The sequence below is a fragment of the Pogoniulus pusillus genome, chromosome 3 (assembly GCF_015220805.1).
Source record: "Pogoniulus pusillus isolate bPogPus1 chromosome 3, bPogPus1.pri, whole genome shotgun sequence".
NCBI classification, from domain to species: domain Eukaryota; kingdom Metazoa; phylum Chordata; class Aves; order Piciformes; family Lybiidae; genus Pogoniulus; species Pogoniulus pusillus.
This window is the reverse complement of record NC_087266.1, coordinates 225,041-346,936: the sequence shown is the minus strand read 5'-3', so window position 1 is coordinate 346,936 and position 121,896 is coordinate 225,041. Positions and strand designations below refer to the sequence as shown.

Genomic DNA, 121,896 nt, shown 5'->3' with positions numbered 1-121,896 from the left:
GTTGCTGGCTGCCTGGCAGCAGAGCCCAACCCCATCTGGCTACAGCCATCCCCAGATGGTTGATTGGCCAGGGCTGGGTGCTAGGTTGGGCTGCATGAGCTTGGAGGTCTCTTCCCACCTGTTTGATTCTATGATTTGGTGCAAAGTCCTTTGCTGTGATTTGAGATCATGGATTTTAAGTCCCTTCAGGGATAATAACTCCACCAGGTATTTGAGCATCCTCTTCCAGGCATTGATAAACACTTCACTGAAGATTTTTTTTTTCCTAATATCCAATCTAAACCTTCCCTGGTGCAACTTGGGGCTGTTTGCTCTTGTCCTAACTCTTGTTACCTGGGAGAAGAGACTGACCTAGTCTGGTTGTCAGCTAGACCTCACTGGTCTAGTTGATTGGCCAGGGCTGGGTGCTAGGTTGGACTGGGTGAGGTTGAAAGTCTCTTCCAATGTGCTTGGTTCTGTGATTCTATGATTTGGTGCCTGGTCCTTTGCTGTGATTTGGGATAGTTTTTTCCTCAGTTCTGAATTTGTTACTGACTTTTATTGTGGGAAACTTTAAATATCTCTTGGTAGCATGTGGAAACTGTGGTTAATCTCTGCTTGCTCTTGGCCTGCCAGTTAGAGGGTGCCCATCAGCCCAGCTTCATGTGTTAGCACACCAAGATGTGCCATGATGTACACAGCCTACCTGTGGGACACGGGGAATATCTGAGTCTAAACTAAACGCAGGCAGCTCTTTGAAATGCCTCCATAAATGCCATCTGTCAAACCTTTCCACACGCCCTTGTGTAAACAGTTGTTTTGTTTGCACTCTGTAACCAGATGTTGCTGTATAAAATCTCTCCCACGCTGGGAGCTGTTGCTGGAGGCTGCGAAGAGCAGGAGCTGTCAGCTGAGGAAACAGCCTTTTGCCTTCCCCTTCTGTCTGCAGCACTTTAGAACTGTTCATCTCTGACTCAGGACGGATCCAGCCTCAATTTACACACCCTGAGAGGAGCACCAGGCTGTGTTTCTACAATGCCCAGTGCCAGCGCTGCCAGTGGCCTCCACTGCTCCCTCTCCCCTTCCAGCTAAATGGTGGTTTAGCCCTTGGGCTGAGGCCAGTGAGGAACTCGTTCCCTTTGCAAGAGCTCTGCCTTGCTGGGCCACCCTGCCCAGGCAGCAGAGTGGCTCTTGCCGCGGACTCCCTCAGGCTGTGCTCTTGGGCTGGCTTCTTCTGTCACACAAAGCAGTAATACCAGAAACGTGGAATGTTTTCCTTCCTGGGTATTCCACTGCAGATGACCTGACACGACACTCTGCACCTTTCCCACCTGCTGCAGAGCTGCTGCTCCTGTCTCCCGTACATGGCTGGAGCTGCTGAGCCACACAGCATCTGAAGATCTACCATGGGGCTGGACTAGGTGTTCATCAGAGGTCCTGTCTGTGGTGGTTTGGCTGTTACCTGCCCCCCACACTTTAGAAGGTACCCCAGCTAACTCAGCCGGCTCTGGGAATATAAATGAAGCTATTTATTTACAGCTGGCACAATATACAAGCAGCTATTTACAATTTATACAGTTATAGACAGAAATAGACAAAGTAAAAATGATACAGAAACACAACTCCCCTCCCAGAAACCTGAGTCCCCAGGAGGGGCTCTCAACCACCCCTACACCTTCCCCCTGCCCCTCTCAACCTTACCCCAGTCCTAAGGAAGAATGGAGGTTCAGCCAAGAGGTTAAGGAGCAAGGTTAGTGGCAGGAGAGGTTAAGGAGATGCAGCTCAGCCCGAAGCCAGCCAGAAAGTGCAGACAAAATGGCCAGAGTGTTATCTAATGTTTACATTCTTCTTCAGCAAGACTCTGAGGGAAGGAGACATCACCATTGTTTTCCTTTTTCAGCCTATCATCTAGTTTTTCTCACCAAAACATTCTAGCTTGCTTCAAACTAGCACACTGTCCCACCCCTACCACTCTGTGATTCTGTGGTGCTCAACCTTCCCAGGCTGAAAAAGTGACATCTGTAAACATTTCTCTCCCAGAAGGACTGTGCTAGTTTGAGCCTAGTTAGAATGCTTTGGTGAGAGCAGTTAGCTTGCAGGCTGTGAAGAGGAAACAATGCTGATGTCTGCTGCACTCATAGGCTTGCTGAGATGGATAAGAACGAGAACCCAAACATGGATAACAGAATTGCTTTCTGGGCTTTGGCTGAACTCTCTCTCACCTAACCTGCCGTCTGTGTGACTAATCCATCTGCTTCCTAACCCCCCTGGCTGACCCTCCAAACTACCTTAAACATAAGGCAAGAGCTGGGGTAAGGGAGAGGGGTGGGAGGGTGGTTGGGAGCCCCTCCTGGGGTCTCAGGTTTCTGGGAGGGCTGTGGTGCTTCTGTATGAACTTTTAACTGGTATATTGCTGTGTGTAGCTGTATCTGTTGTAACTATCTGCTTGTATGTTGTGCTAAGCTGTAAATAAAAAGCTTCAGTCACTTTCCAGAGCCTCTGAGTCCAGTCTGGCTGATTTCCTAAGGGGCAGGGGGGGAGAAGGGAATACCCAAACTGCCACAAGGACTGTGGGAATTTCAATGCCAGCAGCCTTCCTTTTGGAAGCAAGCAGGTTTCCACACACACAGTGATCCCAGCCAGAGCCTGCACACATCTTCTCCTTCAAACTGATGATGTTGCAGAGCTTGGACCACACAGAAGAAGACCCTGCAGGTCAAAGGGAAAGATGGGAGGGGCTCACACAGCTTTTGAGCCCCAAGGGATGAGAAGCCACCTAAATTGTCTGTTGCCTTTGGAGAAGTCAAACCTGGAAGAACAATGTTCTTGCAAATGCTTTTGCTTAAGGAGCTGTGTCTTCAGTTCTGGCTGGTAACACTCTCTTTAGGATTGCTGAAAAGACAAAGTTAATTTGTCGTGGTAGGATCCTTCCAAAGGTGTGGAAATGAAAGGTGGTAGTTGTATGTACAGGCTTGAGCTTCAACAAGGCCAAATGCCAGGGCCTGCTCTTGAGCCACAACAACTCCCAAGCGATGATTCTGAGAGCAAAAGGCAGATCAAGCCACACTTAGGAGTCTCAAGACAGAGGCCTTCCCTCATGTGATGAGTGCAGTGCCCAGAAGCTTTGCTTTGCTGCGAGCAGGCTCCCTTGTGACGGCTCATGGCTGAACCCTGCGCCCTGGTAGGCAGGGGAGATGCTGTAGGCAATGAGAAAGTGAGACAAACTGTTCTGCCACTGCCTTCTGGAGTCCTTGCACCATGTCGTGGACCACCAGCTGCTAGGCACTGCAGTCAGAATGCAGCCTCCTGAGGAGCTAGTTTAGTTCTGCCCAGCCAAAGAATGTGTTCAGGCTCTCTGGGCATATGCCTCTCTGTGATCCTCAAGTAAAAGCAATCTGAACTGATTGATGAGGGAAATTAAAGGGGACATCTAAGCATTTCCTGCAGCTGAAACAGGACATTATTTACTTAATCTTCCCTTACAGGAACACAGGACTCAGATGTCCCTGAGCCCCAGCTCTACCAGCATGTTTTCCAACGTGATCAGCCCCAGAGGCGTCAGACCTGAGTAACACTTAGCCTGTAAAGGCTGCTTCTAGCCACCTGCCAGCCCCACTCGTGTCTGCTGCCATCAGAGAGCAGAGCCTGTCTCTGCAAATCAAATCATAGACCATCCCAAATCAACGCTGTGTACTGTTTTAATTACTGCTGTAGCTGTCCCCAAGTCCCTACCAGAGATTTCTGCGTGGTGTCTGGATGAAGTGGCCCATGCCAAGGCCACCAGTTCAGCCAGGGGGAGAGCTGGCCTGGATTTGAGCAGGTTTGGTGCTCTCTGCTGGAGAAGCCTTACAGACGATTTTTGCTGCTGCTGACTCAGTATTTATACTTGAGACCTGCTGATTTCCAGAGACCTCCATCCCACAGCCTCCAGAGAAGGAGACCCCACAACTGCTCCGGTCAGCCTGCTGCAGGGCTCCAGCATGCTCACACCAAAGAGCTTTTCCCTTCTATTTAGGTGTCACTTCCCGTGGTCTAGTTTGGGCTCGTTGCTCCTTGTCCTCTGGCTGGGCACCCCTGAAGTGAGTCTGGCCCCATACTCTTGACATCCACCCTGCAGCTATTGGTCAGCATTGAGAAGATCCCCATTGATAAGATCACCTCTGCTTGAATTTTCAGAGATCATGTAGGTCCTGCCTCATCATGTTCTGACCAGAAAGCAGAAGAAGGGAGAGGCTTGCACAGTTAGAGGCTCTCTGGCTCTGTGTCAGTTTAAGATGAAATATCTTTCCATGGAGTTCCAATGAAGGGAAATGATTTTGTCCAGCCCTAGACACTAGGATTGAAAATAAGACTTGAAATAGTGAAGGGAAAATGTTTTCTTGGTGTTTCCTCTGGAGTCTGAATTGATATTGAAGGAAATAAGTGGCACAGTCAGCTGGTGACAGGATGTATGTCAAACAAGTCAGAGAAGAGCCATCCTCTGCATTCCTGACTCAGGGCCCCAGTGGGATGGTGCAATGCATTCCCTTTGGGCTTGGATTCATCTAGGAGGAAGAGGCACGGCGTGTGCCCAGGCCTGGGGCTCTGCTGTGCTTGGAGGGTGAGATTCTTCTGCCTTTTCTGAGCTGAGCTCAGTTTCAGCATTTCCATGTGCAGCCAGCTCAGGCTGGAGAGAAATCCTGCCTGTCTTGTGCTGCTTAATCCTCTGTTCTTCATTAGTGCAAAGTGATGCCAGAGCTGCCGTGTCTGAAGCTCCCAGGTTTGCACGGTGCCCTTTTCTTACCTGTCAGCCTCATCTTTTCTTTCCTGGCCCTTTCTGATCTGTGAGTCAGTACTGAGTCAGTGTTGGCTCCTCTGACAACGAACAGTAGAATCTATTCATCTCCTATAGATGTGGGGAAGCAGAGTTGGTCTTTTAGGGGAATGTATTTTGCTGCTCCAGAACAAAAGAGCGCAGCTGGTGACAGAAAGAGGCTTTTTGCCTTCCGTGCATCACCACTCACAGTGCTTGAACTGGAAACAAAGTCATTGTCAGGGCAAAGGGACAGCCAAAGCGGCACTAGGCTGTTCTCAGCAGTGGCCACAATTGCATCTGTTACACTTTTTAATAGGCTAGGGGTCGATGGTTTAATGCATCTCAGGCCACACGGCTGAGGAGCCTGGGTGCTGCCAGCCCCCAGAGTCTTTAGAAGAGAAAGAGGAGCCAGGGGGGATGCAGCAGCCGCAGTGAGACCTCTACTCTCCTGAGTCAGGCTACTTAAAAGGAGTTTGAAGCCCTAATTTTAATGGGTGTTGGGAGTAAATTGTTCCATAGTGAAATGGGAATTCTGCAGTGCAGAAAAGAAGCAAAGGAAGGGAAATGAGCAAAGGAGGTTTGAGAAGCTCTTCTAAAAAAGCTGATAAAAAATAGTGCACACCTAAGAAACCTAAGAGAGACTTTGGTGCTGTCCTGCTTAACAAAATGAAGATGGAGACTCTCTTCTTTGCAATCCAGTTAGCTCTCATCTGTTCCAAGTTTAGAAAAGGGATAAGAGATCTTCTTGGCCTCTATAGCTTGACCTAAGAAGATTCTTTTTTTTGGAGTCTAGTGGCTGTTAATGAGTGTGAGAAATGCACAGGTGTGTGTAAGACTGGGGGCAGCACAAGCATACCACAACACCTCCTGACCTAGTTGAGGATGCCCCTGCTGACTGCAGGGGGGTTGGACCAGATGACTTTGGCATGTCCCTTCCACCTTATTCTATGATTCTAAATTCTTCCATCCTCCTTTGCTATTGCCATCCAGACTACAATTTCTCCATTCAATGCCTCTCTCCTATGCCTCTCATCTTGTTCTTTCCCCTTCTTACCTGATGTGCTAGTTTGAGCCTAGCTGGTATGCTTTATCAAGAGGAATTAGATGATAGGCTGTCAAAAGGAAACAATGCTGATGTCTGCTGCACTCATAGGCTTGCTGAGATGTCTCAGAACAAGAACACTATCATAGGTAACACAGTTGCAGTGGCTCTCTGTTGCAGCTGGTGCCTGTACTTTTCTCCCTGGCCTGCTTTCTGTGTAACTCAGGGGTCCTCAAGCTATGGCCCATGGGCCAGATACGGCCCCCCAGGGTCCTCAGTCCTGCCCGCCGGTATTTACTGTGAGAAAGTCTGCCAAACTGTGAATGATTTGGAGCTGGACTGGGGTCAGCTATTCAGTGTGAGAGCTGATGGTGCTCCTAGCGTGGTGGGGTCCACGGAAGGAGTGGTTGCACACAGTAACAAAGAGATGGACAAACACAGCCATTCATATCCAATAGCCACACACTGCAGCATCCACCGATGAGCACTGGGTTGTAAATCACTGAAGCTGGACTCTGCCATGAAAACTGTGGATTCTTGTCTTAACTTCCTTAGAGCTCATGCACTACACCACAGACAGTCTCAGCAATTTCTGTCTAAGTGTCACCTGTGAAGATATTCTGTACCACACAGAGGTCCATTGGCTGAGTCAAGGGAGAGCTTTGAAACAATTTTATGACTTACTGCCACAGGCTTCTGATTTTATGCTTTCTAAAAACAAAGAAGTACCAGAGCTCAAAGTGCAGAATGGAGATGGCACCTTGTGTTTCTGACAGATGTGATAGAGCTGCTCAGCAGTTTCAATGTCCAGCTTCAAGGGGAGGGGAAGCTCATCTGTGATATGTATTCACCTGTGAAAGCATTTCAAGTCAAATTAGACCTGCTCATTAGCCAAGTGAAGGAGAAAAACTTCTGCCAGCTCCCTACAACTCCAAGCCTGTCAGCAGAAAAACCAGCAGTTGCATTCCCACACAAAACATGTATGGATGTACTAAAAATGTTCTAAAGGGAGTTTCAAATTAGCTTTAAAGAGCTTGGTCTCCATGAACAGGACATGCAGCTCTTCCAGAACCCATTTTCTGTTGACACTGAAACCGTTGATCCGATTTACCCAATGGAATTGGCCCAACTGCAGACCTGTGCCTCGCTGAAAGAGGCATTCAAATCAAGCAGCCTTACTAATTTCTATGCACCTCTGCCCTCAGAGACATATCACAATCTCAGGAACCAGGCACACAGAACTGCAGCCATCTTTGGCAGCAGCTACATCTGTGAGCAGACTCTTTCCCAAATGAAGCATCTGGAATCTCCAATCCGATCCAGACTAACTGATGAGCACTTGCACCGCTTGCTACGACTGGCAGTGGCACATGTGGAACCTAACACTCACCATCTCACTAGCCAAAAGCAGGCCCACAGGCCACATTGCAATGTTGTCTGGTTTTGTTGATCACAGTTGTTCTTCATTTTAAACACTGCATTCTTCTCCCTGTGTTTTGTGCACTACTACAAATAAAAGATGTGCACAGGAATTCCTTCATTTTTTTTCCAAGCTATAGCCTGGCCCTGACAGTGTCTGAGGGACAGTGAACTGCCCCCTCTTTAAAAAGTGAGGACCCCTGGTGTAACTAATCCTTCTGCTTTCTATCCCCCCTGGCCAATCCTCCAAACTCACCTTGCATGTAAGGCAACCTCTGGCATAAGGCAGAGGGGTGGGAAGGAGGTGGGAGGGTGGTTGGGAGCCCCTCCTGGGCACTCTGGTTTCTGGGAGGGCTGTGGTGTTTCTGTGTGACCTTTAACTTGTATCTTTGTCTATAGCTGTAAATATTATAACTACCTGCCTGTATCTTGTGCTAAGCTGTAAACACAAAGCTCCATTCTAATTTCCAGCTCAGCTGAGTCTGGTCTGGGTGATTTTCATAAGTATGTGTGTGCAGGGGGCAGGGAACACCTAAACCATCACATCTGACTACATTCCCCGGTCCAGTGGGCATGCTGGGCAATGCAGATGCCTAGGTCCATCTTAGCTGACAGGGGAACCTACAAAACCTCTCATTCTGGCTCCTTCAGGGCAACCGCCTCTGCAAATAGTGCTGGCTCTTTTGTGCTCATTGGGCCTTTGTGGCTTGAGTTACAGGATGATGTACTCAGGCTGCTGGAGAGGTTTGTGGCACTGGGCTGCTCTGTGAAGAGGAACAGTGTGTCCTACAAAACGGTTCCAAAGAAGTCAGTGTTCAAAAATGGGAAAATCTGCTGCATTGCTTCTCAATCCCAGCTTATCCTGACCTTGCTGCTGCTGCTGTGTGTTCACCTGGGTGATATCCTGATTGGTATCAGGAAAAAGACAACTCTTGAGAGCATCACAGCACGCAGTGGACACAGCTCTGCTTCTGTCAAGGTATGTTTTCTGCTGGCCTGTGCTGAGGGTGAGGCTGCTTGCACATGGTAGCTGATGGTAAGCAGAGCTGACTGGAATCATTCATGCTGTCTGAGCAATTGAAATTCCCCGGATGGATCCTCCACATACAAAGGTCATGCAATTAGTCTCCCTCTAAGTGAGAAAATCTTTCTTCAGGATCAATCTTCAAAACAGTGCAGTGTATGCTACAGCTGTGTCTGCACAGCTCAGTCTGCAGTGTCTCCATGCAACAGCACTTCTCAGGTTCGGGGGAGACAGACACTTTGTGCTTGCTGCTGCTCCGAGCTGCTGCATTCCCTTGCTGTGCTTGCATGAGCAGCAGAGACCTTCGTTATGGAGTCATTCAATAACAACTTAACCTCTTATGCCACGGGTTTAGCCTTCATTTCCCTGCTCCTCTACATCTCTCCTAGGCTGCCCCAAAGAATCCTGTGGGGGGCTGGATATAAATGAGCTGCAGATGTCTTTGCAGCAGGAAGATGCACTTCTGAAAGGCTGCCAGATTGATTTTTCCTGACTGCAAGTAATGACAAGAAATATTTGTTCAATTATGAAAACAACCCAGAGAGACAGGAGAGTCATTGGCCCTTCTAGTCACAATGTCCTGCTTTTCCAGAAGCCTTTCTATATCACATTGCCAGATGTTGAATCTGAGTGTTGATCTAACCCACCTGCAGGCTGAGTGTGGCTCTAACCCACCTGGTGAGATGCTGCGTGCTGGTGACAACAGCAGAAGTGGTGCGAGGGGATGGACTGGGGGAAGTGGTGTCTGGAGGGGCTCCAGAGGGAGTTGCAGCAGGTTGGGGTAAACAAGGAGTGGGAGGAAAGAAGAGGAGGCAAGGGCACACTTTCTGAAGATAGGACAATATCCCCAGGCCTTGATCTCTAGAGGACATGACTCCATGGATGTGCACTGCTGTCATGCTGCCCTCTCAGACCCTTGGCAGGCACTCACCAGCTCCACCTTTCAGGAGCTTGCCTTAAGAGAGTGGGAATGGACCTGTGACAGCAGCACAGGATGACAAAACTTAAGCTTTGAGGTTTAATAGATTTAAGTTCCTCAGCCAGGGCTAGGAAAGCACTTTGGGGGCCTTCATTTTGACAATCTGGGGTGCCAGAAAATTGTTTGAAGAGTCTGAGGCAAATCTAGGTTGGCATTTCAGGATGGCATGCTGCAGCAGCTCTGCAGCCCAGAGAAAGTGACCTTGCTGAGAGCCCCAGCCACGGCACAGGGAGCTGTTTCTCAGCTGGTCTTGGTGTCTGCTTCTCCAAACCTAGAGGAAGCAAGATGGAAAAGTTATTGGAATAGCAATCCCCAACAATGTCACATTGTATGAAGGCAGCTCCAGTCCTGCCACCCACAAATGGTGGCATTATGCAGCGGGGCAAGCTCTGGGTTCTCAATAGAAACCACAATAAAAGCATTGAATGAAAATATGTGATGCTAATTGGTTCAAGGCTTGCTCTGTTTCCTTGTGCTGGCAGCTCCTCCTCTAGCTCAGCACAGATTTGCTGCTTCCTGGGCTCAGAGGTTAGAACAAAAGTGCATTTCTGTTGGTATCGTGGCGAAGGCACACACAGACCTGGCTCGGGGGAAAAGGCATCAGCAGAAGCCCTGGTGAAGGGGATGAATGCAAACACCTGACTTGTGAGGAACACCACCTGCCAGGTATCCAACTCACCTCAGCCTCCCAGCACTGCCCTCGGCCGTGGCAGAGGGGTGAAGGTGGGGCAGGCGCCTGGGAGCATGGCAGCCACAGCGGCAGCAGCGTGGCACGCTGCAGGCCACCGGAGGGAGGGCTGCCTAGGTGGTGGCTGGCAGGGAAGGTTTTCCTTACATGTCCATCCTCTGAACTTGTTTCCTGTGTAAAGAGTATCCATTCTTCTGGAAAAGCAGTTTGTGTCTAACCCACATGGCTGGGAAGGCAAATATGAACACGAAATAGGACATCCCTGGGCAGCAGGGAAAGGAGAAGCCCAGAAGTTTGACTTCCAATGCCACTTTGGTGGGACTGGGCTCCCATTTTCCAGCAGAAGAGAACAGCCACAGTTCACACACAGGCACTGCAGGACAGGTGCTCTGTCAGTGAGATCTGAGTTGGCTGCAAGGGTGGGATTGCTCACCCGACCAGACAGCCTTCCTAGAGATTTGCTGTATTGGTTCTGTTTTCCTTTTCTGATACATCCTGGACCAAGAGTGGAGGTCTCCAAGCTTGCCCAGGAGCACTTGGTGACACTGACATCAAGGGGCTGAAGCAGGTCTTTGTGGAACAAGAGATCCTGCTGATGCTTTCACAGAATCAATCATAGAACCAAGCAGGCTGGAAGAGAGCTCCAAGCTCATCCAGCCCAACCTAGCTCCCAGCCCTGCCCAACCAACCAGACCATGGCACTCAGTGCACCAGCCAGGCTTGGCTGCAACACCTCCAGCCACGGCCACTCCACCACCTCCCTGGGCAGCCCATTCCAATGTCAATCACTCTCTCTGCCAACAACTTCCTCCTCACATCCAGCCTAGACCTTCCCTGGCACAGCTTGAGGCTGTGTCCCCTTGTTCTATTGCTGGGTACCTGGCAGCAGAGCCCAACCCCACATGGCTACAACCTCCCTTCAGGTAGCTGTAGACAGACCTCCCAGAGCTGCCTTGGCCCAAGGCCATTTTCCAAGACACTTTTTTTCCTGTATGAAGTTCACTGAGAAGCAGAAAAGGAGTCACAATTTCTTCATCTAGTTAAAATTCTGGTTGGATTTTCTTCCACAAGCAAAGGCTTGGGCTGGATTTCCTACGATCACAATGCAATGAACTGTCCTTGAAAAGAGAGTGCAGCTCTCTCCTTGGTGGTAACAATGGAACAGGGACTGGGAGAACTTGGCTGCCCCTAGCTGGAGAAGCACAGCGGCCAGCAGGTGAGCCCCAGGTTGGTCAGAGGAGGAGCTGAGTGGATCAATCTCTCTAGCTGTAGCAAGTGCACAACTGCAGTAAAGTTCTCTCCTTTCCCCCCCTCCAAAGGCAGTCTGTGGGAGGTGTCCCAGCCCATGGCAGGGCAGTTGGCACTAGATGGTTCTGATTGGGTTTTTTTTGTTTTAATCCTGAGCCAGTGAAGAAATCCTCTGAAGCCACAGAGCTGTGCTTCTCTGCAGGCTGACCTGGACACACAACAGCCACAGACAGACAGCAGGTGACTGCCCTGCAGCAGAAATCACTGTCCTGCTGCCGCTCTCTGCTAGCTGCAGTCTCTGCTCAGGCTTTGGCTCTAGTTTGACTTGCTTCATCCATGCTCCAGAGAAGACAGGGACTTTGTTTCATTAAGTCCCCAACAATACTGGCCTCTGATCAAGCAATGAAATCTTTCTGCAGGGGCTGCCAAATAACTGAGCTGCTGTTTTGTCTGCCCAGATCCCTGCTCCAAAGCATTTCAGAAACAAACTGGAGCACAGCAAGTTCCATCTCAACACAGGGGAAAACTTCTTTGGTGCAAGGGTGCTGGAGCTTTGGAACAAGCTGCCCAGAGATACTGTGGAGTCTCCTTCCAAGCCTGCCAGGCCATTGTGATTGTGAGAAACCTGATGTGGGGGACCCTGGTTTAGCAGGGCCATTGGACCAGCTGATCTCCAGAGGCCCCTTCCAGCCCCACCACTCCAGGATTCATACAGCTGACTGCTGTGGGAAATCTTCCTGCTGCTCTCTCCCTCCAGAGAGTAGAGCTCCAGGCTGGGACCACCAGAACAAGAAGCAGCTCACACTTAGGCTAGGGAGGGGGTCACTGATGTGAAACCCTCATCTCCACTCAGCCCTTGCTGTCCCAGGCCTCACCTGCAAAGCAGATCATTGCAGTCCTTCAGCTCCATGTGCGGCACATGGCATGGGGCTGGTTTCCACCTGGTGCTCAGGCTGGAGCAATGTGGAAACTCTCTTCCCAATTATAGCCACTAAATTATAGAAGCCAGACAGCAGATGCTGGAAAGAGGAATTTAGCCCCTTACAGCCCCATTCAAGTGGGCTTTAAGCACGAGAAATGATTTTTAAACTGCAGTGAACATCGCCAGATGTGCATTTCAGATATCCAGGTTTCCCATTGTAGCTCACTCAGAGATGTCTTTCCTGGGTAGCATTCTCTGGGCTTGCCTCTCTGTGTGCACATTTTCCTTGTCCTAAATGTGGAATAACTCTGAGAAACTGTAATTCAAGAAAAAATATTTATGCTTCTATATTGTGTAGGAGAGTGCAGGAGAAGATTCTGGTATCAGAACTTGCCGTGAGGTAGCAAAGAAAGAAATTCCTCACTTGAGGGTGCTGAAGCACTGGGGCAGGTTACTCGGAGAGGCTGTGGATGCCCCGTCCCTGGAAGTGTTTGAGGGCAGGCTGGATGGTATTTAGAGCAGTCTGGTCTAGTGGGAGGTGTCCTTGCTCATGGCAGAGGCTTAGCACTGTGTGATCTTCAAGGTCTCTTGCAAGTCAAACCATCCTGTGGTTCTAAAGCCAGGTTCCCATTGCTGTGTCCTGCCTGGCTGTCTTGCAGCCATGCTGGCACTGCTGGGAGTGTTCACATTCCCCTGTGGGCTCCGTAATCTTGGGTCTGTGTTTAAGGATAGTTTACACTTTATTTAGGGGGTATCTTTACACAGAAGATGACTTCAAGCAGCACCTAGAAGAAAGGCATGGCACAGTTGTTTGCATCAGCCTGACCAGACCTGAGCCCATGGCATTTGTGCTATGGCTGCTTTTTACCAGTGGGCTGGTGTAAAGATGCATCCAGGATAGCTACAAAGCAGCTCAGCTCCTTCTGGGGACCTGTGTGAGCTGCAGAACAGGAAATCTGCAGCATGTGTCTGGAAAACATTCACACTGCAGAAAACTAGGACAAACATGCAGGGAAACCAGGGCTGTATGGGGCTAAAGAAAACGGTGGTATCTCTTCCTGGTGAGGCTGGGAACGTTGTAATATCCACTGGTGGGTGAGGGGCTCTCCACTGCAAGCACATGGAGGTACTGTGACATCCTGGCACCTGGAAGGCCTCCTAAAAGGCTCTGTGATGCCAACCTGAAAACTCCTGTGTTCTAGAGACAAAAGTCATGCTCTGTAAGTACATCCATGCCCATGCTGCAGGGATGTCACAGAGAGCACCTGGGGTGCTGCACTAGTGGCAGACGCAGTTCATCATGCTGAGAAGACTGAACTTGCTGTTTGCTGTGGGAATGGAAACTATTCCAGAGTTGTAATTTGGAGATCGCCTCACAGCTGCCACCAGGGGCAAAACAAACTCAGCTTCATTTGCTGCCAGTCACAGGGACCAAGTCTCACCGTCTGGTCTCCTTCACAGACTAGGGAGCAGATCACTCTGGCACAAGCCGTGGTGCCTGTGAAATAAATCAGCTTACCTGCTAGGGCTGCGCTTAGAGCCTCTCATCTCTCTCTGCCCCTACTTCTCTGGTTCTCCAGAGCTTCACTGTTACAGTTCCCAGTTTCTTGACTCTTCCAGCAGCTGGCTTAGCAAATCCTGCCCACTGTGGTGCTGGACACTGCAGCTTTGGCCTCCTGAGGTTTTACCATACTCAAGCTTGTACACTGATGCTATTCCAAGAGCTTTGAACCCTCTGGCTTCAGAAGCTCCTGAGTTTGATTGCTTGTTGAATTATTCTGTTTCAGATGCCTGTTCTAGCTCATGCTGTGCTGCCCTGAATCCCTCCAGCCTTTAATTACACCACAACAGGTAGCTGCCAGGGTGTGCATCAACTAACAGACGCTTCTGTAGCACATACAGAAAAAAACAACAACTTTGAACACCAGCTTAATGTAAATGTATAAAGTCAGGACTTGTCATAATCCAGTGTTAGGAAAGCCCAGCCACAGGGCAGATCTGCAGCACCACCTGCCAGCTCCTGCTCACCCTTCAGTCAGCAGAGAGACTGACAACACTTACGTGTGGGCTGGGACAACGTGTTCCAGAATTCACCTTGGGCCATATGAGACAGTCAAGGGCTCACTCATGTGCACCCCTTGGAAGGTGTTATTTAAAAGTAGAAGGGTTGGTTTGTTTTTTCCTCTTTGTTTGTTGGGGTTTTGTTTGTTTGTCTGTGTCAGGCTAAGAAACACTTTCATGTGTGTTGATAGTACTGAAGCTAAAGATGCTGCAACAGCACTCAGGTAACATCACTGTGAGGCAACTCAGCCCTTCACAAATGCTGCTTAATTCAATGAGTACTGACCTGAATACTTTGTGTGCAGGTCTCCAAGGAGGATTTTTTAGTAGGGGTCAGTGGTTCATTTGCCCTTTTCCTGCTACACCAAGCTACAGGACAACTGAAGGATTCACTAAAATAATTAACACAAAGAGGATGGACTTGTGTTTTGCTCATGGCAGTAAGGGCTTTGCTTTGGTACCTTCCAAACCCATCTTAGTTGAATGGAGGTTTGAGAAAGGATTTGTATTTGGCAGCATGAAGCAGAGTGAATTTGAAAGTGTGCACTGCCCCAGTCCTAGTAGGATCATGCAGGAGAGAGAAGGGGGATCATGATCAGTAGGACAAGGGGCAATGGTTTGAAACTGGAGCATGGTAGACTTAGGCTGCACGTCAGGAGGAAGTTCTGTATAATGAGGGTGGTGAAATACTTGAACAGGTTGCCCAGGCATGTTGTTGAGGCCCTGTCCCTAGAGACAGTCAAGATCAGACTTGATGTGGTCCTGGGCAGCCTGATCTGGTTGGAGGTGTCCCTGCTGACTACAAGGGTGTTGGACAAAAAGACCTTTGAGAGTCCCTTCCAACCTGATGCAATCTGTGAATCTGTGCTGTCTGTGTGAATAGCATCAGTGCCATGCTGGGTGTAAGTGGTATTGCTGGGCATGCTTTGGTCCTTTTGCCTGGCTCTCTGTGTCCTTTGAGTTACGTTGAGGTGCATTGACATGTGTGGCTGATTTGAGTTACATATGAGTTGTTAATGGGCAACATGAGTTACAGCACTCGGTATGTGGGCATAGTGTGCTGCTGTGGCAGAGAAAGCCAATATGATGCTGGGTTACATCAAGAGCATCACCAGCACAGATACAGAGGTCATGATCTCACGCTACTCATCATTTGTCAGGCCACATCTGAAATGCTGGGTCTAGTTTTGGTCCCCGTTGTACAACAGTGACATGGCCAGCCTGGAAAGGCTCCAGAGAAAGGTCAGGCCAGCTGATCCTTGAGGCCCCTTTCCAGGTGATCCATGTTTCTGCGATTCTGTGAGCTGCAGTGAGCTGTGTGTGCTCTGTAGCTCGAGAACTTTGCCTCCGCCACTTGGTGCAGGTCTGAGGAAGCCTGTGATGACTTTTTGCAAGCGTGGCTCAGCAGGATGTGAGCCTGTGCCGCAGGCTTTGCCCACCCGGCTGCAGCCACCACCAGACATGCCCCTTCCTTTCTCCCGGGTTTCTTTTGCCTGCTGCCGGTTGTGCTTCGGGTGGGCTGCGCTTTGCGGTGCCTGCGCTTTGCGGGGGGCTGCGCTGCGGGGAGGCTCCGCTTTGCGGGGGGCTGCGCCGCGGGGAGGCTCCGCTTTGCGGGGGGCTGCGCTGCGGGGGGCTGCGCTTTGCGGGGGGCTGCGCCGCGGGGAGGCTCCGCTTTGCGGGGAGCTGCGCTGCGGGGAGGCTCCGCTTTAGCGCAGCGCGGCTGGACGCGGCCGGACCGCAGCGCCCTTCCCGGCCGCGGCCGCGGGCTCGGCTCGGCTCTGCCCTGCCCTCTTGTGGCGCCTGCTGGCCTCGCCGCCCTGAGCTGCTGCCGGTCCCTAGCAGGCAGACGTCTGCCGACCCCAAAGCCGCAGCCGCAGGGATGCGGTGGCAGCGCAGGCGGCCAGGTTTCGGCAAGAGCAGTGTTCCACTCCATCTCTCTGCTTCTGCCCCATATTGTCTCCACCAGCAGCACCACCTTCCACTCCTTGCCCTGCCACAAGAGGCCCTGCTCAGATGCCTGTCCCCATCCACCCTGCAGGCCCCTTTAAGTACTGAAAGGCCACTAGAAGGTCTCCCCAGAGCCTTCTCTTCTCCAGGCTGCACAACCGCAATGCTCTCAGCCTGGCCTCACGGTAGTGGGCTCCCAGCCCTCCCTCTGATGACTTCTGTGGACCTTCACACTGAATACCAAGGGCATGGCTGTTCTGGAGGTAGGGAGCCAGGTGCCAGCTGCACTCATATCACCCACTGGGGCTTGTTCTCCGGGGACTGGAGGTGAGGAACCAGTCACATCACTAGCTTGGGACTTCTCACTCCTGGGAGCATCAGAGTAGTCAAAATGCAGTCAATGCATGTGGATACAACCCTTACTCCTTCTTCCTGCATACATGACTGGGGAGCAGTCAATTTGGTAGGGGGTAGCAGGAGAAAGCAGATGGACACATGAGGATCCTGGTGTTCAAACAGCCTCTGCCAGCCCAGCTGCAGAGACACCAAGACACCTATGTTTGCTCAGAGGGGCAATTTCTTCCCAAGCAAATGTCTGCTGAGGAATGAGGAGGCTGAGGGATGGGAGGTATCTGTCCTCTGGAATGTCACACAGTAATTACTCTCCATGCCTCTTACCAACATTGCTTTCTGCTAATTGTGGGCCAATACACACCGAGCAGGCCTCTCATTTGCCAAGTAGCTTCCAGCCTGGCAGCCCATTAAGTCCCTGCCACACTGGCAATCATTTTAAGGGTCTTTCTATCGACTGAGTCAGCCCAGACAGCAAGTAAGTTTCTACAGGAGCTGTGACCTAGAAGCAAGGCCCTCAGCAGGACACTGCCAAAACCAAGGCTGAGATCTCCCTGCCCTCAGCCACGGATGAGATCTTTCTCCGGGTTGCAAGTGGAGAGCTGGTATGGACAGAGATGTGGATCAACCCCCTTGGCAGCATGTCTGCCAATTGGACTTGCCAGGCCACCACCTGGCAGTGGTATGGCAGCTGCTCTGCCCTGAGTGCTTGATGACAATTGAAAGTGCTACCAGAGGAACAACAGACGAGAGGAAACAGTCTCAATGTGCACCACAGGAGGTGTAGTCTGGGCACTAGGAGCAATTTCTTCCTTGAAAGGGTTGCCAAGCACTGGCAGAGGCTGCCCAGGGGATTGGTGGAGTCCCCATCGCTGGGGGGATTTCAAAGCCATGTGGCTGTGGTGCTGGGGGGCATGGTTTAGTGGTGACCTGGCAGTGCCGGGTTAACGGCTGGAACCCGATAATCTTAAAGGCCTTTTCCAACCCAAATTCTGTGATTCTGTGTTTCTTCGGAGTCAGGGATTCTCCATGGGAACGCCAGCTCCGGGGCTGCAGTGGCAGGTTGCTCCGATGGGCATCGTACTCGTTTTGGTTTGGCTCCCACCTCTTCTTTCTCCGCTGCCCGTGCCCAGCGCCAGGTGGCACCGCAGTGCAGCAGCAGTGTTAGCCTCGCAGCTAAACCTGCCAGTACAAAGGCAAAGGAGCGGGGAGAGCTTGAGGAGATCCCCGTCCTACAGGGAGATTGGCAGAGGGACGGCTTGCTCCGTGTGTAAGGGACAAAGAGGGGCCTGACACCAGCACTGCCACGCACTCAAGAAACTCGGACACTGCTTTGTTTTATCCAGGATCACCAGAGCAAAGCTGTTTTGGAGTCTGGACTAGAGAGCAGCATCCTTACCTCCAAGATGCCCTCCTGAGGGTTTATTTGCTGCTTAATCATGCCACAACCTACCAGGACAAGGTGCATTCAGTCATGGAGCTCATGAAAGAGAAGACAAAAGCAGCCTTCTCTTCACTTTGAGAGGGATCACAGGCTCCTAACAGATCAGCTATAGCTGTTGTCCCTTCCCCACCTGCTACTGTGCTACACCTAACCCCTGCTGCACAGCCTGCTCTCTGCTGAACTCGTCCACACCTGGATATGGGTGGTCACCAACGTCCACCATCACACAGGGAACCTTTAACCTTCCTCCTTCCTCTGAGTCAGAAGACCTTGATCTAGCAGGACGCTGGTCCGAGTCAGCCTAAACCAGAACTTTTAACCATGAAGAATGTGTTGGTTTAGGTTGCATGCACAGGCAAAGAGCACACAGAAGCTCCTGTCCATGAGTGAACTGCATGGATGTGCTGGAAGAGGTTAGAGCTCAGCACCTTAGCGTGTGGCACAAACAAGTGCCTGTGGTTCGTGGAATTCATGCTCATGGTAAAAGATAACAAAGGTGTCAGGCCCAAGCTAATGAATACAAAACAACATCATTAGATGATGGTGGTAGCTGACAACTGCATGGAAACATTTAAACACAGCAGACCAGGGGAGCAAACATTCTGTGCAGAGTTATCCTGAACACACAGCCTGGGCAGAGCTGGCAGAGATCCTCGCTGTAAAGAAATTGTTGACCGAAAATGTTACCAGACTGAATCCTGTTTAAACAGTGCATTGCCAATTGGAAAAAGGATCTAGAAATGGACCTCTGTGGCAGAATATCTCTCACGTCATCAATCACATTCAGGTGGATTTGTGAAGCTTTCAACACTACCTCTCAGCTTAGAAAACCAGGGGGGGTAAACCTCTGCCTGAGTCCTTCAGCAGGCCGTACTCTGGGGTCCAAGGCAGCAGTCAAAAAGGCTGGAACCAGCTGGGGATCATTCCTCGGGCTTTTGATACCTGCTAGCTGGGAATCAGTTCCACCTCACCCTCAGAAAAGAAACAATCAGTTTAACCCTTGGAGGAAAATGATCAGCAGGCAGCGTTCTCATTTGCCTCTGACAGAAGTCCCTAGCTTAGAGAGACCCAGAGGAAGGCTGCAGACCAGTGCTGACCCTAACCAGGTGTGCTTGAATCAGGTGCTGAGGTGGTGCACGCCCACAGCAAAACCTGCCTGCTTTGCTCAGATAGAAGCTTTCAGACAAGCCAAAGCTTCTCCAGAGCTTCCACAGTATAGCAGGGGGTTTTGTTTGTTTGTTTGCTCATTTTTCTCAGTTTCATGTCTCAACCTTTTCAAATAGGATGCAGACATATTTCCTGAAGAGGGGGACACCTCGTTAGGAAGCACCTGGCTATCTGGGTAACACATCCTTTCCACGAGGGTGCAAGGGACCTGATGGAGAGAGTCCAGCAGAGGGCTATGAGGATGAGAAGAGGACTGGAGCACTGCCTGATGAGGAGAGGCTGAGGGCCCTGGGGCTGCTTAGTCTGGAAAAGAGAAGACTGAGAGGGGATCTAATCAATGTTTATAAACATCTGAGGGCTGGGGGTCAGGAGGGGGGACAGACTCTGCTCGCTGCTCCCTGTGATAGGACAAGGAGCAATGGATGGAAGTTGCAGCACAGGAGGTTCCAACTCAACATGAGGGGGACTTTCTAGACTGTGAGGGTCCCAGAGCACTGGAACAGGCTTCCCAGAGAGGTTATGGAGTCTCCTTCTCTGGAGCCTTTCCAGGCCTGTCTGGATGTGTTCCTGTGTGACCTGAGCTGGATTGTGTGGTCCTGCTGTGGCAGGCGGCTTAGACTCGATGATGTCCTTGGGTCTCTTCCAACCCCTAATATCCTGTGAGCCTGGGATGCTGTCTGCCTGTGCATCTAAGAACACCATTTCACACTGGTTTAAAAATGCCTATTTCCTTGAATGGGGAGGAGTATTTGTGTAGAAGCTACCAGAAAGCTCCAGAGAGCTCTCCAGGGCCAGTACTGCCCTTTGGGTCGAGCCCGTCGGTGGCTTCCAGGGCAGAGGGGTGAGTGGCTGAGCGAGTGGTACATGTTTGTGTTTGCACCGGCAGAAGGCAGTGGGTTTGCTACGCTGAGCGTGGGCTGCTCCCAGGTGTCAGTCAGAGCACACACATTCCTGTTACGGGAACGTGGCAGTGAAAGTTCTTTCATCTTGAAGGTATAAATTAAATCTGGAAATGCATGTAGGTGCAATCATCCTTTATCTCTGTTTTGAAACTAAGGGAGCGTGAAAAGCTCTTCTGTGCGAGCAGAGGCCACTGGGGAAAGTGCTGACAGAAAACAAAAAAGGAAACAGAATTTTAAGTTGAATTCAATTAAAAATTTTAATGGCTAAATGACATTGATAGTTTGAAAAACTGAATGGATAACATATATTGGCAATGAGATTATAAGTGTAACTGGAGGAGGTTGATGCCAGTTCAGTGCTGCAGCATCTTAGAGAAGGTTAAACTTCAGTGACCCCGTGGAGAGTGTAAGACATCATCACTGAACCAATGCTCTCCACTCTTCTGTCGGAGGTAAAAGAGGTTGTAACAAACTGAAAGGCAAGATGCTTTGCATTCTCCTCAGGAGACTGTGGTGTAACTGTGGTGAAGTGTGCTGACTGAAGGTGAGAGTCTTGGCTCTCTCCCTGCTTCTCTTTGGAACGGGGACGGTGTAAATATCCACGCACAAAAATAGAAGTTAAAAAAATAAAAACTCCTGTAAGCACTGTGTTTGTGACAGGAAATTTACAGGTCATGTCCTCTGCCATAAAAAAGCATCATCAAAAAGAACTTGTGCCAGTTTTGTATTAAAAGGCCTATAGAAATCTCTTAAGATTGCCTTGGTGGTTGGCAGCATAGGTCCCAGATTTCTGTCTTCAGGTCGCCTGGTGTTGGACGCAGGACTCTTTGTGATTATAGCTTCTTGCTTCTCACTGAGTGGTCCTGTGGAGAAAGAGAGTATGACCTTCAGGTATTGCACCCCAAATGTTCATGCTAAAGCAAACAAATGACCAAAGCAAAAGGTTTGCCAGGGAATGACAAATGGGATTTGTGTGAGCAGCAGTGGTGCTTCAGAATATTGAATGCAGGCTTTGATAAGCAGAATAAATCACTGTTGGTAAACACAGAAGTAAGAAATTTTCCTTCCACACTAATCATTTCTAATACAAGCAGCATAAACAATTTTGAAGGGGAAAAAAATGTTCTCAGAAAACAATGGTGCCGTGAGTAGAGCTGCCTGCCTGTTCTCGAGAGGCAGTTGTTTCATGCTGTGAGCTCCTCTCATGGTGTGAGTGGTCTAACATTCAGCAGAAACTCCAGAGGCTTCACTCGTGCAAGCCCTGTCTTTGCTTGCAAGCTGCCAGGGGGATCAAGGTGGAACACAACTAGAGTGCTGCCCCTGTTCCAGGAACAGATGTAAGCCCTTGACATATAGATGTGGCACTTGGAGACGTGGCTCAGTGGTGACCTGGCAGCGCTGGGTTAATGGCTGGACTTGATGGTCTGAAAGGTCTGTTCCAACCCAAACAACTCCATTATGCCATGATTCTATGTACTTGAGCAAGATGAAAACCCCACAGACTTCCAGCACAAATGATATTCAGCAGGAGGATGCCAAACTCTTCATCTGTTCAGCCTGCTGCATTCGAACTTGCTCAGCATCTAGGCCAGTGTTTGTACCAGCCAGACTCATTTGCAGGCACATTTGCATCCTCTCGATACTGTCAGATCAACACTGGGCAACGTTTTTCCTGCCAGCCTTTCTCTCAGAATTAGCAACAGATATCTCAATGGACACAGCACTAACACAGTTTCCTCCCCCTCTCTGGCCAGAAGCACAACCTTTCCCTGGGACCAGATCGAGGCTTTGCACCTGCACCACAGTAGTGCTTCAGGTTGTTCAGACTGTGTGGGGTATCTCTTGCACCTATACAAGCTCATGATAAAAAAGCCCTGGCTGCCTTCAGGAGCAGGGCTGCCTTCCATGAGGTAAGACATATCCCTCACACCAGTCTTATGGGGATTTGAGCATGTTAGCTTTGACTGACTCCAGGCACAAGACCAATGCATCTGTCAAGATGAATTCCCACATGTCTCTCTTAATAAAGCACAAATGACCTAGAAGGACAACCAGGACTTTCTGCACCTTCCTCAAAACAGCCAGGAGACACCTACCCAGATCCAAGAACCGGAACACCATGTGCATGGTGTATCTCATATTTGAAGCGTGGTCCTCCAAGCGAAGAACGAGAATCTGGTCTTTGTCAAACACTGTGAGCCAGTCCAAAAGATACACGACATAGAGCCCCACCTGCAGCCTGACCTGGCAGCACAGAACAGAAAGAACATTCATTCCTCTAGCAACACCTTCAGCAGTAACAAATCAGCACTCACCTCTCGTTCTGGGCAAAAGAACCAAGTGTGTGCTGCTGCTGAGCCACACAAAGACAAGATCTGAACACCCTTCACTCTCCCTTTTGTTTTCAGCACAGTGTAGGGAGGTCTTTGCACATAGCCCTCCTGCTGGTTAGAGACAGCCTTTCACCAACAGCTTGGCTGTGCACTGCCTGCTCCCACACATCTGCACAGAAGTGCTACAACACGCAGAAGGATGTTTGGCCGCCTCGCTCCCACCTCATGCAGACACTCCTGGGTGAAGAGGAGGGAAGGGAACATGACTATCTTTTTAGCAGGGCCTGTTGCAATAGGACAAGGAGTAACAGTTTTAAACTAAAGGAGGGAGATTTAGATAGAAGGAGGAAATTGTTTTCACTGAGGATGCTGAAACACTGGCCCAAGTTGCCCAGAGAGGTGGGAGATGCCCCATCCCTGGAAACATTCCAGGTCGGGTGGGACAGGTCTCTGAGCAACCTGCTCTGACTGAAGATGTCCCTGCTGACTGCAGGGGGGTTGGATTGGATCTTTAAAGTTCCCTCCCAGTCTAAAACATTCTGTGACTTCATGTACTATGCTTAGTGCTGCTGCTTGCTGCAGGTCGTAAGGCTGCTTATTTCACTTTGGGTATCAGCTGCACCAGACCACACTGCCATAAGCAGCACAAATAGCCTGATTCAGTGGCGGGAATTAGATTTGGGTGTATTTGCTCCTACCTCCTGATGCAGTAATGAGCTCTAGATGTAAGCTGCAGTAGCAGCGACTGCTAGACAGCATTAACAGGGCAATGTCTGAGTACACAAGGAGAGCACCAGGCTATGTTAGACCAGAGATATGCACAGGCAGGGTTTTAGCCTGTCCCAACCTCATCTCTGGTTTTGTTCCCTCCTCAGCTTTGCATAACAAGCTGAAACGTGAAAAGGGCATGTGCTGGTTTGAGTCTAGTTGGAATATTCTAATGAGAGAAATTAGATCATTGGTCATAAGAGAACAATAATGATAGAGTCTGTATCATTCATTGGTATGCTGAAAGGGATAAAAAGCCAAAATGTAAACTATTTGTCCCTCTTTTGCCTTCTTCTCTCCTAAGCATTGGATCTACTCGTCCTTTGTTCTCATCTCTTCCACTACCAGACAAGAAGCGAGCTTTGCTTCTTCACTGAGAGAGTCATTGGACACTGGAATGGGCTGCCCGGGGAGGTGGTGGAGTCGCCGTCCCTGGGGCACTTCAAGGCAAGGTTGGACGCGGCACTTGGTGCCATGGTCTGGCCTTGAGCTCTATGGTAAAGGGTTGGACTTGATGATCTATGAGGTCTCTTCCAATCTTGATGATACTGTGATACTGTGATTCTTTTGTCTGGCTGGGAGAGAGGGAGGCTTTGAGCCCCTTCTGGGCAGTTTCTTTGTCTGAGAGGGAGTTTGGATTTCTAAGTGGTGCTTGTAACTACCTGTAACTGTGTTGTGTATGCATGCTTGTAGAGTTAGCTCTGCTGCAAACAGAGTTTTAGCTTACTGCCAAGCCACCGGAGCTGGTCTGGTCAGTTTCAGTAGTGGGGGCGGGGGGTCTCTCAACCCACCATAGGGCAGGCTGGTGCACTTAACAATCCAACCTCCAGCTGTGCTTATAAATGCTTTTCCAAATCCCTGCTGGCTCAGAAGAGAGGAACACGAGTCCCAAGTCATAAGAAAGAGACTTAGCTCCTCCACGCGCAGTCCTGCAGCATGCATCGGGCCAGGTGACAAGAGCCTGCCCTGCTTCTTGCCTGACCCTCCCTGACACATCGATTCCAGCAAAGATAAGCCATATCTTGAGCTACTGCTGAGTCATTGTTCTGATAATGACACACACCCCTTTATTTGCAGGGAGACATCTCTCAGCACTGACTGTGGCCACGACACCTCTCTCATTTCAGGACTGTATTGACCAGTGGTAAACCAGCATTCCTCTGGCAGAGTCATGGAGTCAGCCGTCTCATGAGCTGCCCTGGAGAAATACCACAGCAGCAAACCATGCACATCACAGACTTCAGCAGCTGTCTGAAGCAGCTATGGAAGCCTGCTGAGGAGCACAGCTCACGCTGTTGTTTTATGTGGAATGCCTGCTTTGGCTCCCTGGAACTAGGCATCCTCTGCTCGGTTCCAAAAGCTTCTTCAGAGGGATGCCTAAGGCAACAAATGAAGATTGCTTCTGCACCCTGAGGAGGAAGATAAGGGGAAAATCTTCCCTTCTGAGTCTCTGCCTGCCTTTCTCTCCCTACAATGGAAGAAGTGCATTTGTACAAGCAGGTGGCTGGAAAAGGTCGCAGTACTGCCCAGGGGCAGCTCTCCTCTATGGAGGTCCTGGAGGCTATCACCAAAGAGTGGCAGCTGCGGTGTACCAGGCTGCTGCTGCAGGACCCAAGCCTGTGCAGTGTGGCCTCTGGTGACTGCTTTATCAGCAGACACCAGAGACAAAGGAGGGAACTACTCCCTCTGAGTCACAGTATCACAGTATCACCAAGGTTGGAAGAGACCTCACAGATCATCAAGTCCAACCCTTTACCACAGAGCTCGAGGCTAGACCATGGCACCAAGTGCCACGTCCAATCCTGCCTTGAACAGCTCCAGGGACGGCGACTCCACCACCTCCCCGGGCAGCCCATTCCAGTGTCCAGTGAAGAACTTTCTCCTCACCTCAAGCCTAAATCTCCCCTGGTGCAGCCTGAGGCTGTGTCCTCTTGTTCTGGCGCTGGCCCTGAGCAAACAAAAGAGGTGAACTGGTGAACTGGCCAGATGTGATACTCAAGTCAATCTCTCTCATATTTTGCCCCTGCCTCAAGCTAAACTTGAAGCCAATTCTATACTAAAAATGTGAGTTTTGGAATACCAATTCTGTAATACTCACCCATTCCCCTGCCAGCAGTTCCGATGAGCACAGTTTACACCAAATCAATACAAAAAAGGAGATAGCTTTTATCCTATTATTGGTAGCCTTCTCTTCAGAAAGAATACATCATTTACTCTGATTTGAGACATTTTTACAGCACAAAGATCCTCACCAGAGCTACCTTTTGAAGAGATATCCAAAGGAAGCTTGGACTTGGAGCTGTACTCTTCAGTAACTGCTCTCCACAGACTGCAGAGCCTGCATTAGTGCTGTTGGCATTCAGCAGGCAACAGACTGAGGGGACAGCCCAGCCCCACAGCAGCTCTGACTCACTCACAGGTAGATAGATTGATGCCTTCTGCTTTTCAAATGGAGAGGGAGAGCACTTTCTCTCTGGGTGCTCATATGCCCTGTGTGCTGGTACTTCACCCTGACTGACTGTACCCCGAGGCAGGCAGGCAACCCCTGTTTGCAGAGATACTCACGGGCATGGCATTGTTGAGGCTGTTGTTGTAGACGCAGGCTCTCAGGGAGAAATCCAGCACACAGCTTTCAAACAGCTGCAGGGACTCTGACACCTTCTCGTGGAAGTCTTCTGCAGATTTATTGGCACTTGCAAAGTAGAGATAATCCGAGTACAACCTGCGGGCAAGAGCCAGGGAGGTAAGCAGCAGCAGATGGAGGGCAGATTTATGTACTTGGTAATGGCCATCAGTGAATCCTGAAGTGTCATCAGGGCAAGGTGACACCTGTGCTCCACCTGCTCAACCAGGGACACAGATTCTGTTCACTTGGATGAGTTTAGACATGGTGCCATCCACTGCAGGGACTGGCTGAACGCCATCCAGTTCAGCATCCCTCGGGAGCCTGACCCCAGCAGGTGTGCTGTGCCAGCCAGGATCTTTGCTTCCCGAAGGCTAGTTGTGCAAGGGTGCTACCTATGAACAGCAGCGCTGCTCTCACCTGCCACCTCTACCCCTCTGTGTGTGGTGCTCCTCTCAAAAGCCTAAAGGCGATCTCAAAGCCCAGGGAGGAACGGAACAGGTTAGAGTGATTTTCATACGCTTACCAAGCTGGCTACCACCAGGGTAGGCAGGAGCCCACATTTCCTGTGTTTTGCAGAGCACTCCAGCTCCAGTCCTGTGTTGACTTTCTCTCAAAACCTCCTAATTTACAGCACTCCAACTCTTGGGTTTTTTTAAGCTGAAACAGTACAGCTAGGGAAATGGCTCACACCTGTGCCCCAACCTGCAGTGCTGGCTCCTCCAAGCACTGCTGTGCTGCTGAGGGACGCCAGGCTTGGCAGTGTTGGAGAACGGTTGGACTCGAAGACCTCAGAGGGCTTTTCCAGCTGAAACAATGGTATGGTTCTACAAGCAATGCACCTCCACTTTGAGGACATCAGGACATGGGGCCATGACTGTCCACAGTTTGCAGGCAAGCAGAGCCCCTGCATCAGCTGCTGTTGGGAGCAAGAGCCACCAGCAAGAGGAATCTCTCTAAGTTACAGCAGGGAAGCATCCTCTCATTGCACAGTTTTAGCACTGGGTTTACAGTTGCCTAATATCACTTAAAAAGTATCTTAATTCAAATCCCTTTTGGGGGTGGTGGTGAAACAACCCAAACCTACTGGCAGGTAGATGGTCTACTTCAGCACTGAAGCCTGACAGCTTGCTTAAACTCCCCCAAGGCAGCTTAACACCAGCACTGGTAGAGCTAGAGAATGCTTGGGCTCAATGGTCCTCAGGGCCCTTTCTATCCAAAACAACTCTATGCCTCTAGGATTCTAAGGTGAATATGGCTCAAGGAGACACAGAAAATGCTTTGCCATGGCACAAATGCCACATCTGCTGACACGGCCCTGCTTTATTTAGGTTCCACTTCACTGCTGCAGTAACCTTTACTATTCCACTTGCTTCGTTTATTTGTTAACCTCCCCAGATTTCCACAGGTACTTAAGAATTCATCATTTGATTTAGAAAGCTTCGGCCCTAGTCCAGCAGAGCACTTAAGCACAGGAGCAGCCTTCGGCACTCATTGTTCACCTCAGAGCTGTGGTGCCTCTCCCTTCTGTTGATGGGGGAAATAAGGAGGGAAAGGAAGACAAAGCTTCCACTTCCTGGTGGCCTCCCAGTGCTCAAAGCATGTCTGTAAGAAGGATGGGGAGAGAGCCTCTATCCAGCAGTGTGCTGGGAGCACAAGGGGTGACGGCTCTCAGCTAGAAAAGGGCAGGCAGATTGGATATTCAAGAGGCTGGCAAGGCACTAGAGAAGGTTGCCCAGAAATGCTGTGGATGCCTCATTCCTGGGAGCATTCAAGGCCAGGCTGGATGGGTCTTGAAGCAGCTTGGTCCGGTGGTAGGTGTTCCCACCCATGGCAGGGGGTTGGAACAAGATGATCTTTTGGTTCTCTTCCAAACAAAACCATTCTTGATTCTATGAGCAGAGGCACCCAGTGCTGTCTACAGGAGACACCAACTAAGACAGTCTGAGTTTTTGTCCTGCTCTTCCCAGTCTGAAAAAATGCACTTTGGAGTCTTTTTAAATGGAAGAGCTCCTACTGAAGGGTACCAAGCTTGGGATTGGTCAGTTATTTACATGAGGAAGCCACTTCAGCCAGCTCTCTCCCACAGAATCACCATCTGTTACATCCTGAGGTCAGGAGACACCATTAAAAGTTGAGAGCTGCATTTCCCGAGGCTCTCGAAGCTCTGCCTCTCACTAGCAGCCATCTCCTGCCATCAGGGAGGCTCATCCAGCTGCATCCATCCCTTCCCACTGCCCAGTCTCTCTGGATAGCTGCTAGGCAGAAGGGTACAGGCTGCCTGCACCAATGCCCCGAGCCTGCCCTTCTCCCCGTGCCTGAGCTCACAGTGCAGCCTGGATGCCCCTCTCCTATTTCCTGGGTGCTTCTTGGCTTTGTCACCGCAGAAGTATCGGGAAGTACAGAGGAGGCCACAACAAAAGATCAGTGGGCTAGAAGCTCTCTGCTATGATGTCAGGCTGAGAGCTGGGCTGGTTCAGCCTGGAGAGGAGAACAACGTTTTCAGGACAAAGCAAGCTGGGGAGGGCAAGGGGGAGCTGCTGTGCTCAGCAGAGTCACCCGGGGAAGCCTGTCCCGAGCAGCACCAAGGACACCTGTAGATGTGGGGCTCTGGGCACAGTTTAGTGCTGAGTGAGAGGTTGGATTTGCTGGCCTTAAAGGTCTCTTCAAACCAGAATGGTTCTAGGAGTCTGTGACTGGCTGCCTTCGGAGCTATTTGCAGTGCTCTCATCAAGGTGAACAATATGCCTCTGGAAGACACAAACATGAACTGAAGCACCTCACAGGACCTGCACCTGCAGAGCCACACTCAGCCCTGTCAGCGCTCTGCAGATCAAGGCTCAGGCAATGCACTGACCCTGCCCTTGCCCACCTATGCATGCTTTTAGCCCAGGTAGCTCAGGTGTCCACGCCTGACACTTGCTGTGGCACTCAGACTCCCATGTCCGTCTTTAAAACACCACTGCAACTCCATGCCCCATGTCACATGCACTTGTGTCCGAGGGAGCGAAGAGAGCCATTGGAGAGGGGCTGCTCTCCCGCGCTTCAGCAGCATCTGCCTGCCTCACCTTTCCACGGGGTCTCTCAGCATGATGATGAGCTTGGCATTTGGCTGGAAGGCGTGGATGAAGTCCTGGATTAAGAAGGGAGGTTCTCCCTCAGTGCTGTTGTCATAAAAGAAGATCCAGGCGTTGTTGTCCCACATGGTCGAGGCGCTGGCCTCCCCTGCAAAAGAGAGGCATCCCTCTGGTGACTCCCCGCATTCGCTGCACTGGAAACCTGCTGTGAACTGATTCCAGTTGGCGCTGCTAACGTCAGCATGCCTCAACTCTTGCACACTGCTCTGGCTAACGCTCCCTAGAGCCAGAGCAGCCACACTGCCTTGTACCCTTGTGCATCTACTGAGGGCTGAGGCACAGTTTATGTAGTTCCACCTGAAATATTCCTGCCCACTAACCACACTGCTTCCTCTTAGTGGTTAGCAGGTGCCAGTCTATTTGATCTGGGCTGGAACAGACTCCTCAGGGTTTGGCTCACACTCCAGCAAGGAGGCAGCAGCTCATGGATGCTTCTGTCATCTCCTCTGTAGCACACCCAGGTTTTGGTGCTACTCATCTCAGGGTAGGAACTTGCTAAGAGTTTGCCCAATCTGGCACAAACTAAAGAAAAAAGCAAACCCCACCCCTGCAGTGGATCAGTAGAGTTTAGAACGGACAGGAGAGGTGGTGAGCATGTGGGAAACAGTAAAGGAAAAAAATCTAACCAGCTGAATTGTGTCACTGGGGTTTCAAACACCACCTCTGGAGAACCACCCACTGATCTTAACAGGGAAGGAGGCCTTAACAATGCTAATAAATATCTTAAGGGTGGGTGCCAAGAGGATGGGGCCAGACTCTTTCCAGAGATGCCTGGCAACAGGCACAGACTGGAACCCAGGAGGCTCCTCCTGAATGTGAGGGAAGGGTTCTTTAGTATGAGGGTGCCAGAGCCCTGCAGCAGGCTGCCCAGAGAGGCTGTGGAGTCTCCCTCTCTAGAGAGATTCCAAATCCAGCTGGCCACTGTGACTCTGGGCAAGGTGTTGCGGGTGCCCTGCTTCAGCAGCGAGGTTGGACTGGGTGATCTCCAGAGGTCCCTTTCAGGCCCCACCATGCTAGGATTCTGTGACCAGAGCTTTTTGACGTAACTGCAAATATCCATCTAGATTAAGACTAATGTAACTGTTTACTATTAGACCAATGGTCTATGGACTAAAGAACACACTTGGTTAGAGGCCAGATTCTGGCCCTTAGTTGCTGAGGAAGCTCATGCTGACTGTGATGCTCCTGGAGAAACAGAGTCAGTCGTGTCTCCCCAGAGCCAGGCGTGTGATGCCTCAGCTGCTCAGGAAACCACCCGGCAGGATGTCTAGGGCAGCCTCCCCTGTCTTTTGAAGAAAGCTGGCATTGAGGTGCCACACCACCCTTTAATCAGTTCCACTCTCTGGCAGTCTAATGAGAGTTACCTCTCGTTAATGAGGTTTTTGGAACCCAAGGGAATGTGATGGAATGCACAGGCTGACAGACTCGCACTTGGTTGCACTTTTCTGTGCCCCTCTCCTGGCAAAGTTCAGTAAAGGGTTTAAGAGATGATCAAAACAACCCATGGGGAAGGTCCCAGCTCCAAAGTTAGCTGAAGAGAATGGGAGTCACTAATAACCTCTGGGAGCTGGCAGAAGCACATTCATCTCCTGTCATGCTCTCTTTGCCTCTCTTCCGGAGGAGGAGCTCAGGTCCAGCGGCTTAAGCTGGGTGTTCACCATGGCTCCGCTCTCCCATTGTAAGCTAATTAGCCAAAGCATTGTCTACTCATCGCTGAGCAGAGCAGAAACGCAGCAGAGTAAACACAGGCCAGGAGGCGAGGTAGCTGTACCGCAGGCACATCCTGCAGCTAGTGCTGCACCATCAGGAGGTGGAGGGAGGCTGCTGGGTACCCGCACTTGCATGCACAGTGACTTCAGGGATGAGTTCAGCCTTGGACAGTCGCTGCTACAGCTCTGTAACAGGAGCAGATAAGCTTCCATTGCTTCTTCAAAATTGTTTGCCTAAATCATGCCAAAGATTAAAGTCTGTGACTCCCTCAGCCCAACTATTCCTGCAACTGATCTGTTCACCAGCTCCACCTATTCAAATCAGGTTTGCTGACCTACCCTCACATTTCTCTGCTCTGCAGACCTCCCCTGGGTTTATTCCAATTAGCACATCTGTGGTGGCCAAACCTGAGGAGATCTGCCTACATCTGTGCCAGCTGCACTAAGTAAAACTGGTGCATTTATACCCCGTGGGCAGATGCTCCCAGCACCACAGACCAGGCAACACCACAGGAGTTGTTTGGGCTGGATCAGTTGGCACCACCAAAACTCCTCAAGGAGTATGATGTAACCCAACCAAGTGACACTGAGGCATTAACAGGGACTCCAAGTGCAGCTCTGATGCAGTCGGTCCAGGGCAGCCTGGGTGCAAGAAGGCAGAACCAGATGATTGCCTAGAATGAAGCTGGGGGTTTTAAGTTAAAATAAGGAAATTCTGGTATCTGCTAACTCTCTTGATTTTGTGAAGCAGCCAGACACACTCCTGGCGATTTGGCAGTGCTCCTGCCTGGTTTGTAGCACAGACTAAATACCTGCAGAGGGAACCAGCCAGAACAAAAGTGAGATCAATCACTCACTGCTACAGGAACTATGTCAAATTAAAGCACTGCAACCACATCTCTATCCTCTCTTATGGACTTCCTAGAGAACTTAGGAGTTACTGAATTGCCTGAAGAGTGGATGAAAACCTCTTTATTCACTCATTAAGGGATTAACATCACACTGAGATTTCAGAAGACATTCCTCTGAACTTATCATATTAATGACAGCAATAAACCAGTGCTGCTCCAGATGCCTCCAGCTGCAGCAGCTCTGCCAGCTCCTGGAGTTATCTCTGCTCAGATACTGTTTTGAAAGGGGAGAAGTGGAATTATTGCCCACTAAGTTTAATATCCAAAGCAGCTTAGCTTCTCAAAATAGTCTGCACAATGAACTAGTGGAATACATTTCAAATTCAGCTTTTCTTGTCAGTCATTGGAATACGAACAGGGAGGATTCTGAGCACCCTTGATCCCCCTGCAGATCCATTTTAGACTGGCTAGCTGTGTTTTGGCTTTCAGCACGGTCGTTCCAGGCTGCCTTAATGAGTGTAATCATTCAGGGCTCTCCTGTAAACCTAACAAGGACAGCGAACAGAGCCTTAATGAAACAAGAAATGAGCCTACAGGAAAAGGAAACACAAAGCAAACTGGGAAAAGCCACAACAGGAGGTAAGCAATCAAAGATGTACACAGCCAATTAGATTACTGAATTAGATTGCTAATTATAGTGTGAATACTTCGCTCATGAGAGGACAGGAGATATTATTGTAAGCAGGAGGAAACTCTGCAGATGTCCTCAATGGCAACATTGCTTAAGACCTTATATTGCAAGTTTTGCCCAGTGTTGCATGTTTAATACAGGAATGCCAGGCTGAAGTGGAGGCTGAGGAAGTATGACCCAGAGGTGACCAGAGCCAAGTCTCTGCTTTCACCACCAGAAGTCATTGCCACCTCTCATCCAGCCAACAGCAGGGCTTTGGGTTGTTTTTTTTTTTTTTGTTGATTTGCTTTGTTTTTTTTGTTAGAATGAGGAAGAAAACCCAATTACTCTGAAGGTATTCCCTCTGAGGGCAAGCAGCAGCAGTCTTGCCTCTATTTTCTGTAGAATAATGACTTCAGGTCTACTTGAAAAGTCTCTTTGTAAGAGGGACCTCTCCTGCACAAGGACTGTTTTCCCAGAAGGTGTCTAGCTGCCCCGGGAAATGCTGAGGTGGCAGACTGGTACAACTATGGCTCTAGCAGAGAGCAGAAGCAGAACTGAGACATTTCTGCTGGCATTCCTGGTGGGCACTGTAAACCAGTGGCACCATGGCCCGAGGTGGATGAACAGGGTGGGACAACCACAGCGTGTCAAGGAAAGCAGTCCCGGGACCCCTCCCTAGAGCCCAGTCCTACCACTCTGATCCATAAGGTACAATACAAGAGCATCACTAAGTCATTTTTAATGCTAATCAGATAATTTAATCTCAGTTAAAGCTGTGAGGTTGTCTTCAGCTGGCATCTTGCACTGTGCCTGCAGGCTCCATGCCTGAAAAGAAATACAGCACAGGATAGTTCCAACCTGACTCTGTTCCTGCTCTTGAAACTTGCATTGTCTTTGCTGTTGGCAAATCAGCTCAGAGGTAAAGTCATTTTTACTTCAGTCCACCGCAGGCTACACATACAAGTGGTGCTTTCTCCTGTGTGTATCTTGGCGCTTAAGAGCTGCTTGGAGCTGTCACTGTCATGGCAGCTGTCTTCAGTCAGCCACAGGATTTTGACAGTGCCCACTGCATGTCCTAACACCTCAGTTCGTCTGCTGGCTCCAGCACTTGAACCTGAACTTGCAGTCTCATTATCAGGGAAACCTTTTCTCATGGAAATAAAATTCAAGTGGCATTTAAAGGAGTCTCCAAGGTCCAAGGTCACTCTCACTCTTAAGTAGATGCGAATGCTTGTCAGCGCTCGCCACTCTCTACAGCCCCCAAAAGGCAGTTGTAGCAAGGTGGGTGTTGGTCTCTTTTCCCTGGTAATAAGTGACAGGATAAGAGGAAGCAACCTCAAGCAGTGCCAGGGAGATTTAGGCTGGACATCAGGAAAAATGTCTTCCCTCAAAGGGTTACCAAGCCCTGGAACAGGCTGCCCAGGGAAGTGGTGGAGTCACTGTTCCTGGAGGGATTTAAAAGGCATGCAGATGTGGTTTTGAGGGACATGGTTTGGTGGACTTGGCCGTGCTGGGTTAACAATTGGACTCGATGGTTTAAAGGTCCTTCCCAGTCTAAAGAGCTCTGTGATTGTGTGAGACATTCACTGCTCACCTGGGCATTCGCTCAACGTAATCACAACGCTTTAGCAAAGCCAGGCAAGAACTCCTGCCCTGTCCACACACGCCAGAGACACCAGCCTCGGGGCCCTGTGCTGCCAGCCTTTCCCATCTGGGCAAGTGCCCCTCTGGTGCCTCAGCGGCAGAGGCGTTGGCAAGGCCGCGTTTGCCTTACCGATGATGATGTTGCTCGTGGCGCCGTGCTCCTTCGCCGCTTCGCCCTGCAGCACTCCCTGAATCTGATGTGCTGCCAGGTCGAACAGATCCAGGTAATCCTCCACTGGGTAGCGGTCGTGGAACCCGTCCCTCAGGCGAATGATGCCTAGAAAGAGAGGGCTTTACTGAAGCGACGCAGCAGCAGGGCACAGCTAGCTGCCAGTGCAAACCAAGGCAGCTTCCCTGGCACAGCTGCGCTGCAGCAGCCCCTGCAGCACAGGATGAGCCTAGTGAAGAGTCGTGCTTGGACAGAAGTGCCGGTAGCGAAGGAGCTGAGGTCTCAGATAGTGTGAGATTAAGCCATAAACTCACAGGGACAGGAAATCTCCTCAGTGTTCTGCCTGATAGTTCCTGCAGACACAGCCTGCACTTATTTTTCTCTAAGTGTAGCCTTGGAAGGACTACAAAAGCTCAGACTCTGCTCCAGTATGAACTGGAGCACCATCAGACTCCGACTAGATTTACTGTTCTGCGGCTGAGAACAGGCTCTGACGCCAAATATGCAAATCCACCTGCACTGATCAGACTCTGGGAGATCATTCATGCTTTTGTCTCTCACAAGTATGAAAGCAGAGCTGCACTGCAGGCTCTCACTTTACTCTCTCCTTCCTGCACCCCAAGGTGGGCTCAGTACCACCTTCCCCCTGCATATCATGGCACCTTGAGCCATCTCTGTGGTTTTTATGCTCTTCTTCTCCCCAGATCTAGTCTCACTTCTACACTTTCTGTACTGGGTCTGTCTTTGCATTCTTTCTTTGTACAATACCACAGGAGAGTTTCTCCACAGCAGAGTGGTCAAGGACGGTATTAGGAAGGCAGCAGAGTAGCAGCCAAGCTAAGAATACAGAGTAGGACTTAGCTCTCTTTCTGCTTCCCACAAGGCCAATAATTATCAATTATGTGAGACAAAATATCAGCAAGGGAGTTCTTTTGTCCATTCTCTCTGCTTTTCCCCTTCAGGAAAAGTGGGTTTAATGAGAAGAAGACAGCAGGGGAAAGCTCAGCAATGTATTATTGCTTATTTTGGGGTGTCGGGGGGAGAGGAATGACAGGCATAGTGCTACAGACTGCCTTGATTTCTTGCCACCCTAATCATGGGAATGGAGACTGTGGCTTAGAGCCAGGAAAAAGAGACAGGCAAGTTCAGACACTGTCCTGTAGAGCATCAACCAGCCCAGCAGAAGGGAAAGTGGAGATCTGCAAAAGGGCGCCCCAGGAGGACTGTTCAGCTTCAGCTGAAACCAGCCAGTCTCATCAAACCCCAAGGGATGCGAGGAGGTGACACACCAGAGAGACTTTCTTGCCCAGATGAGTGTCACAAACCAAACCAAGTCTGCAGCCTGGAGCAGAGAAGTCAGAGCCAGCAGTTGCCTTACCAAGGGAAATGTCTCAGCTCCACTTGTTAGCCCATTGGCCACAGCCTCTCTTTCATCCTTTAAATACAATCCAGGAGCCAATTACTGCTGAGGCAGAACAAAAGGACTGAGCCAGAGGGAGCAAATTTGGCCTTTCATTCTCAATGGCAGGCAGCCAGAGATGATCACAAGGTCATGTGTACAGATCTCCCCCTATGGGACCACAACTCTGCAATCTTTCCTCCCTCCTTGGCTTTACACAAATGTAGTCCTGTGAAGAATGTTGCCCTGAAGGAGCTGCACTCTGTCCTCAGTGACTGACTGCAGGCCTGTGTGAGAGGGAGGCTGGCAAGTGCCAAGGCAGAGATTCAGCCTTGTGCTCCAACCATCCTCAGCCTGGCTCCTGACATGCTTCTGCCTCCTCTGTAGTGAGCCCACTCTTGCTTTACTGAGGCTGGATCACTACTTCCTCAAAGATTACTTGCAAACACAGAGAACTATTTGGTGTCAGGGACTTCAGGGTAACCTCTCCTGCCAGCACTCTCACTGGAGACACGGGGTGGCTGTGCTGCCAGACCGGAGGAGAACAGCACGGTGCTTGCACTGGAGGATGCCCAAGTCTGAAGTCCCCTTTCTTCGCTGAGCTGACTTTTCACCTTCGTGTCAGGAGGGAACTCTTCTCATCTGTCTTCAGGCAGCTGCTGAATGTGCCAAATGAGCTCCTTCTCATGAGCCTCCGGGGTGGTCTTCTCTTGTTGACTTTGTTTGCCATGTCGCTTCATGCTGGTACCTCCAAGTGTCTCCTAAACTGGACCAAATTATCTCAAAGCCAAAACTTGGGGTTTGTCACATTGCTTTAACTCTTAGTTTGTAACAAACATTTAGAAAATGTCTAAAACACTTTTTTGAGGCAGCATTTTCAAAGGAAAGAAATACAGGACTCAGAACTTCTCAAATCCCAGTTTCGTGTCTGAGTCCTCTTCCTCATCTGGCAGCAAGAGGACTGTGTCTGCAGAGACTGTCCTGTCTGCAGAACTGAGAGCTTCTTCTGGGCTCCAGGGCATGGGGAAGAGAGATGGAAATGGCAACACCAGAAGCAGGAGAAATACAAGCTCAAAACAAGAACAGAAGCAGCACTGCGGGTGTCTTGGTCCCTCAGAGAGTGTCCTTCCGTGCCTTTAGCCGCAACAGTTCACTGGAAGGGACTTCCCATTTCATGGAAGCTTAGAAAAGAACCCAAGGAAAGTAGTGACACAAAGTTCTCAAGAAGTGACCCAGCCCACAGTGTCAGGTTTTACCTCCTTCCAAAGGCAGTGCTTGCAGTAAGCCACACCAATGAGAAACAGAAGCAAAGGTGTCACATAAAATAACCACTATTTTCCTCTGGGAAATAGCAGCACCACTGAAAAGCCTCTGGTCTTAGATCCCAAAGTCATACAGAGCGAAGGCATACCATAACTTAACAGCTAGACCCAACAGCAGGAAAATCCAGAGCCTGAGTGGGATGCAGCAAGCGTTGCATTCATCTGCACTCCAAACACAGAGCAGAATCAGGAACTGAAAAGGCATCTTCTGGCTTTAACCTAGCCTCTACCCGCAAGACTGACCCGCCCTGGTGCCCAGGGAAGAGCAAACAGGAACATCATAAATGCTGCAGTTGGATAGAAGGATGTGCTCAGCCCCAGTGCCTCCAGACACCCTTTGAAGGGCTAGATGCATTTTGCTCCAGCAGGCCATAAGCTGAACCATTCCAGACTGCCTTCTGAGGCAAGAGGTCTCTTCATGCAGTAGAGATGTCACACAGGGAAAGAGCATCACAGATACATGCAGGTTCCTCAGCCTGACAGAGCTTTCTCACATGGTCCCTGTTTGCCTAGAGCTGCAGCACTACCAAAGCTCTTACCCTAAAGCACAGTTGGATTTACTGAAGCCACCCACGCTTCTAACACTCACCAGCACTAATTCATGTGAGAAACGCTTTACAGAGTTGGGCAGTACAAAGCTATGGCTGCTAGCCCTTAAGCCTCCCCTCAAAACCTAGCAGTTCCCCTTCCTGCCTTGACAAAGTCACAGGCTGGTTTTACCCAGCAGCCTCCTTTTCCTCCTAGATGTTCCAAAGCACTGCCAAGAAACCACGTGAAATGTGCATCACCTAGAGAAGCCAAAGCAGCGGGAAGCAAAAGCAGGCTGGAACCTCCCCAGCATCCACCACCTGGAGTTTTCAAAGCTATTAACTCCAGGGTTTCAAGGCAAGCCACAACGAAGCAAATCCATCAACTTCCTCCCAAACATACCCAAGGAATAGCAAAGTTCCCTGCAGACAGCACCCTGGGTGCCAGAGGACTTTCACTCACCGAACCGCTTCCGCGTCCACCAGTGCGGCTCCTTGCTGGCAGAGAAGCGAACCTCGGGGTGCAGCCTGAGGCGGTCGTAGAGGTCTGTGGTGCCGCACTTGGGCTGGCCGATGATGTAGAAGTGGGGCAGGCAGCGCAGGCGGTAGTGCCTGCCCTGGTAGTGGTACAGGTGGTTCCAGAACACCTTCCTGAGGTAATCGAATATGATCCGAAAGCGCTTGGAATACAGTGCATAGGAGTTGGTCGCGTAAGGGTCTGTGGTCGAGTTCCCTCTGTACTCTGCATACCAGCAAGGGTTCTTGCTGTTCGGAAGGAATTTGGTAGGAATGACTGAAAACATCTGCAAGATGAAGCACAACAATTTCAGCCAGGGCAGCCAAACCCTGACAGTTGGACTTCTCTAAGAGCACAGCGAGACAACGCGACAGAAATGCAGCGTGGGCATTTCGAGCCCTTGGGGCTTGAACCACAAAGCTGACCTAAATTATTCCTTGTGATGACACTGGAATCAAATCCTGCACAAACAGCTGAGCTGGGAGAGAAGAACATTCAGAAATGCTCTGGTTCTAAGGCCAGAAGGCCCTCAGTAATTCCCCCACCTGCCCTGCAAGGCCAGGAGCTGGTTTTTAAAGCCAAGCAGGGAATACTGGGGCCAGATCAACTCCAGCTATTAATGCTCAGCTACCAGGCCTGCAATGGCTGGGCTGGCAGCAGGGCTCTTTTCTTAGCATCACTCAAGGTGTCTGGCCCAAGGCAGAATGATTTTACATGAGACAAGGCAACAACTCAGTGAGCTTGTACAGCTCTCAGAAGCCTGCCTGATTCTCAGTTTCAGGTGTCAGTACCACTTCTATAACCCATCTGTTCTGCCTGTGGCTCCCAAGGACCTGATCTGCACTCCCGGCTGGCTTAAAGCAGGAGGCTCTTGAAGGTGTAAATCATTAAGTGAACATCTCAGGAACTGCATTTTACTTTTCAATCTCAGTAGAAGACTGACCCCAAAGCCTTGAAACAAGCAGGTCTGCAGCAGTGTCAGACACACTCTGCTTCGTACTTACATGTGGCTCTTGTTTCCTCAGCTCCTCTAAATCAGGGCGCTGTCTTCTCATAAACTCTATCTTTGAAGTAATAGTGTCAATAATTAACTTAATGCTTGGATAATCCTTCACATATGAAACATTCATTTTAGAAGGCTGGTAATGGTCTTTCATGTCACTAAGGCTTTCATTGTCCATTAAGCTTGGGTTGCTAGCAAAGGCTCTGTAATGGAAGGGAGATGGTATTAACAGCAGGCCGTGTTTGGCCCCAGTCAGGATGTAGGATGCCATCACTAGAGTCATTATAATCAGTCCAAATATTAAGCTGCATAGCTTCCCCTTCCTCAAGCAGAAAAATCCATTCCAGCTTTCCCTGTGATCAGTCCTTACTTCCAACACTGCAAGCAACTTCATCTGCTTGCTATCGGTGTACAGAGGGATCCTGTTTCCTCCTTTGCAGACAGGACACTTCTGGTTATGATGATTAGGCCCACAGCATCTGAAACACTGTCTGTGTAAGTCATTTGGTAATAAATGGATGCAACAATTAATGCAATACCTCATATTACTACCCTTAAACTCTTGCAATAATGAGCCAAGAGCGGCCATAAAAATGTATCCGAAGCATATGAGTCATCTTCTGTAAGTCTGGGATTATTGAGTGATTCTCATGACACAAATGGGCAGCTTCAAACCAGAACGGGTAAAAGCACTCCAAAAGTGACATATGTCACATAAAGGGGGAAAAAAAACAACCAACAACCAAGACACAAAAATAGAGGTACTGTGGAATGGCTCAGGGAGGGGAATGTGGCGAAGAGTGAGCTACACGGCAGGCTCGAGTTTTTCCCATTAAACACAAGAAGGAAAAGAAACTGTTGGGCAGTGTGAAGATGGGCAGAAAGCACCAATGATTCATTGTCCTCTGATTTGCACCACAATAGGCAAATGTGGGTAGAAATTCTCAGGTACTTTTAAACTGAGCAGATTCCAAAACAGACCAAGGCCATTGGAGGCTTCATCTTCCCCAAGATGCTTCACAGGCTTGCACTGCACAACCTAGAGGAACAAAAACACAGAGAGAGATACGATACAAAGTCTACATTCACCTTCACTCACAGTGCAGCCTCCCACAAGTACTTTCCCAGTTCCCTTTGATTTGCCAGGAGTATTCATCACAGCACCCAGGAGAGCAAACCCAGGCACTGCTTGGCTGCCGGTTCAGTGCGAGCTGCCCTTCCTGTGCACTCACCCTTCTGCTCACAGCCACCAGCAGCAGCTACCACAGGTACCACTACACCACTTCTCTCTGCTGCTCACTGACCTGCCTAACAGCTCTTCACCTGCTCTTTAAATACAGAAGCATTTCTGGCTGGTGGCCAGTAAGATAAGGCTAAATATCTGCACTCTGTCTATACGTGGGGGCCTTAAACTAACTCTGCTGAAACGGCGTGGCACCCTAGCTGAGAGAACAAGGCAGGGATGAGACAGTCTCCTCTCAAGCATATAAGGTCGAAAACCAAACAAAAAAACCCATAAGCCACAAGTAAAACATTCAGCAAACTGAAGGGCTTAAATAATAGACACAAGCAGAGGCTCCAGGCAGGTTCTCTGGCTTCTGGACCAAATGGTTCTGAGATCAGAGTAGCCACCCATGGCGCACTGCAAGGTACCTTCAGCTCCCCTAGCCAAACATGTCCTGAGAGCATTGTGCTCACTGACCTCAGCCAGAGGTGGTACCCAAACACAATGTATCCATTGATACTGCATCTCCAGGGCAAGACCCTGCATCCAGGACAGCATCTCAGTGGTGTGCACTTCAGTACTGAGGAAGTCATGCAGAAAGTGCAGGAGCAGATGATGGCTCCTTGTTACACAACCATGAGCAGAGACTTCAGCCCTCTTGGTCTCATGAAGGTCTTCACAGCCATTGCAGAGCAGAAGCTGTGGCACAGGATGGAGGCCACTCTCCTTCAAACACTTCAGCACTGCAGCTGCTTACAGTCGAAAGTGACCAGGACTGTATCAGACATTTATGCCAAGCTTTGCTCTTGATTTGAGCTTTCAGCTACAACAAAGACACTTGAAGTCACAAACAAGTAATCAGCTTAAGGACAGCCCTAATTAAAGCATGTTTATGCTCAATTCCTCTGGAATTGCTGCTTGCATGATGTATTTCTGAAACTGCAGTACAAAAATCAGTGAACTACCAGAGTGGCACCAAAGAAATCAGCACTATTCCAATTCCCACACAGGCATTGTTCTCCTGGTTCAGACACATAACCACACACAAAGACTTCTCCCATTACTGTTTGCCAGTGGACCCAGAGTAGTTGCTCCTCCTCTACAAAATCTGTATTTCCTCTCAAGGTTCAGAAAAGCTTTTTTCTCTGCACTGTTTCTAAGCATCTTTCTTTCCTATCCTACAACGCTCTTCGCTCCACTCAAACCCACCTCACTTCACTCATGCCTTTGTATACCTCTGTCTTCAGCACAAGTCTTCCTCCCTGACTTTGGACCTCAGCTCCCGAGAAACAACAGAAACTTAGACAGAGGAGGGTCCAGAGGGGGCTCAAAGATCATCAAAGGGCTGGAGCATCTCTCCTACAAGGACAAGCTGAGAGAGCTGGGTCTGTCCAGGCAGGAGAAGCAAAGCTTTGGAAAGTCTCCAGAGGAGACTCCATAACCTCTCTGGGCATCCCCTTCCAGGGCTCTGTCACCTTCACTGTAAAGAAGTTTGTCCTCATGTTGAGCTGAAGCCTCCTCTGTTCCAATTTGTAGCTGTTGCTCCTTGGTTTATTGTTGCTGACCACTGAGAAGAGCTTGGCCCCAGCCACTTGACCCCCACCCCTCACAGTGATCAGATCTTCTCTCATCTGTCTGGTTGGATGGCAGCACAGCCTGAGGGCTGTCAACCCCCCTCAGTTTTGTATCATCAGCCAACTTGCATTTTTAATTCCTCAGGACAATTGCTGTAATGCTAGAGGAGATCTTTGTTTCTACAGTAGTCTCCTGGTAGAGCAGGGCAGCCCCTTCTGACCCTGCATTAACCAGCACTGCTCTACCTGTGTTTGCTCTGGCACTAAGTGCTTTTGGACAATTATTGGGAGCCTTGAGGTCCTTCCTGCCCAACACTGTCACTGGGTGGGTTTCTGCAATCAATCCATGCAAGCTGTGGCTCAAGGACTCAGGAAGAATTACTCAGATAAATACTGAGCAAAACTATTTGCAAAATACCTTCCTACAAAACAAAAAAGAGTGGATTTCCTGAAAGAGTTTGTTCTACAAGTCAGACGCAGCAGACAGACCCACAGCATCACAGAAGGGCTTAGACTGGCAGGGACCTCAAAGATCGTCTGGATCCAACCCTCTGCCATAGGCAAGGGCACCTCCCACTAGGACAGGACCTTAAACCAAAGAGAAAGAAATCAGTGAAGGAACTCTCCAAAACCTCTAGCAAATATCAAGCAAAACGATCAGGCCAAAGACAATTCTGGATCTCCTGTGGCCAGTACCTTCTGGAGGAGCACATGGATCCTGATTTAATAATCTCTGATGCCTTCTTTGATTAATAGCTCTGTTGTTTGAAGTCTCTCAGTTGTTTTCACTGATCTAGATAAACATCCTCATTGCCCAAGTGCCTTCCCTGCAAATCAGGAGGATGTTTAATTCCAGTTCTCAGTTTGTGCTCAAAATGTTTTTTTGCAGTCTCAGAGGAAGGCTGATCCAACACCATCCACAAACAACCCATAAATGAACTTCATTTTGGCAATATTTCACTCTCCAGAGCTCCCCTGGCTGTCAATCACACAAGATTTTGGTCTCCAAGTGAAACACTGCCCACGAGCACACCATGACTCACATGAATAGGAATGGAAACACAAAGGGGCAGAGTGAAGCTGGTGGAGTAAAACCTCCATAACATTTTCATAAGAAAACAAACCAAAAAGAAGCAACATTTAGAAGCAGTGCAGCACCACCACATCATTCCTTCTGCAATCCCTCCCCACCCGCTGCAGTGCAGCACCACCACATCATTCCTTCTGCAATCCCTCCCCACCCATTGCAGTGCAGCACCACCACATCATTCCTTCTGCAATTCCTCCCCACCCGTTGCAGTGCAGCACCACCACATCATTCCTTCTGCAATCCCTCCCCACCCATTGCAGTGCAGCACCACCACATCATTCCTTCTGCAATTCCTCCCCACCCGCTGCAGTGCAGCACCACCATATCATTCCTTCTGCAATCCCTCCCCACCCGTTGCAGTGCAGCACCACCACATCATTCCTTCTGCAATCCCTCCCCACCCGTTGCAGTGCAGCACCACCACATCATTCCTTCTGCAATCCCTCCCCACCCGTTGCAGTGCAGCACCACCACATCATTCCTTCTGCAATCCCTCCCCACCCGTTGCAGTGCAGCACCACCACATCATTCCTTCTGCAATCCCTCCTCACCCACTGCAGTGCAGCCCACAGCAGCAGGGATCAGCTTCCTCCCTGCTCAACAGCAGTTCCTCAGCCTGCACAAGACATGTTTATGACCTCTGGACACAAGACACCTGCAAAACTCGACCACTGCAGGTGCTTTTTAGCTCTTGAGCTCACTGGAGTGCATAAGGATTGAACAGACCACAGGCTGCTGGATGATTTTGCTCTTAGCCAGGGTCTCTTCAGAGCAGGTGGAAGTATTTGTCCAAGTGCAGCGAAGCATTTGTACAGCCTGAGGAAGACAGTGAGCAGGTTGTACCACTTTAACAGATAAACAGTGCAAAGAATGGAGAGGATTAGCTCAGGAAACACTGCCTGAACCCACCTCTATTTACCTCTGCAGAAATCAACCAGCTGCCAGAAAGAAGACATGTCCATAAAAGTGAGGATCATGAATCAGTGGCCTCTGCTACCTGCAGACCCAAGTTATGTAAAGTTACACTATTTGCTTAAATCTGATTTTAAAAAGTTACAATCAACAAATGCATCTCCCAGGACACTACAGAAATCCTCTAGAGACGTTTTAAAGGCAATCTCTTGGAAAACTGTCACCTTTGGAAGGCTGTAATATGTGCTCATAACACACGGTTGTACACTCAGCCTGCAGAACAGCTGCTGAAAACGTCTTGGAGCGTGAGCCCCTCCTAAGAGGAGCCAGCTCTGAGGGCTTCTGCAGCCAAACCAACCCTCTGCATCGACACTGGAACAGTAAGCTCTGCCTTCTTCCATGGCCCAGCTGGTTCCTTCTGCAGATCTAACCCACAGGTGCTCTGCTCTCCTCTCATCACTACACTTCCAAAGACAAGTCCAAATGAGGCAGATCCCAGCCTGCACTTGCAACGAACCCCCCCCAGCTCCCCTGAGGTGGGAGACCCCATGGCTGCTTCCATGGCATGGAGAGCCATCAGGGCACCGAGACGGCTCTAGTGAAAAGGTTCTGGGAAGCAAGCTCCTAGAAGCTACCACGGTCCAGCTTCCCAGCTCCCACCAGGCCACATCTGCACGTCCAGGCTGTTTGATTTGCCTTGAAAATGTGAGCACAGCCACTGGGCTTGGCTCTACTCATTTCTCATTTGCACTGCTTTTCAGAGGATTAAAAGCAGTACCAAAACATTCATTGCTTCTGTGGTGTTGCTTTGGGTTCTTTGCTTGTTTGCTTTGCCTTTTTTTTTCTTTTTGGCCTTGTTTTACCTGCTTTAAATCAACCTAGAGCCAGACCCACCAACTCAACAAGATCCAACTTCATGAGGTTCAAAAAGGCCAAGCACAAGATCTTGCACCTGGGTCAGGACAATACAGGCTGAGGGGTGATGGGACTGAGAGCAGCCCCAACTGAAAGAGGTGAGAGTCGGAATAGAGATAAGGCAGGCAGCTTTTACGGGGAGGGGGGTGGTTGCCCAGGAGGAGGCCCAAGTTGCCCAGAGAGGTGGGAGACACCTCATCTCTGGAAACATTTGAGATGAGGTCAAGTAGGGCTCTGAGCAGGGCTCTGAGCAGCCTGACCTGGCTGCAGAGGTCCCTGCTGGCTGCAGGGGTTGGACTAGATGACGTTCCAAGGCTCTTCCAACCCAAACCATTCTGTGATTTGGGCTACCTGCAGCATAAGTCTAGGCAGGAAAGCAAAGCAGAAGCAAAGCCAGCCAGCCTCTGTCCTGCTGCTAGAGCCCAAGCTGTCCTGTGCTCTCCCAGCCAGATCCAAATAGCCACAGAGGTTCACAAGACAGGGAACTGGCCTCTCCCTGGGTAAGGCAGGGCGAGATCTCTCCTGCCATTGCTCTGCAGTCACACCACTCTCAGACACACACAAGGGCATGCCCAAAAGCTGCTCCCATGAAGGTCTTGAGAGCTGAAGAGATGTGAAGGGGTTTGGGGCACCAGCGTCTCAATGACTTCTCCATGCACACAAGTCCAAAAGCCCTGGAAGAAGTAAAGCACTTCTGCTAGGTGTGCCACATGTCCCAGGCACCATGAAGCCATCAGCCAGCACCAGGCAGAGCTCATGGTGATGTCTCCACATCCTTCTTCTGGTAGCAACAGAGCAAAGGTCTCTCCTCCTGCATTTATAAGGAAACTCAGAGCAGAACTTTGCCTACAGTGACACTGGCTTCTCGAATCCTGGTCAAAGCTTGCTGCCTGCCATGTGCAACATCTCCGGCAAGTCATCCTTTCACTTCACCTGGTTTCCGTTCATCTCACACAGAGCCTCCAGGAACACCAACAGGTTTGGGAATGTGAAAACACAGCACTGCAGAGAAAGTCTGTCCTCACATCAGCGCCCCCAGTGCATGCCTCCTCACGGAAAAGCCACCCTAAACCAGATCCAGGAAGCAGTTTGCTCGGTCCAAGGTCAGTAACTTCCATTTATTTATTCTCAATTCTCATGGCATCCATGAACAACTTCCCAATGTATCCCACAGAGTTTCCGAGGTCATCCCATGAGAGCAGAGATAAACCAGCCCATCCACCTGCTGCTCCAGAGGAACGCATGGCCCCAGCAGCCACGAACCAGCCAAGTGCCTCTGGCGAGCGCCGACGCAAGAGGGCAGCACACAGCATGGAGCTGAACCTGTTAGGAAGCTCTCCCACTCCAGATATTTTTATCAATCAGATCCAGGAGGCTGGGGGGTTGGCAGGTGGGAAAAAAATACCACGTCTAAATCCAGCTGCCATAAGCCCTGCAGGCAGGCTGCAATCGCAAATGAGCGAGTACTCATCCTCAGACAGCTCCGGAGGCAAGGAGCTGGTGCACTACAGACAGAGCTGATGTAACAAATCAGGCTGGGTTTTGTCCCTCTTCTCCTTCTGACAGCTGCCTGCTCTGCTTCATTTGCAGGCTTTCAAACCTGCTCCATTGTTGGAGTTCCTGGACACATCCTGCTGCAATTGCCTCAAACAGCTGTTCTGGAGCAACTTGCTCAAGACAGATATAGGTGGTCCCTTCATGCAGAGCCCAACCCTTTGGCACTTGAATGGGTCCTCTAAGAAAGTTGGGGACAGACTTTGTAGCCATTAGGGTGACAGGACATGGGGTGATGGTTTCAAACTGAGAGAGGGAGGTTTAGACTAGATAGAAGGAAGACTTTTTCACACTGAGGGTGGTGAAACACTGGCCCAGGCTGCCCAGTGGGTGGTAAATGCCCCATCCCTGGGAGCATTCCGGGTCTGGCTGGACTGAGCAACTTGATCTAGTTGTAGATGTCCTTGCTGACTGCAGCAGGAGGTTGGACTGGATGACCTTTCCAGTAAAGGGCCTTTCCAACCTAAACCCCACAGAATCATGACTCTGTGGTTCTATGACATCACACTTGCTGTCACAGCATCATCTGAACATGAGGAAATCTCTCTGGACAGACAAGTCCTTTATGTCAGCCACACTGTGAGGTTAGAATGGCTGCTTCAGATTTAGGCATCTTCCATCCACACCTCTAAGGGTAGGTTTGCTGAATGCCAAAGCCTCATTGTGGTAAAGAACAAGAACTCTTCCATTCAGAGTGTCAGTTGATTCTCATTCAGGGAAGAGCTGGAGAGCTAACGTGGCACAGCTGAACTCGCAGGAAGAGAGCTTTGGGTCCTGAAGAGTTGTTTTAAGCCTGAGCCTTCGTCTCCTCCATTGACTGCTGGTTTATAAGCAGCACATGGGAGAAAACTATTCCGAGCCTCTTTGCAAAGGTCCTGCCAAGCTCTCAGGCACGCTGCAGAGTGGTGGGCACTGACAGTCATGCTTCTCTGATTGCCACCTTGTTCTTCTGACATGTGTGATTTTACTTGCTTTTAACAGCTGCTACCTCGAGTCGGTTTAAAGTGAGAAACATTCTTTCCACCATCTGAAATCTAATACTTCCTGCCACGTTGCAAATGGTATACAGTGTAAATTGCTAAATCTCGTGGGTTGTGAGCTAATTTAAGGCTGCTTTTGAGGGATGAATAACAGTTGATGGAATAAATAGGACATGCATAACGTAGTGCCTCCAGTGCCTGTTTGTCTCCTGGTGTGGGAAGATGGTTTTGCACACAATGACATCCACTAGACTTGATTTGATACACCTACAGGGGCCATAAACCAGCAGTCTCTCTGAAGGGGCTCAGTCTGCGTGACTCTGAACGTGGCTTTAAACACAGCATTGTTGTTACAGCTCTGGAGCAGCACAGATGCTAACAGCAGCTCACCGGATTTCTGGTGGCTGAGGAGGGAATTTCCTCCGCCTCCAAATGGAATTTCTCCGTAGAAGTCACTGTCTCAACACAGCCACCTGCAACCTCATGCGGTACCTCCTCACAGACACAGGTTGAAGTGGATGGAAAATCGTCTCTCAGCTGTCCACAAGCACCACCTAAGCACTTCTGCGTGAATAGGGTATTTCATCTCTCATCTCCTGCTGAGTGGGCGAGAGGAAACACACACAGCTGCATCCTGGAGGGACGAACTCACTGCTCCAGTCTGTCATCAAAGTTCCTTGTAAACGCAGACGAAAACTACTCGACCAGAACTATTTACCGAGGCCGAGTCACTGCTGTGGCTTCATGGGAACTTTTGTACATGTTCAACACTTTCAATCTTTAGGAAGCAACAGAGCAGATAAAGCTTGGCCTAGTGAAGCAGTAAGAAAGCACAGGCCTGCTGCAGAGAGAAGTAGATGCAAAGTCCAAGTGGCGACCCCTAAAGCGGTCTGAAGTACTCTCAGGACACTGCTGGTTAGCTGCCAGCACCACCAGGCAAAGCTCCTGCAGGTAACTGCTGCCCACAGCTACTGAACAAAAACCTTTCCAGTGGAACACATTAGATTGCTTCCAGCAGCTTAGGGGGAGGTTTATTCTACTTAAGTCCCACAGTGCAATATTTACTTTCCACATCCCCTACTACTTCTAAGTGTTTCATTGAAGGCTTCAGCTCCACTGCTCCTCATGTGCTCTTTCTCTGTACAGAAGTAGAGCCCTTTTTTGCTAGCCACCTTACATCATTCTGGAGGTGTTTCTGCACAGCTTCACTAACAACACAGATCTTCACAGGCACAGCTTATACTTGATGTGGATGCTGCATCCCTCCAAATGTTTAAAGCCAGTCTGAAGGAGGCTTCAAGCAACCTGTGCCGGTGAGAGGTGTCCCTGCCCATGGCAGGGGGTTGGAACTGCATGATCTTTAAGTTCCCTCCCAACTGGAGCCATTCTGTGGTTCCATGTGGAGCTGAATGCCATTTGATAATGGATCAAACACTCAGTATTGTCCTTTCATATCTTTAGATCACGACAGATGAAAAACACCACTTCTACCACAAATAAGAAGTGAAATAGCTTCGTGTACTGATTTCTGCTGTTGCAAGAAAGAAAATCTGCTGCATTCATTCACCAGCTTCTCAAAACAGTCACAGCTCTGGACACAATTTTCATCATGTGGTAAACTCTAAGGCAGTAATCTTGCAGCTGTTTGCAAGAGGAGCTGTGAAGAGGAAAAGAGCCCTGCTGCGCATGGACCCAGTGGGTGAAGGTCCAGCACAACACTAAGGTGAATCTGTTCCTTGCCCACCCAGTGTCTGGCTCCTGAGCTGTTCTGTCACTGCAGGTTTTGCCCGTTTGGCTGCAGCACGCTTGTTTTGTGCTTGAGAAGCACACAGCCACAAACACCTTTGCACGCCTCAGGCTGTACTCAGCTGGACTGCAGATCATAAGCAAACAGGATGAAAATCTGAGAACTTTCTGCACTTTCACACAAAGGGTCCAGGAAAACCAAAGAAAGCAAACCACATACCCCACTCTGCCTGACACTGAATGGATCCAGCATAGACTGGCACTTTCCCTCCTACTCTGCTGCTTCTGCATCATTTCCTGCAACACACAGGCAACGTTTAGCCTAGCAAGGAGGATGCTCTAAAGTTGTGGCACAGAGGCAATCAAAGGCAAGCTCTGTGAGGGACTTCCAGTGGAGACGTTCATAACTCCTGCTCAAACTGCAGAGGGGTCAAAATTCACTCTATAAGGCCTTGCATTGAGAAGCTGGAGTAAAATCTCCCACCCTTGCTGGCACTCCCATGTGGGACAAGTGCCTGATTCACATGGTGGTCCTGATTCCTACCTGAGCACTATATGGGTATGCCTGGGACCAGGAGGACCCTGTGTGCTAGTTTGAAGCTACCAAGAGTGTTTTGGTGAGAAGAACTAGATTACAGGCTGTGAGAGGGAAACAATGGTGATGTCTACTTCACTCATAGGCTTGCTGAGAGGTATAAGAACAAGAGTATAAACATAGATAGGGCAGTTGCTCTCTGTCCGGGCTCTGGGCTGCATCTCTCTAGCCTCACCTTCCATCTCTCTGATTAATCCACCTGCTTCCTAAGCCCCCTGGCTGACCCTCCGATATTCCTTGGGCACAAGGCAATGTCTGGGGTAAGGTCGAGAGGGGTGGGAGAAGGTGGAAGGGTGGTTGGGAGCCCCTCCTGGGGACTCAGGTTTCTGGGAGGGGAGTTGTGTTTCTGTATTACCTCTTACCTTGTCTATCTCTGTCTGTAACTGTATCTACTGTAAATGTCTGCTTGTGCATTGTGCTAAGCTGTAAACAGAAAAGCTTAATTCAATTTCCGAAGCCAGCTGGGTCTAGTCTGGGTGACTTCTCAAGTGTGGGGGGTAGCACCCAAACCATCACACCCTGGCACCTGCTCTGTGGGACAGATTCCCTCCCAAGACGGCCCAGAAGACTCAGCTTTAAAGAGAAAGGGAGAACTGTTTTGAAGCACCCTGCTCTAGCCATGAAGCTGTCAAGGCTGAAAAAGTCCTGTGTCTCTGGCAGGAGATGGGCACAACTCAAAAGCAGCCAGTAGGAGGCAAAGTGAGTTTTTATTTCATAAGAGCAGTACTTGATGATAGACCTGATTCTAGACAAACCAGGCAGGACATGGAGCTTCAGAACTTTGTGGCTGAAATCAGATCAACATCAATTCTGAAGCTCCAGTTCCACTTTTTGAAATGACCATTAGTTGATTGGACTGGGCTGGGTGATAGGTGGGGCTGGATGACCTTGGAGGTCACTTCCAACCCGATTGATTCTATGATTCTATCATCCAATGCACAGAAGAAATCTCACAGAATCACAGAACCTCAAAGATCAGCCATGGGCAGGGACACTTTCCACTAAATCAGGTTGCCCAGAGCCACATCCAGCCTGGACTTAAAAACATCCAGGGATGAGGCTTCCACCAACTCTCTGGGCAACCCGTCCCAGTGCCTCACCACCCTTATGGTGAAGAACTTCTTCCTAAGGTCTAATCTAAATTCACCCTCCTCTAGCTTGGATCCTTCTAAGATGAGATGGATTCCATTGGCTGCAGCTGGCAGAGAGCTTTGGCAAAGCAGATGCATGGCTGCTGACTGTAACCTAAAAAGCTCAGTTCCTAAGACAGAAAATCTGAGACAGAACATGGACATTATGAAATGCTGCAGACAAACAGAAGCCTCTCTGCAATCCTTCACAAAGACCAGAAAGCATCTCCAGCAAAAATCTCTGCCAAGTATTGAGATGCATTTCTGTCTGACCATTCCCCTGTTCCCAACAGTGCCCACTCCACCTCAAGTCAGAGGCACCAATCTTGGATTGCCTGAGATTAGTGCAATACCTTGGTCTAGGCTGTTAATATATTCCAAGCTTCTAGACACACAGGAGACTGAGGTGGTACCAAAAGCACACAGATGAATTTGGGGGAGGAGGTTATTTTTATGTGATATGAACTAGAAAGCCCTTAGTATATGTCTGCAGTTGGCAGAAGACTGATATAGAAAGCTTCCCAGGATGTCTCAGGGCTGTAGAGGTGGCTCCCAAGCCCTACAGGATAACATAACCACCAATGAGAATGCCTGAATCTCTAACAAGTGACTTCACAAGCCTCTAGGAGAGCAGTGGTCTTTGCACAAAGGTGAGACCCCAGCCACATTTGTGACATCAAAAACGTGTCTATGGTGTGCAGTGCAGTACATGGACGCGGTGTACCAGTCAGCAGCTCAGTCCAGCTGATGGCATCAGACTGGGGCTCTTTTAGTGCCTCCAATCCAGCAAAAGCTGAGAATGGCTCTGCATTCACCTGTCCTACCAACCGTGCCACTGAGTCAGCCTTGGTTTTCTCAGCAGTCACCCGAAGGAGGCACTGCAGGAGCTGGCAGGTGCCCAGCATCCTTTGGCACCTCCCGCCCTCCATCAGGGTGTGGATAGAAGCCAGCAGCTGCCAGAAGAGCTGAATCAGTCATTGTCTTCAACAGCCATCACCCTACACCCACAGCTAAGGGCAGCAACAGGCAGTAACCTGCCACAAAATGCCACGTCTTCCACCAGAGCCTCAGGAGTCAAACTGAGCACCCAGCAGGAGCAGTTTCAGCACTGCAATACCTCCACCCTTTGTCATTTCCTCTACAAGTGGAGGTCCATGGGACACAAAGCTGCCCCTGCTCTACCAGCTCACCCCAGCCTCCACAGACACACCCCAGCACCGATGCATCGGCCTTGCTGTGCAGCTGTGGCAGCCTGCAGGTGGCTGAGCAGTGAGGCTGTTGCCCAGGCTACCTGCTTTGGTTGGATTTTTAACCACTGATTGCTGGGGTACTCTGCCCATGCAAACCTTCCACCCTTTGCCAATGTGATGTTTACGGAGTCACAGAATCATCACAGCTGGAAAAGGGCTTCAAGATCAAGTCTAAGCCTAACCCAACTACCATGACCACTAAACTGGGTTGGAAGGGACCTTAAAGATCAGCCAGTCCCATCCTCCTGCTATGGGCAGGGACACTTGCACGAGATCAGAATGGTCAAAGCCCCATCCAGCCCAGCCCTGAACACTTCCAGAGAGGTATCCACAGCCTCTTGGGCTCTATGTGTTCATGTCTTTGTTTATGCTTTCAGGGGGCAGTTGGCACCTCGACTGTGACAATGCTCCTCTGCATCTCCAACGTGCTTCAGCAGAGCAGGTCCTGCTTTGCACAACTGAAGCAGAGCTTCGAGCCAGAGACACAACAGGGGAAGGCCCCCAGGGATCAGCTCTCTGGCCCTGATGGGCAGACTTTTCTAGTGGAAAAAATGCAAGCTGCTGTGTGAATAACTGAAGCAGTCCTGCTGCTTGTACAGCAGACACTTCACCTGCACGTGGAGAAAGCAGGCGTGCAAGAGAACTGAGAGTCTCACCACTGACCATTTGATTCCATTTACAGCTTTCTGGCATGTTCAAAGTTCAGGCACTGCCTTCAGCATCCAAAACGTTCATAATCAAACTAGGTGAGTTTGGAATAATCCAAAGTCTCAGCATTTCACAGCCCTTCTCATGAAGTGAAAAGTGAAGTTCTGTGCTGATAATACACTTTGGTTTCTTTGTAGCATGGCTCAGTGCTGTAAATTAGATTGTACTAATAACAACAAACGAGAATAAAACCTGACCAGGGTACACTTTTTCTTGCTACACATGTGAAAACTTGACTGTGCAGTAGTTGTGACTTGTCCTCCTCCAGGTTACTTGTGCAGGGCTAAGCTAGGCCAACAGAACAGACCCAGAGCAGACAAAACATTCTCCAAGGCGGAGCATTTGAACACAGCCTCTGTGGTTTTTCATTAGTTCTGTTACAGGGAAGCCTCCAGCCAGCCTGCAGAGCTAATGAAGGGCAGCAGCTTCCCTGCAAGTGTTCCTGCCACACACAGCAGGCTGGGGGCATGCTGAAGTGCTCTCAGACATGCTTCAGCATGGCTAAGCTCCACCTGCACCAGGTCCTTGGGGCAGGGCAGCAGCAGCATTCTTGGAGGAACTGCCAGCAGCAATCACAGTGCTTTTCAGAAGTGCCTCTCAGCATGGGGATGACAGAATGCCAGAGCACTGCCATGCCTTACCTGTGCTGCCATAGGGCACACAATGGCAGAAGCCCAAGGAAAATCTTCATCTCCTAAGCCACCATTCACAATCAATCTCATGGGGACCGAAGGCTTTGAACAATTCAGAGATGTACTGGGCAAGACAGAAAGTCACCAGCAATCCAGTTTCTAGATAAATCACAGTGCTGCATCTGACTCTCCCCAGCAATCACAACAAATGGGGCAGATTTCAGCCTTTCCATAAGCCTGGGAGCCAGAGATGGTCATTTTTCCAACCCTTCCAAGTGCCATAATGCTCCCCATCCCAGACCCCTCTGTACAGGGGTGGCAGTGAGCAGTGTTCAGGTCTAAAGCTGGCCGGTGGCACTTTCAGGAGCAACGGTGCAAGACCTGCAGCTAGGAAATAAAACCCTCAGCCTCATAAACAGCTCTGCCAAGGTACTAGAGCCCTCATTAACATAACTGCTTCCATGCTAGCATCTAAACCAGTAACTCCCTGCATTTACAACACCATTCCTTTTAGCTAATAAGTGTTTTGCTCACCTCTCTTTCCCCTGGGCACAGAAGAAAACAGGGGGACCTTCTCTGTCATATACTGTGTCTGCAGAGAGTGACTGCAATGCTGGAGCTCATTTGTCACCACGGATGAAAAATGAAGGTAGGAAGTCTTTCAAAACAGCTGCTCCCAAGGACTCAGAAGGAGAGTAATTTGGAAAGCAAACGCACACCATTCACTTGAAGCAATGCATTTACCTCTGCCAAGCTACACGAGATGCAGAGTGAGCAGGACTCCATCCCAAACTGAAATCTGAGATAGGAGACACATCTGAAACACAGAACCAGACGCGAGTGCTACCACTGGGGAGGGGCTCCCCACTAATCACTGCCTCCTTTTCCAAGCTTCCTGCTTCAACTCCAGAAAATTAAATTTCCCCTTTCTAAGGCTGCCTTTGAGCACAGAGCAAAAAGTAAAGGAGCACAAGGCTTACGTGACCACGGAGCACAGTCTGCACCCTTCAGTCCAGCACCTCTAACCGACAGTTTTCAGGCTGGAGTCCCCAGCCCCTGGCTCGCCCGCACTGCTGGGCAATTAGTTGGCTCATCCTCCCCACTGACACTGCTCCTGCTCGCCGTGCTGGGTACCGAGGGCTCCTTTCCACGCCACAGATACATCCCTACCTACCTCTCTTTATGCTCCTCTTTTAAGGCTTTAAATCTGGAGGATGAAGTCCTGCAGTCCGTAAGCGGAGGCTGCGCTGTGGGTTTAGAAGTGCCCCTCCCCACCTTGCCTTCAGCCCTGCAGGACTCACCTCACTGCTTTTAACTTGGCTGAAGATGAAGAGATACTTAAGCCTCTGGCTGAAGAGCCCTCGGTGATAAAACAGTTCATAACAATAGGTCTGTCCTTGCTGTGAAATGTCCTTTCATCCTTTGGAGCATCTGGGAGGCCTATTAATTATTTTCTTAAAGTGAGTTTCAGAATGTCACTGCTGACATTTAAGGCTCATAAAAAATGCAAGTCTGTCTGCTGTGTGAGAAACGAGTCTAGACGATCTATTTTGAGATGAAAATGTTTATCGAGCAAGACAGTTGCCAATTCTGAATACAAACAGCAGCAGAGGCACTCAGCAAGTTGCTGTCTTTCAGATCTCCACACACCAGTGGCACAAAAGAAGTGACATCTGGTGGCTACAGGCAGCAGTGTAACAAGAGAACTCCTCCCCCTGCTCTTGGTTCCACTCTGAGTGTCCTGCTCCTTAATAAAACGTTTCAGCTATTTTCTGTGCTTGTTCTGGCACACACACTTCTGACCCCGCACTCCAAAAAAGACGCTGAGTTGCCGGAGCAGGTCCAAAGAAGAGCAACAAATCTGGTGAAGGGGCAGAGAACAGGGCTGGGGAGGAGCAGCTGAGGGACCTGGGGGTGTTTAGTGTGAAAAAGAGGCTGAGGGAAGCCTTTATGGATCTCTGCGACTCCCTCAAAGGAAGTTGTAACAAGGTGGGAGTCAGCCTCTTCCCCCAAGTAACCAGCAATAGGATGAGCTGAAATGACCTCCAGCCGCACCAGGGGTGGGTTAGGTTGGATATTAGGAATAGTTTCTTAATGGAAAGAGCGGTCAGGCATTGGAAGAGGCTGCCCAGGGAGGTGGTGGAGTCACCATCCCTGGAAGTGCTCAAATAATGTGTAGATGCGGCACCTGGGGACACGGTTTAGTGGCCATGGTGGTTCTGAGTTGGCAGTTGGTCTGGGTAATCCTAGAGGTCTTTTCCAGCCTGATTCTGTGAGGCTCCTGGCCACGCATGGAGACTGCTGCTGTTATCTAATTAAAGTGGGATTGTTATCTTCACGTCAGGAAAAGCATGGCTCCAGGAGGGAATTAGCAAGGCATGGCGAAGCAGCACTAACACCTAGCTGGGCAACACCAGTGAGAAACAGGCAGCCAGGAAGAAAGAAAAGGCTGCTCAGCACTTTGCAGAAGAAACCCTTCAAGTGCTCAAAGTCCCTAATAGCAGCCAGGCTTCTTGGACCTGTTTTTGATTAGATTTTAATTTAACCAAAAAAGAAGTGGCTGCAATTTCCACTCTCAGCAGCATCCTGGTAGTTAAAACTTTCACAAACAGCCTTTCCACTCTACACAGTCTATTGATCCTCAGAGATGGTCACATCTAACCCAGCCAAGCCTCCAGAGCCTCAGGCTGCACTCCAGGCAGAAAGCAATTTCTGCTCCCCTTGCAACTCCTACAGCCCAGAAACGAAGTTCTCCTGTAGAAAGCTGTAAGCGTCCCAGTGTGCTGTCAGTCAGCCACGGGTACCATTACCACGCTGCTGGCCCTGTGATTCCGGGGCTGGTAACACCATTTTCCTCAGTAATAACTATTTATGGAGAGGAAATATAAGCAGGGACTAAATATTTATCAGCAGAGGAAGTTCAAAAATATCTCTGCAAAAATCAAGCGGATGGCAGGCTAAATGCAGAGCCACGGAGACTTCTCCCGAGGAGGTGCTAGGAGGAGCTTCGTCTCCAGGCTGACATCGCCACATCAAATCGATTCCTTCCTCCTATTCAATTGCCACGTAAAAAAAAAACCTTGGTGCCAAAAGGACAAAGCTAAAAATGTCCCTTAAGCCAGAGCTGAGGGCTGCACCTGGTGCCAAAGTCTGCCAGCCTCTGCCCCAAGCAATGCAGCCATGCACACTGCTTTAGAGTCTGGCTCTGGTGCTTCCCGCGGCTTTGCAGTCCCAGGTACTATCAAGCGACAGGACAGGAGGAAACGGCCTCGAGCTGTGCCAGGGGAGGCTTAAATTCAATAGCAGGAGAAACGTCTTCCCCCAAAGGGTTGCCAAGCACCAGATAGGCTGCCCGGGGCAGCGGTGGAGTCCCAGAGGGATTCCTGAGCCGTGCAGACGTGGTGCTGAGGGACGTGGGCCAGTGGTGACCTGGTAGCGCTGGGCTCACGGCTGGGCTCAGTGGCCTCAAAGGCCTCTTCCAACCAAAACAATTCTCCGACTCCAAGAGGTATCCTAATGTGCAGGAATGTCCACCTGCACAGCCAGCTTCCCTCAGCGCCGCAAGGGGCACGCATCTGCAGTGCCTCAGCACGGGGACCCCTGGGCCGCCACAGCCGCGGATGGCTGCTGCGGAGAGACACAGCATGTCCCGTGCGCGCTTCCCATCGCCACCAGGTGCTTCGAAACTATATAAGATGTAAACTTCACTCAAAGAGTTACTGAATTCCAGGGGGGTGGAGGGGTGGGTGTTGTTAAAACAATGAATGGAGACTTGAGCTAAAAGCCATTCACTGCCAAGTACTGGAGTGTTACAGCCAACCGCTGCTTGGCTTTACCAGTCCTGCCAGTGCAGACACACTGCATGCAGAAGGGGACTCTGAGCTTCTCTGATCCCCTCTCAGTGTTCTCCAGCCTTAACAGCCCGAGGTCCCTCAGCCTTCCTTGTCAGAGATATTCCAGGCCCCTCGTCATCTTCATAACCCTCCACTAGACTCTCTCCAGTAGTTCCCTGTCTCTCTTGAACTGGGGAGCCCAGAACTGGCCCCAGTACTGCACATATGGCCTCACCATGGAAGATCTGAGGAGGAGGAGAAGCAAAACAACCAGAAAACAGCTTCGGTTCCCACGGTTTGGAGCAGTCAGATTCTGGTCCCCCATTAACCAGTGAAAACCGAAGAGCTGAGTTACTCTCGACGCACCTAACACAAGAGAAGTGCTCACGGCATTTCTGTGGCTGCCAATGCCTCTTCCATTCCATTGGGGCCTTTATTTTTAACTCTGAGGTCTCCTTAGCAGTGTTCAGAAGTCTTCTCTAAAGAGTATAACCCTTCAGTATATCAGATAGCCTGATGCTGGTCAAATGGAGTTTCTCTCTTCCCTATAATCAGAGATGTGCTTAGGTTCCACCACTCTCTTCTGCTCACCTCTCACATCTCATTTCTTGTTGAAGCTGTTTTAAAGGTGGTATAAATAGCTTTGCAAAGTAATTCTAATACTAAATGTCAAGAGCCATAGTGGTTTCGTTCTGATTTATCCTTATCTGGTCCTCAGGCAAGTTAATCCTCAACCTGAGGTGCTGTTTTCATAGCTCTGTAATTTATGACACTTCCCAGCTAGATTATTTATGTTACGGATGGCTCTGATGAGCTGCTCAGGGCATGCAGCTGCAGCCCTCAGTGCTGAAGTCCTCCAGGACATGGATTTTGTCTTTTCAAATGGAGACTGCCACTGTGTCTCGTTCCTGCCAGTAGCCTTTGGAGAACAGCACTGTTTTGACCAAGTCTTTTTATCTGAGCTCTGCACTTGCAGTAGCTGCAGTTCAAACCCACTGGTGTCAGCTTAATCCCAGGCTATAGCTTCAAGAGAGCCACGAAGCAAGCCAAGAGACCCTGATACTAAAGTACAACCTCAGTGTCAGCCTTCTTCCTTCGGGAATAAACTGGCATCAGCTCTGTGTGGGCTCCAGACCTGATGTCCATATGCAACCTGCTTCTCCTCCACTTCAACACAGCAGCAGTCAAACTCCCTCCCACAAATGGCCCCAGGAAATTTCTTCGGGTTTTGGCGACCAAGCCAGAAGGATGAACTGCACATCAGCAGTGCTACAGCACATTAACCTGGGACTGAGAACAGAAGAGGAGCACAACTTCTCACTTACCATGGTGAAAACAATCTACCAACACCTGAGCTCTCAGAGTCTTCCCTGAAAATCCCAGAGAATTCAGGTTAATTATCCATCTCACTCACCTAACGTTAACCCTATCTGTTTCTTTAACAGCTACACAGCTCAGCCAGGAGGCAAATGTCTCAACTAAGCAGCAGCCAAAATCAAAGAGGTTGGAAAGGAACAATAGATATGGCATTTGATGGACTTGCTTTTAGGACCTGTTGAAGACATTCTGGGAGATGAGGGTCTGCTGTGGAGAGCCTGGTCCTGAAGCACACTCAGCTCATCATGGCATACATTCCCAGCAATCTGTTCAGCTATCCTTCTCCTTTCCCTCCCACCACCAGCTTTGCACACCCTGACCTCTTGACTGCAGCCACAAGTACTTCTCCTTCCCTGGGTGAACAATTTCTGGCCCTCAAGGGCCATCCTGTCCTGGCCAGGGACAGTTGGGGTAACACTGGGTGCTCACACTTTCTTCACATCACCTGCAAAGCCTCCCAGAATCATGATTTCTGTTAGCCTTTCTCACTACTAACTTGGTGCTCCACCCACAGAACAGTACTTCAGTGCCTCACGCCCCATGCAGCTCCACAACACGGACTATACCTGGGCACAGAGAGCACTCAAGGGCATTGTCATCGTCAACGAGAGTACTGCAAACTTGCCCTCATCCGTAGCAAACTTCCAACACTACCATACAGCAGGCTCCATCCATCCATCCATCCATCCATCCATCCATCCATCCATCCATCCATCCCCTAAGTACACAAGCTGCAGATGGATCTGTACTGTTTTTCCTAGGTGTCTTACCAAAGTTTGCACTTTCTCAGAGCAGCCTCATCTTGTTTCCTCAGTTCACCTTTGAACCTTACAGATTATCTTCACTCATGTTTGACCTCACAGATGTCTCCAGTGAAAGCTCACCTGTAGTAGTGGCTATGGTTACTTGGAAGAAACGTCCTTCCCTCTACACCATGAGAACCTGAGAAGCTACCAGGACTAACTGAAACCTGGCAGATTTGAGCAATGCACCCATATATGCAAAATAATAATCCTCATAATACAAAAGTCTTTTCCTTTCTCACCACTTCTTCTAAATTTATGGTAAGATGCCAGGGTACATTCACCCACACTCAACACCAGGGGTGTTTTACAGGAGAAACATCTCCTCCTGAAATGTGTTTCAGGAGGCATGAAGCAAATGAAAAATGTCAGGTTTAGTATTTTGCTCTTTAGGTGCAGATCCACACCTTGCACAGTGGGGAAGGACCTACCTGGGAGACAGAGCTGGCATGAAAAACCATTCACTTACAAAGTGATGTGTGCTCTGATGAGTCCAAGTGATGGCAACTCGACGAGCACACACCAGGGAGCCGCCCTGGGGAGAAGACTAGAGGCTGCTGGTAGGTGAGAAGCTGCCCATGAGCTGGCAACGTGCACTGCAGCCCAGCCCCAGCCGTGCTCTGGGCTGACCCCCAGCAGCATAGGCAGCTGGCTCTGGACTCTGCCCCTCTGCTGCGCTCAGCTGAGACCCCCCTGCAGCGCTGGGCCAGAGCTCTGGAGCCCTCAGCACAGACAGGGACCTGTCGGAGCAGGGCCAGAGGAGGTCACAGCAGTGCTGGAGGGCTGGAAGGGCTCTGCTGAGAGGCCAGGCTGGGAGCACTGGGGGCGTTCAGCCTGGAGAAGAGAAGGCTCCAGAGACCTTCTGGTGGTTTTTCAGTACATAAAGGAGGCCTACAGGAAACACAGGAACACTCTTTCTAGCAGGGCATTTTCTGACAGGACAAGGGGTGATGGTTTCAAACTAAGACAGTGAAAATTTAGGCTACATAGAAGAAAAGTTGTTAGGCTGAGGGTGGTGAAATGCTGGCACAGGTGGGAAATGCCTCCTGGCTGAAACCATTCCAGGTCAGGCTGCCTGGGGCTCTGAGCAACCTGCTCTAGTTGAAGACGTCTCTGCTGGCTGCAGGTCCCTTCCAAACTGTTCCATGATTCTACGATGCTTTAAGCTCCAGAACAGGAAGTGTGCATTTAGTAGTACAGAGTGTATAGAAGATTAAGAGCCTGAGTCACTCCCTAGCTCTCCACCGCTCCATTTGCTTATAGAACTGAGTCTATTTCAAGGGCACACCAGTATACAGAGGGCAGGAGCTTGGCACCCAAGTGCCTTCCACCCTCCCTGATGCTGCAGGGGCTTTAACTCCTTTCTACAGACCCAGAGAGGAAGGCTTGCTGCACCAGGAGCTCCACGAACGGTTCTGGAGCTGGGCTCATGTCACAGAATCCCAGCACGATGGGGGTTGGATGGGACCTTTAGAGAACACCTAGTCCAACCCCCCTGCTAAAGCAGATTCAACCAGAGCAGGCTGCACAGGATCCTGTCCAGGCTTGTTTTGGCTACCTCCAGAGCAGGAGAAAACTCTGGCACGTGCATAAGGAATCTGCAGGCTTGCTGCTTGAGCATTTGCAAGGCACATAAAGCATAACTTTTCAGCCAGTTCAGGCTGTTGTGGGAGTTTTAAGAAGCTGGAGCTGGCAATGGGAAGAGACAGGGCAATGGGCTGGGGCTGGCATACCGGCATAGGAGGACAGAGGGAGGGCCCTGGGACAGAGCCTGCCACAGACCTCTCACTCCGACTCCCACTCATCATCACATCTGGTCTCTTACCACCACCACAGCTGCCCTCTTGCCATCAGCCAGCAGTACCTGCCTGGACATCACTTTTCTTTCTGTTTTTTCTTGCAAGGTGTCAGCCACATCAGCTGATCAGCTCCTGCAGAGGATACCACACTCCTTAAAGCAAGTGCTCACAAGCCACGTCCAACAGCTGCTGCCAGCCAGGTGTAACATAAATTAATAACTATTCCACAGCAAAGCTCCATTAACTGCTTGGCCCTGAAGTGCTGTTCAGTGGCTTGTCAGGCACAGCTGTGTGATGAAAGGACTACAGAGCTCCCATTGCAGCCTGCCTGCCGCACACCAGCTCCTCTGGAGCTTTCCTGTCTCCCTTGCGTGGAATACCCAAGCCCAGCCACCAGGACAGAACTGTAACCATGCCTTCAGCCCGGGGAACAAACCCAGAGGTGGCAGGCACAGATGAGCAGCATGGCTGGGCAGCACACTCGCTGCCAGATACAAGCACAGCCTTACCTTTCAGGCAACAGCTCAGCAGTGCCATAGGTACTGAGCTCATTTGGGTGAAGCTGTGGCAGAAGTGGGGAGACAGAAGGGTGCAGTTCAGGCTGCTGGGAGATAAGGGCTTGTAGAAGCTTACAGATCCCTTCCCTGTTGTGAATAGCTGCATTTAGACCAAATCTGGCAGCAGGCTTTGGCAGTAAGAAAAACAGTGCACTTCACTAAAAAGCACAAATAAATAAGAAATACCAACGTGTAGGTAGGGGAAAGCTGTAAAAAAACATCATTATGGGAGATCTGCCCTGATTTTCCACAGCACTTTGGATTCTTCCAGCTGAGCAACGCAATTCCAGCCAAGGACACGGTGGGAATTCAGAGGTGTCCCCTCAGTGTGCAAGCTACAGAGGAAAATAGATGGGTTAAGGGAGGAATTGAAGCCTAAGGAGAACAGCTAAGGAGTCTCGATCAAATCAGGCTGCAGCTGCTGCTAACTCTGTATGACACTGGAAACAAGTGCCCAGGGTGGCACTGAGTGATTTAACAGCACATGTCCTTGGAGTGGCTGATTCCAGGATCCATAACCTCTGAGGATACAGGAAGAGTAATGAAGAGTTAGAAGGGTGAGAGAGCATACTGGGCCCTGCCTAAGGCACGGCTTTCTTCACCTGAGCAGCGATGTGTCCACTGAAGCACAAACACAGCTCCGTGTTCTGGCTTCCCAAATCAATATGCCTTTCCTACAAGACTTAGCCCCCTGCTGCTGGCTTATCTTTGGAGTGCCCCGGAAGACAGTGGTAACACAGCTGAGCTACAGCTTCTTGAACACGGGAGGAAGCACTCACAACAGGCAGGACAGCCAACAAGAAAGATTCCCTTCCCAGGAAGGAGTGGGGGGTGGAGGAACTGTAGTACCAAGTTAGCAATACCTTGTGAACTTAGATGATCTTCAAGGTCCCTTGAACCCAAACCACTCTATGATGAACTCAGAAAGAGTTTGCTGTCTTCCATCTGAGAACTTGATCTAAAATATAAGCCAGTATTCAGAGAGACACTTCAGTCCTGGGACACAGCCCATCTTTAAACCTGCAATCACCTAGGCTGCCAGTGGAACCTCTGACCGGACGCCTGATGCTCAGTGCTCCTGCTGCAGGTTGCTTAAAGCAGTGTTAAAATAGAAGCAGTAACTTACTTGCAGCCTTGCGGTGATGCCTACACAATCCCAGCCTTGCTTGCCATCTCGCTAGTGCGTGAGGTAACTCCATCCTTTCACCTGAACCACATGGAATAAACACTAGAGTTTGCCTCAGCCTTCTCATTCACACAGACACCTCCTTTTAGTTCAGCAGAGAAGATAAAATCCATTGCTGGCTTCAGTCGCACCAGTGGAATTGAGTGTTTTGTTATGCAAATCTCCACTGCTTTATCATGCTCCTGGATGTGAGATTAGTTCTCCTGTTACAAAATCTGAACTACAAAACTACCTTCTTACTGATTTCAGGAAAAGAAGAAGAAGAAAGGTAGTGTCACTACGAACCCTTCACACAAGTAGTTTTCCCTTTTCTGCATTCAAATTGATTTTCTTTCTTTTGGCTTGTAAAGAGCCAGATGAAGCCTTTGACTCAATGCCCAAGAGTGAAATGGCACCAGCAGCAGCAGCAGAGCTCCCAGGGCAAGAGACATGCGACAACATTTTAAGCACTGGCACAAAAAGGCTCCAAGACAGCTACTCCGCCAGCGTTTGCCGTTCAGAGCTGCGTGCGTGCAGCACGAGTGGGTGTGCCTGTCTCAGACAGACATAAATCAGCGAGCACAAACGGCACAGAAGCGCAAACGTTTCTGAGGCTCCCGCCTCTGTGCTGACCTGCTCTCGACGGAAATGCCCCTTTTTGCCCAGATCAAGCAGTCTCCCATCAGAACCAAGTGCAGTGCTGCTCAATCGGGCTTTTGTTTACACAAACCAGCACAGAGGATTTTCGGCCAAACCTGGAGTATTGACTCTTCCTGAGCAGTGCCAGCAAGCTGCGAGTTTTAATCTGCAGATCTGCTCGGCTGACCGCACTGCTGCTTTGGTTTAGCCACGTTTAGCCACAGAACACAAAAGGCACCTGTTTGTTCTGCAGGATGTGATACTGATTTTTGCTCTGGCCCACAGTTCAAGAGGTGACACCAGTCTGATGTCTGTGCAAGCAGAGCAGCACGAAGAAAACTTTGGGCCATAGAACCATACAACAAAAAACCTCAACTGAGCAACATTTCCACACCTGAGAGTTTTGGAAGGTGTTTAGATGCACCATCCTCTATTCCATCAGCCTACAAACCAAGCTGCCTCCAAGTCAAGCCACTGCAGAGTAGGGCTGGAGTACTACAATGAAGCAGCAGAGAAACAAACCACACACACACGAGCCCATATGTGACACCACCAAGGTTCAGCTGTGAACTGTTGCTTAACAGCCTCTAACCATAATAACCCCTCACTGAACCTTGCCTGCATTCCCAGCAAAAGCCTGCTCTGAAGCTATTTTTAACAGCCAACAGCTTGCATTTAAGAAATATCCCTCTTCATCTAAAAATATGCACCAGTGAATGGCAGCATCCATCCACGGCTTCATCCTAGGTAGGATGCGCTGCAAAAATGAAATGAATCTTTCAGAGAAAGCCACTTTCCAGGTGTCTCCTCTGCCAAACCCCGGTGGCAGCAGCACAATTAGCCAATGAGCAGGTCTCCAGGCAGGCGGCAGGATCAGCCCAACATAGGCAGCTCGGCGAGGTGACAGCAAACTGCATTATCTTTTGTCGTCATTCCCGTCCTCTCCGCAGCACTAACCCGCTCGGGGGGCACGGTTTACAAGAAGTGTCACCCACCACCACCTCCCCCCTCACCCTGCTGCTAGGCGCGAGGGGATGCTCCACCCGGGAGATGCTGCATCCCGGGAGATGCTGTTCCCGGGGGATGCTGCTCCTGTGGAATGCCACACACCAGCAGGGGAAAAAGGATGAAGGGGATACTCACAACTCCCTTGTTTGCTGGGGAGGCACCTTCAGCCTTCACCGTGGAGTAGGGGAGGGACAGCCGGAGATGCTCCCGACTTCCAGAGAAGGCCACCCCTCAGTATCCGTTGCTCCGTGCCCAGCCGCACTAAGCGCACCGAGCCGTGCCGAACCGCACTCCCCGGCAGCGCGGACTCGGCCGCCCAAGTTCCCGCAAAGTCCCGCCGCCTCCGAACTCGGGGAGCCACCGCCCGCGGGGAGCCTTCCCCACCCCGAGCACTGACCTCCAGCCGGCTCTGCCCCGCTCCGCGCTGCTGCGTCCTCCCATCCGCGCCCGCCGCCTCCGCCGGCTCTGCCCTGCGGGGGGGCGGAGGAGGAGGAAGGAGGAGGGAGAGAAGGAGGGAGGGAGCAGCCCCGCGCTGCGCAGCCCAGGAGGCGGCGGATGCCGCTCGGCTCGGCCTCTCCGGCTCCGCAAGGCGGGGGGTCCCCAGCAGCAGCCCCTGGCGGGGACGAAGGTGGGGGGGAGGGCGCGGCAGAGCTGCCGGTGGCTCCACAGGCGAAAGGACGCGGAGCGCCCGCGGGCTGTGCGGTCCCCGCCGGGCATCAGCTGCCAGCTGGGATTGCTTAGGCGGTTTCGGAAGGACGATGGGGCTCTCCCGAGCCGCCTTACACACAAATCCGAGGTGTCCCAGGAGAACAGTGTGGCCAGCAGGACCAGGGACATCATTGTCCCCCTGCACTGGGCACTGGTGAGACTACACCTCGAGTACTGGCGTCAGCTTTGGGCCCCTCACTCCAAGAAAGACACTGAGGGGCTGGAGGAGGTCCAGAGAAGGGCAACGAAACTGGTAAAGCCTCTGGAGAACAGGGCTGGGGAGGAGCAGTTGAGGGAGCTGAGGATGTTTAGTCTGGAGAAGAGGAGGCTGAGAGGAGACCTCGTTGCTCTCTGCAGCTCCCTGAGAGGAGATTGGTTGAATCCCCATCTCCAGAGATGTGTTAAAGATGCAGAGATGTGGTGCTGAGTGACAAGGTTTAGCAGCAGCCTTGGTAGAGTTAGAGAATGGTTGGACCTGATGATCTTAAAGCTCTTTTCCAACCAAAATGATTCTATGAAATGGTGTTTGGGTGGATCCAACATCCCAAATAGTGGTGGGGATAGTCGGGGTCAACCCAAGGAGACACATTGCTTATACACCTCCCCGTCTCCATTGCTGGAGCAAGGCAGGCTCCTAGCAGCATGTGCTGGGCTGGTCCACTTCTGAAATGCCAACAGCACAAACAGTGGCTAAGAAGCCAGTGCCTTTGTAGCCAAGGTCAGTGCAAGTTCCACTCTCAGCTGCACACCCACTTGTGTAGATGTGCACCTGCAAATGCACACTCTGCTTAGTTACCCAGGCGAGAGATGCACCGCTCCTGTCATGCGTGTGATGTCTGACAGGGTCACAGAAGGGACTGAAGGGACAGCTGAAGACCACCCAGCCCAACTGCCATTTTACAGCAGGCTCACACAGTATACATCACGCAGCAACATGGACAGGGGCTGAATGCCTCCAGCAACAGAGACCCCACCACCTGCTCCAGTGCTCTGCCAGCCTCCAAGTGAAGAACTTCTTCCTAATGCTTACATGGAAACTTCTGTGTTGCAGCTTTTGTCCATTCCTTGCTCTGTCACTGGGCACCACTGAAAAGAGTCTGGCTCCATTCTCCTGATGCTTTAGACATCAATGTGAAGGTTTAATGCAATGTTTGCAAGCATTGTTTTGTGGCTGAGGCTGTCCATGGCTGGCCAAGGTTTGAGAGCACAAACTTGCTCTTTTCCTCATAACACTTAAATGAACCCACATTTGGGCTTAAATCCTCATGTTTAACATCCAGCAAATAATTTCTAAGAAGTGGAGGTGATGAAGCAAGAGTTAAGTGGGAAGGAGCAACGAACACTGAGGTTTAGCATTTCCTTTCATGATCAAGACCATCTTGGGTTAGAATGTTCAGAAGCACCTAAAACTCAGACAAATCTGTGGGAATCTGTTTGGAAGTGGAGCCACATGTAACATAGCAGCAAAATGCAAACCAGAAGCTTCCCAGTGGCGCAGCTGGGATTGGGAGCCAAACGGTTTAAGGCTTTCAAATGGCCAATTGTGCACCTGGAGGACAATGTTTGAATAGCTGAGAGACTGACTTTAGAAACCACCCATGCTTGAATTTCCTGCAGCACAATGCATCTATCTCTGCTCAGAGCACATCTGAATCTCACCTAGTTTTTACCTAAAAGATCCCACAGAACAACACCCCCAACTAGGTGAAAGCTGCAGCGTGAAGCGTCCCGACATACTCAGTGTTCCTGCTCTGGGTTAAATGTGCTGCCCTCCAAGACCTCTCCAGGCCTCCTGGGATGCTCTGAACAGCAATTATGCTTAGCCAGATTTCTGCATAATTATATGCTCTTCCTTTTTTAATTTGAAGAAGCTGTCACAAAAGGCAAGATCTTTATTTCCTGGGAAAGTCTGTGTTCACATTGCTCCTCACCAGCTGTCAGCAGCAGGAAATGCCTCAGTGGCTCTATCTAAACAGAGTAGCCCGGGCACCCCGTAGAGATTGTGCCTGCCCCTCTCATGGACAACTAACAAGCTATCTCCGACATTACCTGGGGAGGTGGGGAGGAAAAGACAACATTTTGTGGCATAATCAATCACTGTCAGGGAACTAATTGTAGTACCATGACCAATGATAGTCAGAGAAACAGAATGAATAGTTTCAAAACATCTAAAAACTAAGACTGGTCTTTTTATGGTTCCAGATGCTCAAGGAGGGAATGAGCAGGAAATGCTCTTCATCCAGGAAGATGTTAGTCTACTTATGATAGCAAAACTTCCTCTGACAGGTTGGTTTTCATCGTGTGAAAGCTTCTGGCTTCCACCCCTGAGATTCTGGTTTCTGCTAGTTGCTGTGGTCACTTTGCAGCTTAGGAGGGACCATGAGGCATTTAGTGCCATTGTCTGGCTGACTGGACAGGGCTGGGTGCTAGGTTGGGCTGGATGAGCTTAGAGGTCTCTTCCAACCTGCTTGATTCTATGATTCTGTGATTTCTCTGTTAAAGCAGGTTGGTGTGTATCTTAGTGGGCTCACCTGGTTAAGAAATGAGAGAGCCCTTTAGCAGTGTTGAAAAGCAGGCACACAATTAGCAGCGCAAGTGTGTGAATCAGAAGGGGGATTTCTGTGTGCAGGGCATCACTCCTTATTGCTGGTGACCAGAGTTTGGGGCAGAAATGTGTTGCAGAGATCAGATGTCTGGGTTTGACAGCAGCAGAGCTGTGCATTCACAGCCAGACTGAACTGGGATAAATCATCCTGTGTCCTCAGAGCACCGCTGCGAGGGGATGCTGACCCAGGGAGATGGGCTGCTCTTCCTCCTCCTGCCTGCTACAGCAGCAGCAGCATCATTAGGTTATTGCCACAAAGAGGGGTTGGAAATGCAGATGTTTCTGCCTTGTGCTCCCTCCCCACCAACTAAAATAGCAGAGGTAGAAGTCCGTTGCCTGCCAGCGTCCAGGAGACTCCTGCTTTCCACTCCTGCTGCTTCGGAGAAGCCCTTTTCGCACAACCTCCCAGCACCAGCCAGAGGTTTCCAAAGCATTTCTCAGGAGCTGCTGCTGCAGGGTACCAGCATGAAGAGAGACTCTTGCAATGGGTTGCAATCACAGCAGAAACAGATGTGGATCGTGACAAGAAACAACAAAAACTTCCCAAAAAAGGCCTCTGTCAAACTTTTGCCATGAGCTCCCCTGAGCGAGCAGGTTCAGGACTCCCCCTCTGCCCACAGGGGTGCCTGGAACTGGAAGCAGATGATTTACAGGATGGGTACCTATAAATTCAGCTCGGAGTTTCCGTGCAGTAAGTCTCACAAACCACAAGGTGATAGATGTGTCGTGCTCAGCAGCTCCGGGACTGCACTGCCGAGCCGCTGCTGAGGTGCCCTGCTGAGCACGGGCAGAGCAAACTCAATCTCACGCAGCCGTTGAGTCCCGCGGATGGATCCAGTTGCGTTCTATACTCAGGATGGGGTTTGCTGTGCAGCCACCCTACGCCTGTGCAGACTGTCTCGGCTCTTCCAACTCTGAGGCTGGACTCCAAGCCCGTGCTGTGAGAAGACTGCAGGAAGATTTGCTCTCCTTAGCTGTTTGTTCTTCCATCAGAATACTGGGATTAATGGAATGCTTTAAAGAAATGCATTATTACTTTTATTTTGCCCATGGTATCCTGGCAACAGGCACACTCCTGAAACACAGAGCCCTGATTTCATGCCTTATGCATCCTCTGGCTCTCAGGGAAGGGTAGATCAACCGCTAAACCTCCGCAAGGCCTTTGTGCCACCTTCTCCACCCGGGCTGGGCATTACTCTTCACAGCATGCGCATCCTTAGAGCGCGCTCGGGAGGCCTTGCTCAGGCTTTAACCAGACACCTTTCTTCCCCCTCTCCCCCCCCATAATAGGCAACAATTAATACTGAAACATGATTAGTTGCATTTGTCAGTTGGTTTCTCCTAAATGATCTGCTGGACTTTCAGGATGCATGCCAAGAGCCAGTTTCCCTTTGCCTAATGCCATCCTTTTACCCCACTTTGTATGTCCTTCAGCTCCCTAAAGAACACCTTTGAATTTGTGATACTTCTGCCCTCCAAGTGCTTGCTGGAGGGCATCGTTTCCTTAGCCATCACTTACCCAGCCAGTACATATTAAGATACTTTAATCTTCACTTTTAACTCAGTCTCTTCAGAACCTTCATCATTTTTATTGCTCTTCTATGAATTTCTCCCAGTTTGTCTGCATCTCCCTGGCAATGAGGTACCCAGAATTTAATGCCCTGCTTCAGGTGCCATCTCCCTGCAGCAGTACAAAAGATGGTATCTCCTGCTCCTTTTATCCTCCACTGGTTTAACAACATGCTGGAACCATGCAGTAGTCAGGAATCAACTAAACCATACTCTAAGTGCTTCGGCACCCAGAATTGCCATGATGCTCTCATGGCACCGCAACACAAGGCACTTGGAGCCTGCTGCTCTTGGAAATACACCTGCGTGGCTTCTGGGGCAGGCAAAGCTTTTACACCTGCTGCTCTGCCATTCTCCACAGGAACATGGGTCAGCAGCTACAGTTTAGAAGACAATGGAGATGAGTTCAAATTGGCACCAGAAACAGGTCATGCTGGTGGCCTGAGGGCTTCACACCACCTCTATAACTCTTGGCTGTGTGACATCAACCAAGGGCTCAGCAGAGCAGCAGGAACACTGGATAGAGCAGCAGCTGAGGAACCTGGCATTAGGCTGGTTCATTACTGGCTGGTTATTTAATTTTTTTGCTTTAATAAACAAACAGAAATCTAGAAATGTGTAACACATCCTGAGCTCTGGTTGAAGAAGAGCTCGAGGTAGCTAAGAAGCAGAGTAAATGGGGCGAGGTGCTCTATGACCTCTTGGATCTCTGCTGGAATGATTCGATGGTTCCTCTGCCCCCATCGTGTGTGGGTCCTGATTAAAGGCACACATCACTGCCATGGCAGCTCTGCTCTTGGATTCTTTCCTGTACGAACAACCCCCTTGTTTCCTACTGCGTTTGTGAATAAGGAGGCAAGAGTCTACTCTTGGAGGCATTAGTTCTGTTACAGAATAGTCTCTCTCCCCCTGTGCCATGTATTTCAGCCATCACTCTTCAGATCTATTATGCATGTTAGTATCTTTTGCCTCTGCACTGCTGGTAGGGGTTGCGGGTCACTGGGCTGTTTCACGTGCACACCAGTGCCCAGAGTTTTTACTTCCATGTCATTTATTACTCCTCTTCTAGTTCCAGAATTCAAAATGGAGCATTTAATGCTTGGTCAGGGCTCTGTTCTAATGAGTGATTGCACTGTATGTGTGCTTTGTTTCCCCAATTGCTGTATTTTATAAGCTCTATCTCCAATATACTCTACTCTCTCCTCTTTCCCATCTGTGCTCCACATTCATACCTAAACCTGCAGTTCTCTGAAAACCAATTCAGCAGATGCTTCAGTGTCAAAAATGCCCCAGACTGTGGCATGAAGCAAATGTCCATGCAATGCATGTGCTGAACACAGCAGTCTTCAGGGGTTCTTTCACCCCAAGGAAGCATCTCCTGCTGCCAAGCAGGAAAAGGACTGTCTCTTTCAGCCTCAGTGTATACATACCTCAAGTACCAAGGCTCATTTGTCAATGGAGAGTTTGTGGGATGAGTGCTGACCAGATGGACTCACTGCTGGGTGCAACAGAAACTCATGCATGAAGAGGAGCCCCTTTACTTGTATGAGAAGTACTCTGAGGGAGATTCTAGGTGTCCCTTACATCTGATGAGAAGTTCCTACCTGGCCAATATTAGGGCAGGGAGGGCTAAAACCTGGAGCCCAGCTATGAGGTCCCATTCTGCCATGCTTTTGCATGCTCCATTTTAGCCTAGGTGGTGCCTGGCTCAGGGAATGGCATTGTCAGTGATTGTTCCCGCAGGTAAGATGTCACTAGTGAGGTCAGCACAGAGGCCAGCCTGCTTTTAAAAGAGAGTTTATCTGTGCAGAGGTGGCCCATGATATGCTGCTTTCCGTCTGTAGCAGAGGATGGGCCCTGGCACTGGGCAGCTGCCAAGAGATGAGCTCCTGAGCATGCTTATGGTAGATTAGCTTTCATTTTAGAGACACAAATAAAGTCATTTAACTTGATGGATGTGATTTGAAAAACATCAAGATAGATCAACTGTCTTCACCTTCAAAGTTATGCAGACCTTTATTAGAAAGATAAATCACATACCTCCTCGCTGACACTGATAAATCTTTCCTCCAAGTGTTATTCTTTCTGCTAATTTCAGAAAAATTAATATTCTTCTTTTTTTTTTCTTTCCCTAACTCAGGTTTCATTACAAAGTCATTTCAATTTGCAATCACTCTTCCAGTCCACCTGCAACGACAGAACTGATAAACACTTTCTTACGTTATCATTCTTAATGACTGCCAGAGTTGCACCACAATTTTAGCTGTAGGAAGAGTATCAGGGATAGCAGCAAACAAAGAGATACAACTCATTCTCCATTCCACAGGCACGGGGAGGATGAATTTCATGCATATATTATCTGTTCTGAATGTTTGGGGAGGGGTTCTGATAGGTTTCTACTCACATAGCTAAAACACTGCCACACATGGAGCTGCCAGGAATCTCTTTGCCTCTCCTCCTGCTGGTTGTTTCCTCTCTCCCCGTGCCTAAAAACATGAAAGATAACAGCAGAGGTTCTGCATCGTGGTAGTATCTTGCTGAATCAGGCAGTTTGGTGCAAAGCCAGTTCCTGTGACTCCTGTGGTCTGGCATGAGCAATTGCTTTTGTTGAACAAGCCTTGACCATTTAATATACAGAGCTCATGACTCACCATATATTCCAGGAGCACACAGACACTGCCATACTGGCCCCTGTGTTTTTGCAACCTGAACACATCCCCCGGAGATTTATTCTGCTTTACCTCCTTTTTCTCGTACACATCTCCAAGGGCTCTATGGGAAGCAAAGAGGGAGCCTAACCAGCACAGGCAGCTCACTCAATTTAGCACAGTCCTGTCCTTTCCAGTCCAGCCACCTGCAAAATCAGAATAATAATAAGCACTTAAGGGAGACTATTCACATGTCTGGCTTGAGACCTCAAACGTTAGGCTCTCCAGAGGCTGAGCAGCAAGTACTAGCTTCTAATTCAGATGCTTTGAATGGGCTTCTAATAGACCTCACTTCTTTCTGCTGGCAGTAAAGGAGACCAAGTTCTCAGCTCCAGCACTCCTGCACCAGGCACTGCAGTGACATGCTGAAAACCAAGCACTGAGCTCCTCTGTCGTTTCTCATCCTGCAGCCCCTTCTGTGCTCAGCTTTCTTCTGCAAAGCATTATCTGATTAACTCGGTGGCTTTCAGGAATGCCAAGTGGAGGGGGTTGCAGGAAGACAATGCTGCATCTCCTCACTGATCAGCAAGGGGGAATGAATTAGCATTGCAACAATGCTTTACATGTGTTAAGCTCAGTGAAAGTGCTATTAATTATCAATATGGTCAGTCATTATTATTCATTAGTGGTAGAGCAAGCTACAGCTACTCCAGCTTTTTATGCTTCAGTTTCAGCACTGCAACTGAGTGGTACTGAGCAATTCCCTTTGCTTCTCCTATTCTCATCTTTCCTGCCATTCTTACGTGTGATGTGAACTTTAATTAGGCTTGAAAAGAGCTTTGAGGACTTCTGGTGAAAAGTGAAATTCTAATGTCAAGCCCTCCCATGCAGCAGAGGAGACAGAGCAATAGTCTCATCCCTATTCAGACAGCTCGGACTGGTGCCACAGAGCACTTCAATAGCTTCTGAGTTCTACCCAGAAATAGTGAGGACTGAGGAGCACACCGAGCCAGTTCTCCTCAGAGTGGGAGCCAAGAAGCACCACCAGGGAGTTCAGATTTAGAAAACTCATCTCTGTGCTGCTTTTACTCCAGTTGCAAAGGCAAATTGCCCATTGATACACACAAATGGTTATTTAAGCATCTAAATACCTGCTCCTGGACACAGAAATACCATTTGTGAGTGTGTTTCACACGGAAGGATTGGCAGGGAAATCAATCTTCATTTCAGAAAATCTCCTCTTTGGTGTTCAGCCTTTGTGTTGATTATATGAATTAGGGCCCTATTACGAATGAGCCTCGTGTCCCAGAAAATAATGTGCTTTGCTCAAGAAGCACGACTTGCCACATTTCATCACCACGCTCTTTGTTAGTGATCTGGCTGTCCTGGCAGTGATGAGAAATGCTCATTTCCCTGGAGTGGTTCTGGATGGCAACATCATTGTCTCAGCTGTGGGCAGCTGGTGCTGTGTTAACCCACCAAGGCTGTATTGCCACATCTAATCACACCATTTAGAAACCTGGCCACCTTCCTCCACACCTCAGAGTGCCACAAGGCCCTTTGGCTGTTATTAATTAGTCCAACTCACTTTTATGCTGGAGATAACATCTGCCAGCATCTGACTGCTTGAAATCACAACAACGAGCCCAAAGGAAAATGTGACAGCAACATAACCACTATCAAGAGGTCTTATCTGTGTTTTCAGTGAGCATTTTAAATCCAGCTGGTGGAGACAGATTAGCAGTGCCAGTGCAGAGGTGTGAATGTGCAGGCTGGCATCTGCGTCTGCCTGTGACATGCATCTGCATTCCACTTACACCCAGTTCTAGCTCCACCGTCATGATGGTACAGTTAAGCCTAGCACAATTCCTTGAGCCCTTCAGAGGTGAGTGACCAAGTCGGTACAGGTTCCCACCTGTTATTTGTATCCTCCACCCTCTTTGCATCTAGCAGCAAGGAACAGAGAAATACCTTACTAAAGGCTATCACACACCAGAAATTCTCCTTCCTTTCAAAAGCCTCACAACTTCTGTCTCCCCAGCTGCTTGCTGGTACTCTCCATCCCAGTGTAAAATCCAGCTACCTGCCCCAAACTGGAAAGGGAAACCCAAACACCTGAGATGAGAGGAGCTGCACAGCCACACAGAGTGATTCTTCTGTCCAGATGTTCTGGGTTGGGTAATGCAGCATCATCAGCTACTGCAGATGCTCTGAATTTGACCACACACTTCCTTCCACCCAGAGATTGCACTCCAGAAACGTACATTAATGCAGTATCAGGCTTGAGCTTTGCCATCTGCTCAACCAGGAAAGCTTCAAGTTAAATTGACTCTCAGAACCAATGCTTGCCTGCTGTCCGTTTGCCATCTGCAGCTTTCCACGTTGCTGTTTACTCTCTGTTACATCTCGGGGTGTAAAACTGCCCACGAACAGTAAAGGCAGATGAGCAGTGTGGCAGGGGTCAGCACGGCAAAGACAACAGCTTTAAAATTATCAGACTTTGGCAGACTTTAAAATCTCAAGCCCTAGGTTTTTAAAATGACAATCCCTGTGCTTACCATTTCAAATCTGACTGCTTCTGACTCCACTTTCAGCACCCAGCACACCTTTTGTGTGCCTAACTGGTACGGTGTGTCTGACAGCTCTGTCTCCAGAAGAGCTTCTCTCTGTTGCAGAGGCTGGGTCAGAGCCAGAGAAGGGCAACGAAGCTGCTGAAGAGTCTGCAGAACAGGGCTGGGGAGCAGCATCTGAGGGGACTGTGGTTGTTTGACCTGGAGAAGAAAAGGCTGAGGAGAGCATTCATTGCCCTCTACAGCTCCCTGAAAGGAGGTTAAGAGTGAGGTGGGGATTGGTCTCTTCCCCCAGCAAACAACAGGAGAAGACAAAACAGCCTCAAATTAGGCTGGAGGAGGTTTCATTTGGGTATTGGGGAAAAAAAAATCCTCACCAAAAGGGTTGTGAAGTCCTGGAACAGGCTGCCCAGGGAAGTGGTGAAGTCACCATCCCTGAAGGGTTTTGAGAGCCGTGTAGATGTGCTGCTGAGAGACGCGGGTTGGTGGTGGACTAGGCAGTGTTCAGTTAATGGCTGGACCCAATGATTTTAAGGATTTCTTTCCACCAAAATGACTCCTTGGTTCTAAAGGGGTTTTTAGGTCAGCACAGCTACTGCACCCTGTAGTAAAACCATGCAAAGAGCTGTGGTGCTCAGCTTTCTGTGCTCCCCACCTCAAATTCAGCCCACATGTGAAGAGAGAATACCGAGAGTCTGTTCAGGGATGCACAAATCTCCTTGTTTGATGGCTTATTTGGAGATGACTCCTGTTAAAAAAAAAAAAAAAGGCAAATATGCAAAGTGGCAAAATAGATGAGGGAGCAACCCTGAGCATGGTTGGCTCATTTGTTAAGTGACTTCTACAAGATATTTACTTCCACAATGTATTTACTTACTCAAACTTCTCTTCTGGGGTGCAGTTTCAGGATTTTGTCCACTTACGCAGGGTTTTGAGTGGTTCATTCCAGTTCATTCCTCTGGGAATGCTTAATGTGTCTTCCACAGTAATGGAGATTAAGCACAGAGAATATTCACAGCCAGTTCAGTATTCCTGGACCATGCTAGGCCAGCTGCTCATGCCCTGGAGATGTGCAGGAGCTGCATCAGATGCAGCCATGATGTGCCTTGAGCAGCCTGGGCCATCTGTGCACTTACAGATGGTCCCACAGACAGGACGCCTGCACCTCCCTGCAAGCCCTCAGCTCCCTGGTGTGGGACTGTCCTGGGAAATGACCCCTGGCTTTGCTTCGATCCACCACGCAGGAACAAAGCCACGTGCTGGCTCAGCCCTGTGAAAGCCATGGTGAAGCTAGCCTGGCTGGGCCTGGCTGTTGTGACAAGCTCAGCTGCTGTGCAAACCACAGGGAAGAATCACAGAATGACAGGCATTGGAAGGGACCTCTGGAGACCACCTAGTCCAAACCACCTGCCAGAGCAGGCTGATGGAAAAGGAAAGGTGTTGAGCTGCCTGTAAAACCACTGCATTTTCCCCTTCTGCATCAGAAAAATCAAGCTCAGCCTGCCCCATACGCTGGGATCCGTAGAGAGCCCCAGCAGACCTGACTACAGGCAGCAAGACCAGAGCCCAAATGCGGTCTTTGTTCATTCATTGCAGTGCTGGTAGGCAGCAGGAAGACCTCCGGGAAAAACTGCAGCTGAGGTGTTCTTAATAAAGCAGCCTGCAGTGCTCTATAACAGGAAAGAATCACTGAGCCTTTGCACAGATACCTGCATTTCTATCTCATGTTCTTTCCCTTCCAGTGCTAGCAGAAGAGCACCAGGACAGAATACTTGTACCACACAGCACCAAAACAGATTTCCCACTTACCACAGGTCTGCTGTACCAAGGCTGATGTTAACTTTAGTAAGATTCATTTTCACTTACACTACTGCACAGCCATTAATGTGGTAAGAGTGTTATTATCTTTATATAAGCATTTCTTAGAAGCACGTGCAGTGAAAACGTGCAATATGATGGAGCACTGCAAAGCAGCATGCAAGGAATCCCTTAGGCAGAATAACAAAGCTTTCTGGATATTTTTATCCCTCCCAGCAACTTCCCAGTACCAAAAAAGAAAGAAGGAAAGGCAGCAAGATAGCAGCACAGGCTTGAAGTCGCTTATCAGAGTTTGTGAGTGCAAGTGCTCACCCCAGGGGAGAGCCGGGGCGTCCTTTGCTAGAGAATTATTACTGTCTGCCCTTAAGGAACTCTCTTGCTGGTCACGTTTAATTAAACTGCTGCTGCAATTACCGCCTGAAAATAGCATAAAGTGTTGCATGATGGACTTGGGGAGGCAGTTGGCAGTCACCGGGGCACTGCGAACTCCCTCTGCACGCCCCGCACGCCGAGCGGGAGCTCTGCTCTGAGGTACCACTCCCCATTTCTGCCTGTTTCCCACTTGCTTCAAGGAAATAAAAGCTACCTCCGTTGCTGATACCCCAAGCTACAATACTCGCTTCAGTCCCAAACACTTCATGTTGAGCCTTTCCTGTTGTCCCGGCGAGAGCTTCCTCCCAGGAGGCTGCTGCTCTGACTCCCACCCAGCCCCAGCTCTTCCTTTGCCCGTGGCACCTCCCTCCGTTTCCAGTTCCATCAACCAGTTTTCATTCCTGCTTTCTAAACGTGTTAGCTTCCTTATTTATCGGGTCGAGAAGTGCCTGGCTGTACGCGGAGCTGCTTGCCCAGCCGCTGGAGCCGGCAGCTGCGTGGGGCCGAGGGGTGCCACGGCGCGGGCAGAGCCGCGGGTGCCGCCCGCCCGCCGCGCCCCTGCGGCCCGGCCGGGGGCTTCCTCCAGCGCAGGGAGCCGCAGCGGCGGCGGCAGCGGAGCCTGGCGCAGTGGGACCAGGTTTCACTTCCTTTCAAGCGGCTTGCCAGCTTGGCTCCTGGGGCTTTCTGCGCTTGCAGAGCTCAAAGGGTGACCTCTGATAAAGGCTCTGGGCCAGCAAGCCCTTGTACTTGCAGCCACTGCCTGCGGCTCGGTCGTCAGCTGCTCCACAAGTCCTCTGCTTCAGCCAGTCTTGCTGGATGACAGAGCTGTAAGGGTTTAAAGGGACCTCTGGATATCATCTACTCCAACCCCCCTGCTAAAGCAGGTTCCTCTAGAGCAGGGTGCCCAGGACCGTGCTGGGGCGGGTCTGGGGTCTCTGGAGACCGCACGACCTCTCCGGGCAGCCTGGCCCAGAGCTCTGTCGCCATCGGCTCCCTTTTGTTGTCCCAGTTGTAGTGTCTAAGTGTAAAACCATCAGTGGCATATCTGGTTGTGACTGAACTCTGGGCGACCTCTGCCCAAGGTGACTGAGTGTCAGGAAGACGCAAACAGAGAAGTTCCCTTCGGGTCTCTTTCTCTCTCCGGAGTGCACTTTCTCCGTGGAGCTGAAGCTGTTGTCTCTTTCCCGTGGCCACCACCCGAGAGGCTGCTCCCAGTCAGCTTCCTGTGCTAGGGCTGGCTGACCCTGGGGCAGGCTTTCCCAGGACGTGTGTGGCTGTGCAGCCAGGGTAGTCTGCCCATGGGCTCCACACGTTCTGTTCCAAGGGTACAGAGGTATAACATAGGCTTACAAGCAGGGTGTAAGGCTGGGTGGATTCAGTTTTCCTCCTGACTGGCTGGCCCAGAGCAGTTATATCCTGAAAAGTCCCTCCCCAGCATTTTTGTAGGCCCCCTTCAGCTGCTGGAAGGCCACAAGAAGGTCCCCTGGGAGCCTCCTCTGCTCCAGCCTGCACAGCCCCAACTCTTTCAGGCTGTGCTCACAGCAGAGCTGCTGCAGCCTCTCAGCATCCTCCTGGCCCTGCTCTGGACACTCTCCAGCATCTCCACAGCCCTCTTGTCCCAGGGGCTCCAGAGCTGGATGCAGGACTCCAGGTGGGGTCTCAGAGCAGAGCAGAGGGGGAGAATCCCCTCCCTGGCCCTGCTGGCCACACTGCTGCTGCTGCAGCCCAGGCTCTGCTTGGCTTTCTGGGCTGCAAGTGCACACTGCTGGCTCCTGCTGAGCTTCTCCTCCAGCAGCACCCCCAAGTGCCTCTCCTCAGGGCTGCTCTCCAGACACTCACTGCCCAGCCTGCATTGGTGCTTGACATTGCCTTGCACTTGCTCTTGTTGCACCTCCTGAGCTTGGCTTGTGCCCACCTCTGCAGCCTGTGCAGGTCCCTCTGGATGGATCCTGCCCGCCAGCCTGGCTGCTGCAGCACACAGCTTGGTGTGGTCAGAAAACTTGCTGAGGCTGCACTCAGTGCCTCTGTCCATGGCACCCACAAAGGTGCTGAGCAAGATTGGTGCCAGGACTGATCCCTGAGGGACTCCACTTGTCCCTGGCCTGCACTTGGCCATGGAGCCATTGGCAGCCACTCTTTGGGTGCAGCCATCAAGGCAGTTCTTTATCCATCTCGTGGTGCACCCATCCAACCCATGTGTCACCAGCTTGGAGACCAGGCTGTGGTGTGGGACAGTGTCAAAGGCCTTGCTCAGGGCCAGGTCAATGCCATCAGTTGCTTGCCCCTCACCTATGAATGTTGTGACCTGTTCATAGAAGGCCACCAGGTTTGCCAGGCAGGATGTGCCCTTGGTGCAGCCATGCTGACTGTAGCCAATCAACTCTTCACTGTCCTCCTGTCTCAGGAGTGCCTCCAGGAGGATCTGCTCCATGATCTTGCTGGGCACAGAGGTGAGACTGAGTGGCCTGGTGTTCCCCAGCTCCTCCTTCCTACCCTGTTTGACAATGGCAGTTCTGTTTCCCTTTTCCAGTCACTGAGGACTGCCCCAGACTGCCATGGCCTTGGGAATAGAATAGAGAGGGGTTTAGCAGCCTCAGCACCCCATGTGTATCCCATTGGGTCCCATGGACTTGAACACTTTCAGGTTCTTCAGGTGGTCACAAACCTGACCTTCACTTATGATGGGCAGCTCTTCCTTCCAGCCCCTGCCATTATCTCCCATGGCTCCAGGAGTGTGGCTGGAGGCCTTCACAGGGAAGACTGAGGTAAAGAAGTCATTGAGAAGCTCAGCTTTTCCCATGCCACTCGTGACCATTTCACCTGTTCCCTTTCTGAGGGGGCCCAACCTTCCCTAGGCTTCTTTTGGCCATTAATACACCTGTAGAAATTCTTGGTGTTCCCTTTGACCTCCCTGGCTGGATTCAATTCCGACTGTGCCTTGGCTTTCCTAAGCAGATCTCTGGCTTCCTTCTAACCCCTCCATTTCTGCTGTCCTTTCTTCCACTCCTTGTAGAGTTCCTTTTTGTGTGCCAGCGTGTCCAGGAGCTGCTTGCTCAGCCAGGCAGCCTCCTAGGATTCTTCCCTGCTTTCCTCTCTGTTGGTATGCATTGCTCCTGGACACAGAGAAGGTGATCCTCGAGTACTGCCCAGCTGTCTTGGGCCCCTCTTCCCTCTAGGGCTTTGTCCCATGATACTGTGGCCAGCAGGTCCCTGAAGCCATCAGAGTCTGCACGCCTACAGCCTAGGGTCGTATGCTTGGAATACCTCCTCCTGGTTGCCCTGAGGATCTTGAATTCAACTGTCTCATGGTCACATCATCCCATTCATGTGCTGGCTTAGTTTATCATCTGCTGCACAAACTCCTCTTGGCCCTTTTGTCACTTCTTCCCTCTGTGGTTCTGCTCCGCATTGCTCTCTTGTCTCTTTCCTGACCTTCTGCTGGGCTGTGGCACCTGTGGGGCACCAAGAAGGGGAGGAGGGGGAGGGAGGCAGGTAGCCCCTTTTGGGTTTGTCCAGAGGGGCCGTTTGTGCTTTGTCTGAATTGTAACTCATTGTACATAGGTGTAAATAGATTTTGTACATGTTCATTGTGTTTTATGCTGCCAGAGTTTAGCTTGCCTGGAAATGATAGCTTCACTTTGCTTCCAAACCTTCTGATCTAGTCTGGTGATTTTATTTTGGGGGCAATTTCAATCCTACCACAGAGGGTATCATGGCACACAAGACCTAGTCACGATGTAGAGCTGGGAGGAGCAGGGACAGCAAATACCCTTCAGGCTGCACTTGGGCTGGGACACGAGGCTGGAGCAGCACTGGCCCCAAGGACAGCCTTCTCAGTCATGACTTCCATCAGTTCCATCACTGCCAATGCCATTCCCACGTTCCTCAGAAGCATCCACCGCAGCTTGTCTCAAGTGTGCTTTGAGCAGCTTTTCCCTGTTCAGGCACCACAGAATCATGGAACACACTGAGCTTTCCTAACCATGTCCTGTGTTACAGGTCTGGTTTGATCCATCCCAGCAGAGTCAGCAATCTTGTAACAGTTCTTTGCAGCCTGAGCCTTTCTTCTGATGGTGACTCAGACAACACAGAAAGGAGGTTTGGTGCACGCTTGAATGTGACTTGAAATATTGGGTCTCACTGCCCAAGAAACCAAAATCAGATTAAATCAGTGTGATTTTTAAATTTTCCAAGAGGAGGGGGTCAAGATGAAGCCAAGCCTGGGTCAGTGTGCAGTGTGATTCTTCAGGGACTCCAGTCACCTCAGAGAATCAAGTTGCAGTGTTTGTACGACACAAATTCAGCTTCTTGAGCCCACTGGAGACCTGGTTTCCTCCAGGAAGCATTTCCAGCTGTTTTAATTTGCATTACTTGTGTTACCTCTGTGCTGTGGAGGGATGGCAGTGCCTTTTGGATTGTAGGGGATGTTTCCTGTCTTGAACACCTCTGTTCCTCTCATTATCCAAAACTCAGCTTTATTCCCACTTGTTTGACCAAGAGAAAGGCTCCCATCACGTTTTCCTCTGAGCCTCCGTTGTTCCTGCAGGGAGGAAGGTGTGCCCAGGTCTGGCACAGGGTCCCCCTGCCTCATGGCCTGCTGCTCAGGCCTTTCCTCAGCTAGGACTTGGCTCAGCAGCACAAGCGGGAGGCACATTGGTCTGAAGGGAAATGGTGATGCCTGTCTGACAGCCTTCTGGCAATTCTTTCTTCCTTTTTCTACTGTAAAACCTTCTTCCTTCCTCAGCCTGACCTTAAGAATCTAATTAATGGTCTAATTACCACCCCCATCCTATGCCCTGTCCGACCTCGCTGGCTGGTGCTTTGCATCTGCCTTCCCTTGTCAATAGAACGCTGTGTGGTAGGTTTGCAAGGTCTGTGCTACTTCCTTCGTGAGTCACAGCATCACTGCTCTCTACTCAAGGGCTGGTTTGATGCCATACTCCAATAAAATTGAACTCTGGAAGGACTGTAAGTTTTCAACCCCGTGGCTGTGGCTCTTCATTAGCAACAAATAACTCTCTGCACCTACTCGATGTGGTCCCCCTGTAGGCGTTTGTCACGCGCCGTGCCCTCCTCCCCTGCTGTGCCAGTGCCACTCAGCTGCAGAGGCCCTCTTGCCAGACAGTTGCATGTTGTTCTTTGTTTTCCCATGCCCTGGCTCGAACGTAGAAGTGGCAGCACCATTTATCATCCTGCTTGAGTCTAGTTCAAGGACACCTCACCATCGCAGCAGATGCCAGCAAGCAGCATCTCATGGGACTAGTTCCCCGGATCACAGAGCCACAGAATGGTGGGGTTGGGAAGGACATCTGGAGATTATGCAGCCCAGCCCCCCCTCCCCCCAAGTAGAGCAGGTGCACCCAGAGCAGGTTGCCCAGGCTGGCAATGTCCAGGTGGGTTTGGAGTCTCCAAAGATTCTGGTGCTTTAGCACCCTCATAACATCTTCCTCGTGGGCAGGTGGAACCTCCTGTGCTCCAGTTTGTGCTTGTGGCCCCTTTGTCCTGTCACTGAGCAACAGTGAAAAGAGTCTGGCCCCAGCCTCTTGCCCCCCACCCTTTAGCTATTGATGAGCATTAAGAAGAGTCCTTCTCAGTCTTCTCCAAGCCAAACAGTCCCAATCCTCTTAGCTCATCCCAGCACTGAGCTCTGGCTAGCAGCACCAGCTGCAGGAATTGGCCACTGTGCCTTGAGCATCATTGTGACAGCTAATGTCATTTCCAAACCAAGAACTGCTGCTCCAAGGCAAGGAGTTTCGTTTAAACCATCAGTGCTCTGCTCCTGACCTTGTTCCACCAGGATATCTGGCAGCTGAGGTGTCTCTGCAGACCAGCTGCCCCATCACTTGGGAACATTTTGAGGCCCTTCTGCTTTGCAAATCCTCTCTGCCCTTGGGACCAGTGGTGCCACAGCTCTCTAAGAGGTGCATTATTCATTTTCAAGACAGAGGGCATTTAAAAGCCAACCACCACCCTAGGAAGTGTGTCATAAAGCAAATAGTCCTTTCCTGCTGAAGTGCATTATTAAAGGCCCTAGCCTATAAATCCTGACTAGATAACACTCTCCATGGCACCCTGTAAAATAAGCAATTTTCTGCTGCCAAGGAAACAAACTCCTTTCCTCAGGCCTATCTAAACTCCACCAACATGGTGGCAGACACAGCACAGCCTCTGAGCTTGGTTTTGACAGCCTCATACTTTTCTATCTCTTGTCAGAATGAACAAATGTATGAAGATTTTAACTTCAAAGGCATCTGGAGCAAAATGAGCTTTGGGGGACTTGGTTCTCCATTGTCTCTACAGGCTTTACGCCAGAGTGTTCCCCACCACTTCCATCACTGCTTCACTCCAAGGGTGAGGGAGGATGTCAGTGCCAAGACCAAATCTGAATTAAGCTGTCTTCTGAATCGAGGAACTGAGTCTGGGATTAGAAAATCAGTTACAGGTTCCCTCAAATAGATTTTTCCACCTGCAGAACGTGTGATGGCACAATGGGTTTAGGTACAGTCAACATCATTCTGGAAAATTCTCTGGACATGCTGCCAGTGCCTCAGAAATGACAGCCACAGGGGGAGCCTGAGAAAGGACACCTGCAGGGCTGGCCAAGGCTGTGTGATGTGGTGCCCTTGAATCACAGACTCCTTAAGGATGGGAAAGACCTCTCTGATCAGCAAGTTCAGCCATCAACACGTCACCACCATGCCCACTGACGTGCCATGTACACACATTTTTTGAACACCCCAAGGGATGGCAACTCCAGCATTTCCCTGAGCAGCCTGGCCCTGGAGCAGTCAACTTGTGGAGCAGCAAAGAGTGTGAGATGATAGCTCGGTTCTCAGCACATTGCAGTGTGAGATGATAGCTCAGTTCTCAGCACATTGCAGTGTGAGATGATAGCTCAGTTCTCAGCACATTGCAGTGTGAGATGATAGCTCAGTTCTCAGCACATTGCAGTGTGAGGTGATGGCTCAGTTCTCAGCACATTGCAGTGTGAGATGATAGCTCAGTTCTCAGCACATTGCAGTGTGAGATGATAGCTCAGTTCTCAGCACATTGCAGTGTGAGATGATAGCTCAGTTCTCAGCACATTGCAGTGTGAGATGATAGCTCAGTTCTCAGCACATTGCAGTGTGAGGTGATGGCTCAGTTCTCAGCACATTGCAGTGTGAGATGATAGCTCAGTTCTCAGCACATTGCAGTGTGAGGTGATGGCTCAGTTCTCAGCACATTGCAGTGTGAGATGATAGCTCAGTTCTCAGCACATTGCAGTGTGAGATGATAACTCAGTTCTCAGCACATTGCAGTGTGAGATGATAGCTCGGTTCTCAGCGCATTGCAGTATGTGAGGTGATGGCTCAGTTCCCAGCACATTGCAGTGTGTGAGATGATAGCTCAGTTCTCAGCACATTGCAGTGTGAGGTGATGGCTCAGTTCTCAGCACATTGCAGTGTGAGATGATAGCTCAGTTCTCAGCACATTGCAGTGTGAGATGATAGCTCAGTTCTCAGCACATTGCAGTATGTGAGGTGATGGCTCAGTTCCCAGCACATTGCAGTGTGTGAGATGATAGCTCAGTTCTCAGCACATTGCAGTGTGAGGTGATGGCTCAGTTCTCAGCACATTGCAGTGTGAGGTGATGGCTCAGTTCTCAGCACATTGCAGTGTGAGGTGATGGCTCAGTTCTCAGCACATTGCAGTGTGAGGTGATGGCTCAGTTCTCAGCACATTGCCAGTTTGCTAATGAAACTGCCAATACCCGTTCTGGCAAGATGCTCACTTCACTGTTTTTCTCCTGGGCTTGGATTTGGGTGTTTGTCACCTGTGGCACTGCGGTGTTGTTACTCGATGTTTATGTCAGCAAATGCTAACATTCTGTTTGTTTGGAATGAGAACAAAGGAAGCAATCCCAGCGTTTGCCTACAAAATGACACTGCTGTTTTCTAAGCAGCTGTAGTCAGCTGCCAGACTAACAACCTATCTTCATCCCTGATGGACCTATGCAGGTAAACAAATCTGTTTCTCCAGGTGAGGTCTGGGATCCTTGATTTCAGGAAGCTCTGCATCGTCTCTCTTTTGTGTTCATTTCTGGAGCAATTAGGAGAGTTAACTTAGTTGCTCCTTGTTGTTTCTCTGCTCTCTGGAGCACAGAGTGTGTCTCCTGTGCATTGAGCAGCTGCCAGCAGTGTTCAAGGGCAGCAGAGCTTAGCAGGGTCCATATGTGGCCACAGGTTTTAAATACATATCTTTTCTTTTCTCTTTTAAAGCTGCAGTTAAAGCCAGGAAATCTTTGTCTACATGATCCTGTATTCAGGATCAGCCTGCAGCCAGAATACATTTGTTTCATATTATGGGTGAAATAAGGGCTTGTTCCTCATCTCAGCAAGGACAGACCTCTCCTACTAAAGCCCCTGCTTCTCACTGCCAGCAGGGAATTCCCCCTAAGAGGAGGGCATGGTTCCCTCCTCCTCACCCTCACACCAGGTGAATCTGTGCATTTAAAAGCAGTTCTGTTTCAAGAGAAAGGAAGCAGAGCTTTAAAGGATAGATGCCGCAGCAGGCTCCTGCATAGTCATGGAATCTTTCTGGTTGGAAAAGAGCTTCGAGGTCATCCAGTCCAACCAAGGCTAGAGCTAGCCCATGTCCCTCAGCACGACATCTCTGCTGATTGGAAACACCCCCAGGGATAGGGATTCAATCATCTCCCTGGGCAGCCTGTGCCAGTGTTTGAGAGCCCTTTCGGTGAAGAAGTTTCTTCCACTGTCCAATCTAAACCTCCTCTGATGCATCTTGAGGCCATTTCCTCTAGACTGCATCCACTCTAGATAATTATCCTGGGATATCTGAGCAAATTCAGTCACTTCCAAGATCATCCTGTGCATGAGAGAGCTGCATTAATATTTGAATGAGATCTCCAGGGAGCCAATATATCTGCTGAGAAGGGCAATGCCAAGCAGCCTCAACCCATGGGAAAGACAGAGACAATCTTTTAGCAGAACCTGTTGTGACAGGACAAGGGGCAATGGTTTGAAACTAAAGAAGAGAGCCTTACATTAGGGAGAAGTAAGCTTTTTACACCAAGGGTGATGAAACACTGATCCAGGCTACCCAGAGACGTGGCAGGTGCCCCATCCCTGGACACATCCTAGGGCAGGCTGGACAGGGCTCTGAGCAGCCTGACCCAGATGAAGGTGCCCCTGCTCACAGAAGGAAGGCTGGAGGCTGGACTAGACAATCTTTGAAGGTTCTTCCTAGCCCAAACCATTCTGTGCTCATGTGCCATTTGAAGCAGTGCCCTGCAGAGCCAGTCATGGGGCTGGAAAGACTTGTGAAGGGCAGCACTGCCGTGGAAATGGGCAGACTGCTGTTTGACCAGGCAGAACTGACCAATCCCCAGTGCCCTTTGCCCTTGACGAAGCTTACAGCATGTTCCTTTCCTCGTGTCTGAGGGGGAAACCCAGGACCCATGTGCAGAAGAAAGGACCCACAGTTTCACCCACTCCTGCCATGAAAACCAACTGGAATTCTCTCCTAGGGAAACCAGCTCTGGATTGTTGGGTTTTTCCAGGCTGCCACTATAAATAATAGCAAGAAAGAATCCAATGTTTTTAATTTGTGCAAATGCTTTGACAAGGTTGTGCTTCATCCTTGGGTAAATATTGCTCCTGTAACACTGCCAAGGAATGGCCTTGAGTGTCTGCAGCCAAAATCCCAGACCTGCTCCTATCTATGCCCATGTGACCTACTGAGAATTAGTCTTTGTGGCTGCTGTTCCAGCTCTCCAGAGGTCACCTGCCAGTCCCTCTGGACTGGGGCCTCAGGCTGCTGCTCTCTGACTACTGTGCAGCATTTCAGGGGTGGCCAGGGCAAGCCTTTCACAGCAAAATAAGCTTCTTAGACAGCTAACAAAGCTGGAGAGGGAGGGTGAGATTTCAAAGAGGCAATTAATTTCCCAGCTTTTGCACTTGTCTGCCTGGGTGCTGGTTGATAGAAGCTGAAGAAGAGGCAGCAGTGTGCCCAGGAGAGCCAATGGCATCCTGGGCTGGCTAAGGAGCAGTGTGGGCAGCAGGACAAGGGAGGTTCTTCTGCCCCTGTGCTCAGCACTGCTCAGGCCACACCTGGAGTGCTGTGTCCAGCTCTGGGTTCCTCCATTGCAGAGAAATGTTGAGGTGCTGGAAGGTGTTGAGAGAAGGGCAGCAAGGCTGGGGAGGGGCCTGGAGCACAGCCCTGTGAGGAGAGGCTGAGGGAGCTGGGGGGGTGCAGCCTGCAGCAGAGGAGGCTCAGGGCAGAGCTCATTGCTGCCTGCAGCTACCTGGAGCGAGGCTGTAGCCAGGTGGGGTTGGGCTCTGCTGCCAGGCAAGCAGCACCAGAAGAAAGGGACAGAGCCTGAAGCTGTGCCAGGGCAGGTCTAGGGTGGATGTGAGGAGGAAGTTGCTGGCAGAGAGAGTGATTGGCATTGGAATGGGCTGCCCAGGGAGGTGGTGGAGTGGCCGTGGCTGGAGGTGTTGCAGCCAAGCCTGGCTGGGGCACTTAGTGCCATGGTCTGGTTGGTTGGGCAGGGCTGGGTGCTAGGTTGGGCTGGATGAGCTTAGAGGTCTCTTCCAGCCTGGATGATCCTATGATTCTGTGATTATCTGTTCTTCCAAACTAATCCAGTAAGAGAGAAACTCTGCCCCAGAAAGCCATTACCCTGCTTAAACCCAGGGCCCTCACAGTTACCATGCTGTGGCTAACTGCAAAGAGGAAGCTGGAGATAAGGAGAAGATCTATTTGACTGGAAGGGAATCAGTTTGGCTGCACCAGGGGAGCAGAATGGCTCTGTTGCATCATCTGGCTGTATTCCACCTTCTGGCTTCTCCAGGTGGATGCAGCCTCCTTTGCCTGGGGAAGACAGGAACTCCAGGCAGAATCCCCCGGCGGGGAGGTATCTGTAGGATGTGTCTTGGCTCCCAAGTTCCTGTTGAATCAGTAACTTCTGTATCTGATTTGGTACCAAACCCTCACTGGTAAGTGGAAGGCCTTTCCCAGTGCCCCTGGAGGTGAGGGTTCAGTTAGCCCCCGTGAACAGTGATGTGAGAAGGAGCAGTGCTGGCTCCTGGGGAGTTTGGCACCAACTGACACCCCCAAGGCCTTCTCCTCCAGGCTGCTCTCAGCCATTCTCTGCCCAGCCTGGGATTTGTGGTTGGGACTGCCCTGACCCAGGTGCAGGACCTTCTCTTGGCCTGCTTTTGCCGAAGTACAGGCCGTGGTGTCTGCAGTGTGGCAGGAGCTATTGAGGAGGTGGCTGAAGGGAGCTCCTGGCCACACCAAGGCTCCTGATTCCTCAGCGTTCAGCATTCTCCAAGGTGTCCTGTAAGGCAGAGCTGTGTGGAACCGCTTGATGCCTGAGACATGGTTCTCACCCTGGGGGGTTTCAGACTGCAGACAGAGATGAAAGAATCAAATTAAGGATGTCTGAAAATCTGAGCTGTTTTACAAAGACTTTTTCTTTGTTTTAACTGGGTTTTGGTTCTCTTCCCTACTTGCCTGAAGTGTCTCCCCATCTTGGTTGGGATGTTTGCAGCCCCATGAGGGACCACAGCTTCGTGGCACTGATCTGAGCTGTCTCAAAGCTGGGGACCCACTTGGAGATCCTTTCTAGAGTGAAGGAACCAGAGTCAGGTCCTGTCCCAAGACAGGAAATGTTGGCAGGGGTTGCCCAGGGAGATAGGAAATGTCTCATCCCTAGAAACACTCCAGGTGAAGTTGGGTGGTGTTCCAAGCAACCTGATCTGGTTGGAGATGTCCCTCTGACTGCAAGGGAGTTGGAGTAGCTGACCTTTCAAGGTCTCTCCCAACCCAAACCGTTCTGTGATTCTAGGAAAGCAGTTGCCACCTGAAGAATGGCTAGAAAGATTTATGGGATAAACCGAGAGAAGCCACAAGGCTGAGAGGCTCTGGAGTTCCTCCCTCTGCTGGAGAAGGCACTGCTGGTCTTGAAAGGAGAAGGCAGCAGTGTGAAGGTTTCTGCTGTCACACAAAGTCTGCAGCTCGTTTTTGGTTTTTCTGAGCAGAAAGGGAACAGCAGCTGCCTAAACACAGAGCTGGCTGAGGAGGAAAACCTTTCATGGACAAAGTGTTGTCCTTCAGGAAGAGGTCATGTCTTGGGGAAGGCTTCAAAGTCAGAATCGTTAGATGCTGCTTTGACTGAGAGTGGAGAAAGAGGAACCAAGAAATCAGTGCTTGCAAACAGCAAATGGAAATACCCAAGGAGACCGGGAGCAGAGGACATAGGTGGGCAGAGGAGCAAGCTGCTTGTGATGGTTTGGGTGTTCCCTGCCCCCACACACTTTAGAAATCACCCAGACTAGGCTCAGCCGGCTCTGGGAATATAAATAAAGCTATTTATTTACAGCTGGCACAACACACAAGCAGGTATTTACAGTATATACAGAAATAGACAAGGTAAAAGGTAATGCAGAAACACAACTCCCCTCCCAGCAAACCTGAGTCCCCAGGAGGGGCTCTCAACCACCCCTGCACCTGCCCCCTGCCCCTCTCAACCTTACCCCAGTCCCAAGGAAGAATGGAGGTTCGGCCAAGAGGTTAAGAAGCAAAGGTGAGTGGAGGGTGTGTTAGAGAGGTGCAGCTCAGCCAGCAGCCCAGCCAGAGTGAGAGAAAATGGCCAGAGTGTTCTCATGCTTTCATTTCTCCTTCCCAAACTCCTCAGAGGAATAGACATCACCTCTGTTTCCCTTTCACAGCCTGTGATCTAGTTCTTCTCACCAAAACATTCTGGCCTGCTGGAAACTAGCACACTGCTCATGCTTTGTGAGACTCCTCTCTCCTGTTTGCCTACCAGGTGGTGCAGGTTGGGGGAACACAGTGCTGCTGCTTGCCAAACACAGGCCCGACACAGCCCCTGGTGGCTCCCTCCGGCCAGGAAGGGCAGGAGCTTTGGTTGGGATCTGTGGATTGTTTTGTCTCTCGTGACAGATGATCCCCCGGGGGACTGCAGAAGGTCCCTGGGATGAGCCCTGTCTTGCGCAGCCTTCCTGCGTCACCGCCGAGCGTTCCCCATCAGGGACACCAATTGCACAACCCAGCCCCTGTCCTCCAGCCCCGCGCCAGCTGCTGTGCTCCTGTGCAGCTGTGACCTGTGGGAACTCACAGATCATGCAACTTCCACTCCTCACTGACTCATGGACCTCCTCCCCCATCTGCAATGAGCAGAGCAAGACACTGGCTCTGCCTGGAGCAGGGTTGTGGTAGCACCTTCATCGCGTCAAGACATGCTCAAGGTGGGATGAGAGAAACCTGCCAAAGGCCTCCCTGCAGCTCTCTGCCTCTGCACAGGCCCAGAGATGAGGGCATGGGGGCACTGCTGCCCCTCCAGTCTGCAATTCACACCATGCCCAGTGGGCCAGATTTGTCCTTGGGGGTCTGACACTAAGAAGCTCCATGTAAACAGGAGGAGCAATTTTTCCCCTGTGAGGGTTACAGAGCCCTGGCACAGGCTGCCCAGGGGGGCTGTGGAGTCTCCCTCTCTGGAGACATTCAAAAACCCATCTGGACATGTTCCTGTGTGATCTGCTCTGGGTGATCCTGCTCTGGCAGGGGTTGGACTGGCTGAGCTTTGGAGGTCCCTTCCAGCCCCTGACAGTCTGTGACTCTGTGATTCTTGAGTCCCTACGGTCACACACAGGCCATCTGCTAACACTTGGTGTTGATCCCATGGCATCAAAGGTTGACAGAGTGAGAAATGGGCTGGATGGTCCTGCTGCCAGCTGCCCAATTTCTCTTGATGCTCGAGGCAGAGGAGCTGCCACAGCTCTGCCCCTGCCAAAGGAGATGATCTTTCCAATGTCAGGTGATGAGCATTCATCTGGGACTTTAGATTTAGGCTTCTTCTAGTGGGGAGAAAAGATGTCAGAAAGGGCCCCAGGGATGTTTCTCTCAATGGATTCTATGGAGAAGTTACATACAGGTAAATAAAACATAGATGCTCGAAGTTAAGATGCTTGCTCTCACAGGGTGTGACTTGAGTGTCACCTGTCGTGCACGCCTGGCCCTCACCCATCGAAGCCTGGGAATGTGTATTAAGGATTCATTTCCCCCTGAGTTTCGAATGTCAGAATTGCATCCTGGTAGTCACACTGATAATATTTCCACACAGCCTCGCAGAAAAGTAAGGAAAGATGTTTGACTGGAAGCTGTGGGCTACCCGAGGTGACGCTCCTCTGTGTCTGCTGCCGAGCCGTCCTTCAGCCTGCTCTTCTCAAGCACCCAGCACAAACAGGCTGTGCTCTTGTGCCAGTCAAACGGGGAGGGCTTTCTGCCTGTAGAGCACACACATTTGTCTAAATCACTGTGCAGTCTGTTTGGAAACAGATGCTTGGGCACACGAGTATTTAAATTACATACAGTAAATGCTGTATGAATAAGCTATGCCTAGTGCCTAGCTCTACTCCTGCACGGCCTCAACACTGTTTTGAGTCAAGCCAAGGGAAACCAGAACTTTGCAAAAAAAGAGATGTCTTCCTTGCTTCCTACCAAGATATTTTAAAAGCTAAGTCCTTAAAGATTAATTGTCTCTGGAAATGTTCCCCTGTATGAGGTGTCCCACAGTAAAGCAGGATGCTCCACAGCTGCGAGACCAGCGTCTGCTCCCGGGAAAGAAGTTGAACAGTTTCAGCACAAGTCAGGCCTTGAAGTAGTCTGGATCTGCTTCTGGACCTACTTTGCCATACCAAGAGACCTTAGGAAAGTCAGTTACTGAAACTCAGCTCTCTGCAAAGAGAAGGCAATTGTCTCCTAGCTCACGGGAAAGTGATGAGCTTTAACCAAGCAGGGTGAGCAGACAGCAGTTCAAAAAGCTTCCAAGAAGCACCCATAAAAGAACAAGTTCCATTCTTCAGGCTGGCTAAATTCAATGTTGACCTCAATATCTAGAGAAGGCAGGGGGGACACCTCTGTGTGAACATGCTGAGCAGTCCATGCAGCTCAGCAGCCAGTGCAGCTGCAGCACTGCAGAGCACTGCCTTTATGCCAAGGCTGGAGCCTTGCAGATCTCTCTTGTTCCAGGAGTCACTGGTGTTCAGACTTGGTCACTAGTGCTGACTGCCCACTTGGTTCTGCTTGCATGGTTCCATCAGCTGCATGTGCAGGAGGAACTGGCACCAATAGGCCTTTCTCAGCTGCCCCTGATCTGGGCACTGCGGTGCTCTGGGAGGGGTGCGTCTGTGTTCTGCTCTAGAAGGAGCAGTGCTCACTCTTGCTAAGGAACTGAGGGGGTCATCCTTAGACAAGATCGTGTTAGCAAATTGAAGATATTTAAGGCTGCAACTGAAGCCTCTCCACTCATCCTCATGGACGTCGCTGTTGGGTCAAGTGGTGAGATGGCCATGCAGGGGACAACCACATTACAGCAGCAGGAGGACACTGGTGCAAGACTTGAAAGAACTATTTGTTACTCGCTAAGCAGAGGAAGCCATTGGACCTCAGGGCAAAGGCAGGGCCTCAGTGCATGTGGGCACAGTGGGGAAGACAAAGGCATGCAGAGGGCATGAGATGGTGCAGGCTTACATCTCTGCAGCCAATCGGGCAGGGAGGGAGGCAGTAAGAGCTTTGTGCTTCTGGCTCAGGTGAGCACTGGGAGCAATCAGTTAATGAAGAGGCAAAGGTGAGACACTTGTATGTGATGGACTGCTATGCAGCAGAGGCTTTGGCAGTGATGAAATTGAGCATCTCACTGAAAAGGCTCTGGGCACAGGGAACAGTCATGAGAGAGAGCTGTGGCTGGTGGGAAAGCACAAGCAAAGGGTGAGAGGAGAAGGAGTTAGGCACTGCAGTCAGAGGCACAAAGGTGGGCAGCACATGGTGTGCCAGGAGCCGCTGCGTTTAGAGCCAGTTAGTTCTGCTTCTGCATTGAGCTGCTTCAGACGGATTTGGTTAGCATGGCCTTGGAGATCTAGAGGTACCTGAGGCACCTGTCTTGGAAACGGAAGCTGCAGAACGGGAGCACACTGGGGAGCAGCTGCTGGAGGACTCTGATCTATCCAGCGCCACTGCAGCCGCAGCCTTGCGCAGCAGTTCCTTACGCAAACCCTCTGGGTAACTTCGCCCACCCGTGGGAGCCGCTCAGTGTGGTGTTGTATCAGAAACAGAACTCGTTCAGCATCACCTGTGTCTGAGTGACAGACGCTGTTAGAAAGGGAGTTCTACCGCAGTCTGTGATACTGTGGTGAGCCATTGGGTTGTGTTATCCCAGGCAGTGATTCCAGCTGGGACATGATTAACACAGCTCCCAGCACTGGAGGTTAGCTGCACCGGAGCCTGGCTGGCCACGGGTGAGCTCTGAGAGCAGCTGGGCAGGACATATCTGGCTCTCCCAGCAGGCAGTGGAGCAGCCTCACTAAGATTGCTGAGCACTGGAAGCTGTCTGCTCGGCAGCTGCAGTCATGCCTCTTCCCGACTGCTCCGGGGAGACTCCATTCACGAGCACACAGTTCACAGTAAGCATTGGAAGTGATTGGATTACGGCACTGCAGTGGGAAAGGTCAGCACAGAAGGGGCCCTGGGCAGCTCTGCTTTTGCCGTGTGTCCATGTGTGGATGGATAATCAGAGACTTGCTGCGTGTGCTGCTTTGCTACTGATGTCTATTGGAGTAGTACAAAGTTGTCTGCTGTTCAGAGCAATGCTCCAGTGCCCCTGAGAAGGCACTAGAGAAGCCTTTTCTCCAAAGGGCACCTACTCTTTCCATGCAACTTTCCTTTGGGTCTGAAATGGTCTGTGGCTGCAGAGGGTTTCTTGGAAAACTGACGGGGAAAGTAAATTTGGCTGTTTCTTAGGTACCTGACCTTTCACATTTTGTGGCTCTGGGATTTTCCAGTAGTCTAGAATCTTGATTAGCTTCTTCTCTCCTGATTACCTTCTTTCTTTCTCAATCCTCTTACCATCTCTTCAGTTACTTCCTGAGAACTGGAAAGGGATAGGATCTTCAGCTGGGGTAAACCATGGCGTCATTGCTGACTTCATTCTAGTCCAATATTGAAATTAAAGGAAAAATACTGAAAATTCAGCTTCAGAACTGAAAGTTTGCTGATTTCCCATGTGTTTCACTCTGTGTTTCACACTGACAAGTCCTTGACTAACCCAAACCCCTCAGCACAACATCTCATCACTGTGAATCACTGTGGTTGCAAAGGACCACCAGGATCATCCAGTCCAACCTTCATCCCAGCAGCCTTCATCACTAGACCATAGCCTGAAGCACCACATGCACTCTCCTCTCAAACACCTCCAGGGATGGTGACTCCACCACCTCCCTGGGCAGCCTGTTCCACCTTTTCCTGACCACCTGCTCAGGAAAGAACTTCCTCACAACAGCCAACCTAAACCTCTCCTGATGCATCTTGAGGCCATTTCCTCTTGTCCTAGCATTAGTAACTGGGGAGAAGAGACCAGCTCCAGCCTCACTGCAACCTCCTTTTAGGTAGTTGTAGAGGGCAGTAAGGTCCCCTCTCAGCCTCCTCTTCTCCAGACTGAACACCCCCAGCTCCCTCAGCCACCCCTCACAGGCCATGTTTGCCAGACCTCTCCCCAGCCTCATTGCCCTTCTCTGCACCCACTCCAGCACCTCAGTGTCCTTCCTGTACTGGGGTGACCAAAACTGGACAGGCGCTCGAGCTGTGGTCTCACCAGTGCTGAGCACAGGGGCATGAGCACCTCCCTGCTCCTGCTGGTCACACCACTGCTGATGCAGGCCTTTCAAAGTCATTGATGGACACTTCTGCACACTTCTCTTCATCCCAAATTTTTGTCATAGAGAAACAGATGAGAAGGATAGGGTGTGGGGGTTTACCTTTCTGTGCAGGACAGAGTGTGTGGGGGGTTAACCTTTCTGTGCAGCAATACTAGATGATCCTTGTGGTCCCTTCCAACCCTGACTGATTCTATGATTCTACTCCAGTGGCCTTTCTGCTGTAGCCAGGACTTAAACTATACAGAGGGTAAAACTCATTAATTTTTGACTTAACCATGTCTTTTATCTTGCTGGTTTTCACAGGCTGTTTGTTCCTTCCTCGGATAGCTTCCTCCTATGAAGCAGATATTTTTCCCTATCCCAGAAATCAAACTCCAGTTCTAACTACAGGCCCTGCTATTTCACGTGCTAAATTGTCATCATCGAGGGCAGAATCTCTGCTGAACAGGTCTGGAAACATCTGGCTCTTTCCTTTCCTCTTGTGAGTCTGATTATCTCAGTGCAGACTGTGATTGCTAACGATGAAATTAGGCTGCCCAGCCTCAGCAGTCTTGGGAAGTTCGGGGTTTGGGTGTGGGTTTTTCCTCTCTCTCCCTTTGTAACTACTTCCCCCATAGCCTTAAATCATGCTGAAATGGAAACAGTAAAACTATGTGCCCAGAGAGCAGTGCACATGTGCTGGCTCTTGGAAACATCACCACAGGAATTCCTCGCTGTGTGTTACCAGAACTGGCTGCTTTGTGCCCAACGCAGGGAGCATGAGGGACCAGGCGCTGGGAGTGGTGCTCAGGGGGAGCCTCTGCCAGGCAGGCAGGCCACGGGGCAAGGGGCAGACGCTAATCCAGGGAGGTGAACCTCCTGGTGATGTAGAGCTCTGCCCTGTGCTGGAGGGGGCATTTCTGGTCCGCAGCATGGGAGCAGTCAGGGGCACCTGAGGAGTCCAGGCGAGATGCCCTGGCTGGCGTGTCTGAGTGTCACGCAGGTCTGCGCCGCAGTGGGCACGGGTCGCAAGAGAGGTCTCCGTGTCTCTGTGATTCGCTCCCGGGAAAGCAGGCCGAGGAGCTCTGAGCGGAGGGGTGCTGAGGCAGCCCACTCGGAGCTGCGGGCACAGAGCGAAGCTGGGAAGAAGGAAGAAAGTTCGTTACAGCGGGGGGAGGATGCGACAGTCTCCAGGTCCATCTGCTGACGAACCCTTCACTCCTGCCGTCTCCCTGAGACGCTGTCCGCCTGCGTGGCTGACAGATGCTCCTCTCGGCAGCACTGCCCCCGAGAAACTCGAGGAGAACGGATTGAAAATGGGCCAGCTTCAGGGAGACCAGGGTGCTTCTTTTTCTTTCTTCTCTTCTTTTTCACCTCTCAAAAAAAGAGCAGAAGTGCTGAAGGGTGAGACCCAGGAGCAGAGGCTGTTCCTCCCACGTACAGGGAGTGCCCCCTGCTCCAGCATCAGACTCACACCCCAGGCTCCCCTCCGTCCCTTGCCCTCCTCTGCCGGGTAGTGTCTGACACATACACCTCCGCCGAGGGAGGGAGGAAGGGAAACAACCACAATGAATCACAATGAACCAACCAATCTTTCCACGCAGCCTGCAGGAGGCCGAGGAGAGGCTGCTGCCGAGCCTCAGTCGTGAAGGCGAGGACCGGGTGAAAGAGAAGGTTCAGAAGCTGGGAAGGAAAGCCTGAGGGAGGAAAGTCTTTGTTCCCTGTGGACCAATGCTGTGGTAGACAAAGTGTCAGCCAGGGCAGAGGCTTCCGCACGTCAGCAAGGCTCTGCAGAGGTAAGGGCGTTGCTAGGGCAGAGGCACACTCCAGCAGCTCTCATTATTCTACTCAACAGACATCTGACAGTTCTCTGCACTTACTTGATTGGAGTGTCCCAGATCATATGCTGGGAGCCAGGGAAGGCTTTCTGCCATGGACATAAAAAGTAGTAAATGCTACTAGAGAAGGGAGCTAGCTGCAGAGCCAGCTCTCCTGGTCGGTGACAGATGGTGCTCAGCTGCAGGGACTGAGGGAGTCATCCATCAGTGCTGCTTCTGATGCTGCGTCCCTTGGTTTAATCGGGTCCGTGTGCTCAGAATGCTCAGCATGGCTGCTGGCGGCAGCAGGAGCTGTGATGTCTTCACTGCTCTGCTGCCACTCCCCATCGCTCCTCGGGAGGTGGGGAAGCACAAGTCGGGAACACAGGCACGGGCCTGGGGAAAGGACACAACTGAAATAAAGGGTGGTGGAAGATGGTGCAAGAACCACAGAACTTGGGGGGCTGGAGGAGACCTTGAAAGATCATTGAGTCCAACCCCCCTGCCAGCGCAGGATCACCTCTGCCAGATCACACTGCAGCACCATGTCTGAACTTTCTCCAGCCCACCTGCCCATTGTGCCCCTTTCCCCCCAAACCCACAGCACCTGGGTCCTGTTGGAGTCTCCTCCCACCCCAGCTGCGACCACTTTGCCCTCCCTGCCCACTCCCCTATTTAATGGCCCCAGGCAAGGCAAGCCCCAAGCTTGCCCATTTGGGCAGAAGATCCTCCTCGGATCATCACTGGTGAGTGCCTGTGGTGCCCACTGGGTGACTGGTGGAGGGGATCCAAAGGCCGGGGGGCCTGCTTGGCCCCCCGGTCAGCTAGGGCTAGGCTCAGATGGTTGCTCTAACATTGCTCACGGGTGGTGGCTGCACCTCCTCACTTAGGCTGAGCTCCTCTCCCTTTAGCTGCTGCCTTCTGCTCGCTTGTGAAACTGTACAAAGGGCAGGACTAAATCCAGGCCTGATCATCTGCTTGTCCTGAATCGCAGAACCTTAGAGGTTGTAAGGGAGCTCCAGAGATCATCCAGTCTCACCTCTGCCAAGGCAGCATCACCCAGTGTAGTCCACACAGGAACACATCCAGGTGGGTTTGGAATGTCTGCAGAGGAGACTCCACAGCCTCTCTGGGCAGCCTGCTTCAGGGCTCTGTCACCCTCACTGTACAGAAGTTTCTCCTCGTGTTGAGCTGAAGCTTTCTCTGTTCCAGTTTGTATCCTTTGCTCCTTGGCTTATTGCTGCTGACCACTGAATATTGTGTCCATTCTCTCTCTGGATCTAAGTGTGTGCAATACAATGGACTAGCTGAATGCAGCCAGGAGGGTGCAAATGACCACAATACCTAGCAGAAGGCCTTGAAAGGGGATTTGACAAGTTCTCACCAGATAAAAAAGCTACACACTGGTTTTGCTGAACAAATAGTGGATATTTTTCTTGCAGTCAAAATGACACCAAGCTCCCTACGGTCTTAGAATGTCTACATTCCCTACTCATTTTAACTGCTCAATTTGCAGAGGGAAGTGTTTGGTTTGGTTCAGTTATTTTTTTTTAAGCCAATATGATACTGGGATTAAGGATTTATGGATTTTGGTGGTGTTATTATCTCCAGGCAGTAAAACATTTACTCTCTGAGATGTCAGTTCATTCTGATAGTAATCAATCTTTCTGCAAACAATGTGACACTGGAACCAAGTGTTCCCACCACAAGCCTAGGTAAGAGACAACTAAAAAGCTTCTCTCTGTCATTTCTTGGTAACTACTCAGGTTTATGTCAATGTAAAGCAAGTTTTAATATACGGCTACTGACTCTTGATGGTGAAATGCCATCATCATGTTATTTGATTTATGAACTCTAGGTGTTTCTTTTCTTCCTGCAGCTGTGCCCCTGCCTGCTCACCTTTCTGTGGCCCATCCTGCAGCTGCTGCTTTTGCCAGCACAGTGGGCAAACCTGAGCATGCAATTTCTGCTTCTCTGGTTCTGCTGCATCTAGGTGGTTTGGCAAGGCCACCATCACCTGTGCCTTACATGCTACAAACAGTGCTTAGCTTTTCACACACTGTCCACACACTGTTTTGTGAGTTCATACTGAAGGGGGTGCTGAGTAGAGGGGAAATCACCTTTGGTTGCTGGTGGGCTGCAGGGATGTTGAGGTATTGGGTGCCTCCAAGGCCCATGCCTTGCCAAGCATCAGTCCTTGGTACAGGGCACGGCAAACAGCATGGTCTGCAGATCTCTGCTCTGCACAAAGCAGCTGGGAGGGACCTCTGGAGATACCTCGTTGCAGCAGGGTGACCTAGAGCAGGTTGTCCAGGACAGTGAGGCTGCCCAGGGCATGCTGTGCAGCAGACCTCCCTCCCATTGTATTCTGACCTCCTGCGCTGTTCAGCCTTGACTCTGCTGGCTCCACCCTCCTGCCTGCAAGGCTCTGACCAACCCATCTCCTAACTCTTCTGTGAGTCTTTATACAGCCAAGCTGAAAGGAGGTGTAAGAGTGATGGACAGGAGACCTATGGTACCTCAAAACACTTCTGAGTCAGTCCCACAGGATGTCTAATGAGGCTCCTGTTGTGAGACAGTTCCCAAAGAGCAGTACCTTGAGTTCTGGGGCACTCTAATTCTTTGGGTGTAGGCCTCTCGCAGAAGGACTTGAGTCAGTGAAAGAAAAACCCCTTCACTACTCACCATGTGAAAGCACAAATGCCACTTCAGCCCACGAGTGAGCCTTTGAAACCCTGTGTCAGTGAGCTGAGATCCTCTTTCTGCCCGCTCCTTTTGTGACTTCACTCCCTTGCAACACTAATGCTATAAAGTCATCATCATGATGAGGTTTCTGCTTAGCAAACAGAGCAACGTCCTCTCAGTGGTCGTCCCTTGCCACTGCTGCTCCAGAGGAAGCCAAGAAGGGTCGTGTAAGAGGGCACTGGGCTGCCAGAGCTGCAGGAAGAGTGTGAAGTGAAATCAGCAAAGGGCTCATAGCGTGCAGCTTGAATCCAGCTCAGCTGTCAGAGAGAGCAGGAGATTAATGACCACGAGGGATATGATCATGTTCTGTAAAGTCATCTGGGGGTAACTAGAGATACTGAGAGGGGGGCTAGTACCAGATGAAATGGAGATAGTACCTATAAATGTCTTGAGATATAAATAGTCTATAGAGAGATAAATACATAGCTCTGGAGTGCATCCAAGTGTGGAATTAGAAGGTCTCTAATCATTGCGCTGAGCTTCAGAAACCCTCCATCAAACACGGTGGTGGGAGAAGGAACCTAAACTGTTTCAAGATGGATTTTGGCAGCTTTCTGGGTGGGATTTGGTAACAGAATAGAAGGAATCCTCAAGTTAGAAATCAAAGGCTTTGAAAGATATTGGGTTTTTTTTTCCCCACGAGACACTCAAAAGAGACTGTTGATAAATTTGACTGAAGCATATTTGAGCTGTTAATGACTTCTGTTGTGGCTGCTTGAAAGACAGGGGTTGTCTGACCTGGGAGGGGGGCTGCTTGCCATCCTCCAGATCAGCAGAGGCTGGCCCCAGTTGAGCTGAGATGTTTGGAGAGGTGCAGTGTCACCCTCACTGGGGGTCAGGAATATTTGCAGGGTGCAGGCAGTGCAGAGCTACTCAGCCCCCAGCTCCCAGCAGCATCCCTTCAGCTTTGCCTGGTAGGGACTGCCTGAGGGCATCTTGCTTCACACTGGATATCAAATGGGCATCTCACACTACAACTTCTGGGCTGTTAAGGGCACTCTGCAGCAGGGTCCTCTTCCCTTGGTATGACATCTTAGAGACTTGCAGCTTCTTACAGTCACCACAAGGTTGTTTTTTTTTCCTGCAGGGCCTTAAAAAAGCTGATAGAAAGTGTAATTTCCAGCTCCTGTAGGTGGAATTGCTTGCAGCAGACTAACCACTGAAAGATAAATGTTTTCATTATGTCCATTTTTGTGATGCATTTTGTTTAAAAGAGGCTCTCACTTTCGTTTGGCAGACACGGATTTCACAGCTCCATTGATCTTGCCAGAATTAAGCTGCATTTGCAGGACCTCAGAATTTTAACAGTCTGCTGCTCTATAGTCAGGAGTATCCCAAGACAGAACAAACCCGGGGTGGGGGATAAAAGGAAAGAGGAGAAATGTTACATTATCATTTTTAAGAAGTTTTATCAGCATCCTTGTTCCATTATTGGCTCTTTCCCCTTCGGAACTCTTAACCTCTGCAGAGCCATACCACCATGGCAATAAGTTTCTGGGAGAGGACTTGGAAAATCTGACTTTAATTCCAGGCCTCAGGTAATGAAAAAGACTACAGGATCGTTTGCTCACACACCCAAACCTTTTCAGAGTCTGCTCGGAATAGTTTGCTCTTGAAAAAGCCACCGGGAAGCCAGAGCTGCCTTCAGAGAGGTTGGGCTGGGGGCTATTTATAGAAGTCATGGGGGATGTCATACGGGTGGCTGGAAGTTCATTGCAGGGAGTAACTGCTCCTTTCAGCTCACAACCTTCTTAACAGGCTCAAGCTGTTAAACTTCTGGGGAAAAAAATGTATGTAACAGGGTTTCACCTGTTTTTGCTGTTTGCATTACAGAATCACGATGCTGGGGCCGGAAGAGACCTCCGAAGCTCATCCAGTCCAACCCCCCCTGCCAGAGCAGGATCACCCAGAGCAGATCACACAAGAACACATCCAGGAGGGTTTGTAATATCTCCACAGCCCACCTGGGCATCCTGTTCCAGTGCTCTGTCACCCTCACAGGGGGAAAAAAACCCTCTTCATGTTTAAATGAAGCTTCCTCTGTCTCAGCTTCCACCACTGCCCCTTGTGCTGGCACTGGGCATCACCCAGCAGAGCCTGGCTGCAGCCTCCTGGCACTCACCTGCACAGCTCGACAGCGATGAACACCTCCTGCATGTTAGAGTGCCTGTGTGAAGCTGGCAGCTCACTGACCTCACCAGGCCTTTATCTGCTTGGGAGATGAAACATTCTGAGAGCACTGATGGTTATCTTGCGGGAGCTTACCTTGCCTGCAGGCTTTGCGCAGTGCACAGCTGCGCTGATTTGTCCCTCGCTGCCAGCTAACCAGCAGCAGCGTTGGAGCAGGGGACGGAAGGTGGTCGGTGTCAGACCGGCGCTGCAGAGGAGCACACTGTTAGATTACTGCCGCACAGAAATCTGTTGAAAGTTTGTTTTCAAAGCCCAATGTGGAAGGAATTGACCTTGAGATATGCCAAAGGAAGAAGGAAATATGAGAATTGATGAAAGTTTGTCTCTTATCTTTGATGGTTTTGCATCCTCCTTCTCTAATTTCTGTTGGCTCCGTTCACATTCAAGGGTTCCTTGGTGTACTCTTAGTGCCAATTTCAACCTGTTCATGCAAATCACACAGCTGCTCTCTGGCTTCTGTTCCTGGCCACTTGCAGGGCAGTATTTCAACCCTCTAGGATCTGTATTTGTCTTTTGGGAAGACTTCAGAGAAAGAATAGAGTTTAGCTGTCACTTCCACTTGTAATGACATGATTTTTCCTTTCAGAGTACTGCTTCATTTCCCCAGCAGAGGCTCGTTTTGGGCAACCCATGCCAGCACCCCTGTGTGTTCATAATACCCCTGGAAAAACCTATACATTTTAAACGTTTTTCAGCAACCAAGTGTGAAGAATGGAAGGAATCTGTTAACATATTGATTGCTTTGAGCACTGCTTTAAATTAGCTTCCTGTTCCTCTCCATATGGCTTTCCATTACGTTTAAATAAATTGGAGTTCAGTTGCCTGGAAGAGAGGCTCTGAGTCTCCCTCCTCTTGTCGGCTGGATTAGCACTCAGCCTCCTCTGGCAGGCACTGCGCAGGGTGTCTGCCTTCGGGTGCTGTGCAGCTAACACCTTGTAGACAAAGCTTGGGCACAGGCACCAGGCACACTTTCAGAAGTAGCCCTGCCATGGGAAGTGACTTTCTGCGCTTCTACATGAGCCATGTCACAGTGAGAGGGGAAAAGAGGAGAGGCACGCATCTGTTTTCTGCCTGCAGAGATGCGGCAGACAGGAGGATTTCCACAGATGGTCTCTTTTGTTCCTACCAAAACCCATTGGATGCTCAGCAGGCAGAGGAGGGGGAAGGAGGCCCGTGGCAGGGGGATGGGAACTAGATGCTCCTTGTGGTCTCTTCCAACCCTGATTCTGTGATACTCTTCACAAAACTGGGTCAAAAGCAAGCCCTTCCCATCCAGTGTAGGTTTGGGTTGTATGTAGAGAAGGTGTTTCACCAGAGCTTCAGAAGCCCATCACCTAAAGGATACAGGACAAGCCTGAAATGTCCTTTTCCAGAACAATTTGCCTCCTGCCCCTGCACATCCTTCCACTTCTGGCCTGTAGCACAACATCCCTGCCACAGGCAGCTTGCAGGAAGCATTTGATCTGTGAAGAAAGATGGAAACATCATTCAAGATTTGTTGCTCTCATTCTCTTTGTCTCTCTTCCTAATGCAGAAGAGTACAAAACACATCCATCCTACAGCTTCTGTCAGTAGTGCAGATGATGCCAGGAGACAAAACCTTCTCATTGCAAACTGTGCCTAGAAAAGCCTCATTTGGCTTGGGAGGAAAAAAAAATGCAGCTGTGGGAAGTGTTATCAGAAGCCAGAATAAGTTAATGGTAGCAAGAGTGTGAGAAAGGCACTGTCTAGAGGAGCTTGTGACACAAGCTCTGCTTACTGGGAACTGGGCCCTCGTGGTGTTGGAGAGCCCTGAGGCCAGAGTGATGGGCTGGTGGGTCAGGCAGGGCACGTGGGATGGAGCGGGAGTGAGCTGTGTGCTTGTCCTGTCGCTGGGCACCACAGACAGAAGTCTGGCCTTGTCCTCTTGCCTCCCAGCCTTTATCTCTTGCTGAGCAGTGCTAGATCCCCTCTGGGGCTGCTCATCTCCAGGCTCAATGGCCCCAGGCTCTCAGCCTTTGCTCGTCATAGAGGTGCTCCAGGCCCCTCAGCAGCTTGGCAGCCCCTGCTGGACTCTCTTGATCTGGGGAGCCCAGGACTGGACACAAAGCCGCAGCTGTGGGCTCACAGCCCGGGTAGAGGGGCAGGAGGCCACATCTGCGCACACCTGGCTGGCCGTTTCAGCAGTTGGCAGTCTCTCAAGCCTTGGGATGAAAGCACAGTGACTTTTTCTGGGGTAGGCAGAGGTGCAGCCTGCTCAGCCCTGGACTGCTGAGACATACCCATTTTCCTCTGCCCAAAACAAGACCCTCAGCTTCGACAGCTGGTGCCCTGCTGTGAGACTTACCTTGCTCTGCTTGAGCCTCTCTGCTGCGGCCTCAGCCTGGTTGCTGCTTTCACTGAGCATGCCATTCATCCCTCCCTCCCGACCACTTTCACTAGGTGCAAACACGCCAAGCGACTGCAGCTGCTTGTTTTCAGACAACTGCCTGTGCTCGTGTGACAGGCGCCCTCGGTGCCTTGCAATTTGCTCTGCACACGTGGCAGCTCTGAAGGAGCCCTCCACAGCCTGGGGTCGATGAACAAAACACCCCTTTTAGTGAGCCTTGGCGTGGTCCCCCTCCAAAAACCACGGAGGCCATTGTCTATTGTGTCAGGGCCCTGCATTTGTGCAAGAGGGACATTATTCATAGTAATGGGGTCTGGCCAAGTTGATAGCTCCAATTTTTAAAATTCCCAGAGTATGCATTTATTTGGAGAGATAAGACAATTGGAGAGGTTTAAACTGGCTTTTATGGGACCATTCAGTTCCCCAGTGGTGCCATAAAAATTAATAAAATCAACTGCTGCTGTTGTACCAAAAAATAAACAGAGTGAGCATTAAGGGCTGGTGGTGTGGCTGGGTTTTTCCAAGGTTTGGTTGCTGCTGCTGTTTCTGCATCAGCAGGTACAGAGGGGGTTTGTTCCCTGGAATGGATCTCACTTGCAGGAGCAACCCTAAAGGCCAGTTGCATTTAGCTCCCTCCCAAAGCCAACAGCAAGGACGGGGGTTTGGGGCTGGAGAAGATATCAAATCCATATGCATAGATAAGCTGGAAAAGGCCTTTAAGCTTGTTCAGCCCAACCCAAACGCTGCACACTCCACCACTAAGCTGTGTCCCTCAGCAGTACATCTACACAGCTTTTAAGTCCCCCCAAGGATGGTGACCCCACCACTTCCCTGGACAGCCTGTTGCAGACCTCAATAACCATTTCAGTGAGGAAAATGCTGTGGATATCTAAAGTAAATTTCCCCTGGCATAACCTGAGGCCATTTCCTCTTGTCCTATCTCTTGATGCCTGGGGGAAGAGATCAATCTCCACCTCACTCTCACCTCTCAGGGGGCTGCAGAGAGAAATGAGGTCTGCCCTCAACTTCCTCTTCTCCAGGCTAAACACTCCTAGCTCCCTCATCCACTCCTTTCCAGTCTTGTTCTTCAGACCGTTCACCAGCTTTGCTGCCCTTCTCTGGACCTGTCCCAGCCCCTGAATGTCCTTCTTGTAGTGAGGGCCCCAAAAGTGAACACAGTACTTAGGATGTGGCCTCACCAGTGCCCAGTACAGGGAGGGCAGTGGCCATAGTGACAAGTCAGTGCTGCAATAGGTATGCACTGGCCAGACACAGAGCTGCAGAAAGCAGGGTTTGGAAGAGACCTCTTGGAGATCATCAAGTCTGTAAGGCAGGGTAAATGACAGTTTGTCTAGCGTGCAGCAGTTTCACTTCTGCCCATCACAGCTGAACAGATCTAATTTGTGAAGGTGGTTTGTCCAGCTGGGTTCCATGAGGTCTTACTGGCAAAGAGTCTCTCGTTTGTTGCATTCACTGCTCTTCCAAGTGTGTGTGCACTGCTTCTGCAGTGCCACAGAGCCCTGATTAAACTGGGTGGATGGCTGTGAGAAGGTGGATGCTGGTCTTCTTGTGTGCTCCTGAAAAGGAAATGTTCCATCCCTGTAATACAGTGCTGAAGGTCTCAATCGGCCTCACAAAAGCAGCTGGGAGGTAGGAGCTGCCTGAACCCCGGCACGGCAAATGCTCTGTTACATTAGCGGTGGGAAAAACTCCCTGCACGTTACCTGACTCAGGCTGCTGTAACCAATAGTCATCAGCCAGTGCATTTCCCTTGGTAAGTGCTTCTCCCCTGGAACCTTGCTGCTCGCTGCTCCTGAGGTGTTTCCCACCCGTCCCTGGAACAGAACTTAGTCTCTCCAGCACGGCTTTCTTTTACCGTGTCCTCGACAGCCCAGCAGCAATAGCAGATTGCTAAATGACTCCAGTGGACTGGAAGTATAAAGCTCGTGGAGGTAACCACCTAGGCATGCTACATCTCCCTGGGGAGGCAAAGAAGAGCAGCTCCCCGAGGCTGTTGAACCAAGACGTGGCTTTGAGGGCTGCTGGGTGCAGGGGCTGCTCCTCAGGTCAATAGCTTCACCTCGTGGTACAAGTTCCACACTCTGCTCCAAGCCTCCAGGTCTGACAGTGGTAATTACCAGTGGAGAAAAACAAACACTTCTAATGTTCCCCCTTGGTCCTCTCAATGCTTAAAGCACTCTGTTGCTCTCTCCACCACCTCCTGGGCATTGGAGGACTCAGAGCTTAGAGTTGAAATCTTCATGATAATGATAAATCTTCTTGACTTCAAGGGTGGCAGATCTCTGGACCAGGCTGCCCAGAGCAATGCTCTGTCCCTTGGGGTGTTCACAAAACATACAGGCATGGCACTTCAGGACATACTTTAGTGGCATGGTGGTGTTGAATTGGTGATCAGACTCGATGATCTTAGAGGCCTTTTCCAACCTTAATAATTCTAAGCATACTTGGTAAGCTGAGCTGGGCTGGAACAAGCTGGTGCCAAGTCATTCTCTCTGCATTGTGATTTTCACTGTGCCACCAACAGCTGCAGTAGCCCAGGAAGGGCCTTCTGCGTTTGTCTACATGTCAGGTATTTCGAGCCTGCCTTTCTTGAGCTGGAGGGGGGGACTGTGTATCAGCCTGGGGCTGTGGGAAGTACTGCTTCATGCAGCTGATGTGCTTCTCCCGTGTGAATGGTTTAGTGTAAATACCCAAAAGGGGGTTTTCAGCCTCAGTTTCCATGTGCTCTCTCTGACAAACTGTTTCCAAGGTCACTCATCTCCATCAGCAGTTTACAAATGTTACTTTCCAGCATTGCTCTGAAGTGAATGCAAAAATAAGTTAACTTTCTTTTGGCTGTATTTGCCTCATGTTGTTTAAGAACTTCCCAGTCTGAGGTCATTAATGACTGTTTCTTCCAAACTTCCTCTCTGACACAAGATTAGCAAAAAGTATTGCATGAATTAGCCCTGTGGGAACTACCTGAGAAGGAAAGACAAATGGTGCACAGCTTTTAAAGCAATCACTTCTGGTCATGCCAGAACAAGTATTTATCAGGGTGGGTCCCCACTTTCCCATCACTCTTCTCCCTAGACATCAAGTGCAAAATCAGGTGCTTAGTGCAGTAGCTCTTCGGTTTGCACCCAAAAACCCAAGAGGTTTTTTCCTGCCCCCAGAAGAAGTAGTGTAAGATGACTGAGAGCTGGGGATTCCCAGCTCCATCAGGCCCCATGTTGCAGGCACTGCCTGTAGGTTGCAGTGCAGCTGCAGAGCTCACCCACATGAGTGGGGTAAGGGCAGCTCCTCGGCAAACATCTGAGATGACTCAAGCAAGGTTTGCGAACAAGCTCCTGTGCCGTGGGCTGACCTCTGCAGAAGTAACCCCTGAGTGTGTTGTGCATACAGCACATGGCAGGGACTCATCACAGCTGTGACAGGAGGATGGGAACTCTGCAGCATGTCTTCTGCTGTCTGGACACCCTCAAATTAATTGAAATGTCATAGAATAGAATCGTTGAGGTTATAAAAGACCTTTAAGATCAGTAAGTCCAGGCATTAACCCAGCACTGCCAAGTCCACCACTGTCCCTCAGCACCACGTCTACATGACTTTTAAATCCCTCCAGGCATGGTAGCTCCACCACTTGCCTGGGAAGCCTGTTCCAACAGGAACCCTTCTGAGGGAGAAATTCTTCCTAATCTCCAACCTAAACCTCTACCAGTGCAAGCTGAGACCTCTCCTTGTTCTATTTCTTGTGATTTGGGAGAAGAGGCAGACACCACTGCCCCCCTCACACCCACCAAGCCCTTGCTATAGCCTCCTTTCAGGACGAGTTGAGTCAGAAGATCTCCAGGCTAAAGAAGTCCAGCTCCTCAGCTGCTCCTCAGAAAACTTGTGCTCTAGGGACACAGAGTGAGAACCACCTTTTTAAAACGAGTTTCAAAGGGATGGGTGCAGACCCTGTCCAGGAGGAAGCTGAGCTGTTAGCTGTGCTACTCCATCCTCCGCTTGTGGCTGGCTGCTGATCAGAGCTCACTGGGCTGGCAGGCTGCTGCAGCACACAAAGGCAGCAGCCACTCTTTGTGCCAGCTCATCTTCTAGCCTGAAGAAGATCTGCCAGTGCTTTTGTGTGGTGAAAACCTCTCCCAGTGGTAAATGCCACAGTCGCAGCTCTCTGAGCAGACACCACTGGTATGTGCTGACATCTGCCTGACAAACTCAGCATGCTGGGCATCACCTCCTTGGCGGCCTCACAAACGCTCTGGTGGCGTCTGGGAACGGGAGGCTGCCACTCATAACTCTGCTGTGTCTCTGACTCGCATCAGTGTTTGGCTTCATCAGAAATGGTAGAGAGTTAATTACTACTTTGAAGTGATCTTCTCCAAAGCTGCCCCAGAAATGTCACTGTTACTAAAGCAATTGCCTGGGATTGCCTCTCAGCCTCATCACCTTCATTTTAACCTCATCCTTAGCCCACAGCATTTACAAGTGGTGCAAGCAGAGCCTCCAGTAAGTAAATTCTAGTTCAAGTAAGGGGAAATTATGTCCTGGGGCAGGATCCACCCACACTCTGAGTTGCTCTTGAAACATCATTCTCATGAAGGTTTGGCACACGATGCAAACCCCTGTGCGATAGTTGCAGGCTGTCGGTCAGAAGGGCCAAACAAACACTGGCAAAGTGTCTCTTTTTCCTTCCACTGTGTTTACCTCAGACACAGAAGACAATGCCTTGTAGCCTGCGCTGGACACTGCAGACATGCAGAACTTCACAGAGCCTCCCATTTTACTGTGCAGCCAGAGAAGGACAGAGATGGAAGAGTTTCCAGTCTCCTGTTTCTCCCTCAGCTCCAGGGACCACTAACCCAGCACACAGGCTGAGCTTCCAGGACTTGCGTGACTGCAGCCACAGACGGATGTGCTGATCTAACGAGTCCGGCAGCGGACGAGTGTGCATCATCCAGTGACACCACCTCCACCCCACCGAGGGCAAACTCTGCTTCCTCTGCACATGGAATGCATCCAGACATGGAGGAGGAGGTCATAAGGTCAGAATTCAGGCTGTTGCTGGAGCTGTAAAGTTGCATACTCGCTGGGGAGCCTAGCAACCATTCCCCCCTGGATCTGCTGGCCCTCCTGGAGAGCACTGCTCTGTCACCCAGGCTGGACTGACTCCAGCAGCACGCTGGTGCAGCACCGAGGGTGACTGCTGTGCACTTCAGTTGCCCTGACATCACTTTTCCAGAAGGGAGCCTCCATCACTGAGACAAGAACTGCTGCCTACTTTGCACTGGAGAGAGCTGGCAGCAGTGGAGTCACTGTCCTTGCCTCACTTGAAATGAAATATACGAACTGCATTTTAAATACTCCTCTGCTCCTCCTGCAGTGTGTAAAAGCTTGCCCTCATGCATCAGTGGGTGTTAAATCACCTTATTTATATGGACACTCCAAGTTGCTGCTGGAGTTAAGCACTGTTCTGGGCTTGCACACAAGCATCTAATTTTAGTCTGCAATATTATAGACTCACAGAATCACAAACTTATTCCAGTTGGAAAAGCCCTTCAAGATCACCCACTCCAACCACTCTCTAATCCTACCAAGTCCCTGGTGCTAAACAATGTCCCTCAGCACCACATCTGAACTGCAGCAAAGCCTTTGACACCATCTGCCACAAGCAGCTCCTGGCCAAGCTGGCAGCTTGTGCCTTGGACAGATTCACTCTGTGCTAGGTCAAGAACTGGCTGGATGGCCGAGCCCAGAGAGTGGTGGTGAATGTGCCACATCCAGCTGGCAGCTGGCACCAGTGGTGTGCCCCAAGGATCAGAGCTGGGCCCAGTCCTGGTCAATATCTTTATTGATGGTCTGGACGAGGGGATCGAGTCCTGCATCAGTAAGTTTGCAGATGGCACCAAGCTAGGAGCAGTTGTGGAGCTGTTGGAGGGTAGCAGAGCCCTGCAGAGGGACCTGGCCAGGCTGGATAGGTGGGCAGAGGCCAAGGGGATGAGACTGAACAAGGCCAAGGGCAGGTTCTGCACTTTGGCCACAACAACCCCAAGCAGCACTGCAGGTGCAGATGGCTGCAGGAGCAGGTCGACAAACACAGTGTGCCCATGGGCATGTGTGCTGCAGGTCTGTGGATGGCACCCGCTGAAATCAGGCACGGAGAGCTCCAAGCGAGGGCCGGGTGGGATTGCTCATTCTGAAGCTGTTAGCAACAAAACAAAGGTAATTGCAAGCTGAAAGCCTCTTGCTGGTTCTGCTGCTCTTTGCAGCAGCCTTAGCTATGGATCTGTGAGTTCTAAGATGCTGTTCCCGTGGCAGGGGAGGATTGCTCAATCCAGTTTGCTGTGGAAGAGGAGCTGTTTTCAGAGCCAGCAGCTTTGGGACTGCTGGGGAAGCCTCTCCAGCACCAGCCACACCAGCTGTCACATTATGGACCCTTGCTCTAGCTGCCCCTCATCACAGGGGACTAACCTTGAACACTGTGATGCACCTCCATATGGTGTAACAGACAGAGAGAGATGCTTTGGCATCCCCATTACAGAGAACTAAACATTGCCACCATTGGTGGTTGTCTTTTTTCCTTGGTGAGTCCTCGGCATGTCTGGGTGCATAAATGTTCTACCTCCACAGCTTGGCATGCTTCTCCCATGCTGCCTTCTATGGCTGGTTGCAGCATCCTTTGCATCAGAACATCAGTGGAAGCCCTGCCTGTGTGATCCTGAGCAGGACTGGACTCTCTGCTAGTCTTGCCAACTTTTCAGCATGCAACTCTAAAACTCTACTTGCAAAAAAAGCCTCTTAAACAAAGACTATCCCAGAGGGGACCAGAGCTGACAATTTGTGCTTGTCTAGTGCTCACAAACTACAGGCATCACAGCAACACTCGGTAATTCACTTGTCTTAGGACTTCAGGCTTGGAGCTGTGCCTCACAGCAGGAAGCCTGAGCACAGGCTGGCCTTGGTTGTTGCTGAAACTGTTCACCATCTTCACAGAATCATGGAATCACAGAACGTTTGGGGCTGGAAGGGACCTTTACAGTCATCTAGTCTAAGTCTGCTGCAGTCAGGGACATCTGCAACTAGTATCAGGCTGCTGGGGGCCCTGGCCATCCTGGCCTGGGATATTTCCAGGAATGAGGCTTCTATCACCTCTCTGGGCAACCTGTTCCCGTGTCTCACCACCCTCACTGTAAAGAATTTCTTCCTAGTATCTAACCTAAATCTCCCCTCTTTTAGCTTAAAATGATTGTCCCTTGTCCCATCACTACATTCCCTGGTAAAGGGTCCCTCCTCATCTTCCCTCTAGGCCCCTTTTCTGCATGAAAGGCTGCCATAAAGAAAGCAACTGTAGAAAGAGAATCTATTTTTCTGTTCTCAATCCATCTTATTCCCCCTGTGTGCTCTTACCTGCTTTAGCACCTTGCAAAGCCCTGCTTTGCACAGTATAGTGTCCCTTCAGCAGTCTGAAGTGTTGAAGGGAGTCAGATGCTCGTTGTCTCTTGCTGGGCAGGTAGCAGAAGTGTTTTGTCTCAAATGAAATGACCTTTAATTCAAGAATATCTTTGCTGGTCTCTTTGGGGGGAAAGCTAGGACAGATTTTCTGCTGCATCACATAGAGCAAGCTGGGTACCGAAGATGCTCTTGGAATTCACAGCAGCTTTTCTTCCTTCCTCCTCCCTGTACACAGACTTCTCTCAGGTCTCACCACACTGAGTGATGCTCCAAGTGTCTCTGGAAAGCAGCTCTCTTGCCTATGCCCTCTTCAGTGTTTTCTATTCTAAGCAGTGCTTTCTGCTGCTCCTTCACCATTCTTCGTGCAGCACATCATGTCTAGCCCTATCCTGCCTTGGGAAGTCTCAGCTCATCCTATCCCTCAATTTAATACTTCTCACTTGTCACAAAGCCCAGGTGTTGGATCTCACTCAACTTTTGTTACTTGTCTCTCTTTTTCAGCCTTTCTGAAGTCCCCAACCTGTTCAGCAGATGTTATTTTTGGATATAGTCTATGCCTTTTTCCTCCTTTCAGCTACAAACTGAAAACTGAAGGCTTCCTCTTTCACATTAAGAGCATTTCTCATGACCAGCCACTCTCTTTACCTTTCCATGCCTCCCACCTACCTCAGAAGAGAAGCTGCCCCTGCTGCACAGCTACACCATCATGCATGGACAAGGACTGTGCCAGTGTTGTCTTTAGGTGTGGCCATCAGGCACTTGCACACACTCCCAGCAACTCTGCTTTCTGCTCTGTAGTGGCCTGGGTTTGACCTCACCTCTCAAGCCCAGATTCCCCCAGGGTCACCCTCTTCTCCAGGGTGACCCCACAAGCTGAAGCTCTTTTCTGAGGGCTGATTATTTTTTCTGGTCTATTTTGTTGACCTCTAACAGAATTCCATCCCTTGCAAATGAGTGGATTTTCACTCAAGAAGCTCATGTTGCAGTAGCCCCAGGTGAAAATAAAAAGGAAGCACACAAGAAGAATTAAAACTGTGCTGGGAAGCTTCTGTGTGAATACCACAGTTCTGAAGGAAATCCACCTCCTCAGCCCTCCCCACTGCTTTGGTCTAGCTTTATGTGCATATGGATGATGTAACACAGGAGGTACATCTTGCCCCGGAGGTGCGTGACTGCTTCTCCATGCAGCTTCAAACAGGAACTGCACTTTCGCCTCGCACATCTTAAAGCACCCTGCAAAGCAGCAGACCTCTACCTTGCAAGTCAAGAGAATAAGAGTCTGGAAGCTCGCTGAATCAATGGCAGAAGTGGAAGTAAAACTTTGCTGTCCTGTTGCTAGTCCCCTATCCAGTCACACTGACCACAGACACAGTGAGCCTACCCAGAAGTTACCTCTCCCCTGTACTTAGGTACTGTTGTTAGCAAAGGTTACATGAGCTGCGAGACAGAAAGTCTCACTGACGTGAGACGTGAGTGATTTCCAAGTAGGCAATGACACCCCTGTTAGCTACACCAGAGTGGCCTCACCTGTAGTTAAGCTGATTTGCTTTTTCATCTGGGCTCGGGTACTGGAGGTGTCCATGAACTTCCATGCTTCTCGGCCCACGGGGATCTGGGGCATCAGCGTCACCTGGGTCTGTATGCCTTGTAACTTCCTTTCTTAGCTGTCTCTGCGGACCAGCCAAAGGTCTACTTCTGAGACCAAGTTTTGGGGCTCATCTAGCAGTGGTAGGTTAGGAGTGTCACTAAAATTCCTGGAAGTGATGCTGGTTCATTCCAGAGATGGACCTTTAGTTTTGGAGAAGATAGGCTCTGTTCTCCTGTCCCAGCGTGCAGGATGGGGCTCGACCAACAGCTCTGCAGGGCCCAGGCTCCTGCACACCGCTAACGCAAACCTTAGACTGCTGCTGCTGCTCTTGCAGCCTCTTCCTCAGAGGTCACCTTCACTCCAACCTTCAACCTTCAGCCTCCATGCAGAGCATGTGCATCAAGCACACGCCTTGCACCAGCACGTCTGCTGGACAGGGGAAGGCCCTAAGATACCTTGCCACGGTCACGCGTGGCCTGCACACAGGGGTGCTGGTTTGGCAGGGGTTGTAGGCTGCTGTGCAAGCTTTCTGGAGGCAGGAGGGCTGAGAGCTGTGCTCACCCCAGCTGCAGCACCAAGCAGGCCTCCACATTTCTGAGTTCAGCAGCAGCACTTGAACTTTCTCACAGGGCACCTCAAAACCTTCCCCCTGCCATTCGTTAGCCCTTCTTCTGCAGTAATTAGCCAACTGCAGAATGAATTAGAAGCGTGGAGTGGCTCTCAGGTTACTGAGAGAACCAAAGTGAGAAATGGCAGGTTCCTTGGCTGCGAACACAAAGCATTTCCCCATTCCCTCAGCTCTGGCGTCACTGGCAGCTGGGAGCCTGCGCCCTTAGCTGCCCATAGCCTTTCTCTCCTGTACAAAAAGAGGTTTCAGGCCGGGCTCAGTGTGTCCTGAGCACCTCCTTTGGGCTGTACAAACCGCTGTTAATATATGCAGGCATTGCTGAGAGTGGCAAGGGAGAGCTGCAATTAAGCACGCTTCAGAAAGCAAACACAAGCACTCCTCAATTCCAGTTCAGCCTTTCGAGGGAGCAGAGGTCCCAGTAAGATGCTTTCCCTGGGAAGCAATAAATTCTGGAAACATGACTGTATTTACTTAGGCCTTTTGTGACAAAAAGGTTTTCTGTCAGACTGGAGCACTGCTTCTTACAGGCAAACTCACTACAAGCAATGCTGCAGCTGTGCTGCTGAGCCTCCTGCAGCCTGTGCAAAGGCCCAGAGGCCGTGCGTGCAGTCCCAGCACCACGTACCTGTGTGCATGCAGAGGAAGAGTGCTTCCTGAGCACCAAAGCCACATCTGTGCCATTGTCTTTCTGTAGCTCACTGGTATCATTAACAACTCTTCCAAGACCTCAGCAGGGACTTGAAAAGAGTTTGCCATTGGGATCCATAAATCCTCTGAAGTGAAATGTAACAAATATCTGCTTGGACCCTCTGAGAACAGCTTTGTGCTCTCTATTTGTGTAGTCATTTGGGGAAGGAAATAAATTGATTGAGGTTTATGATTTAATTTGTAAAGAAGAATGCACCAAGCATCTTTACAATGTATTTCTTTAAGTGGATGCTGACCACCTAAAATCACAGAATTCATGCAATTACTACAACTATTTCGGTTGGAAAAGACCTTTAAGATCAAGTCCAACTGTTAACCCAGCACTGCCAAGTCACCACTAAACCTCAGCACCACATCTTCACAGTTTTTAAATCCCACCAGGGATGGCGACTCCTCCACTGCCCTGGGCAGCCTGTGCCAGTGTTTGATAACTCTTTCAGTAAAGAAATTGTTCCTAATGTCCAAACTAAACCTCCCTTGGCACAACTGGAGGCCATTTCTTCTTGTCCTACCACTTGTCACCTGGGAGAAGAGACTGACTCTAACCTCCTTTCAGGGAGTTGCAGAGATCAATTAGGTCTTCCCTCAGCCTCCTCTTCCCCAGGCTGAACAAGCTGAGCTCTCTCAGCTGCTGCTCAAGAGACCTGTGCTGTCACTGCCTGCAGAATTAGTATCCTGCACACAATTAATGTGAGTTGTTTTAATGATGGACCCTGGAGCCGTGCTCTGAGTGCAGTGCTTATGACTAAATGTGAGTTGGCACTGCTTGACTCCTACCACAGGGGTTTCCACATCTCAGACCACTGCCTCATGCCCTGTGCAACGTTTTAGAGAGCTCAGAAGGCACAGAATCGTCCCAGTGTGCCTTCATCAGGATTGTCAGACACCTTTGCTGAGTCTGGAAGCCAGCTCCCCAGACAGCATTAAATTTCACACCTCTAGATGGTTTTGGTGGCAGACTGGAAACAGAAGGGCAGTGCTCCATTGGCATGCTCTGGCACGATGAGCAGAGCACAAGCCTCGTGTCTCTATGCTAAGCCAACTTTCCAACTTTATGGCTGCTCTGCATTGACAGTGCAGTGCAAAGCAGCTGGAGAGCACCAGCACCTTTGATCCCGGATTACAGAAGGAATCCTGGGTAGTCAGATGCTGTTTTAAATGCAGAAGAAAGCACCTCACAAGTGGTCTTTGTCCTGCCTCATCCAACACAGGCTACATTTCAGATGACCCAAAGCTCAACACCTGATTCAGGCAGAAATAAAAGCAGCAGCTCCTCCAGCATGCTGCTGTCCTCCTAGACCCAGGGGCAGGACTCCTTGATGCATCACTCTACTCTGAGTGATCTCTGAGCCCAGGCAGCGTGGGAAGGCATCACATCAGCCAGAGATACCTCAGCAAGCAGGACACAGAGGATGTCTGTGGGTGGATTTTGGAGGACCACTGAGGCCATGGCAGTTAAGGCACGATGCTGGATCCCCTCCTACACCCCAGGGTGAAAAAGCAAAGTCATCATCCCTCTGGGCTCTCTGGCACAGCTGCTGTCACAGACTATGACCTGTCACATCATTCAATCAATTCAGTCTCTGAAGCACATTTTAGAGGAGGGTAAATGATGATCTCCAGAGGCTCCTGCCAGCCCCTCCCATTCTGTGATAAACAATGCAGCAAAGCTGTTAGTTGGCATCTCTGTCAGGAGTGCTGCTTGCATTCCTTCTCATACCTTTTGACTTCAGCAGGCTACAAAACAAAGGGAAAGAATTCTTTGGATTTTGTGGCATTTAGGCAAGTTTTTAAATATTACACAAAGATGAAATCACTTTGTTTGGGCTTTCAATTTCAAAACTGAAGCCAGACGCAGATAATCCATGAGAAGATGCTCGCTGGGACAAAGGTGGACTGGGATGGCGATAGACTGTGTGACTGCTGTACAGCTTTGGCTGCCGACATGACTCCCATCTATATTTCATACCTCTGCCTGCATCTCTGAGTTTTAATTAGTTCCCTAACAATATTCATAGAGGAAGTTTCAGCTCCTGAGGCAATTTGGAACAAGTTTGGCAGAAAAATATCTTCATTACTCAAGGATGATGTTTTTACCCTGAAACTAAAATACTTCTCTTTCACAAGCACCTAACGATGGAGGTAATCACAGTGCCAGAGCAGGGAAAGGTCTCAAATGTAAGTACTGGCAAATCCTTTGGTTAAAGCAGCGCCATGGAAGTGCTGCCTGGAGCGTGCTGGGGATCATCTGCCTTTGCGAGGCGAGAGAATCCTTCCCCTTTCTTCTGACTCTGCCTTTTCTCACGTTTCATTAAGCTTTAATCAGGAGACTTAAAGCCTCAATCTGTCTCAAATTAGCTTTAAGTAGAATATGAAGTACAAGTACAGCTAATTTGTAGTAGTTTGTGCAGCCTCATGTCTGCCCAAGCGTGGACCAAGGAATTATTTCATTGCTTTCTCATCTAGTCCAGAAAGAGCAAAGGCCAAAACTTCAAATTTGCAAAGCATACTTAGCTATAAATACATTTGACATCTACCCAGGCCCTTTGAGAGCTGGAATGCCGCAGCAAGAGTTGGGAATTTATGTCAAGTGCAGTGTAGCTTGTCACAACAGCAAGCTGCCAACTCCACATTAGCTGTTTTTTCCCACCTCAGCCTTATGACCAAAGGTGCTGCAATCATCTGTAAGCTGTTATTTGAAAAGCTCTTAAAAGGTATAAAGCCTAGAGAGGGGAAAAAGAACCCCAACCAACCCACCCAACTGCTTACTTCACGTTGTGAGCAGAACTGCTGCGTTTTCTTCTGTCTAAGCAACAAAGTGACTGACTCTCAAGCAGTGTCGGGGCCAGAACATTGATGCCAACAGGCAGGGACAGGTAGAGACTGACAGCCACACAGTCCCAGGGCACCTGCTTTATTGTTTGCTTGCAGCTTATGCTGTGGTCATGTGGAGTTCTGTTTAAGAAGCTGTAGCTTGCAGCAGGATGGAAAACACCTCCAGTTCTCCCACCTGCTGCACTGGAGGGAAAGGGAGACGGCAGCAGCTGAGCACTCTGCCAGGAGAAACAAGGCATAGGAGAATGAGGAGCTAGGCAGGCTGGTGAGGTCCTGGCACCAAACACCCACCCAAGCCATAGATGCATCAGAAAGTCAGATTTATCCTAGGAGCACAGAGGGATGTGACTGCATGGGGCTGGTGGAAACCAGGAACCATCAAAACTTCTTGTCTTAAGAGCAAGACTGGAAGGAAAAAAATGGCTCATTGAACAGGGGAGAGATTTATTTGCAGCTGACCTTATTTCAGTCCATCCCACCCAGCAGCTCTGGCGTGCTCTGACTTTGTGCACAGCTTCAGAGCTTGAAATTCTGCATGGAGATCTTGTGCTCTTCACAGGCCACAAAGATGAGCCCCGTAAGGAAACATGATCACCCTCCCTGCAGCCCAGAGAGGGCTATTCTAATCTTTTAAGCTGACAAGTGACCCCAAGACAGCAAGACCTCATAGGACACATCCACAAGCATGGCTTCGACAGAACATCATGTGGAAACCTTTCCTGTGAGGGTGCCAGAGCCTTGGAACAGGCTGCCCAGAGAGGTTGTGGAGTTTCCTCTAGAGACTTTCAAAACCTGCACGCACATCATTTGTGTGCCACTCCTCAGCTGCTCCTGCTTTAGCAGAGGGGTTGAGCTGGATGATCTCCAAGGTCACTTCAACCCCCCCTTCTCCTTGTTTGTACAGCTCGTCACAACATCTTCCCCAGCGTGCTGGAGCCATTGCCTTCCTGGCTGCAGCAACCAACCTGGGCATGGTGGAACAGTGGGGTCTGGGAATCTGCAGGTGGTCCTGCAGAACTGTTCCCAGCAGCATCCTTCTGCTGCTCCCACACTGGTCTGGAGGGAAGCAGAAGCTAGGACCTCCAGCTCCAGGTACTCTGACCTCTCACACAAGAGCTCTACAAGAGAGACGTGAAGGGAACCAGAGAAGCTCAGTCCATCTGGCACCCATGTACATGGACACTGTCCTGTCTCATGCTGTGTCTCCTACCAGCACTTCAGCCTGAGTTGAATCTGCCTGTAGAAAGAATATTACAGACCTGTGGGGCCACCACAGCTCAGCATCAGCAGATAAAGACAGAGGAGTTACAGCAAGACAGAGGAGCACAGACAGACAGGGGCAGGGAGATGCCATGCTCCCCATGCCATGCTGCTGCTCACACTAGCTGCCCCAGGCCATTGTCTGGAGGGGAGACTGGAGCAACTTCTTAGTCCATCTTAAAACCAGTATTTGACCTCTATAGCTGTTGAGGAGAAAGTAAAGCTGTTGTGGGTAGAGGGAGTTTTCCTTGGAATCCAGCGAGCTCTGCTGACACCATGACTCACCTCTGGGGTAAGTAGCACAGGGAGTGGCTGCTGTGGGTGTCTCTTCGTGCTACACTCACACGGTGTGACCTCTCTGGCTATTTCTGCAGCTGAGCGTTGTGCCCTCGCTCAGAAAGACCATCCTGGGCTGTGGTGGGCAGTACCTCCAACATTGCCTGGGTGCCACAAAGCAAGGCCAGGGCATGGTTTGGCCAAGGGGGGAATATACTTCACCAAAACAGAGAAGCAACCCTTCTGAGTTCAGAATCTGCACTTGAATAAGGTCAGTAATCCCAAAGTGCAAAACAAAAAGAAGGGGAGGAGGGGAAGATGTGAGCAACTCAAGACTAGGACCAAAATAGCACTCTTAGATACTTCATTTCTGGTTTGGATGTTTTCCCAATGACTTTTAAATCTCCCTAGGTTTAGAGAGGAAAAAACCCAAAGTTCCTACCCTTTACTGGTCCTTTCAGAAGGGACCCTTGTTTAGCGTTATTGTGGGGGGGGACCACAGCCACAGATCTCCCATCCTCAGGCCTGGGACCTCTGCACCAGCCCCAGGCAGCATGTCCTGTCTGCAAGCCCCCAGGCAGGAGCACGAGTGAGGCTCCAGTTAGCTCTGCAAAATAAAGGAAGAGAGAAACCCCACTCAGAAATAAGCCTCAGGGGAGTGGGTGAGGATGGTGGTAGCTTAGAATAAAAGCTGAAATGAAGCAGTATGCAGTCTTCTGCTCATCAGGAGCGGGGGAAATGCCTGCACAGCACTTTTCTCCCCAACTTTGGCAGCTTGAGCAGCTATGCAGCCTATTGCCATTTTCCTTCCATTAGAAACCCTCTGCTATCAAATGTTCATTACCTGCCAGCCTAAAACTCACTACCTGTTTTTCATAGTCCTGCTTTATCTCGTGTGATCACCAAGCATAAATTCACCTCTGCTTGTCTCTTCTGCTGAAATGCAGCTGGAGTTGTCTGTTCCTGGGCTATAAAATATAGTTATTCCTTCTCCTACAGGGGCAGGTTATTTTTTGCTGCTGAAAAGCACACATAAAGCAGAGCAGGAGAGGAGTGAAATGCTTGGGACGTATGCTGATAGCTGGAGCAAGTGAAAGCATTGCCAGACAGGTTTCAGATGGAGGTGGCTAATGGAATCACAGACTCATGGAACTGAGGAGTTGGAAGTACCTCTGAAGATCAAGTCTGACCCCCTGCTAAAGCAGGGTCGCCCAGGGCAGGTCACCCAGGAACACACGCAGGTGGGTCCTGAAAATCTCCAGAGAAGGAGATGCCACAGCCTCTCTGGGCAGCCTTCTCCAGGGCTCTGTCACAGAAGAAAGATTTTCCTCATGGAGAGGTGGAATTTTCCTGTCCCCCAGTTTGTATCCTGCCCCTTACCCTACCTCAGGACAACAGTGACAAGACTGGCACCTTCTTCTCGACACTTACAGCCTCACCAGACAGGTTTCCTTGGTGTTCTGCCAGAGCCCCCTCAGTCTGTTTTCCATAACCTGACAGAGCTGGAGTGGATGGCTGAAATGTGGTAGGATGACAGCAGAAATGGGACCCAGCACCCAGATCAGTTTTGCACATGATCAGCTGGGGTGGTCCAAGCTTGTGAGAGCTTCTAAAGGCTCACCTGATCCTAAATGCAGTTGACATGAGAGTCTAGGAGTACACCTCCCTAAAACACAGAGGTGGTTTCAACATCTACCTGCTCAATACCATTAGGCTGGCAGGCTTGGATTGCAGAGGACTGGCAATGGTCTGAAGGGTCTTTTGTTTGTAGATTTGCCTCGGGTCAGACCCAGTCCCAGCCACCCGTAACTAAAACCTGGGATTCTTCCTGCAGCCTGCATGGACTCGGGCCAAGGCTGCCAGGCTGTGAGCAGGCAGGAGCTCCTGGCCCATACAGCACCACCATGGGCAGGGTATTGCAGGGAAGGAGCACGAGGTTTGAAAGCCTGGAAGAGGCAAGCCCAGCCAGAGGGACAAGGGCAGAACCATAAATCACATCACTGGGAGGAGGGTTGGTTTTTAACACTGTGGTGAGATGCCTCCAGGATGGCAAATCCAGCCACAGCTGCTCCCAGAGACTGAACGGAAGGCTGAGCTCACCTAACTCCTCAGAGACTTTAGCTCAGGGAGCTGTTTGCTTTAACAAACACAGCCCTGAGGATGTGGTTTGGTGCAGGAGTGGGGCAGCAGCAGCTCCATCCTCTGACCTCTCTGGTGTTGCCACAGCCTGGTGTGCCAAGCTGGTGGCTGGTGCAAGGCAGACTCCATGCCAAAGCACCACAGTCCTCTGGAGATCATCAGCAGGAGGCAAAGCATCACAGAACCACAGAATTCACGTCGGAAGGGACCTCAGGGATCATCATAGAATCATAGAACCAACCAGGCTGGAAGAGAGCTCCAAGCTCAGCCAGCCCAACCTAGCACCCAGCCCTGCCCAACCAACCAGACCATGGCACTAAGTGCCCCAGCCAGGCTTGGCTGCAACACCTCCAGCCACGGCCACTCCACCACCTCCCTGGGCAGCCCATTCCAATGCCAATCACTCTCTCTGCCAGGAGCTTCCTCCTCACATCCAGCCTAGACCTGCCTTGCCACAGCTTCAGGCTGTGTCCCCTTCTTCTGTCCCTGCTTGCCTGGCAGCAGAGCCCAACCCCACCTGGCTACAGCCTCCCTGCAGGCAGCTGCAGGCAGCAATGAGCTTTGCCCCTCAGCCTCCTCTTCTGCAGGCTGCACCCCTCCAGCTCCCTCAGCCTCTCCTCACAGGGCTGTGCCCCAGGCCCCTCCCCAGCCTTGCTGCCCTGCTGCAAACACCTTCCAGCACCTCAGCATCTCTCTGCAATGGAGGAGCCCAGACCTGGACACAAACTCAAGCTGTGGCCTGAGCAGTGCTGAGCACAGGGGCAGAAGAACCTCCCTTGTCCTGCTGCCCACACTGCTCCTGAGCCAGCCCAGGATGCCATTGGCTCTCTTGGCCACCTGGGCACTGCTGCCTCAGCTTCAGCCTTCTATCTACCAGCACCCCCAGCTCCCTTTCTTCCTGGCTGCCCTCAGCCACTCTGGCCCCAGCCTGTAGCGCTGCTTGGGGTTGTCGTGGCCAAAGTGTAGAACCCTGCCAACTGGATGTGACACCATTCACGACCACTCTTTGGGCCTTGCCCTCCATCCAGTTCTTGACACATATTAGAGTGAATCTGTCCAACACCAGCTGCCATGAAAAATCATCCTCTTGTGCCTAGCTGGAATTTCCCCAGCAGTGACTTGTGCTCTTTACTCCTTGTGTTTCCCATCTGACTCCTCATAAAAAAGGAGTCTCCACCTTCTGATTCTTCTTAGCCACCGTGTAGATACTGGCCCATGTTGATATGCCTACTGTAAGCTTTTCTCAGTGCTGCACAAACCCAGTTCTCTCTGCCCTGCCTCCTGTGGCAGGTTCCCAGTCCTTGAATGGTCTTTGTGGCCCTTCACCAGAACCCCCAAGTCCCTCGCAAGGAGGTTAAGCAATGCAGAAAGACACAAGCAAATGCCACTGTACAGAAGCAGAGCTACTGAATGTTCCATGAGTTCAGACAGTGAGGTCAGTGCGGGTGGCAGTGCACTGTAACTGAGCTTCTAAACACTCAGCCTGGAAGGACGGGGACATAAGGTCAGACCTTTTAACTAGAGGGGACACAGGAAGGCCAAGCAGCCATTCCTTTTCCAGACACTGGCTCTGGGACCTGGAGCAACAAGAGGCAATTTAACTCATCCTGGCCAGGTCCAGGAGGACTGCACTAAGAACAAATGACTTTGTTCAAGTGTCGATGGAGTGAGGAGGACTCAGATTCAGAGCAGAGAATGTGTGTTAGTGGTGAGGAGAAAGTGAGAGGCAGGGTGGTTTCTTCTACATC

General features: G+C 50.4%; 1 protein-coding gene across 4 annotated transcripts; it reads right to left on the bottom strand.

Annotated features, from left to right (window-relative positions):
* Positions 1–20,199: 20,199 nt before the first annotated feature.
* On the bottom strand, positions 20,200–64,644 carry CHST15 (carbohydrate sulfotransferase 15). 4 transcript variants are annotated; one of them, XM_064168204.1, is made up of 8 exons: positions 64,533–64,643; positions 38,645–39,682; positions 37,587–37,926; positions 33,837–33,983; positions 28,761–28,917; positions 25,635–25,791; positions 22,065–22,212; positions 20,200–20,831 (listed from the first exon to the last, which is right to left on the bottom strand). In XM_064168204.1, exons 2-8 carry the CDS (start codon positions 39,230–39,232, stop codon positions 20,641–20,643), a joined length of 1,728 nt encoding a protein of 575 aa, XP_064024274.1. In that variant the 5' UTR covers positions 39,233–39,682; positions 64,533–64,643; the 3' UTR covers positions 20,200–20,640. The 4 variants fall into 4 exon arrangements, with proteins under 4 accessions (XP_064024274.1, XP_064024284.1, XP_064024289.1 ...); XM_064168214.1 differs by lacking the exon at positions 64,533–64,643 and adding an exon at positions 64,271–64,525; XM_064168219.1 differs by lacking the exon at positions 64,533–64,643 and adding an exon at positions 40,346–40,908.
* Between the last annotated feature and the right edge of the window lie 57,252 nt (positions 64,645–121,896).

Excerpts from the sequence above, each read along its gene's own strand:
- CHST15 (XM_064168204.1), bottom strand. The coding sequence starts at position 39,232 with ATGGCCGCTCTTGGCTCATTATTGCAAGAGTTTAAGGGTAGTAATATG. Across the intron at positions 37,927-38,644 it reads TGAGGAAACAAGAGCCACAT|ATGTTTTCAGTCATTCCTAC; the intron begins GTAAGTACGAAG and ends TTCATCTTGCAG. Across the intron at positions 33,984-37,586 it reads GTGGACGCGGAAGCGGTTCG|GCATCATTCGCCTGAGGGAC; the intron begins GTGAGTGAAAGT and ends CTCTCTTTCTAG.